At 43.8% G+C, this 129,210-nt stretch overlaps 1 protein-coding gene and 1 pseudogene across 1 annotated transcript; one reads left to right on the forward strand and one right to left on the reverse strand.

The window, feature by feature from the left end:
• Positions 1–11,148: 11,148 nt before the first annotated feature.
• LOC112315310 (U2 spliceosomal RNA) lies at positions 11,149–11,272 on the reverse strand (annotated as a pseudogene).
• Positions 11,273–17,297: 6,025 nt separating this feature from the next.
• On the forward strand, positions 17,298–92,935 carry NDUFS4 (NADH:ubiquinone oxidoreductase subunit S4). Its single transcript, XM_024571928.3, has 5 exons — positions 17,298–17,447; positions 45,527–45,605; positions 71,086–71,258; positions 72,864–72,937; positions 92,727–92,935. The coding sequence occupies exons 1-5, from the start codon at positions 17,350–17,352 to the stop codon at positions 92,828–92,830; spliced, it is 528 nt and encodes a 175-aa protein (XP_024427696.1). The 5' UTR covers positions 17,298–17,349; the 3' UTR covers positions 92,831–92,935.
• Positions 92,936–129,210: the final 36,275 nt, after the last annotated feature.

The following is a 129,210-nucleotide window of genomic DNA, read 5'->3' on the forward strand; positions in this document are numbered from 1 at the left end:
GTCCGCGCCCGTGTCCCGCTCCATCCCTGCCTGTGTGGGCCGTCCGGAAAGATTTGTCCTCCACCTGGGAGCCGAGGCAGATCCTGAAGCTGCTAAAAGCCGGGCTGGTCAGCTCAGCGCTGCTGATCACTTTGTACTCAACAACCAATCTCCTCCGATTCTCCCCCGTTACTCCCTCAGCTTCTTCTCCACGGAATTTGACAGATTCTCTTTCTCCGATCATCCCACCGGTGTTGTTCCTCAGGATCCTGTCCGAGGCCTTGCTCACTTTGCACCGTGAACACTGTCTCTGGAAGAGTCTCTGATGGAGACAGCTGCAACGTGCTGGTGGCTTACACTCTCTGGCTCCAGCCAAGACCTCTGTCCTGAGCTCTCGACACAGAGAGCAAAGCATCCTCTAGACAATTCACTTCCACGTCTCATCCTCACCGAGTTCTTTGTTTTCCCTCCAAACCTGCTCCTTCCCCTTCAGTGTCTTCAGTCTCTTCTGTCTCAGTAAGTGGCGCGTGCCCCCCCTCCCCACAGTCCTGTAGCGTCCCTCACAAAGTCTTGTCTCCCAATCTGCTCTCTTCACCTGCCCTCCCCTCTCCTTTTGTAAGCCATGGTATTTTTTTTGCCTCTATAATATTGCAGTAGCCTCCATACTGTTTTCCTCTCCTTTCTGCTTTGCATTCTATTTTCATTCAACCTTATTATCAATTAAATGAACTTTAAAATAACCATGCCTCTGGTGAGGGAAACGCACAGTAAAGCAACATTGAAATATGATTTTTTTAAAATTTTCCTTATTCACTTTTAGACAGAGGGAGGGAGAAAGAGAGGGAGAGAAACATTAATGTGTGGTTGCCTCTTACTCCAGGGACCTGGCCGGCAACCCACGCACGTGACTTGACTGGGAATCAAACCAGTGACCCCTTGGTTCCTAGGCTGGTGCTCAATCCACTGAGCCACACCAGCCAGGGCTGAAATATAATTTTTACCTGCTGTACTTGTTCCCTGTGGCTGTTGTAATAAATCATTACAAGTTGGTAGCTTGAAACAATAGAAACGTATGTCCTCACAGTACTGGAGACCTTAAGCCTAAAACAAAGACATCGGCGGGGCCGCATTCCCTCTGGAGGCTTCAGAGAAAACCCATCTCTTCCGTCTCCTGGCCTCTGGGGACATGGCCTCCCTGGGCTTGTGGGCTGGCCGCTCCAGTCCCTGCTTCCGTCTTCACATTGTCTTCTCTGTAGGCCTGCCTCAAAACTCCCTCCGGCTCTCTCTCATAAAAACATGTATGACAACATTTAGGGCCCACTTGGATGATCCAGGAGACACCTTGCTCTTAAAATATCTAACGGAATCACATCCTTTCCAGGGAAGGTAATGTTCACAGACTCTGGATACCAGGATGTTGATTTCTCTTTTGGGAGCGGGGGTTGGGGGAACCATTCAGCCCACTACAGCTATCAGGTTAGCAAAACTGTAAATACAACAAATGCTCAAAGCAGGCAAGAGAGCCAAAACACCAGGACGCACACGCATTCACAGCTAGTGCAACTATAAATTGGCACAACTCTCAAAACAATGTGGTAGCGTGAATTAAGACCACTAAAAATATTCATACTCTTATCTAGGAATCTCACATCTAGTAATCTCAGACAGATATATTTAAATACGGACAAACAGAAGACTCAAATGTATATATGTATAAAACTTTGTATACATATGGGGAAAAGACTAGAAAAAATTGCACCAAAATGCCCATCACAGCTGTCTGTGATAGGACAAGGACGTTCTTATTTATACTTGTGGGTGGGTGTGAAATGTTTTGGATGACCTTGCCTTACTTTAATAATCAGTTAAATCTGTTTTCGAGTGTAATCCTATGAGTTGTGGACTGGAGTTTGATTCACAATGAAGGAATAGATGACTAGTCAGGGAAGAGTTGCACACAACTTTCCAAAATATTTAAAATCTGATTTGGCTGCATCTCCAGAGCCAAAGCAAGACAGAATAAAAAGCTCGATTCTGGAAATCAGACTTCTGGGATTTGCGACTAAACCCTCACGTGTGCCAGGACCCATCTGTCTCTGGAGAAAGTTAAAAGTCAGAGAGATAAGTGAAGCCAGGTCAGATCACCCTGCTAGGAGGCTACAGGGGACCCAAGAGGTGCCACCTTGCTCATTTTACTACCTACAGACAAGCAGCTGCACTCCAGAGAAATGTGAGCGTCTCTTTTCGAAAAAAGGGGCCTAGAGAGAGAAATGCAATATCTCCATTGGGCTCCCATGTTCTTAAATGTATCAATTATATTTGACAATGTTCTGCAGGTTAAGTAACTGGAGGAGAGAAGTGAGTCTGTGAATTTTCTTTTGGGAACTTTAAAGAAACAAAGAACAAACTATTCCTTTTATTCTATGGCAAATCTAGCTACATACAGCCCAAAATTATTGTTTGATTTTATTTATAAGGAACTCCTGTATGAATTCTGGTTTAAGATCAAGATATTGGTAACAAAATAATGACTAAGCAAAAGGCTGTGTAAAATATTGTGGAGAAAGAAATTCGCCCTACAGTAAGAAATTTTGTGAATGTGTCAGGTCCAGCGAGGAGTAACATGTTCGACCCGCATCATAAACTGAAGAAATCACGTAGTTCAACAAGACAAACGCCTTTTTTGTTATGAAATGCTGCCACATATGGTTTGATATAACCTGAGGGCACTAATGAACCGTAAAATGCAGTTAAAGAGAATTTATTCAGCATCTGCTTATTCAGTAATTATTAACCTCATCTATTCAGTGCCTTACTCAATAGTCGCCAAGAAGCAACTGTCTTACAGACCCTGTCTCAGGAAGCCTTAGAAGAAACGATGGCTTCCTCATTCAGGACACACAAAACATCTTAAGGATTAAGACAATTGTAGTCAAAGCACTCTCCCCTTCCATTATGCACAAAGATCTCAAAGCCTTTAACCTCAGGAGATTATGCAGAAAATGTGCATACAGTTTCCCCAGAGGAAATTCAATTTGGATGACTAACTCCATGAGAAGATGAAGCCCAAAGAAATGGACAAGTGAACCAAGGAAGACGCGCGGATGTTGAGCGATTATCCCGACAATTAAGATCCAGTTAGGTGTATTCCTCCTCGTGACGGTGAGTACAGTTCGGAAAGACATTGTTCACAGGAAGTGACTGCATGATAAGCAGGAAACTTCTGCAGGTTGGTTTGCAAATAACCTATTATTTGAAGTAGCTGGTAAAGACATTCGTGTTTTGCTCTCATAATCTGCAGAAGGAGTAATTTTACATGGTGAGTGAGGCAAAAATATCTTATGTCAAGCATTCACACATATTTCACACACACACACACACGTCCATGGACACAAAAACTCACAAGTATGTGTAAGGACTGTCTTTTGCATTCTTCAGTCAAAAATTATGAAATGACAGAATTGTCTTTTTTTTTAGAGTAAATTTGAAAAAGCTTCAGTCTCAGAAGATTGGTATGGGGGTCAGAAATTAAGAAAGACCATAGCAGCAATGGTTAAGTAAACAAGAGAAATACTAAACTGCTGTCAGAAAAGATGATGCAAACATATTTGTTGCCTGTGACGTTCTTTATTATAGAAAAGCATGTAACAACCGCATGGGCAGCACGCGTCTGCAGGGGCGTTCCTGTGCGTGCACGTGACCGAGAGACCGTCCGATGAATATTTCGTTAACTGAACAGGATGACTCTCACAGTAATAAGACCTGGGTGAATTTTAGTTTCTTCTTTTTGTTTTTCTGTATTATTTTAATGTTTTCCTAAAAAATATATATATATATTTAGAGGTAGGAAAACATTTTTATTTTTTTAAAGGAAAAAATAACATTATTACTTGCCTACATGTGACTCAGTACTGCAGTATCCTGGAAATGCCACTTATCACTGAATTTGGATTTCAATAGCATTAACTCTGCAATACCAGGTCTTGTCTTGTTCCAAAGCCCTGGCTTTAGAGCCCTGGGTTTTTCAGAGATAGAAGAATTTGGATGAGGCAAACACATTGAAGATAATGGTGTCTATATGAACCACCATAAATTAGGAAAGGGAAAAAAAGAGTTGCACATTTCTGCGTATTAATTCAGCATTTCTCTCACTTGTCTACTTGGGCACCCTAACTGTAGACAGAAGAACCTGGAGGGCCTCCACAAACTTGAAATTTCTCTACAGACATGTTTGATCTAAAAAATCAGGAGAATTTTACATTGTGTTTCATAACATAGCTATAATTTAACACAACATCGGGTGTCAATATATTTATCCTCCATGATATTGATGCTCCAAGAAAAAGTTGGCCACGTTTTCCCAGCGGTTTCAGTGAGTGCCTGGTGGGCGGAGGGGGTGGGGCAACCCCTCGGTGTGAAAGAAGAAAGTCAGTCCTGAGAACTCGGGGAGGGCGAGTAAACTCGGGGTCCCTGGCAGGCTGGTTGCTGCACCAGCCCTCCTCACTCCTCAAGTCCTAAAAACCAAAATAGTCTTTTAAAGAAGTGAAATGTGGACCGGCAAGGTACGTAAAACATAGTTAATAAGTACTCGTTTCAGCACATCAAAAAATTAGGGATAAAATTGATAGAAAACTTTTATTTTGGAAGCGTTTTTGTGTGTAATAATCTTATCAGTATTCTGATAATAATATTATACCTTTCCTACAGATGTTTTGTAAAATGTAAATATTTACAAATGCTTATTAGAAAGTGAATAAGCCCCAGATGTTCATAAATTACCCACAATATCAAATTTAATTTTAAAACAAGGCATTAGTTCCTCCTCTTCCAGGACAACGAAACCAAACTTATAATATTTATCAATCCTCCAGATAATGTTATCTTTGAAAACATGCAATTTTTCTCTCTTAAGAAAACTGTTCTCACAATCCTTGAGATTAGAAAAAGTAATGTTTAAGAAAGCATTTAATATTTTTGGATTTGATCACTCTTCTAGTTTAGAAAGGAAAAATAAAATTACCTTTTATCACTCTTTTGCCACTCTTCTTATTTAGAAAGAAAAGAATACAATTGCCCAGTATAGCTCGATAAGAGGAAGGCATGGAGCAATAAAGAGACTAGTGGATTAACATGAAATTAAAACCATGTGGGAACTTGGCAAGAGGATCAGAACAACCCAATTACAATTTCAAAATTAACCTTTTTAAAAATTTTTGGTAACTGAGCAATCAAGGAAAATAAATTCTATGTTGTTATGAACCAGTTACTGCTCAAAAACTCTAAAATAATAATATCTTCTTGCAAGAGAGTGAAATGGGAGCTGACCGTGTGGGGAAGGCATTCAGTGCTAAGTGAAACTTTAAAGGATTCTTTTTCTTTTGCAATTATTCATTTCTTGGGTTCAGTGAAACGTGTTGGGTCACAAAGAATGATCTTATTTTATTGTTCTTTTCCCCATAAAACATAGCATTATAAAATAAAAACCCCAGAAAAAGTTGATCGACTTCTAGCCAAAAAAAAAAAAAGGGGGGGTATTTAGAAAAGAATTACAAGTAGTTTTTTTACATCAGAAAAGCAACTCAATGCAGTAAATTACTGTATCTGAATATCCTATTTTTGCACCACATTAAATGGTTGGAGCCTGAAAAAGTAAATGCCAGTGCTGGATTCAAAGAGATGTTTACCACATTCTCTAAACTGATGGGAAGAATACACAGACACAATAGGGATTACAAGTCTCTTTGCTGAAGTCTCCCCAATTCGAACCTGTTTTTTCCTCTTCCATAGAACAAGAGATAATCTCCCTGAAATAAATATTTCCCCCTTTAAAAATTGATTCAAACAAAATATAATTGGGGAAATAAAATACCAAATACATAGTTAAGTTGGAAAATAATAAATGCATATAAACAGAAAACACTAAGATTGGATCTCTCCACTAGTTTCAAAAGGAAAACAAGCTAATGAGCAGACAACCACTTGTAATTTAGGGGCTGAAGTCTTCCCTTGACAGACCACAGATCAATTAAACCCTTCAAATGAGTTTTGATGTGTTAATGTGTGAGTGCCCTACCTCCCCAAATTTTCATGGACCATTACTGGGTTTTTATGCCGGCTTCCCACTGAATGGTTTATTGTGTTTTGTTGCATGTTAATACAAGGTCATTTAAAGCTATGTAAATACAGGGAAAAATAACTCTAAAGCAGATTATTTCCCACTTTATTTTCTCACACTACCTTCTGTCTTCTACTAGTTAAGAAAAGGCAGAACATCCTGGAAGCTTGATTAGTTTTTCTCTTCAATAGCTGTGTCTGTGAACTTTAGCAATACTTACAGATGATCAAAACAGCGCAAGACGCCACATCCCAGGTTCTATAACCTGTCCGAATACACCTAGACTCCCAAAATTGTTAACCTTAACCTGTCGCAAAGACTTAGCTCTAACGTGGAGTGACTAACAGGTAAAGCTAGAATACTTTAAACTGATGACTGGGTAATTCGTTTCACATATGATGGGATCAAAAACAATCCCTCAGTTTCTTGTGACAGGGAATTACTGTCACGTTTGCCTCCCCAGTGCTTCCTGTTGGGGGTGAGGGGTCTATTCTTCAGCATGACAAAGTCTGATTCCTGAATGGCCCGTGGTGTCAAAGGGCCATTAGTATGCTAAGCCTTTTAGTGGCCTGGGATAGCTCCATCCTGCTTTCCTCAATTGTTGCTATTGGGCCATGTGACTGACTGATGATTTCAAGGCAAGCTTTGGAATCTTGATGTCTTCCAGAAATTAATATTCCTTCTGGTAACATAATCTATTGACTGCTCTTGCTCAATTCTCCAATGCCTGAAAAGGACAGTTTTAGTGAAACTCCCAAGCGATGAGAAGAGAGAAGATTCAGCCAGCTTCTCTTGTGATTAGGTTTGAAGACTTTAAAAAGACAACTCTAATCTGTTTGGAAAAACCGTTGACAGCTTTTATCATGGTCTCCATTTTAATAAATTCTACAAAGAATGAGAACAATTAGACTTTGGAAGCAATTTTTGAAAACTGAATTAGCTATAAAAATGTTTATAGTAATTCTTTTGTGTGTGTGTATAATCAACTCTTTATCACGCAGCTCTGATATTACTTTTGCATTTCTTAAAAATATCCTTTTCATGTGAATTAACTGCCAGCATCCACGTATAGCAGAATAGGCACAAAACAAACATGAAAAGGAAAGAAAGTGAACGCGGGGATTTCTGATTTGCTATCGACTAGTACTTATTTTATCATGTCTTACTCTACATGTAGCCTGCATGCCAGTAATGAAGTTTGTTGAAGTAGCACATTTAGCTCCAAAAAGGATTCGAAAGATGACACGCTCTATATATTTGCCTGCCAGTGGTTCCAAAGGAAGAGCTGGCCAGTGGACACCAGATGAGAAAACTGAGCAGTCTCTTGGTGTTGTAGGAATGACATCTAAACAGAGCATGTCACCTGCCTAGAGGGGTATACCAAGAATATTAGCCACTTACATATTCACATTTAGAGAGAAAGTTCAATACAAAATGTTTGTTTGTTTGGTTGGTTATTGACATTCACATTATCCACAAATGTGTGTTTAGTCCTTATGGGTAAAAAAAATGAACACTGAAAATGTCTTGTTACTCTGTGACTTCGTATAGCAGAGACTGCCTAGCTTTCCAGTAAACTTGCTACTTTTCGAATTTCTTTCTGGACACACAGCTGGACCACATATCCCTGCCTACCTTGCAGTTGGGTGTAATGACGTGACCGAGTTTCAGCTACCAGGCTGTATTTAGCTAATGTGCAGGCTTAGGTTCTGAAAGTCTCCCCCATCTGATCACCTCTGCCGTTTCTCCCCGCCTGCCTGGCTGGGATTCTGAAAACCCACTGAGGAGGACAGACTCACAAGGTAGAACTAGCCTCCTCCCTTCCAGAAACACTGCTTAGGGGAGTGCGTGCCCAACAATCGGGGATGCGTAGTTTGCATGTCACGTGAATAAGAAATAAGCTTCTATTATTCCTGAGCCCTCGCGCATTTCTTCTCCGAAGTGGAGCACTGCTGACAATAGCGTCTGAGTTGTGACACGGCCTTGGTGGTGGAGCGGCCAGCGGTGAGGAAGCTGGGAGGCTGGGAAGATATAGAGCCATGGTGTCTACAAACAACACACCTGGCAGAGCGTCCCCGACGCCAGCGGGAAGTGGGCCGGACCGCGGGGGCAGAGCACCTGCAGCAGCCGCGGAAACGGCTGGCAAAGAGCAGGGGGACGCGCCGTGATCACAAGAAACGCGTGTGCTCTGAAAAGAACTCCAGTTTGCAAACAGAAATGCAAGGGCATTGAAGGAGCCCCCAAAATTTAGTTCCTTGAAGGATTGGAAACGTCAACTCCTTGTAACCCTACAGTATAGGAAACGAGACTGAAAAAAAAAGGGGGGATTTTGAGCAAGAAAGGGCCAATGAATTCTAGTTTGCCCAGGATAGTCATGGTTTATGCGTATTGTTTCTGCCTAACTATGAATAGTATTAATATGACTCATTCTGAGACAAGATAAGATTACAGGTGAGGCCTTTCTATTCAAGCTGCAGGCGCCCCCCAGGTCGCTGGCTGGCTGAGAGAGAGGAAGGGTCATGGCATAGTATAGTTAGCTATTGCTGTGGAACAAACAACCCTAAACTCGGCAGCTTAAAGCACAACCATTGATCTGCTCCTGACCGTGCACTCGGGAAATAGCTCGGTGGGGATGTCGCGTCTCTGCTCCACACATCAGCTGGAACGTTATTTATCATAAGAGGCAAGGACGCAAAGAAATAAATGAGGTTTGAGAGTTATGCCAAGCAGGAACCTTCGAGTGTGGTTACTGACTCATGGGACTGACGGAAAAGCCCATAAATCAGAAATCTACTACAATGCAGAAAGAACTGTGCCGTCGACAAAATTAGAGGCCCAAACCTGAACATCAGGAGCGAGCGGTGAAAATAGAGCAACCCCCAGGAAGGGCCCACTTCAGGGGAGTCTGTGGAGGTTCCTGAACGAGGAAGTGCCCCCCGAGTGCAGGGTCTAGGAAGCGCCGAGAACAGTGAGCAAGGGACTGCCTGCCAGAGGACAGTCAGGGCCTCGCCAGAGCAAAGACCTTCTCAGTGCCCGCTGAACAAAACTTCAGACTTGGGAAGACCAGTAATGACCGTGCGTCGCTAACTTTCCTCCTTCCCGAACACGAGTGTTGGTGGCCGGTATCTGCCCCTATTCCACCGCTGGAACTTGAGTGTGTATGTGGATGGAAGAGAGGGACATAACACGTGTCTTTAGTTCACGCGGGAGTTCACGTGGGAATGCTACAAGGTGGTACGTCAATATGGGTTTCATCCGGATGAGGTGTCTGCATGAAACCTGGGGCAGTTTTCCTTGGGAAGGAAATGAGTGTTTTCTATATGCAAGCAGAAAAGAGCAAAAGCCCATTCGGTGATCAGAGGAGCAGCCTGTGGCAGGGACCTTTACGTGTTAGCCCCAAGTCCTTTCCTTTTCCTTAAAAGAACGCGGATTTACTGTTTTTCCAAGAATTCCTCTTGCAGTTAAGGGTTGTGGAGTGACTGAGTTACGGCCAGTGGAATGTGGATAGGAGGGTGCATGCCACTTCCAAGTGCAATTATTAAAACCTTTCCGCTTCATCTGCCCGATATCTTTTCTCCTCTACTCACAGGACAAAAGGTCTCCGAGGACCTTGACAAGGGTGGAGCCTGGGTCCTTGGCCTGACTGGGACCCTTATCTTATTTTCAGAGACACAGAGAATTTAGGGTCTGTTTGTGAAAGCAGTTAGCATTATCTTAACTAATTCAAGGAAAGTAAATTTGCTGGAGATAAACATTATCTGATTCACAAATTACTGTTGGGTTAGTCTTGTTTATGATTAATAAACCCTGTTGTGTTCATTGCCGATAGATATTTTAAAGTTTTTCTCTTCTTTTTTGGGTTGAGGAAAATAAAATCTATATTTCCTAGAGTGGTGTTTATTTGCTCCCCTCTCCAGCTGGGGTGGTCTCTGGCCCTTTTCCACAAGTCTGCACTGCTTACTTGCCCCTCCCTCCTTGGTCCCAGCCCCCACTCGGCATCCTGTGCTCTGGTTTCAGATCCCACTGGAAGATCCCAGCTTTGGGGCAGCTCTCATTCCCCGCGGTGCTTAGCCCCAGGGGTGTCGGCAGCTCCTGCTGGTTCTGTTATCTGAGTTGTCTCCAGAGCTGCCTTGTTTGGCTCCTCAGCAATTCCTTCACCTGTGTAAACAGCTCCCTGAATTAAATTTCCTCCGGTTAAAATATCTGGAGTGGTTTCTGTTTTCCTGGCAGGACATTGACTGATACGTCTGCATGTTGAGAAGGCCTCATTGAGAAGGTGACGTTTGATCAAAGACTTAAGGGAGGAGGGCGTTAGCTCTATTGATATCTGGGGGGAAGTGTACTCCAGGCAGAGTGAGCTACCCCTGCAAGGGCCCTCTGGTGAGGAAAGGCCTGGCAAGCACAGGGTGAGGAAAGAGGCTGCAGCCATTGAGGTACAGAGAGGTCCTGCAGCCATCTCATCTCCGATGTGAGGACCCCCGGGGGGGTTTGAGCGAGGGGATGACATGCATTGCCTTGTATTTTTAAAGGACCATCGCAGCAGCTGTGTTGAAATATATTCTAGGGGCAAAGATGAGAAAAGAATCAAGCGTCATTCCAGGCAAGAGATGACGGTAGCTTTGACCTGTGAGCTAGCAATACGTGCAGTTGTGATTTGAAGGTAGAGCCAGAGGAACTTAGTGATGTAAGAGATAAAGAGACGTATGAAGGACTCCCACGGTGGTGTGGCCATCCAGCTGGGCAGGTGCAAAATGGCCAAGAGCCGTCGAGTTACCTGCGTGTGTGCCACACATTTTATTTTCCCTTACGTTCTTCTTCCGTTGTTAATGGTTCCAAGTCACAAAAATAGTTTCTTGTAACTGTTTTTATGTCTTTAACTGCCTGTTGTCTAATTTCCTGTTTATGGCCTTTGTGAATACTCGGTAGTGTGAGACCATTTTTCAGAAACATCCCGCCGTGTCTCAGAATCAGTGTACCGAAGACAGGGAGTCAAGGCTAACTTCAAAGCTTGAACGCCGAAGGGACAAAGCTGCCATCAGGGAAGATGGGCCGGCAGTGGGTGGAGCAGATCAGGAGGAGATCAGGAGTTCAGCTGTGGACACGTTGGGTTTGTGATATCTATTAAACTGATAAGAACAGATACTACACTTGATCTTAGCCAAAAGGCCGAGAAGCGATGGTTTGTGATATCTATTAACTATCCACGTGAGGAAAGCGTGTAAACAGTGGAAATAAAAGTCTCTCATTCACGAGAAAAGAATCAGCTGGAGATGAAGGTTGGGGAGCTGTTGGTAAACAGATGACATTTAAAAGCCATGAGACTGAATGGGGCTGTCAAGGGAGAAGAAAAGCAGACCGAGGAGTTGAGCCCTGGGACCGTCCACCATCAGCGTTTTGGGAGAGAAGGAGCAGGAACCCGCTCAAAGGAACAGAGAAATGAAGTGGGAGGAGCCTAGAGCAGCGCAGCATCCTGCACACCCTGTGACCCAGTGGAGCAAGTATATCGAGAACCGAGAAATCGGTTGTGTCAAATCACAGGTCACCTGATGTCAGCCTGTGGATTGACCGCTGGATTCACAGCAGGGAGGACATCGGAGTCCTTGAAGGAGCAGTTGCAGGGAAGTGGTGGGAGAGGTGGGAGACAGCACACACGGGGAACTCTTTAGCGGACCGTCATTGCAAAGAGATGGGGCTGTAGTTGGTGTGATAAATTGAGTCAGCATTTTTTTTTTAAGAATTTATTTTTAGAGAGGGGGAGAGAGAAAGAGAGGAAGAGTGGGAGAGAAACATCAATGTGTGGTTGCCCCTTGCACGCCCTCTACTGGGAACCTGGCTTGCAACCCTGACTGGGAATCGAACCAGTGACCCCTCAGTCTGCAGGCCGGCACTCAATCCACTGAACCACACCAGCCAGGGCTGGTTTTTATTTATTTATTTATTCCAAATTTTAAATTATTTTATTGTTGTTCAATTACAGTTGTCTGCATTTTCTCCCCATCCCTCTACGCCACCCCAGCTAAACCCATCTCCCTCCCCTGCTTCCACCCTCCCCCTTGGTTTTGTCCATGTGTCCTTTATAGTAATTCCTGAAAACCCTTCTCCCCACTATCCCTTTCCCCCTCCCCTCTGGCTATTGTCAGATTGTTCTTAACTTCAATGTCTCTGGTTATATTTTGTTTGCTTTTTTCTTGTTGATTATGTTCCAGTTAAAAGTGAGATCATATGGTATGTGTCCCTCACCACAGGGCTGTTTTTTTAAATGGGAGAAATGATCACCTGCTTGTGAACTGAGGAGAATGTCCCAGGAACTAAGGAAAGGTTTAAGGTAGAAAAGAATGGGCAGACGGGCTGGAACATTGTCCTCAGGTGGGTGCTTCTCAGGTAGGTGCTTCAGGATAGGACCTAGTTGGTGTGCGAGTGGAGCGATTTCCTCCCAGTAGGGGTGGGAACAGTTCACCTACAGTAACAGGGGGAAGACAGTATGCGCGTGTGGTTGCTGGTAACTAGCACCGTGGTGTGCACCTGAAAAAGTGTTATTTGGATTAATTCCATCTTCTCACTGGCGTGGGAAGGTCACCAGCAAGAAGTGAGGGCTAGGAGGAAAAGTAACAGAGTTTTGAGGAGTGAGAAGAAAGTGCGAGTCATGTAATGAAGTGAGAAAATGAATAGGATAAGATTATACTAATACGGAATATAGAGAAGTTTAGTAGGATTGCCGAGGAGAATCAGGGGCCAATTTGAGGTCTGTGGCCAGCTGAGTATGGTTTGGTGCTCCTTCTCCCCGTCACGTTCAGATGCGTGGCTGGGTGCAGGGGCAGGGCCAGGATACAAAAAGAGCTGGCTTGGGTGGCAGTTTCACTGAGTATAAGAAAGTGAGAAAGGCAAGGGAGCAGTGAGTGTAAGCAAAAAAATTGTTGATAATAATTGGCCATGGAATTTAATTAGGATAAGAAGGGAGAATCCTCTTCAAGAGAGTGCAGAACAGGGAAAGGGAGGAAGGACCCCAGGATGGACAGTGCCTGTGGAATCCAAGGATGGTTGGCAGACCAGGCTCCTTCCACCTCATTGTACGCTCATCGTGGGCATCTTGTCTTTATGATCTGAGTCTTCACCTTCACATCCAGGGAGCCGGATGACAGAGGAGACAGAGAGAAGGGGGCGGGGAGAGGAGGTACAACTACCATCTATGTTTAAAGGAGGCTTCTTGGCCATCACATGACCCTTTTTTCTTACATTTCATTGGCCAGAACTAGTTACATGGCTATTGCTATCAAGAGAGAGGCTGAAAAAAAGAAATCTTTATTCCAAAGACCAATAAATAATAAATAAGCATAAAAGACAGAAAATATGTTGGGACAGGAAATAATTATACTTATTTGCTCCTAAAATGTACATTTTGCTACATTTTACCCCTCTGAAATCGGGATATATAATATATCGTTGGTAGTGTGTCATGGTTTATTTTTTGCTTTTATTTTGTAGAGAAACTAACAATGCATTTTACAGCTGACGACATCTTCTGTTGGAAGAAAAATGGTGGTGTTTTGCCAAGACAGAGAATACTGGATAGGAGGAACAGATTAGTTTCGGGTAAAAGGAAGGGAAGGAATATATTAGTTTGGTTTTCTACATCTTAAGTTGGAGAATTTAGGGCTGGAATGCCAGACTGTGATGGGCCATGGGATCAAATTTATGTAGGAAAATTCCTTGAGTTCTTCAGAATTTTGATTGTTTGGACCCTTTGTTTTCCAAAGATAATTTCAAGTGGCCATTCTTCCCAATAGGTAGAAGTTATTTCTCTTGTTGCCAAAGACTCAGCTGCCCTGCCAAGTGTCATAATAATTTTATAAGATGATAATGTATTAATTCAAGCTTGTCAATGAAATTAGCAGCGAAAAGTAAAATGCGATTTAAAATATTAGTTTGTAGCCAATAAGTGATGGTGAAATTTTTTCAAGTCTTTGGCAATTGCATGTGAAACTTCTGATAGAAATGTCTGGTTTTAATTTATTTTCTTCTGGATGCTTTATTGGAGACCCATGTGCAAAGGGGAAAAAATTAAAACCAGACAACTTCAGATCCACTGTAAATTTCACATGCCATCAGGAAGACTAAACTAAATGTTTCTTTTGGCCACCATGCTTGAAATGCAAACAAAAAGTAAAATCGATTTACATTTTAATACTCTTATTTGAAATATTAAAATGGTATTTGGACCTAGACATCTATTAAGCCTAGTGGTAGAATGTATAATTTGGGTGAAATTGGAAGAATAAATAAATAAATAAATAAATAAAAGCCCACAGCAAATTATTTCTGTTCCTGAAAGGCCTATATCCTGTATTTGAAATGTGAGAAATAAGGAAATGAAAGGGGTTATTAAATTTTTTTCTAAAAGGCAAGCCTAGTAAAAGGTAGATTCATGGTTTCAGGTCTCTTGCCAAGCAACACAGGCCCCTATTCCCAACATCCCACCAAGGTCTTCAGGAAATGGCACTTGATCAAAGATGAAATATTAGAAACCAATAAGTTCTGTAGACCTGAGAGAACAATCACATTAAAAATAATTTGTTCAACAAATTGGCAGTTACAAAATAGTCCCCGGGATGTAAAGTATAGCATAGGGAATATAGGTAATAATATTATAATAACTATGTGTGGTGTCAGGCTGATGTTATATTTATTGGGAGGATCACTTTGTAAGTTATATAAATGTCTACCCACCATGCTGTACACCTGAAACTAATATAACAGTGAATGTCCACTGTAACTGGAAAAATTTAAAAAATTGTACAAGCTTTTTCAAAGCAAAAATAACAAAAAAGAAATGGCACTTTCCCCAACTTAGTTTTGACATTTTAAAAGTTTCAGTTAGATTATTTCATTCATTCATTTATTCATCCATCCATCCATTCATTCATTCTATACCTACTTTGGGGCCTATTCTGTGTCAGGGACTAGGCTAGGTACTGGGAAAATGATCAGCAAAAGCATAGGATCTCTGTCCTCAGAGAACTTACCTCCCATTTCAGAGAAAGAGATGATGACACTGCATTGAAACCACAGTACTGAAGGAGAAAGATGAGGTGCAGGGGGCTTCACAGGGAGAGGAGTGGACGGGGCCAGGGCAGTCCGAAGTATTCCTCGTGCTAGAGCACCGTAATCGTGTTTTTGCTGCAGGATGTCTCACCAATAGAGGGTTAGACAATGAAGCCACTTACTTCATATACTAAAGAGCCTGGAGGCATTTTAATTGGGTTGATTCAGAAGCTCAACAATGCCATGAAAGACCTAAGCTCTTTCCCTCTCTCTGCTCTCCTGTCCTCTCTTGTTGGCTGGGCTCTCACGTTTGTCCCCTCATGCTGAGAAGATGCCACAGCTCCAGGCATTATTTCTACTTGCAACTGCAGCCAAGGGTAGGAAAAGAGGCATTTCTCTTTGTTCCTTTTTTTCTGAAGCTTTTTTTTTTTCCTCCAGGTGGGATTTCAGATCCCCTTGGCCATGTGATAGCTGAAAGAGCTGATGGGAATGCAAATACAGGACATTTTTTAGTGTCCATATTAGGAGTCAGTGAGGCCAGAAAGGGGTAGGTGGGAAATGCCGATAAGGTACCTGCAGATTCTGCCACAGGGTCTGACTCTCCACAGCGATCTTAAGGGCAGGGAAGCTGCGTAGATATGACACCAAATATGAAGGTCATTCCAGTGGGCAGCAGCTTGTGAAAGGCTCTATCTAGGGCAGGACAGAAACCCAGTCAGGAGCCTGAAAGGAGGGTGGGGCACATACCATACGGAGCCTGTCAAATTAGGTGAAGGGACTTGGTCTGTATCCTATTGGTTTTGTTTTTCTGGGAAATCCTGATAAACATATCACGGAATGCTACTCAGCAATAAAAAGGAATGGCCTATTGATACGTGCAATAACTTGGGTGGACCTCAAGGGCACTGTGCGGGATGTTAGAAGGCAAACGCAAAAAGTCATATACTGCATGAGTCCATTTAGGTAACATTCCTGAAATGTCAAAATTATAAAAATGGAAACAGAGTAGTGGACTGTACTTCAATGTCAGGTTCCCGGCTTGGAGGTTGTGTTAGTTACTTAAGATGTAATCAATGGGAGAAACTCGGTGAAGGGTACACAGCACCTCTCTGTGCCATTTTTACAATTTTCTGTGAAATCTATAATTATTTCGAAATAAAATACTTTATAGAAAATTCTCCGAGACATCTCTGCCTTATCTTCCTTTATCTTTCTGTGCATTTTACCTTTCCCTGGACTGGTTTCCTCTTTTTGGTTCTAGGTGCTAATGCTGCTGAATCACTTTCTTTCCCCCTTTTCTTTATGTATTAAGTTTTCTTTCAATTAGCCACAATACAGAAGCAAGTCATTCCCCACCCTCCTGTTAACCCTATTCTTTTAATAAAGGTTATATTTCCACGTGCTTAATTCTAAAAGCAACGGAGTTCTGTTTTTAAAAACTCTTTTTTTAAAAAAACCCACTAACGAACCTGCTTTTTATTTTATACAGTCATTGTTCTTCAGGTCAGTAGCTCACACTACCAACATGTTTCCAACATGTGTCTCAGAGGATGATTTTTTGTTTCTTATGGACGGAGAGTTACTAATTTTCTTGGTGTCTGCGGATTATGATCACATATTCAGAAACTGCTGGGAATGCAGTGACATCCAATATTATGCTCCATGAGTTTTTCATATACATTCACACATAAAAAAAGAAAAAAATAATAATAACCCTGTGCCAGGCCACGTGTGCAGCGTTCGTTTGGAAACGCTATCGTAACAGGGCGCATCATTCAGAACACCGCCTGGTCCCGGGCACGGGCGAGCTCAATCTGGCAACACTTTGCAAAAGTACTGCTTTACGTTCTCAAGAGCCAAAAGGGCCCTCTGGCTCTTCCAGTACGCTCAGCCCTAAATATTTGGAGTCCTTTGAAAAAATTATGAGTTGCAGGTGTTTACATTTTCAAGTATTTTCTTTTGTTTTTTCATTAAATAAGCGGTCATTAACAGCAACAAAAAATTACACCTTGATGGGGGTACTATTTACACTTAAAGCAGTTGTGCATTTTTTTTCTTCGACCAAACCTTTCACCTTTTTCTAAATTCCAGCGTTTAACAAAAGACCAAACAAGAATAGAACAAAGCCCCGCCCCACTGCGCCGCGGTTGCGCGGGCTTGAGAACGGAGGATGTTTGTCCTTCGCGGGGACCCGTCCGGCGTTCGCGTGCGGCAACATGGCGGCGGTCTCAATGTCAGAGGCGCTGAGGCGAGGGCTGTTGGGGAGAAGGGCAGCGGCTGTGGTTGCCGTTGCCGTTTCCCGGGTTCCGACCAGGTAACAGCACTGTCAGGCTTCTTCCTCAGGCTCTCGGGCGTCTTCTGTACTTCTGCGGGGCTCTATGTGGTTGGGCCCCGGCGAAGGCCTCGGGCAAGGCGTCCCTGGCAGAGGGCGAGCGGCGCTGCTAGGGAGGTCGCGGGCCGGGGGAGCCGGGCGGCAGCGGCAGGGGCGTCCGGTTTCCTGGGGGCGTGTGCCTTGCAGCCTTGGGGCAGGTCTCCGGGCGAGTTGTCCCCCCGCTGCTGCGGAGCCCAGAAAAGGGGCGGAGCCTCCGGGTTCCCAGATTCCCGCCCCCTCCGTTTTCCACCTGCTGGCGTGTCCCTCGCGTCCTTACCTGGGGGTGAAGTCACCTGTTAGGCCATCACTCCAGCCCTTATCTGGGGGGAGGGGGGGCTAAGTCACCTGTTGGCTCTTCACTCCCATCTTAACCTGCATGGTGAACTCACCTGCTGGCCTGTTCATCTCGTCCTTACCTGCGGGGGGTGAAGTCACCTGTTAGCCCGTCACTCCAGCCCTTACCTTGGGTGGGGGCGAGGGGGGGCAAGTCACCTGTTGGCTTCTCTTTCCCGCCCTCAACTGGGGGGTGAATTCACTTCCTGGCCCACCACTCTGGCCCTTACCTGCAGAGGGGTGTGAATTCCTCTTTGCTTGGAGTGCTGTTGATTTGGTTTCTGAACGGAAACATGGTTTTATGCATCCATCTATCTGCTTGGGAGGAACACTCGGTGAGAAGTCAGTGTTGGTAAAATATTAGCGGTTAATTTTTCAAAGGCTGGTGGTCACGCTGGGAGGTCCCCCATCCAGAATTTTATTAAACCCTCATAGTAATTCAGTTTTGCCGTTACTGCTTTGTTTTGCAGCATTTTTGTAACTGTGGCATTTATTCGTGACTGCATTACTTAATCCTTCATTTCCCTTCCCCCCCCCGAATTTTCCACACTTTACTGTAGCCCTAACAGGACAGCATGCACACACACACAAGCATTCTTATCTGTGAATAATTGTTATGTTTTATCGTTGTTTTCACAGCTTGTTAGTATTGGGTTGGCCAAAAAGTCTGCTCAGTTTTTTTTCTGTAAAACAAAAGACACATCTTAATTTTCACTAATAACCTTATTGATTTAGGTATATTTTGAGTATGTTAGCTCTCTACCGATACTGGCTTCCAGTGGGGAGAGGCCAGGGGTGCTGCTCAAGATCTTGCAACACATCGGACAGCCCACAGCAAAGGACTTTTTGGCCAGAATGTCGATCGTACCAAGAAACTTCGCAAACCACTTTTGACACGTTCGATCAATCCCAGCACCTTCTCCCTACACGGCACACATCTTTTTGTGTTTCAGTTGCGTTCTTACCATTCCTGAAATAATAAAGCATAATGCGCTGAAAATGTTGCATATGTTTTTTCATCTTTGCTATTCAAATGGCTGCACGATAATTCGCCAATTTTGATAAGTTTTTTTTAAACGCATGCTGATATGACAGCTGTCACAATACAATCTAACAAAATTGTTTCAAATGAGGTTAAAGACAGATAAGCACTACTAGAGCCATCTATGGAAAAAAACAAACATTTTGGCCAACCCGATATAAATGTAAACCAGGGCTCATACAGAGTGTGTCCTGCCCCATACTAAATGTTGGGAACAAGGACAGGAGGACTGGATTGACTGATGGGAAGGGTGTGGGACCCGTGGGAGTTGTGAAAATGCTAATTAACTTAGTGTTATATTAAATAAAAGGGAGTGCAGAGGATTAGAGCTGGAGTGAGTTAGGATTATTGGACGTAATTTTTATTAAGGTTTTAAGTAGTGGGTTTTAGGTGAGGTTAGCGGGTAAAGGCTTGAAGGCAGTAAGTAGTCCAGAGATATATGGATAATACAGGGTCATTGGAAAATAAGGATGCTAAGAATGGGGAAAGGTCAGTGAGTTTGCAGTGAGTTCTGCATGTGGAGGACCTGAGGAATGGGAAGTATTTCTCTAAGGTCAGATACTTCATGGGGTGACGTAGGACTAGACGAGAGGCGAGTCAGCTTAGCTCTTGTTCTCTTAGACATTCTGGACGTTAATTTTGCATGTCCAAGTAATACTGTATCTACAGTGGCCCTAGAACTGAAAACGAATTGGCAGGGTGCACTGGTGCATGGCTAATCAAAACATGGCTGTATGTCAGCTATTAGAGTAGTAGAAGTTATGATGCTACATTTTGGAAACTTTGATGATAATTAATATTACTTATCCAGATTTAGAGAGTTTCTTCTTGCAAGTGTGTTAGGAGAGATTTGGAGAGCAAATAAAAATTTATATCATAGAAGAGGACTTTTGTTTCATACTTAAAAAATTTTTTTAAGCCAAGGAGAACAAATTTTAAACTCAAGTCCAATGACACATTTATTTGCTTTCTGTACCTTTTTATTTTTTTATTTTTTTATTTTTTTACCTGAAGAGCTTATGATGTTCATCTCATTATCTCATTTCAGGGGACATTTATGGGCCTTCTCCCTTACATAGTATTTGCTGTTCATCCTTAAGCACTGTCTTTCCCTCGTGCTTTGTGAGTAGTGAGGATTTGAAAAGGTTAGTTGTGGAAGGAGAACTCATAATGTCTAGAAGACATTTGCAAGTGAGGTAACTTTTCAGATGACTTGAGGAAAATTAAAGTCATTGAGGCACTTGCTAAGGAGGGGAGTAGTGAAAAAACACAAATGTTGGAGAAAGGGAGCTGTCAGTGAAAGGAAAGAAGCTGTGTCCAGCTACATTAACTTATGAATTTAATTATATTGGTGAAAAATAAAAAAGCAGAGCAGACAATCCAAAAACACACACACAAGAAAGGAAATCATTTGAACTGCATCTCGGATCTGCCTGGTCTAGCTCCTGGCTGGATGAGCCAGTGTGAAATTATGAGTCTGCTGGAAGCCAGAGGAGTGCGAGGGTTCTGGGCTTAGATACCTTGCTGGGAAGGTGTCTCAGCCCAAATTTGAGAAACATTTAGGACGTTTAAATTTACAGGGTGTCAAACTCATTGTCACCGGGGGCCACATCAGCCCCATGGCTGCCCTCAAGGGCCGAATGTAATTTCAACAGCCGAATGTAATTTCAACTCCTTAACAGTTAAGGAGTCGTTACATTTATACAGTCCTAAAATTATTTCCTCCCTTTGAAGGCAACTGTGAGGTTGATGTGGCTCCCGGTGAAAATGAGTTTGACACCCCTGGTTCAAAACCAGTGGGTTGGCTTTACCTCAGATAGGCTGGATAAACAAATTTCTCTCTGAAGGGCAGCTATTTTTGCTGTCTTTGGAACACACTGAATCCAAGTTTTGTGAGCTTGCAATGTTTCCTAAATGCCTTCTAACAGGTTTCATTGTTTGGCTTATTTTCCTCTTTAAAAAATGCCCATAGTTAGTTGGTCTGTGTCATCAGTAGCAGTATTTTTGTTGAATAATTCTTAGGATAATTAAATATTCTAATACTAATAAATACTAGAATAGTGTCTGGCACATAGTAAACCATATCTAAATAAATGTTAATTTATGTTAATTCAAACTTGAATATTTTTATTTAATCTTGGCGGTAGATGGAATTCCTAAAATATTCACTTCCATTCCCTGTGACAGGATCATACATCACTGCCCCAGTGGCCACGTGACTTGTTTTGGCCAATGAACTGCTACTGGAACTGGAATGCCTGGTCCAGCGGAAGCCTGAGGAGCAGTTCTATGGCTCCCTCTGTCTCTTTTCCCTCTGCTGAGATGGACGTGTCCTGAGTCGGGTCTTTTCTTTTAGCCTAGATTCTGGAATGAGGATATCAGGGAGCAAAGCAGAAGCTGACGCCTGTGGGCTACATAAAATACAGCGTGATTAAGAAATCAGCCTCTGCTGTATGCCACAGCATAACTCGCACACATGCACGCTGGCAAAGGAACAGGTCAGTAGCAAGGTCGCAGGCTTTTGAAGGGTTGGAAAACAACTTTCGTTTAGTTTTGTGTGCTTCGTGGCATCCAGTGTAACGGCTTGCACCTGACAGGTAAATGTGTATATAGATAAGTAAATACAATGCGAATTTAGAGATGTGTGATTGCCGGGAAAGGAGGAAGCCTAAGCGGTGTTTCTATTAATAGCCACATCAGTGAAAGCCAAGTAGGTACTAACCTACATATTGGGTTGGCCAGAAAGTCCATTACGTGTTCTCCATAAAATAGAAGACATTTTTCCTTTTCACCAATAACTTTATTGATTTGGATATATTTTGAGTACGCCGGTTCTCTCCCGCTATTAGCTTCCCGTGGGTAGAGGCCAGAGGTGCCGCTCAGTATCTTCCAATGCGTAAGACAGCCCCATAGCAAGGAATTATTTGGCCAAAATGTCCACAGTAATGATCAGCAGGAAACCTGGCAAACCACTTTAGACACGTTCGATCAGTCACAGCACCATCTCCACACACTGCACAAATCTTTTTGCGTTTCAGTTGTGTTTTTATCTTTCTTGAAATAATAAAGCATAACACACCAAAAATGTTGCTTACCTTCTTCCATCTTCAATATTAAAATGGCTGAACAAAAATTCACCAATTTTGATTTTTTTTAAATGCACGCTAATATAACTAACAGCTTTCATAATACAGTCTTAACAAAATCGTTTCAAATGAAGTTAAAGACAACTAAGCACTACTAGTCACTGTACAGAAAAAACTAAATGAACTTTTTGGTCAACCCAATAAATGTGAATATAAAATACATACAAAACACCTATTTTTTTCTAATTATTTGTAATGGTATAAGTTTAGGATATTCACCCAAAACTATTTAGTTCTGGATTGACGTCATAGATAGATTTTTTTGTATTCATACATTTCTTTGGCAATTATCCTGTCTCCTTTTTTGTATTCAAATTAAAAAAGTTGTAAATGAATGTATTTGGAAAAGGGTACTCATGAAACATGAGAGCTTTCTGGAATAGCAATAACTAACTGAGTATTAGACTTCTTTTCAAGCTGCTCTACGTGAAATGTTTAAGAGTTTATAGTCTGTGGGGCTTAGTGGAGAAGGAGGGAGCAGCTCAGCTCCCACGTAATACAGCTTAGCAGAGGCCTCTGGTTGGTGTGGACTGCATACAGAGTGAGACACTTTGGAAGAACTTCTAAAATATATCCCATGGTGATAGTTGAGACTCATTTTTATGGTATTTATTCTGAGCACAAATTAAGAGTAGCAGCTAATATGTATTTCTCACTGTGTGTTAGCCACTGTGCCAAGGACTTTGCCTGTATTATTCTCTCATTCCTATTCTTATAGGAATCCTGTGAACTCAGGCATTCTTATTCTTAGTCTCAGTTTTTTTCAGATGAGGAAACAGGTACAGGTGAGGAAACAGGTTTTTCAGTTTACAGGCATACCTCCTTTTATGGTGCATGGCTTTATTGGACTTAACAGATGTTGTGTTTTTACAAATTGAAAGCAAGACCTTCCAGCAGCAGAAGGATTATGACTCGTTTTATTGTGAGACTCACTTTATTGCGGCGGTCTGGAACCCAACCCGCAGTATCTCCAAGGGGCGCCTGTAAGTTACTAGGAAATCATCTGCTTTAGCAATCTAAAGGAATATGTCGACTTTTTGCAGAGAGAATTATTGTATCTGATAATAATAAATTAAAACCTTAGTATCTTCCGTGACTTCTTTTCCTTTTAGTGAGGTGTGTTCTTTGAGAGACTGTCTGATGCTCTTTACTTTGACTCCACTGTTCCTTTTGTACATCGAGAGACTCTACTTGAGAAATTAGGGGTTTTTTTCTTTTGTTTATTTTTGTTAGGATTTTTTCCTGTAAATTTTGTAATTATTTTTGGTGAGAGACTTTCTATAGGTAACTTGATTTTTATACTTTCTCACCTCTTAAACAAAGTACATGTAATGTATGCAGTAACAAGGCATAACTTTCTGGTGTCTTGCTCCAGTGATCATGAGGGAAAACAGTTACTGTATTCGGCTGCCTTTAAAAACTATCCAGTGTCTGTTATGCTTTCTGAGTTCGTGTGTCTGCTATTTAATGTGTTTTGGGTCGTTCCTTGACTGGCCTGCCTCCCCTCTGGCAGTTCTACTACCCTTTTTGACTTACCATGGGTTTGAATATCAAGCAAGTAAACCTGTTAGGATTTCGTGGAAAATAAAGTAGGGTTAATGAAGCTCTGATGATGGTGATTAAAGCCCTTTTTTTAAGGTTGACAGATAATTACAGATAATACATGAGCTCTTGGAACTTTTCTGTTTTAGTTTCCAAAGATTCTGATGGAACCTTATTGTACCTGAATTATTCAGTGGCCACATTTTTCATAACTACTTTCATCTAAATATTTGGGTATTCAGGCAAACTATTTTAAGGCTTTTGTCCTTTAAGTAATGACATGAGAGCAATTCAAAATTCTATTTTGAATTCTCCTTCCATTGTCTATTTTGATAAGTGAATACGACCTTAGGTTCTTTAGAACTAGTTAGTTGCTCCGAAGTGATCTTTTCTTTCTTCCTTTACTTCCTAGACTTAATTTTTTTAATTGCTTTTAGAGATAGAGAGTTTGAAACAGAAACATCCATTTGTTCTACTTAGCGATGATGCGCTCATTGGCTCCTTCTTGTGTGTAACCTGTAACCTTGACGTTTTGGGGCGATGCTCTAGCCAATCTAGCTACCCGGCCAGGGCCCTCACTAGACTTAATTTTTCCTCTATGGGATCATGCTCCATTCAGTTCTGTGGTTTTTAAACACTTGCTGTGCATCAAAATCACCTGTTGTGGACATAAAAATCCAGTTGCATTGGTCCCAGTATATATTGGTTCAGTAAGCTTAGGCTGAGACATAGCTTTATGGTGATTCCGATGAGAAGCTAGGGCTGAAAACTATTTTTTTTTCTTTTAAATAGTTTTTAATGCTATATCTCGAAAGACTTCAAAATGCACTTTTTCCTGGGGTGGGGGGGTGTGGAGATTTCCAGAAACAAACAAAAATGCTTTAATTTTTACATATTTTCCAAATCTGAATTGTCTTACACTTTTCACGCATGCACTGAATAGAGGCTTTTTCTTGGAGAAACTTTCCTTTGAGGCAAAGCAGGCATTTTGAGAATGTTGGAGAAATCAGGCAACGCAGGCCAGCCCGTTATGCGCTCTCTAGAGACTCCTGTTCTTCCTTTTGGAAGGGCTCAGGTTTAATATAGCGCAGCTGTTGAACTCTGCCCTTCAAAGTTTTAAGAAGAAAGTGTTTTACCCTTTAAAATGGAAATGCCTCTTTTAGGGAGGTGGTCTTTGGTGGATATAGTTCTCTAAGAAAGTTTCATGCTTTTCTAGAGTTCTTTTGTTTCAACGATTTCTTAGAATTGTTTCAGATGTTGAGAGCAGTTGAGAGTAATTCTGGCTGCTTTTGTAATATGTTTTGCTATATGCTTAACAAAGCAGGATGAAGATTTTATTTCTTTGTGTTTTTTAGGACTCAAAAATATGTTTTCTTCTTTATTCAGCCACTCCATACATAAGTAAATGGCCCTTGAATAGGGCTTACCAGACAAAAGACTCTGTTCTAGATGACTGTCCAGCAGGCCATATGCTTCTCCTAAAAACGTCAGTCTGTCCTGATGAGCTCTAAAGTGAACACAGATGTTTGGGCTCTTTTGAGGACTACCACTCTTTGTGTGAAAGAGCACTTCTTTTTCAAGAGATTTCCTTAAAATACTTATAGAAATTTGCATGAAATTTATATCTTTTGTGTTTTAAGTCTAATGAAATGAGATTTAATTAGACATTAGTAATTTAATTTTAATATTCTTAGTGCAAATGAAATTTGGAGAATTAAATAGGTCTCAACATGGTTTTTGTTAAGATTTTATTTATTTAGTCTTTTAAAACTTGGAACTTAAAGTGCTTTATCATATTTACTTCTGTGCATCAAAAGGTGATATTCTGGCAGGAAGGGATACCTTTTTGATGTGCAGTGCCTTCTACTTTGGTAGGTTAGCTCTAAAAGTTATAGTTGATGGATTCATATTATGTATGAGAAAATTCTAGGATCATCCTCTTCCACTTCTATTTAGTGCAAGAATGTCTAGAAATTCCTGCTTCTTGATTATTTAGCAGTTGAGGAATATATGGTTAATTTTTGGTAGCCCTAGAAAACCCTATTTACCTGTAGACTTGCTGGCAAGTGATGTTTCCTTTTAATACTGTGTAGAAGAATTCTGACCCCCCATGCACGTGTCCATCCTTCAGACCATTGAAGACATAGGCATCGCTCACTCTTCCTGGGAGTCTGTGCTCCAGGCTTAGCCTGTCCAGCTTGTTTACCCCTTTACTCACGATCATATTTCTTAATGCTTTACTGCCTCTTCTCGGTGGTCCTTCGACTAATGTATGCCACTTTGCCAGTATTTTTCTTTGAACTCTATATATTATTTTCTTATTGTTGAGCTTAGAGAGTTCTTAAAATATTCTGGATGTCAGTCCTTTGTTATATACATAGTTTGCAAAAGTTTTCTCCCAATCTGTTTTTTTCTTTTTATTCTTTTAACTACCTTTTGTAGAGTAAAAGTTTTTAATTTTGATAAAGTTCAGTTTACCAGATTTTTTCTTTTATGGATTATACTTTTATTTTCATATCTAAGAACTATTTGCCTAACCTCAAACCATGAAGGTTTTTTCCTGCATCATTTTCTTAAAGTTTTGATATATTAGACTTTCCATCCAGATCGCTGATCCATTTCAAGTGAACTTTTGTATAAGGTGTGAGAGTTAAGTTGAGGTTAATTTTTTTGCATATAGATGCACACTTGTTCTCCCCTTTATTGTAAAGATTATTCCTTTTCCATTGAATTGCTTTTGCGCCTTTGTCAACAGTTGGCTGTATTTGTCTGGGTCTGTTTTTATATTCTCTACTCTGTTCATTTGGCAATACCACCCTTTCTTGATTACTGTAGTTTTATAGTAAATACGTATTGTAACTGACTAGTTGCGGTTCTTCCAATTTTCTTCTTTTTCTGTATATTTTAAGCCATTCTACTTCCCTTGCCTTTCTTTCTACCTGAAATTTAGGCTCAACTCGTCTATCGCTTTGAGAAGTCCAGGTCGGACTTTGAACGGCATTGCTTGAAATCTGTTCGTTAGTTTGAGAGTTGTCGTTTTTCCTATGTTGAGTCTTCCAGGCCATAAACATGGTATCCCTCTTCAGGTGTTTACTACTGTTTTCATTAGTGTTTCGTAGTTTCGAAGGTACAGATCCCGTATGTGTTGTTAGGTCTGTGTCTGGGGAGCTGCGGTAAACAGCGCTGTCTGGAAACTTCAGTGCTGATGCCACGTTGCTGTGTGCGGCAATGGGGTGGGTTTCTGTGTGCTGCCTTTCTGTCCTGCCCCTCACTATGTCCACCTGTTGGGTCTGTAAGCACTTTTCATACTCTTTGGGGTTTTTAAGTAGGTAATCATGCAATCTGTGTATAGGGTCAATTTATTTGTTTTTGGTCTGATCTTTAAGACTTGTTTCTTTTGATTTCCAGAAGGATGTTAAGTAAGAGTGATGACAGAGATATTCTTGCCATTTAGCAATCTTAGGGGAAACTGTTCGGTTTTTCACCATTAGTATATGTTGTATGAAAGCTTTTTTTTCCTTGTAGAAATGCCTTTTGTAGATTGAGGAAGTTTTCTTCTACTCCTACTTTGCTAATAATTGTCATGAGTGTTAGTCTGTCTAATGCCTTTTCTGTATCAATTGATATATTCTTTTTTTTTCTTCAGACTGTTAATATGGTGAGTTATATTGATTGATTTTCAAATATTGAACCAGCCTTGCACTCTCAGGATAAACTCCACTTGGTCATGTTGTTTAATTCTTTTCATATATCACTGTATTTGATTTGCTAATTTTTTTTATGTTTAATGTTTATGAAGGATATTGGTCTATGTTTTCTTTTTTTATGCAGTATTTGCTTAGATTTGGACTCATCAAATGAGCTGGGAAGTGTTTCCTCATCTTGAATTGCTTTAGTTTCATTCCCCCAAATTTGAAATATTACATTTTATTTTCATTTGCTTCCAAATATTTTCTTATTTCCCTTGAGACTTCCTCTTTGATGCATGGATTATTTAGAAATGCTTTATTTAGCTTCCAAGTATTTGGAGACTTCCCTATCTTCCTGTAACTTATTTCTAGTTTCATGCCATTATGTTCTGAAAACCCAGTTCCCTGTTCTGTCTGGAAACCTGTGGCCCCTGCTGCCTTGCTGTGTAGTGCAGGCCTGCATCTGTGCTCAGAGCGGTGGCTGAGGGACGGAAGGACACGGGACGCAGAAGAGCAGTGGGTGTCGGTCCTGCCTTGTTGGAATCATAGCTTCAGTGAATGGAGAAGAACACTTCCTTCCTTAGAATTTTGGCTCCAGCAGGTTTCCGTGTGGCCCTGGGATTGCCTCTGGCTGGTACATGTTTTAGGAGAGAACAGGAGAGAAAAATATGGGTGATTTCTCCTCATCCATCACCAGCTCCTTAGGACAGAGTGCTTCTGGAGAGGTGCTCACAGTGGATTTCCTGCTGCAGTACTCCAGGCAGGGGATGCTGGAGGGAAAACACAGGGTAAGCTCATTGCTGGGGGCGAGGTCCTTTGGATTCTGGTGATTGCCCCTGACCTGGGTGTTTACTTTCATAGTCTTCAAACTAGCTGTTCCAACTCCCTGGAGAGGTGGGATAGACAGTGCTTCCTACTACATCTCACGTTACTTCTTCATAGGGCCAACCATCCTGTGATGGACTATTTTTAAACTGGTTTCAAATATATCTTGCATTTTGGCACATCTGAATAGATTGAAAAGATCTAAAGATGATTCAAAAAGTTCTTCATATGATCAGATTGTAAACCATTAATTCTTAACTGTGGTGGGAGGAAGGGAGGAGTTCACATACTAGAATCTTAGAAATGGGGCAAAGAAAGGATTTCAAAGTACATGTGTCCTTAGTAGAAAATCATGGCATTTAATGAAAGACGCAAGTTTGTTTTGCACATGTAAGTGGGTAGAAAAGTACATTGAGTCAGTGGTTTAGACCATCAACCAGTAAATCTTAACTACTTGGAGAGGGTGTGGGAGTCAGAGGTTTATTTTGAGTAACTGGTGAAAGTTTTGGTGACTTCTCTCTAGAAATGTGTACGCTCACATGTGTTAAACTGGAGCTACATTTCGGGGGAATTCATGGGTCCCAGACTTTGCAGCCCTTCCATAGAGCATGTGAGATTTTACATGACGTTTGGTTTATACTGGCTCTCATGTTAGACCTTTTGATTACAAGTGACAAAAACCTAGAAACTCAAATGGCTGGCTCGGGCTAGCAGAGGGAATTGGTTTATATCACCAAACAACGAGAAGGGCAAGCGAGGCTACAGTTAGAGGGACAGCTACTGTTTCACGTTGTTTTTCCTGTGTGGCAGGTATCACAGGAGGGAAGTTTTTCAGGCTCATGTCTTGTAAGGATTGAAAACCCTTGTCTCCGGTACCAAGTTTAAAAAATCTTGGGGAAGTAAGTACTCAGTTAAGTCAGATTAAGCAGCCTCAATTACCGTAAGGATTTGCTACACTATAGGCGTTATTTGTAATGCCAATTAACCTGCTATGTCATACGCATGTAGGTCATAAGAACTCAGTTGTAATGAAAGATGGGCCGTCCTGAACAAAAATTAAGAACGGGTTTATTTTATATTGAGATATCTTTAGGGAACAAATAATGTTTATATATATTGTATAGGCTGACCTGTTAACCCTTTTTCCTAATGAACTCTAAGACTTTGCTTGCTAAAGTTTGTTCACTCAGTCAACAAATACTTGTATTTCTTTCCTACAGACTTTCCTAGGAGGTACAGCCGTGGAGCATCTGCTTTGAGGGTGAATGTGTAGGGTTAGGGTCTCTGTAACCTATTTTGGGGGAGTATGCTAATAATAAATCTAATATGTTATTTATTGGCTTTGAATTCAAGCTGTTCATGTGGCCAATTCCCTTAATAATCTCTTACTATTGTCCTTGATTCCAACTTTGGGAAAAATCTATTTTCCAGAGATTTTCTATTAACTCTTAAGATTAGCCACGGCTGTGTTGGCTTTCTGACACTAGGACCACGCCATTGGGCCCATCACGCTGGTGTCACAGAGTAGTTGGGAGCGCACAGTTTGAGGTCAGCTCTACCGGTATTTGAATCCTAGCTCTGATGTCTCCTCTCTCTGCCTGCTTTGTGACCGTGTTCTGTTTATAACATGGACATAATAATCTGGTTCATAAAGTCCTGCGGACAGTGTCCGGCATAAGCTCAGTGCCTAGTAAATTGTAACATCACCGTCATCATTATTCTTTTTTTATGGCTTCTTTTTTTTTTCCTTTTGTTCCTTTCTCCCTTCCTCACCTTTTTTTTTTCCTTTCATAAATCCTTCCTAAGACTCTAGTTCCTCTTCCTGGATTGCCAGAGCGTCTTGGATTTTGTCTGTTTATTAGCAGCATTTTATTCCTGAGTCCGTAAAAGTGTTCTGCACCTGGCTTCTTCTAGATTGTGTCCTCCCACTCGCCCCTCAGCATCGGGCGGTCTGTGTGCAGCACCCACCTTTCCGCGGACACAGCTTTGGTCAGGGGTGTCGGTGACCCTGTTGCTAAAAGAATAGACCTTTCTCAGTTCTTATCTTATGTGACCTTTGCAATCCCAAAAGATAGCTTTCCCATTCTTGAAAGATTTTTCCTTTGACTTTTATTTTGTTTTTCTTCCTTCTCAGTTCCTTTTGAATGCCCATTCCTTGAACTGTCAGTATTTCTGAGTTTGATTTATAGCTCTTTATTTTTAAAAAATGTTTTATATTACATAATTTATATACACATGAATACATGTCACATATATGTTAGGAAGCATAATGGCAAAATGAACTTGTGTGGGCCCACCATCCAATGTAAGAACTAGAGAATTACCAATGTCTTCATTCTTTGCATACTCTGTGATAGGCTGGATGACCCCACCCCCACGTGTTCATCCTGATCCCCAAACCTGCGGACTTGCAGATGTAATGAAGTTGAGGATCCTGAGATGCGGGGTTATCCTGGATTAATTTAGCAGGGCCCATGTAATCAAACCGTTCCTCCAAGAGGTGTGCAGGAGGGATCAGAGGCGACAGAAATGCCGGCATGGGAGCCTTGACCAGGGTGCTCTGACCACAGGCCCGCAGTGTCGGCAGCCCTTCAACGCTGGGGAAGGCCAGCAGCACATCCTCCCCGGAGCCTGCAGAGGGAACTGGCCCTCCTTCCACACGGGCGCAAGCCCTGGGAGGCTTGTTCTGTGTGGAGGACCTCCGGAACTGGAAGAGAGTGAGTTCTGTGGTTTCCACCCACCAGCTCGGTGGTGATTTGTTACAGCAGCACTAGGAAACTAATGTCCTCTCTCTCTGTCTCATCGTCCACCGTGACTTCGGTTGCCATCTGTTTGCCTAAACCTAAACGTGGACATTTAATTCGCGTCATAATACACTTTTCACTCAAGGAAGTCAACACAGACACCTGACAACTAAAAGAGAGTAGAAAATAGTTTTTAAACACTTAGAAATTCAAGTTAATTCTCTCATTATTCTCCTTAGTGCTCGTTTGGTACTCCACCAAAGAAACAGCGCTTTATTCCAGTGCTCGAGGGTTGGATCATCAAGGGGCTGTTGGGTGGGTCCACCTGGGATCAAGGGGACTTCCTGAAGGATTTCCAAAGATAACTTCTTGTTGCAGTTTTCATCTCACGCACTGACTGTCAGACCTACTCTTCGTGTCAGATGTGACTCCATGTCTTTTTCTTGAATTTTATACCCTGAGCGCTAACCAGGCCCTCCACACTCAGCTCACCCGCCACAATCTGATGGTCATCTCCTCCTCCACTGCGCTCATCCTCCATCACTGCTGCCAGCTGTGTGTCATTCTCATCTGTCTCTGGCCATCCGCCAAGGAGCCCTTCGGTCCCAGCCCTGACACTCACCGAGTTTCCATCCTTACCGCGCTGGTCCCCCTGTCCTCAGCCTGCATTTGTTCTTCTCTTTGCCTGTAGGATAAGCCCGGCTGCTTCGTGTGCCCCACAGAGCCTTCTCCTCGCTGTTCATCTGCTCCTCGGCCCCTCAGCGCCCCCTGGCCCAGTCCCCGGCGGGCGCACACTGTTTTCGTTGTTTTAGTGATCCTGCGCTCGCAGGCTCATAATGGAGGTTCTGTCCCGTGGAGTGTTTTTCTGCTTTCCCTTCTTCCCTGCCTTGCTCCACCTCGAAACCCTCTGCCTATTTCACTTCTGTTCGGCCTCAGGGGGCACTTCAAGCATCACTCTCTCTAAGGAGCGGTATTTGAATTCTCAGGCTTAGGTAGTGATTGCAGGGCCCCGTGTGCTTACCTCTGTGCCTCGCTGTGATTCCGGTTTCCCTGTCTGTGTCTCCCACTAGGGTCGAGCTCTTTGAGCACAGAGGCTGTTTCTCCTCCCCCTTTGTGTTTTCACAGCACAGAGTGGCGGTGAGCATGCCGTTGGGACTCAGTGAGCATCTGTGTGCTCATTCGATTATGGAGCAGTACATAAATCTAAAAATAGTTCATAACATCTTAAGCAGGATAGCACGTGAGATATTTGTTCTCCTTATGATGTACTGCGTGAGTTTTAAATGTAACTGTCACGGACTACAATGTTACAGATCACTGAAAAATGTGACTTACGTGTATAGTTTTGTGATGCACCCTGCTTCTTCCTTATATTGAATAATCGTATTGCAGACTTTATCTTAAGGCAATATCTATTAATTCTGTCAGCTTTTTGTGTGATGTGTGTTTTTACTAGTACTTCAAAGTTTTTCACCAAATAATGGAAAAGATGGAAATGTATTACAAATTTAAATAATTGCCAACAGTAAAGTAAAAAATTTTTTTCTGTAATAAATAGCTGGGTAGCTATTTTACCATAGATTTTGGAGTGGCAGAGTGCTTCATCTACAGAATAAACTCTGACTTTTGAGATTGAGGATTAACATTCTACTGTTATAGTCCACATTAAACATGATTTTACTTAGTTAAGTTCAGTTTTATTTATTTTAGAAATAACAGCAAATAAAAAATAGAATCTAGGGTTTAAGGCATTTCAGAATATTGTAGATACTGTTATTTAAATTTTACTATTTGATTTGATTTACTGGAAGGGAGTTAGGAGGAGACAAAATAAGAAACATTAGGGGAAAAGTAAGGACTTTTTTGGAAAATAAAGAATTTATGCCCTGTCTGGGTAGCTCACTTGGTTAGAGCGTCATCTCGATATGCCAAGGTTACGAGTTCAATCCCCAGTCAGGCCACATACAGGAATCAACCAATGAATGCAGAGATAGAACAACAAATTGATGTCTGTCTCGTAAAAAAAAAAAATGCATGACTTTTCAACCAAAAAAGTTTTTTAATGAAGTTTTAATTTAATTTAATTATTTTAAAAGATTTTATTTATTTGTTTTTAGACAGAGGGAAGGAAAGGACAAAGGGAGGGAAACGTCAGTGTGTGGTTGCCTCTTACATGTCCCCTACTGGGGACCTGGCCCCCAACCCAGGCATGTGCCCTGACTGGGAATCGAACGGGCGACTGTTTGGTTCACAGTCCGTTGCTCAATCCACTGAGCCACACCAGCCAGGCCTCAACCAAAATTTAAACTACTGGTTTTGTGGTGTTATACCTAATTTAAAAATAAACTATGAACATGTTTGTCATGACCGTAATAGGCACTACATAATAGGCACTACATGTGTGAATTAATATGCCAAATTGTTTTTTAAATTCCCTTCTCAATCCTGTCACATTGAATGCTCAAGGAAAACAAAGTATCTGGACAGCACAGGCAACATTGTTAAGGACTTCTTCCTGGTACATCCCACCACACCTCCCTCTCCATGATCCACAGTTGTTCCTCCTTGCCCGGCAAAGCACCTTGGGTACACGTTTATTGTGGACATTACCACTAGCATTTAAAGCAGTGGCAGTGAGATTGTTGCCTCTGTGTCTGCCTTTCCCCAGTAAAACTGTGAAAGCCGTTATGCAAAGGACACATGTTTTAATAGATGGTTGATGAATTCAGAGTAAGAGTTAGAATCTTGGTGTACATGCTTAAAGGTATACGGTCAGCGGAGTTCACCTGGGCCTTTTGAACACAGATACACGATTTTGTAGTCATAAGTATTAACCCTTCCAGATCTTTCAAACTGCTCTTCAAAGAGTATTTTATTGACTGGATCTTTGTCAAGGTAGGCAAAGTGTGTTAAGGTTAAAGTGTTGTGTTTAGGTGCAGCATAGTGACTGTGGTTAATAATATTGTACTGCATGTTGCTAAGAGAGCAGATCATAAAAAGTTCTCATCGCAGGAAAGAAATGGTGGCTGTGTGTGGTGGTGGGCGGTAACGAGACCGAATGCGGTGCGCATTTCACAGTAGACACCAGCCCCGGACCCTTTTCTACAAACTTGAAACTAATGTCCTATGACACGTCAGTTACATTTTAATTCCTAAAAAAGTCTTCTTTAGGTAATTGTGGTTTTAGAAGTTGGAATGTTTTGGAAAGTCAAAGGAAAAAGTACTGTTACATGTCTTATTGTCTTATCGATTGTACTAGTTTTGTTATTGAAATCAAATTGCATATATAACTCTAACAATACTCATTTAAAAGTCATAGACTTAGGAGTTTTGGTTAAGTAATTTACTTAGGGCAGTCAGTGAGGGTTTCCGATCTGTTCAGGCTGAGCAGTCTGCGGTTTGATGACTGTATTTGGACGAATCTTACAGTGGTTGTTGGGTTTTTCCCGAACAGCGTGCAGGCCTGTGAGGCTGGCCAGGGAATGCAAGCAGGCCGTTTTCTTCGTTGCGCTCACCGCTGTGAAGCTGAGTGTGTGGGACTTGACTTTCTTGTGTCCTTTCGTGCACTTGTGCCACGTTTATGAGGCGATAAAATCTAGGTTGTATTTTATACTTATTTTTAAAATTCTTTTTGAAATTAAACAGACATGAATTATTTTTTTGAAATACTGTATTGCAAAGGGACCCTACTTTCCAACGAGTATTTTCAGTTTTTCTTTAAGAACTTACCTCTAGTTACATTAATTTATTACTAAATTTTTCCTTGATTGATGCCTTATTTCAAAAAACAATTGCTCTAAAATAGGCTATAGGTAGCAGACATCTACTGTAGCTGTTTAGGGAGATGAATTACTGTTTAGTTACTTTTAATCTGAACTTCTTTGTAGTTGAATCCATGTCTAGAATTGCCATCCATTTCTGGGTTAAGCTAATAAAAAGTTAAAACATCTAAATGGAATTTAATTGTTAATTTGCCAACATTACTTTTTGAGAAATAATACTAATGATTGCTAATAATTGTACCTGGAATATATCAGGAACAGTGCTAAGTGCTCACTATTTACGTCTCCTTTCCTCTTGGCAGTATATATGTATATGTATGTATATGAGCAAAATGCACGTATATTCTTTTTTGAAAGTAAATTATACATGTGGTACTTAGCCCCTAAATACTTTCATTTTTTGAGGTAAGTTACCACCAGCCAGGGAAGGACTTTAAGCAGAGGAGTGGCACGAGTGGTTGCCATACTTGGTGGTGAGGAAGAGGAGGCCAGTCGGTGACTGCTGGGGGGTCCAGTGGAGAAGAGGGGACATGGGGAGCAGCGGGTTTGGTGGTCTGTGTGGTTAACTGGACAGAAGAGAAAAGTTGGCGGTTCACATTTTTTTATAGAGAAAATCTGGAAAAGAGTGTTTCTTAATCTTTTGTAGGGGGGTCCCTTTCCTCTCTTGCCACTAAGTGGACTGGTCCTGCATGTTTCTAGAGCGAAAGAAGTGAGCATTTATATATCTCTACACTGGGCACTCCATGCCAGTTACTTAACGTGTTATTTAATTCTGCTGGGCATTCTAGGAGGTGGTATTATCCTTCCTTCTGCAGACGGGGAATTGAAGTGCAGCATCGGGGAGTAATTTGTTCAAGTTCATATGCTGTTAAGTGGCAGATCTGGAATTTTAGTGTGGGTCTGACCGACTCTGAAGTGACCATGTGACCATTTTCCAAATTGTTTCATGAAGTCAAAGGAAGTCTGTGTGTGTTGGTGACTTTTTCTTCTCAATGTATTTTTAATCATACAATAATCAACCTTTAAAAAATAGTGTGTCAAGAGTGCCAGATTTGCCAATGGACAGATAGTCACTTTTGAACTGAAGAATAAAAGCTGCCCACTAGCTTTCTTTGTGATGTAACATTGCTGGGATGCTCGTCTGCTCAACTACCGTATCTTTTAAATTCAGCATACTTTTGTGATTGAATTTATTGTTTATTTTCTTTTAAATATATTTACGATACAAACATTCCAATGGCTTTATGGCAGTTAGAAGTTTTAAACCAGAAGATTTATAACCTGAAGTAAATAAGCAACAAGTTGGGATACTTCAAAGTGAAGATAAATGAAGATAAAATTCATGGCCTTTAAAAAAAAAATTAGGCGAGCTGCCCAAGATGAAACAGTAGTCGTCAGCTGATTTGCTGTGCTGAAATTTTGCTGAGGATTTTTGTGTCAGGGTTCATAAGAGATACTGATTTGTAGTTTTCCTTTTTTAAAAATATCTTTATCTGGTTTTGATATTAAAGTAATGCTGGTTCCGTGGAACAAGTTAGTACATAATTCTGTTGCTTCTATTTTCTGGAAGAGATCGTAGAAAATTAGTATTATGTCTTCTTAAATGTTTGGTAGAATTTATCAGGAAACCATTTGGGCCTGGTGCTTTCTTTTTTGGAAGGTTATCACTTACTGATTCAAGTTCTTCTTTTTTTTTTTTTTTTTTTTAGATTTTATTTATTTATTTTTAGAGAGGAGAAAGGGAGGAGAAAGAGAGAGAAACATCACTGGGTGGTTGTCTCTCGCACACCCCCTACTGGGACCTGGCTCGCAATCCAGGCGTGTGCCCTGACTGGGAATCGAACCGGCGACCCTTTAGTTTTCAGGCCAGTGCTCGGTCTGCTGAGCTGCACCAGCCAGGTCCATGTCTCACAAATTTTTAAAAGTTGTACTTTTATTTTCATTTAGCTCAAAATATTTTTTAGTTTTTCTTGAGGCTTCTTTTTGGACCATAAGTTATTTAGAAGTATGTTTTTAAATGAATAATTATGAATCTTCCAATTTTCTGTTACTAATTTCTAGTTTAATTCCACTGTTGACTGGGAGCATGCGTCTTGTGATTTCTAGCCTTTTAAACTGTTAAGGTGTGTGTTATAGCCCGCCATCTGAGCCTGTCTTGGTGATGTTCCACGTGTACTTGAGAAGAGTCTCTATTCTGCTGTTGTTGGATGAAATATTCCATAAATGTCAGTGAAATCCAGTTAGCTGACGGAGCCGGTCAGTTCAGCTATGCCCGTATTGATGTTCTGCTCTTAGAAGATGTTGCAGTCTCCATGTCTAGTAAGCGGTTGGTTCGTTTCTCCTCGCACTTCTTTCCGGCTCCGCCGCACATGCTTTAGCCTTCTCTCGTGCGCTGATATACCGCAGGGGTTGTTGATGTCTTCTTGGACCCTTTGTCTTGACATAGTGCTGCTCTTTATTCCTGATATTTTTTCCTTTTGTTTTGAAGTCCACTTTGTTTGAGAATAGTGTAACTGCCGCAGTAGCATTTGATTACTGTTAGCCTGGTGTACATCTTTCTCTCTCTCTTTACTTTTGATCTGTCTGTGTCTTTACATTTAAAATGGGTTTCTTTTGGGTTCCGGCTCCCTTCAGTTGGTATATTTAGACCATTGTCATTTAAAGTGATTATTGATATGGTTGGTATTAATATCTACCTATGTTTATATCTCTCTTTTCCCTTTTTTGGGTCTTTCTGAGAGTTCTTTATATATTGTAGCTATTTGTCTTTTATCTGCTACGTCTGCTGTACTTATTACTACCTTGATGTTTCCTTGTTTAGTTTATAGTGCTTTATTGTCCAGAAGTTATTTTTCTTTCAGTTTGTGGGTATTGTATCTTAAAGCTTTTCTTTCTAAAACTTATAAAAATTCTTATATTTTACTCCAATGATTTGTACACACAACACTGTGTGTGTCTATTAGTCCATCTAGAATTCTTTGGCATATGATGTAGATATCTTATGAGGATTTAAACATTTTTGAAAGGATAACCAGCTGTCTCAGTACTATTTACTGGGTAGCCTCCGGCCACTGATTTGAACTTGTCCGTTTACTCCGTAGTGTGCTGACAGACCGCAGAGTCAGGCTCCGTGCTCCAGCCGGTGCTGTGTACCTGCGTCTGTGCCTGCTCTGTGCTGTGTACCTGCTCTGTGCCTGTGTCTGTACCTGCTCTGTGCTGTGTACCTGCTCTGTGCCTGCTCTGTACTGTGTACCTGCTCTGTGCCTGCTCTGTACCTTGTGTGTGCCTGCTCTGTGCCTGCTCTGTGCTGTGTACCTGCTCTGTGCCTGCTCTGTGCTGTGTACCTGCTCTGTGCTGTGTACCTGCTCTGTGCTGTGTACCTGCTCTGTGCCTGCTCTGTGCTGTGTACCTGCTCTGTGCCTGCTTTGTACCTTGTCTGTGCCTGTGCTGTGTACCTGCTCTGTACCTGTCTCTGTGCCTGTTCTGTGCCTGCTCTGTGCTGTGTACCTGCTCTGTGCCTGCTCTGTACCTTGTCTGTGCCTGTGCTGTGTACCTGCTCTGTACCTGTCTCTGTGCCTGTTCTGTGCCTGCTCTGTGCTGTGTACCTATGTCTGTATCTGCTCTGTGCCTGGGCCAGTACCGTGTCTTAAGTACTGTGTTACATCAGCCGGCAAAGCAAGTCCTGTCCTGTAGTTGTTTCTCAGATTTTCTTGGTTATTTTTGTGAATTTTTCTTCCCTATGACAGTCATTTAATTTTATAAAAATTCAGTTGAAATTATTATTATAATTAATTTGTAGGTTAATAACTGGCATCTTTGTGGTAAATTTGCTTCCACTTATTTTCAAGACACACCAAAGAGCAAGCAACTCAATTCCATTCCAAACCAGTAGACTTATTCTTTAGTGGCCAGAATAGCTCAATAATTTAACCTTTGTATATGTGAACTTTTCATATACTTATGTTTTATAATATAATTACTGTCATCACCAGGACATCTATATTTCTTATTCCCCTTATTTTCACCTTATTTCTGTTTACTTTGATAACCTGGTGCTATAAACGTGGATATATATTTTTTCTCCTTTACTTGGCATTTTCCATCACACCCTCCAGTTTTTTCGTGACCACACTCAGCATCCTGGCCCATGTCCTCCTCCTTATCACCCCTCAATGTCACGTCAAAGTCCAGTGTGTGAGCCTGTTCACCCTCACCCCCTTGCACGAGGCTCTCCTTCGTCTAACGTCACTCCGAGGGTCAGGGTAGTTCAGACTTTGCCTGGAGCTGTGTTGGGAGGGGGGGGCGCAGTTGCTCTCAGGCCCTGCTGTGAGTCCTGCCTGGGGAAGAGCGGGGAAAGGGCTTCTGTGAGCAGCGCGTCATTCCTCTTTACTTACCTGGCCAGTTGAACATTTAAAGTTAGTATTAAGTACTGTTCCTAAAGATTAGAAATTAAAGCAATAAATCTGAGTCAGAATCAAAGAATTTATTTGTGAATAGATTATAAAATATCTTCACGTTAACTTCCACTGAACTTAACTGAAGCGTTTGTCGCATCTTTTCCTTTTACTTCACATAATTTCCAGAATATTAGAGTAGACCCTTGACCCTCATCTTCATTTGTCCCGTTAACAGTTGGTGCTTCCGTGTTTCTTCCTAGTGAGCACAGTGTTTTGAAGACAATTTAAATTTTCTTTGTTGTTTCAAGATATTGAAAAGCTTTAAGATCAATTTGAAGGTGATTGACCCAAATGTCAACATATTTGAAGACTGAGATAATTACTGTGACATAGAGACCATGTATATTTTATTATTTCAGTTAGAACTAGTAATATTGTGTTATGGTTTAGCATGGAACTGAACATTTTTTGATTTAATGTGAATTTGAGTTAATTTAATTTGCAGTAAATTGACAATAAACATAATTGGCTTTAACTAAAAAGCTGAGAATTAATTCCTTAATAATTTCCATAGGATTAGGAATTCTACTTTTTTAGAAGTCCAGGAAAACATTTCTGGTCCTTTGAAGTAACAGGTTCAATTTTAATGTTTATAAAGCTGCATTCAATTATTTATAGGAATGTTTTTGCTGTCTGTAGTTGGACACAAAGTACCCCACTACTCATTGGCTTAAACCAACAGTCATTTATGTTGCTCCCAAACAGGCATTCTGGGTGGGGTCTGGCAGGGAAGCTTATCTCTGCCCCAGTGGTGTGTGCTGGGATGGCCTGAGAGAGGGGTGTGGGGGCTGGAGCTAGTGTTCCAGGCCTAACAGTTCACTCACCTGGTCAGCAAAGTGGGATTGACTCCTGATGCCTCTTCAGGTGGGTCTCTCGGGGGGGCACTTTGGATGCCCTCCTGATACATTGGCTGGTCTACAAGAGTGAACATCTTAGGAAACAGTGTTCTAAGAGGAAGTGGAAGCTGCCAGTTCGTTTAAGCCCGAGCCTGGAAAAATGCATCGCCCCGCTTTTGTTATTGGTCAGGCAGCCACAGAGCTCAGATTTTAAGGTTAGGGAAGATGGGCCTCAGGCACTCGATGGGAGGGGGGAGTGTCAGAGAGTCTGAAGCCATGTTTTCAAACTGCTATAATGATACCAGAATTTTGCTGTTCTTAGTTGATAAGGATAATTTGCTTCAAAGGGAGAATACTGTTGAAACTTTGAGATAGTAATATTGGTTTTATTCAGATACTATTTTCCAGTGCAAATGGCTTCTTTTATTTTTTCACCATAAGACTTTTTGAAAAGTATATTTGAAGTATTAAAGAGGGTATTTGCAAGATGTAATGAGTGAAACTAGAAGACTGATGAAAGAAATAAAAAAGATCCTAATAAATGCACGTGGATAGAAGACTCAGCATTGTTAAGATGTTACTTCTTCCCAGCTTGATCTATAGATTCAATGCAATCCCTGTCAGAACCTCAGCAGGGTACTTTGTGGATATAAAGAAACTTATTTTAAGTTTATATAGAAAGTCTAAAGACCCAAAATACTCAGTATTAACAGTGACGACACTAAACCCCTGGCGAGAGTGAAGTGAACAGCGAGTCTCATACATGCCGGTGGAAATGCAAAACGGCACAACCACTTTCGAAGACAGTTTGGCAGTTTCACACAAAGCTAAACAAAGTCCTTTTTTCCTTTTCATTGAATTTATTGGGGTGACACTGGGTAACAAAACTATACAGGTTTCAGGTACACAGTTCCACAGTACATCATCTGTACACTGTATAGTGTGTTCACCACCCCAAGTCAGGTCTCCTTCCATCGCCATGTACCCCCATACCCTCCACCTCCCCCCCCCCAACTCTACCAGCAATCACCACACTGTTGTCCCTGTCCATGAATTTTTTCTTTTTTTTCTTTTTTGGCTCAATCCCTCCATACCCCCATCCCTCAACCCCTCCCCCTGTCTGGACCAACTGACAGCCTGCTCTCTTTGAGTCTGTCTCTATTTTGCTTGTTAGTTCATTTTGTTCATTAGAACGTGCAGTCCAGTAATTGTGTTCTTAGGGATTTACCCAAATGAGTTGCAAACGTCCTCACAAAAACCTGCACATGAATGTCTAGCAGATGAATGGATACACAAATGTGGTATATATGTTTTTGAAAGTTTTAACTCCTTAGATTTTTAAAGAAAAAGAGGTTATGAGTTGAGAAATTATCATGTAGCATTTCCATTGGGGTTATTAAACTAGAGCTATACTCAATTCCACTTATTGGAATTATAAACTCATCACTAGATGAAATTTTAGAGCAACAAGTTCTCATTTTACAAATTTACAGAGTGAAATTGAGATGCAGAGAGGTTAAGTGATTTGCTCATAGACACAACTAGTAAGGAGTAAAACCAGAGTTAGAAATAAGATCTCTCAATATCCATTTCCAGGATATCTCATTTTCTTACAGGAAACTTTACAGAAAACCAGAAAAGTAAATATAATAAATGGCTTGTACACTGTAATAATAATAATGGATAATACTAATCATAGCCCTTAGAGTTTGTCCTATGGGCCTGGAATTAATGTTGACACTGAGACCTGGAAATGTGAAGAGGCCAGCTAACAAAACAGATGAGTGGACAGGAAGGTAAGCTCGTGAGGCAGTTGAGTTTCTGAGCTTCTCAAAAATGGGTACCTGAACGAAGGGAAAGCAGGACTCACACAGGTGTCTGTTCACTGACTCTATTGCAGTGTCATTCACGATAGCCAAAAGCACACATGGCCAACATATTAACAATCATTTTATGGGGCAACGTATTGTGACGTTAGGAAGTTAAGTGTGCATATAGGGATGACTAGTCTGTAATCAGTAGTAAACAAATGCTAATTTTACTTTTTAAATATTATAACAACCAGAACATGTATCTTAACTGTATAAATAAAATAATTTTATGTAGGTATATTTTGTGTGGCTAGAACTTCAGAGCAGTGTATTTGCAATGATAAAGAATTATATTAATTTTGGGAAATAAATGACAGATTTTTAAAAATACGTGTTTATGAAGCAAAAAGCCTTTTGTATTATGGGTTATCTTTAAGTTATGTTATTAGGAAATAGATTTCCTATAAAGCTGTGTACAGTAGTTCCCCCTTCTATCTACAGAGGATACATTCTGAGACTCCCCTGTTTTTTGCTATTAATACATACCTGTGATAAAGTCTTATTTATAAATTAGGCAAAGTAAGAAATGAATAATAATAACAAATAGAAACATGATTGCTATACACTGTGATAAGTTACGGGGTGTGGTCTCTCCCCCCCGCCTCTTTCTGTCTCTGTCTCAAACTGTCTTACTGTTCTGGACTTGCCGTCTTCTCGTGGGGATGTGGGATGACACTGCACCTGCATGGTGAGGTGAAGGGAGGTGGACGTGCAGAGCAAAAGGAGCATCTGTGTCCTGGGCTACACGGTGACTAGATTTCATCATGCTACTCAGAATGGTATGTGCTTTAAAACTTAGGAAATGGGTGACTTCCAGCCAAGCTGGAGGCGTAGGTAGACACTGCGCCTCCTCGCACAACCAAAAGAAGGACAACACCAATTTAAAAACAAGAAACAACCAGAACTGACAGAAAACCGAACTGTATGGAAGTCCAATAACCAAGGAGATAAAGAAGAAACACTCACCCAGACCGGTAGGAGGGGTGGAGATGGGCATCCGGGCAGGGAGGACTCGGGGCAAGGCGGCAGCTGGTGGACCCAGCGAGGTGGTGGATTGTGGAGCTGGTAGTCCCTCATTCACATGCGGATAAACTGGGAGGAACAACTGGGGAGTGAGACAGACCTGCAACCCAGGGTCCCAGTGCAGGGAAATAAAGCCTCAAACCTCTGACTGAAAACACCTGTGGGGGTTGAGATGGTAGCAGGCGAAACTCCCAGCCTCACAGGAGAGTTCATTGGAGAGACCCACGGCTTCGTACAACGTATACACACCCTCCCACCCGAGACTCAACACCAGAAGGGTTCACTCTGCTTGTGGGGAGCCGGGGAAGTGACTGAAAGCCAGCAGAAAGGAGCAAGAGGCACTGTTCCCTCGCAGACCCTCCCCCACACACAGCATCACAGCACAGCCAGATGGGTTGCCCCGCCCTAGTGAACACCTAAGGCTCCACCCTTTACTGCATAACAGGGGTGCTGAGACAAAAAAAAAATGGCCCAAATGAAAGAACAGATCAAAGCTTCAGAAAAAATACAACTAAGCAATGAAGAAATAGCCAACCTATCAGATGCACAGTTCAAAACACTGGTGATCAAGATGCTCACAGAATTGGTTGAATTTGGTCGCAAATTAGATGAAAAAATGAAGCTGTGCTCAGTGAAATAAAGGAAAATGTATAGGGAACCAATAGTGATGGGAAGGAAACTGGGACTCAAATCAACAGTGTGGACCAGAAGGAAGAAAGAAACATTCAACCAGAAAAGAATGAAGAAACAAGAATTTTAAAAAATGAGCAGAGGCTGAGGAACCTCCAGGACATCTTTAAATGTTCCAACATCTGAATCATAGGGTTGCCAGAAGGGGAAGAGGAAGAGCAAGAAATTGAAAACTTATTTGAACAAATAATGAAGGAGAACTTCCCTAATCTGGCAAAGGAAATAGACTTCCAGGAAATCCAGGAAGCTCAGAGAGTCCCAAAGAAGTTGGACCCAAGGAAGCACACACCAAGGCACATCATAATTACACTACCCAAGATTAAAGATAAGGAGAGAGAATCTTAGAAGCAGCAAGACAAAAGGAGACAGTTACCTACAAAGGAGTTCCCATAAGACTGTCAGCTGATTTCTCCAAAGAGACCTTACAGGCAAGAAGGGGCTGGCAAGAAGTATTCCAAGTCATGAAAGGCAAGGACCTACATCCACGATTGCTCTATCCAACAAAGCTTTCATTTAGAATGGAAGGGCAGATAAAGTGCTTCTCAGATAAGGCCAAGTTAAAGAAGTTCATCATCACCAAGCCCTTATTATATGAAATGTTAAAGGGATTTATCTAAGAAAAATAAGATAAAAAATATGAACAGTAAAATAACAGCAAACTCACAGTTACTAACAACCACACCTAAAACAAAAACGAAAGCAAACTAAGCAAATAACTAGGAACAGAATCACAGAAATGGAAATCACATGGAGGGTTATCAACAGGGGAGTGGGAGGGGGAAAGGTACAGAGAATAAGTAGCATAAATGGTAGGTAGAAAATAGACAGGGGGAGGGTAAGAATAGTATTGGAAATGGAGAAGCCAAAGAACTTATGTGTACGAGCCATGGACATGAACTAAAGGGGGGGGAATATGGGAGGGAGGGGTTGTGAAGGGAGGAAAATGGGACAACTGTAATAGCATAATCAATAAAATATATTTAAAAAAAACAAAAACTTAGGAAATGTTTATTTCTGGAATTTTCCATGTAATATTTTTGGAGCACTATTGACGGCTGATAACTGAAACTACGGAAAGGAAAACTGTGGATTAGGAGGGGACTTGCTGTACATCATAGCTATTGAAAGTTGAGCCTTTGACATGAAATTTTGTATCAGTTATTGGTGATTATATTGCATCAAAATAATGATAGTGGCTATATTGCAGAACTGAATACTATATATTCAATTGGTTTGGAAATTTGAATCATAATTATATATACTAACTTTCTAGAGAAATGTACATAGGATTGCTTAATATTTTGGAAAACTCTAAAATGTAAATTGTTACAGTGATAGCTATGACATCCATTAGTACAGAGTATACTGTATACATGAAATTAAAAAAGTCTGTTAGCTTTAAGTAATTTCTTAGGGTGAGTATAGGAAGATGCTAATATAAAGGAGCTAGATCCTGTGCCCCTTTTATTTCTGACTTACTATTTTATTTAACTAGTACGAATTTCTTCAGTTCTGTGAATGGGATTCAGGACTAAACTAATAACATTAATTAAAAACAATCATACAAATTACTCCTATTTAAACTACTTTTGTTTTGAAATTAGTATGAAGAAACTTTTTTGTTAACATTAAATTCTGTAACTTTTACTTTATGCCGTTAAGAATACGATTGAGATTTTTCTTTTTTACTCTGATGCCATCATTAGGGAATCTATGTTCCAGAAGAGTTGCTAGAGCTTTGCATTTTTCTTCCGGGTCGTGCGAGCCAGCTGCACACTCCTAGGGGGCACAGCAGCACAGCCCTCGGTGCTGGCCGGAGGCCTGCCTGTGCTGGAGCGCCTGGAGCTGGCGGACTGCGCAGGCAGCGAGGGGCTGTCGGAGGAGTCCGGGGAGGAAAGGGATTGCGTGCCCTCTTCTCTTTCTTTCTGTCCTTTCTGTTTTATAAGACAGACAGTGGCAAAGTAGCTCGTCTGTAGAATGTTTGTCTGCCTCTCTTTTCTCATTGCATGGGCTGTTTTTGAATTTAAAATCTTGCACTGCAGGTCATTGAGCACTTCCACCTGGAGGCTGGCCCAGGACCAAACTCGAGAGGCGCAGCTCATCACAGTTGATGAAAAATTGGTAAGAGTTTTCTTAAATACACTGCGAGGATTCTGCTTTCAGGGTTGTTTTGTGCAATAGATTTTCAGAGTGATTTGAATTTGACTTTCTGGATTGATGCAAATTTTTAAAAATTTATTTTAAGAAATATTTGTCATGAAAAGGTAACTTGCTAAGCATTATAAACAAATATTAAGTCATGCAAATAGCGAGCAATTAAAATTACAAAAGGCTTCCTTTTTGTGGTGTTTATAAATAGCAATTAGAACATTTTCATTTTTGTAATGCATGCATTGTTTTTTACTTCCTCAGCAATACTCCTGTTTAAGTTGTAAGGTGCCATTACTGTCTAAAATTAAGTGTATTGGGCTTTCCTGCAATTAGCTGTCTGTGTGACTGTGAGTGTGCGTGCACCCTGTTTCCACAGCGCACGCGAGTGGTCACGGTGAGCCACGGATGAGTGACGTCCTTCTGTCCGTCACAGCAGATGGGGTTTCGGTAGCCAGGCTCACTGACCTTTTGAAGGCGCGGTGCTGCTTTAGATGTAACTTGTTATTTACACTTATATTGTACAGTGACATAAATTCTATAAATGTTCTGAGACTTCCAGGAAAAATGTGTAGTCATACTTTAATTTTTATCCAATATGCTCTCTAATTGTTGTATATCTTTTTATTACTCAATTTTGAGCCTGTGATCATAATTCAAATGATAGGTCGCACTTAAAGGTCTAAATGAGCAAATAAATGGAGTAAACAGGTAAGGAAATCTCACATTTTACTTAATGCTGGTTGGTTTTAACTTTAAAACCACAGGATAACCAAAATAGTCTTATGAAAATGCTGGTTTTGTCATCCTCTGTGAAAAACCCTCTGGTGCTTCTTGCTGAGCCGGTGAGGCCTTTGAGGTCTTCACGCACGATTGTCCGCAGCTGCACCGCACCTACAGCTGCTGCGGTTCTGCTTCCTGCTGCAGGGCATTCAGGTCCAGTGCGCTCTGCCTGGCTGCCCAGTACCAGTCCCCTAGCTTTTCCTTCAGTGCCACGTGCTCATTCTTCACGCGGTCATCAAATGTCAGTTGTTTCCTCCGGCAGGAAAGAATTGAGGGTGTGTGTGTGTGTGTGTGTGTGTGTGAGGGGGAGGGGGGAGAGAGAGAGAGAGTAGAGAGAGTGGGGGAAGGATTCACACAGGCCATGTATTCAGCAATTGATGAGGATGCTCTTTTAATTTTTCCAGTGCCCGTCTCCTTCCAGCCCCAAGAGGTTACCTTCTTGCTCTGGTGTTACGGAGTTTACTCTACTACTAGTAATGCCCCGAGTTCTGTTCTCTCCAGTTTGGAGAGTGCGAAGGTCACACAGCAGTCTGTTGCTCTAAACAGAGCACTGTGAAGCACACACACCAGAGGGGGTGCACACTCTGAGTCTGCTTTCAGTTGGTGCACAGAGTCAGTGCACACTTTCAATGAACTTTGCTGCCCTGTGTAGATTTTCTCCTGCTTTGTTGATGTCTTTCTTGAACTGTGTGCTAATTATATGTAGGTAGGTATAGTATTTCAGCTAAATTCAATAGAAGTCTTGTGTATAATTATTCATAGTTACTGAAGTAATATTTAATATAACGGAAACCCATAGCTATTCATTTAGGTTTATATTAAAACAAAAGTATCGAATATCCATAGGTAGCATACCGCTAAGAGGGACTCCAGGTGGGGGCTCAGCAGCAGTGCAGTGGCAAGGCCAGGCTCTGAGGGTCTTCCAGAAATAGTGAGCCGCTGGAATGGATCTAACGTGCATTTCAAATAAAAATGTGTATCAGTATTAATGGTGAAAACACTTCAAAATGTGAAGTTCTTATGAGTATTTTAAAAGATAGAGAAACAACATTTTAATGTCACTGTTACATTCTAAAAACCAATTTATTAACTTAGGATACTGCTTTTATTAACCACTCAACACTAGATAGCCATTACGTTTGTACCTGAAATTGAATGGAGCCTAGAGTCTTAATTGTGGAAGGGAGTTGGCCACTGTCATGGTTTCTGTGTGTATCTCACACAGGGGATTTTAACATTAGCACAGGCGGTGACTCTAAAGTCCAGGTCTTACGCAAGTGGACTAAACTTAGTGGGGGATCAGTTTTAGTGTTTATTTCAGATCCTTGGAATTTAAAACCAGAGGGTAACTTTACATGTTACCTGGTTATATTATTGACTGTATTTTTCATTTAAAAAATTGTTTAACCTTTTATTCACGAGAAACCTTATGTGGGGGTCCAGTAAGTAATAAACTAGATAAAAGCTGAGTTTTCTGAAGGGTGAGGGTTAGGAGCCTAAGGGAGCCTTGTAAGCATTTTTGAAAAGCTGTCTGGTGGGGGACCCAGGACCCTTGTAGAAGGTCTGCAAGGTCAAACTGTTCCCCCAGTCTCACAAAGACTTTTATGAAAGCCAGTTTCACGTAACGTCCCTGCTGAAGCAGCAGCAGTTATTAATATTTAAAAACCTTCGCCCTGCACACCATCTTTTCACTCCCTACGTGGGAAACAGCAACGTGCAGAAAGCGCCCTGGCAGCGGGCACCGTGGCGCTGCTGTGGCCGGCCCGGCGGATGGAGCCCCGCCGCTTTGTCGCTGAGCGCCTTTCTGCCTGAGGAACCGGTGACGGGTGACAGGCAGACTGGCTGGTCAGACTTCGGGACGTGGTTGCCATTTCCTAGAAAGTAAACCTGTTGCTTTAAGGAAGTGTTACACACGATACACTTTAAGCTTCTAAGTAAAAAAATGATAATTTTTAGAACTTGAATCTGCCACTGGCCTGATTGAGCTCAACAACTTCCCAGGACAGATCGTCTGACAGTATTGGTGGTGACGTTCCTGAGTGTGGGTTAGCGTGTTGTGTAATGGAGTGTGTGGGATTTGGAAGATCTGCATGCCTCTTGTGAACTGGTATTTTCCATGTGACCAGTATGTGATGTCATACAGTCATGCATGGGTAAAACTCTCTCAGTGCAAGAGAGAACCGTGCATGTCATGCGACTATGAAAATATTAAGGTTGTTAATATTAATATTGCCCTGTTTTCTAGTTAGGTGTCTGTGAGCGTGGGTTTCTTCACGTGCTACAACCAAGACAGCGTAGTATAACAGTTTGAGTGCGAGAACAGTTGGCAGAACTGTCTTCCATTAAGCGAGACATTAGAGATTCTCAGAAATGGATATTAGTGCCGCCCTTCTCACTAAATTTTTTAGTTTTTGAAAATACAATTGCTTTTCATAATAATGTTAATATATAATTGGTTTATTTTAAACTTAGTATATATTCAAATTTTTCTCCATTTCTAATTCTTAAATGGCAGATATCTGCAGATATATCTCATATATAACAAAACCTTTTTTGGGTCCCAATAATTTTTATTTTTCATGTATTTCTTAAATTTGTTGGGGTGACATTGGTTAATAAGATTGTATAGGTTTCAAGTGTACAATACTATGATGCATCATCTGTATATTGCATACTGGCCCCTAATTTTATTAGGGGCTGTATATTGCAATACTGACCCAATAATTTTTAAGAGTGGAAAGGAGTCCTGTGACAAAAAGTTTGAAAATCATTCTCCCAAGTCTTCTCTTTTTTTCAGTTAAACATCCCCAGGGCTTTGATTCACTTCACGTGAATTCTACTTAATTCATCATCTTGATTATTCTGCAGTTTGACTGAATCCTTTTTAAAACGTAGTTGCCAGGATTTCTTGTGATGCTCCAGATGTGTCACCCCCAACCCTTTCAATCTCAGCAGTTGTAGTCGGGCAGCTTCAAACTCAAGTTCCCCTGCTTCTTCCCCAGGCACAGTCCATGGAGAGCTGCAGCCTCAGACCCTTGTTACTTGCCCCGTTGTTACCAAGCCGTGTTTCATTTTTCCATCTTAAGTGCATGAGTGTACAGTTTCAGCCGTACTCTCAGTTCAGTGGGCGTGCCACCAAGTAAAGGTTAATTTTTTCTTTTTTTAGTATTACATTTGACGGGCAGAGTTTAATATATAGAACATAAGAAATTAAAGGAATTTGTATAGTATGTCATGGGTGTCAGTACCATTATAAGTACAAAGAAAAGGATGTTTTATTTTGGGTGTCTATTGTATATTGACAACAGGTACCCTGTCTTTTCTTAGGCATAGAATGTAAAGGGGAAAAGTCTGCCTCGCATTTTTCAGTGTTAAAGAATCTACTCTTTCATTTCAGAACGAAATGCAGTGCTGACTTTATTAGAGGACAGATCTTCAAAGAATAAAATTTCCTGGATCACTGTTAATGAATTTTATAGCAGAGCACATGGTAAATTTCTAATCAGGCAATCTTAGGAATGTCTTCTCTATTTTTTGTGTATAAACTGCTAATATCCTTTTCATTTACTGTTGGAATTAATAAAAATTTAAATACCAAGTGTAGACTACATCATCTTAAAATCTTGTCAATTGATGTAGTAGCACAATGTGCAAAATAACCTTTTTGTGGTTGCACCAGTAGTATTTCCAAATACGTGATGCTTCCTGCAGACAATGGGGAAGCTCACAAAACGATTGTTTGCTTGGCCCTTGGTTTTTGTTGCAGGATTGCTGTGCTGTGGAGGTGGGGTGAAGAATGTCTTTGCCTTTGTGCTTTATGAAGAGAGAAACTTTTTTCTCTTTACTCCCTCCACCCCAGTCTCCTTTCAGTAGACTTGATGAGAACATGCTGTCTTTTTATATTCACGTGGGCCATACAAAATAGAGAAGTTAAATTTTCAATTCAGTATTCTTTAAAGATTTTGAGTAGGCGCTCCCCACAAAACAACCGAAGCATGAGTTAGACCTACATAGTATGTTTTTGAAATGCTTCTTTATCATTTTTATTACTTATTTTTGAAATACTAATTTCTGTTTGTCACATTTCTCTTATATTAACTACTACTATAGTTAAAATTTAAATACAAAAAAGATAGAAAACTCCCCTCAAAATGTAACAACTATTGCAATTAGTAAAAATAATGTCAAATAAGCCTAATAGTTTGGACGTTAGTATATTACTTCTGTAAAATAAGTTGGCTGCTATCTGCCCTTCGTTTATTTACTCAGTAAATACTTCCTGAGCACCTGCATGTGCCAGGCCCTGTGCGTCAGCGCTTATATTGATCCTCTCAGTGGTTATTTTCAGTTAGGTGCCTGGTGGTTTTGTTTAAAAACTATTCAGCATCACCTGTTTTAATCGTGGTAGTTACACCGGCATCCTCAATATAAATGCATATGAAACAGGAAACTTCATTTAGCAACCTGTAAATCTCAAATCTGGGGGATGGGGAAGGATGGCTATCATTTCTAAGTTGGGTTTTTTTTGTTTTTGTTTTTTTTTTAGAAATAGTGAACACATTTTTTATATCCTTATAATGAACACTTTAATGTAAAATCCTAATAGGATTTAAAGTAGTCTATATTAATATCTTTATTTAAAAATTAAGTGTGCATGTAAAATAGAGATGGTGTTTTGAATATTGCCAATTTGTTGTTTTACTGCTTGACAGTTTCTTCCAAATAGCGGTAACACAGCAGTTAAAGCTTTGTTACTTGTTGATATTTGCAGTAAGTAATTGCCATTTGATTAAGCACTTGGTATTAGCACACTTAGCCAACTGAGTGATAATATTGCTGTTTTAGAATTTCTGCCAGCAGCAACAAATTATTTAATAGAATTTTTTTGTCATTTTAAATGGTTTAAAATTTTTTCATAGCTTGAGTTGCTGTAAGAAATTTGTAAAAGTGAATGATTTTTGCAACCATTCCAAAATAAAACAATTATAATTGCTACTCAAGTATTGGTTTTGTGTTGTTTTTCCTTCCTAATATATTAAATGTTTATAGATGAAAACTTTGTATAAGTCTGCAAACTTAAATTAAAAATTGGTCATTAAGAGGTGACCTACACAAAAAGATAAACCTAAGTTACAGGCTTACATTTGCTTTGACTGCCTGCTTTTTTTTTTTTTTTTTAAGGGGTCAGTTTTCTTTTGGTGAGATTACTTTCTTTTGGTGTGTGGCAGCGCTATCTCTGCTAGATTATTGGAAGGCGTAGTGTCTGTGATTGGGGCTATGCAGCCTTCTAGCCTCTCAAGTGTCTGTTTTGTCTGGACTTCGCTCACGCAGCATTCTTGTGCAAAAATTTCAAGGCTTTAGTCTGGAGCACTGGGTCAAAGGATATGTCTCTTTGAAGGGTAGACAGGAGGTTTTTTTATGTTTTATTCACTAAGTAGTATTTCATTTTACATCAAAGAATAGCAGCCTTTGAGACCCTCCCATGGTGGCAGTTTAGTATGTGCGGTTCTTTTTTTCAAGACTTCACTAAACACAGAGTGATGTTTCTTCGTGTTTTTCAGTCTGCAGATGCTTATTTATATTCTTGTATTTAGATGAGACTATTAAAATAAAAAGAGAAAAAGCATTGATTATAAATGTTAGTTTGAAGAGAGTTTTATTTTTAAAAACTTACAATGTACTGCTCTTTTTTGGTTTTTCACTACCTTCAAGCTACCAGAAAAAAAGGGTGAATAGCCTTTAAGATCGTAGCAATACTATTGCTTAAAATTCTATGAAGGAAGTAATGACTAATGAGTTGGGAAGTGTAAATGTTATAGTCAAATGTACATTCTTTTATTGGTCTTCTCTTCAAATACTATAGAAGGGGAAGTTGGAAGAGGGGGGAGATAATTATTTTGAAAGATAGTAAAAACTCAAGTAATGAAATACGTTAAGACAATATAGCTGAAAGTAAATGTTCTTTCTATACTTTTGGGATAGATTAATAAATGTATTATGAACTAATAACATTAATCACACAATAAATGATTATATGTTTAGAAGATTAAATTATATTTAATACTTTTATCACCTGACATATATACCTATACATGAACTAATATCAGAATAGCTTGTTTTTATGTTTATGGGTAAACATAGTTAAAATTACTGGAAATTTATTTCAATAGAATTGATTATTTAAAATAGCCATATTTCTACTCAGTGACATATCATTGGTATTAAAATAACTTCAGATAACTCATTTAACATTGATTAAAATAAATCAGATCATTTATTACATATAATTATTTAAAATAAAATTATATTGATAGGGAACTTTGTTTTCTAAAATGTTCTCCCATTAAAATAAGTTATTTTTACATCATCACATTGTATAAAACTTGTACTTATTAAATACTTATAGAGGAAATGAATAGTAATAATAGGTTTTATATGCAGACAAGGCCATTGAAACTTAAAATAGAGAATGATCTTTATATATTAAAATTGTTTAAGGAACAAAAGCTCTTTCCTCTACAGTATTCAGCCATCTCCATTATCTGTGATTCTTCAGCAATTAAAGCAGATTTATTTTCCTCTTTGTTCCTACTTGGAATACTTGAACAATGCTGGCGAATTGAACTGAATGGAGTGCTTTATCTTTCAAAAGCTTTAAAGTTCTATGTACCAATTAGCAAAATACAGTAAAGGTTTAAACTGTTAATAGCCACAACATCTTCAGTGCACAGATGTGTCCAAGCCAGTGCTGTGTAACAGTCTCCATTGTGTGCCAGTTAGGGACAGTCGCGGGGTCACTCCTTTTCCTGCTTCACAACCCGCTGTGTGTGGACACCATGGAGGGCCCTGACACTCGTGTTCACGCGTTTCAAGTTCTTGCATGTTGTTCTGTAGGAGCCTTGGCCTTGGCTCTTCCATAAACTGGAACGGAACGTGTTTTATGTGTTTGGGTGTTACTGTTTTTGGTCATATTTTAGTGATTATACAGTTTATATGTGGAAATACATTATTTTTCTTTAATGAATTCAGAGTTTACAAGCTGTATATTATCTTCCCTGGAAATTGCTTGTTTAATTTTTAACTGAATGTAATTATGAACAAATCATCAAAGTTTGTATCAGAGTAGGTAGATACCTGATGCTTTATTTTATACTGTATTTGAGTGTACGTTGGTTTTTATGTTGTTTCTTTCTCTAGTAGTAGAAAAAGAGTATTTGTTTTTAGGTGTATAGCTTTTTTAATTGGCTGGCTTGCCAGACGATTTCAGAACTCAAGAATTCATCCACATACCCACCTCAAACCTGTTAAAGCCCCATGTCCATCATCGTACAGTAACTTTTTAATGAAGGCGGGGTGAGAGGAAGTGAAGAACACAGGAGTACCTTTTGGTGGCAGTCACTTTTCTCTTTCTATCATGTGGCTCTGGGAGAAGGCAGGTCTCCTAATCCAAGACTGGCAAATGCCGATTCTGTTTCTGTGTTCTCAGGCTCCCTTCTCTGACGTGACTTAGTCTGTTCTCTCAGCTACCCTTCCCCACTGCACGTCCGAGCTTGCAGACACTGCTGTGTTTTACAGGATGAGGGAGTTCAGGGAGCGGGGCAGTGGTGAGGGGCTGTGCCAAATGCAGTGTGCGGTGACTCCACAAAACCCCGCCTCTCTGCGAGGCATACTTTTCAAGAAATGTGTGAATAGGCTCTTTGTTCAGTTTCTGGTGCATGTCAAATACTTGACTTCTTTCAGTGTTGAGTATATTGCATATTAGTTACTTAGGATGTTTTTATTTTAATGCCTCCAATAAAAATAGGTATTAAAAATGGTCTTGGCTTTCTCCGAGCAACACGTAAGAGATACCAAAATGTTGCGCCGAAAGCGCTTATTTAAATTCGGGACCCGAGAATCTGATTAGTGTACTGATTTACATCTATTACAATGACTACTGAGTCTATATTGTTATAATTAAAACCTATCAATTAAAAAGATTTTTAACCCTAATTGAGTAGTTTGAGATTTGACATTCACAGAAGTGAGGTGAGGCTCCCGGCTTAGTCAGCATCAGGATGTGGTAAATGCTCCGAAGTGGCTGGTGTGGGTAGAGATTTAAACTTCTCCCACGATAGTCTCTAGTCGGTGCAGACCCTGCAGGGGTTCTTTTGTTTGCTTATTTTTACTACTCACCCCTGATTACAATATAGAGGGTTACTGTCCTTTTCCCTTTTTCAGTCATCCGAGCACCTGCTTTGCGCTCTGGGGACTTAGCAGTAACTAAGGAGAACAAGGTTGCCGTGAGAGCTTGTGTTTCTCACGTGTGAGCAGGCACCATCTTTATTTGTAGATCGTTAAAATACTTCATGGATTTCTGTTATAGAAGAGAATCAAGCCCGGCGATGGGATGGAGAGTAGGTGGTAGGGTTGGGTGTCCCAGGGGCCTTTTATAGGGCGGTCGAGGAAAGCGACCTTGAGGAGGTATGCTCTGTGAACTAAGGTCTGAATGGTGAGCAGGAGCCAGTTAGGTGACAGTCCCAGGTATGAGTGTACCAGGCAGAGGGAAAAGGTAATGAATGCCACAAAGTGCAGAGCAGCTGGCAGTGCTCAGAGGAGCAGGAGCTGTGACATCAAATGAGGCTGATCAGAGGGGCAGGCCGGGGGGCTGCAGCAGGTAAAATTTCCCTTGTGTGCCTTCTTGTGATGTTCATAGAATAATGTTTATAGTTTTCTGCAAGTGATTACATTTTTAACAACTACTTCTTTAAAAAGGATCCCAGGTTTTGTTTTGTCTTTGCATTTTAGATTTTACATACGATACAGTAATTCAGTGATTTTTCTATTAAAGAAACTTCTGATTTTGAAATTGCTTTTTGCTAAAGGTCATACTGGGACCTGGAATATTGAATGCACCTCCTTCCCGTAATCCCCCACTCTCCATGGCTCTCCTTCCCTCACCACCACCACCACTCCCTGCCACCCCCACCAAAAAAAGGATGGAAAGTTGGTGATTTGTCACCAAGGTAAAGAAGAAGAAATTGGCTGAGCTGCTGTCCACCAGGTTGGTGCTGACAAAGTCACAGATGTGTTTAAGCTTCTGCACCTTGCTCCGTTCAGCTGGGTCCATGGCCTGGTGGTGACAGCTGTGTTTTACCTTAACTGGAACTCTCTTTGGACTCTGTACCTGTCCATTCTCGCTCTTTCTCTCTGTTGCTTGGAATTGGCCTCTCTGTGTGACTGTCCTCTGCTCGTGCCGACAGTGTGGCTTTCCCTTTCTGGCTGCTTGTGTTGCCCCCACCCCTTCAGCCCTCCCTCTCAGAGGTGGGCTCCTTCTCTTCCCTGTCCCTCTGCCTGTCTGTCTGCTTCCGGGTCTCTGGCCAGTTTTTTGGCTGTGATCATTTGTTTACTCCCCTGGTTCTTCCCCTTCTCTCCTTTCCCCCACACTTTTGTAGCTTTTGTCCTCTTTCTTCTTTCTTTACTTCTTCCTTCTTCTTCCCAAATGATGCGAGACTGACATCAGGAGGAGAGACAGAGTTGGCCCTGCCCTCTAACTGCATTTTCTCTTAGGTCTTATTTCCCCCGTGGGAACACACAGGACTTCTGAAGACATTTACTACCTGGAAAAAGAAGTGCTATGATTTAAACATTATATGATGGTTATCTTTCATTGAATCTGAATTGAGAATACTGTTGCTTATCCAGATGCTGGGTTCTAGGGGATCTTGGAGCAAAATATTGGCCCTAGTTACAGTGGTCTGGTGTGAGGTGCCCATTTGTGTCTATGCTCGCATGTGCAGGTGTAGTCGACACTTAAGTTTTTGTCGGGTAACTGGTCTTTTCTAAGGGCATTTTACTAAGTCTTTTATGATATTACTCTCTACATAGGTTCTGACAAATAAATCAATTGTGTCAGTGTTTTGCTATATTCCAATGAGAAAATTTTTTTAGTCACTTATAACCTATTTTTCATGGTGGGAATTTTAAACTGCATTCTCTAAAGGAGTTTCTGAAGGCCTTATTCATATTATTATATGTTATATTTGGTCATTAAACTATATACAATTAAAAATTTTATTTACTCTTTTTAATAGTAAAACATCATATTATAGAAACATTGACTTAGAAATGGCAAAGTATAGAGAAAGGTAAAATCACCTTGAATTTCATGGAGTTGGTGAATTTACTTCTTTTTTATATGAACACTTAAACACACCAACTTCCAAAATATTTATATATAACACAAATCATACTTTATAGTTTGATGTCCTGTTTTTTTACTTTATTTGCATTGTATTGTGAATGTTTTTATCTTTAAAATTATTCAAAAACATAATTGTACGTGGCTATATAATTCCCCATTGTATGGCTATATCATGGCAGCATCTGTTGTTACACAGCAGATTGCTCACATTTTTTCACAATTATCTGTGCTGCTGAAGCGAGCACATTTTTCACAATTATATACAATGTTAGAACTAACATCCTTATACTTGAGTCAGATCTTTAATACTGTCTTTGTTGCGGGATTGATTTCTTGAAGTGGGATTACTAGATCAAATGGCTTAGTGTTAATACTAAAATTTTTCTTGTATGGACAAGTGATAAAGAAGAATACTTCTAGTTAACCCCATATAATTTTAGAGATACGGCCCTTCGTAGCCTGTGCTTGTTTTCTGGTATATGCAGTCCAATTCAGTGGGTGCCTTTCATACTCTGACCCATTGATGTAACACATTCTTCCTAATAGACAAAGACCATACATTTAGGAATTAAAACATAACAAAGCACATAATACTTAAATGATGTAGCGTCAATGAAGAAAGTACTTGAAAGCTTAGTTCATTTAGGGGATCAACATTATGAACTTAGCTACCATCGTACTGTCAGTTAGTGAATATATAGGTTGATGAGATTTCTATCATAAATATTTAAAATACTAGGCCAATGCATAGCAATTAGTACTACTACTATTAGTACTATTCCTATAACTTTATAGTGCATTGTAACAGGTTTTGTTTTTTTTTAAATATTTTATTTATTTATTTTTAGAGAGTGGGGAATGGAGGGAGAAAGAGGGAGAGAAACATCAATGTGTGGTTGTCTCTCATGCACCCCCTACTGGGGACCTGGCCTACAACCCAGGCATGTGCCCTAGACTGGGAATCGAACTGGCGAACCTTTGATTTGCAGGCTGGCGCTCAATCCACTGAGTCACACCAGCCAGGGCATGTAACAGAGTTTTTAAATAAAGGATTTATAGAGGAAGTTCTGAAACGGTCTCCCAATTTTATGTCAGTCTGTGTTCTTCCTTCTTATTACAAAGCTTCTCCAGAGCCAAGCCAGGTGACCATGCACTAACATATCTACAGTACCTCATCATTTATTTGGTGAACTGCATCGTTATTGACGTCTAATTTAATGCTGTTATAGTCAACAACATACTCTTTATGATTGCACTTTTGAAATTTCTTGAGACTTTTATTTAATGGCCCACAATGTAGTCTGTCTTGGTTAATATTCCATGTATACTTGGAAAGAATGTGCATTTTCTAGTTTGGGGGTTCTGTATATTTCAGTTAAGGTTTAAGTTGGTTAATAGTGTTGTTCGACTTTTTTTATCCTTGTATATTTTCCTTCAGCCTGAAGAATTTCATTTAACGTTTCTTGTAGAGCAGATCTCTTGACAAAATCTCCGAACTCTGCTGTATCTGTAAATGCCTTGCTTTTGCCTCTGCTTTTGACAGACCTTGACTTAGCTCGTCCTGCCATAACGAAATGCCATAAACTGAGTGGCTTAAGGGAAATTTATTTTCTCATCATACCGGAGGCCAGAAGGCCAAGCTCCAGGTACCGTAATGGTTGGTTTCTGGTTCTGTGTGTCTCTGGCTGGTAGACTGCTGCCTTATCCTTGTGCCCTTGGGCGGCTGGGGGCGGGGCAGACTGGCGCTCTAGTGTCTGCTCTTACAGAGGCACTAATTCCATCATAAGGAGCCCTTGTTGTGACCTCTCTGACCCTAATTACTTCCCAAAGGCCCTGTCTCCCAGTACGATTGTATTGGGGGTGAAGTCTTCCCGTACGAATCTGGGGGTGGGGAGCACTAAATGTTGTGGAAGTCAGTCCATAACAGCCTTTCTATTGGACATAGAACTCTAGGTTGAAGGTTTTTATTTTAGCACTTATAAGATGTCATTCCATTTTCTTTTAAAAATGTGGTAAATAGCCCCAGCTGGTGTGGCTCAGTGGATTGAGTGCCAGCCTGCAAATCAAAGGGTCGCCGGTTCTATTCTGAGTCAGGGCACATGCCTGGGTTTCAGGCCAGGTCCCCAGTAGGGGGCACACGAAAGGCAACCACACATTGATGTTTCTCTCCCTCTTTCACCCTCCCTTCCCCCTCTGTAAAAATAAATAAAAATAAAATCTTAAAGAAAATTGTGGTAAATATATATAACAAAATTTACAACTTCATCCATTTTTAAGTGTACAATTCAGTGTCCTTAAGCACACTCACTCTGTTGTGCAGCCATCACCATATCCATTTCCAGAGCTTCTTAATGATCCCAGATGGAAACTTTGACCCCATCAAACAGTAGCTCTCCCCGTACCTTCTTCTCCCGAAACCTGGTAATCTTTATTACACCTTCTGCCTCTGAGTTTCCTACTATAGGTACCTCACACGAGCAGAATCATGCCGTTTGTCTTTTTGTGACTGTCTTAATTCATTCAGTGTAATATTTTCAAGGTTCATCCATACTGTATGTGTCAGAATTTAATTCCTTTTTAAGGTTATATAATATTCTGTTGCGTGTGTGTGCCAGATTTTTCACCCATCTGTCATGAGGCGTGTGTCGTGTCTGCCTTTTGGCTGTTGCACATAACGTTGCTGTGAACACGGATGTACAAATATCTGTTCTAGATATTCCCCTCTCCCTCCTCCGATTGTTGTGGCTGGCCAGACAATCCAACCAGTAGGCAGAGGACAAGAGAAAATCAGATTGAAGGTCAGGCACATGGGAAGCCCCCCGTACATGAGAACTCAGAGACCCCCCACGTACCCGGGAGGTTCAGACATAGCAAGAGGGCTGTCAGACGTCCTGAGTGGGGGTGAGGTCAGGTGCTTTGGAGACTTCAAAAGGTCACTGCAGGGTGATAAGAAGAGCAGACATTTAGTAAACAGAGGTTTTCCCTTCCTGATAGCTAGGTCAGAAGTTATCTCTGATAATCTTATGGACAGGGCCTCTAATTAAGTTCCAGGAAGTTTTAATGGAGGGGAGAAGTCTTTCCTGAGCCTGAAGCTAAAATTGCCTTTAGCTCAAAGTAATCTGCATACCACTGAAGTACATCTTGAGGTGGCTCATTCTGAACCCCCACAAGTACAGTAGGAATCTGAAAATATTTGCCACTCCCACACTATTACAAAGAGATTGTACATCTGTATGATGTTCTGGAGTTACCATGTATTTTGAGCAGTTAATTAGATTTAAGGTACTACCTTTTCATGCCTGTTTCTCTGGTAGCAGCTCTTATAAAGTAACATTACATTATTTGAGTCAATTTTGAGGAAACTTAACTTTTTATGTGACTTTACAAGTCAAAAACCAAACTCATTCTCTTCTTTGTAGTATAGAAGAACACACACTAAATAAATTCAGGCCAATTAGCATATGCCTGTGTCTCTGTGCCTTGAGAGGAGATGGGAGTCCAGCCTACACCGTGGGTGGCAGCACAAAGTTCTCCCACCCATTCAGAAAGCAGTTTGATGACATGTCAGGAACCGCGGAAGTTCTTACAATCTTTCACTCAGTTCTATCCTCAGCTGGTGTGGCAGAACGGTATCTTTCAACTTGAACTGAAATGAGCAAAGGTAAATTATACCTATTCCTTCGCGCTTACGAGTGCCGTAGAGTTTTCAGTATGTGGTGGTATACTTATTAAAGCAAATACATTTATCAGATATTGTACTCAGTGTTCTTGACACATATCAGAAACAGAATATTTGCCCTTATTTAAAAAGAAAAGAGTTTTCTCTCCTCCAGACTTGAAGCAACTTACTCAAATTGCAAAATTCTTTTTTGTACTTCAACCACCAACTCACATTTTTCAAGAGATTTTCTGCACCGGACACCAACTTTTTATTACTTATTTAGTCCTTTTTAAAAAGTTCCATAGTAATTTTCATGAGACTAGAGATCATGTCTCTACTATTGAGCATCGTGCCCAGCGTCTAATACATTAGTAGGTGCTGAAAAGTGGGTTCAGTTACTGAGACACGTTCTTTTCATTGTACAAGATCGGCATTTTACATACATTATTTATTCCTTGTTGTACCTTATTTGATTGATTTTATGGATGATGAATCAGGAGAAGCCTTCATTTGCCCAAAGCTGTGAGTTGGGATTGTAGCTCGGTTTGACTCAGCCCTCTTGTAGCTCTTGCCGCACCCTGTCCTGTGCGGAAGGACCTTCTGGGAGTGATGGAGGCGGTCTGGGATGGAGGCACAGCTCTGGTTTCTTAGTTATTTCCTCACGTGGTTAGCAGGGTCATTTGTGTGATCTCCCTCTATCTTGACAACATTCCATTGAAAACCTGGCTTTTGGTGCCGTGATAGCTTTGCCCAGTATGCAGAAGAGAATGGAAGTCACACTCCGACACTCACTTCATTGCCTGGGTAGGCTCCCATGTCGGTGTGCTGCTTTAATAGCCAAAAGTGGGTTCTCCTGGCACTCTTCTATTTTACAGCTTTGGTTGTATCTGAATCACCGTGGCCACTAACGTTTTAGAAGTGTTTAAAGTTCTTGTGTGTTAAGTACATACATATAGTACACTGTCAACTCTTTGTATTTTTCAAACTGTAAAATTTATTTTACAAAATGTCCTTCATTATTTGTGAGACCATTTAATGGGTTTCTTGTGTTAGGTATCTGTAGGGTCCTTAAAGTTTTTATTACTGATCTAAGATTGTTTTCCTTTCAGCATCTTTCATGGTTGAAGTAGAATATAAATGTGATCATCACATTTAAATAAGTTAAGCTCTAAAATAAAGTTAAACACATAATCGATAATCGATAGCTTTCAATAGAATGAGTTCCTACAAGTAATATTTATAATGTTCCAATATATGCTGTGTTAAAACCTCTCTCTTTTTTAAAAATTCCTTTTTGTTGAATTTATTGGGGTGGTACTGGTTAACAAAATTGTATAGCTTTCAGGCGCACTATTTGACTGGTCTATAATAACAAGCAATTTAGTGAACTTATTACCAAAAATGCCTGGTAAAAGTTTTGGCTCTTTTGAGTGTATGGGGAGACCTATCAAAAATTCATCCAAAGTGGCAAAAACCTCTTTCATTTATTTCTCTTTATGACAAGTGTGAACTATTAAGGTTAAGTGGGTGGGGCAACCGGAAGTAATTACTAAGGCCAGTGGTATTTTTGTGGTTTAATAAAGGCAGAAGCTAATTATTCAGTTTTTATTTAAGTGAAATGGTGCCAGAAAGGAGGTTCCTGCAGAGCAGCTGCACTCCTTCAGTGTTACCCTGATTTACCAAAGACACAACTGTCACAAACCAAACTTTTAAACTTGATATATAGCCACAAAAGTAAGGAGGCTTTTGTTTGGAGTGCTTGCAGAAGAACTTTTTGCAAGTCAACGGGCAGATGACGGACAATGATGAAAATTTGATTCTTTGAAGTCATAATAGTCATTGAAATGTGTGAAATTCTGGTATTGAAAAGAGAGCGACCAGCAAGACTCTAAATCCTGGGTGGTTGCAAGAAGCTTGCTGGGAGGTTTGTCTGCATTTTGACACCAACTTCCCATTGCTTGTTCCCTGCTTCCTTTGTTTAAAAAAAAAAAGTTGAATTCACACAAGATAAATGGGAACAGTTGATAACCGAATCATACAGTTTTTATGTAGAAAACTAATATTTCGTAATGAAAATTGGTATTTGAAAGAGTAAAGTCCGTTCGCATATACTGGCATATACTTTCTTAAAGGTTTTTAAAATTTCTCTTCCCCGGAGGCACACTGGTGACAGGGAGGATGAGCCTTCCCTTCAGCGCTCCCAGAGTTGGAAGCTGTGGGGGGGCTGCTCCAGAGAGGAGGGCAGGCCTTTGGGACTGTGCTGTGTATCTATCTGCTCAGTAGCGAATTCTGTGTGAATGTCCTTTCATCTCGGACTCACACGTTCATTACCGTTTTGAAGTGGCATATTTATATGAGATCGTGTTTCTGCTTTATTAAGATAGTGACATTGTTTAACATTAGGAATGTAGGTTTCGTATTTGACCCAACCACTTAAAAATTTGAAGTTTTAAAATTCAGTACATTTGTGTACATGTAAAATAACTTGCTTTATTAGACAGATAATTATTAGCCAGTGAGTCTTGAGGTGCTAACATGATTTCTTATACCTTATCGGATTTACCTTATTGTAATCCTAGGAAATTTATGAATATTTATAAATTTTCTGTCTTACCAGTGAAATGAGATCTGTAGAAATGCAACGTTGACATCTTCAGAGCATTTCTATCTTTTATAAGTAGGTTTTTAAAAATGACAGCTGCTCCCTAGAAGGACACAGAAGTGGAAATTTAGAGAGACTATTAGCATAGTTGAAATCATTTGCAGGTTTATTTATTTATTTATTTTGCAGAAGTTGAGTCACAGGTAGGTCAGTGAGAACTTTGTAGTTCTTTTCAAGTGTTACTTTGTTTCAATGGAACCCATTGAAATGTTGCCTGGGGGACAGGTTCTTCTGTCACTGGCTGAGGCTGTGGGGATGAAGTGATAACAATAGAGTGTCACAGTGTGTGCTAGAAGTGTGAGAAATCAGTCTGTCTAGACTGAGAGTGTGCCTACGGGGACTAGGCCTCTCAGAGCTCTGCCCTCCGTGTCACACGCGGGAGAGGTGCCAGCCTTTTCACTGCCCGCAGCCACACAGTGGGGCTGCGCACCGACCTATGGGAGTTCAGGTTAGGAGAGCGTGGGCTTCAAAATGCAGACCCACGTTTGTTTGAACACCTGCTTTAACTTGGGAGGGAGGTATCAATAAATAAATGCCATGATTTTTGGAAGCCAGTAGTTAAAAGTTCAAAATAGTAAGAGCAACATTTGGTAGCTTTCTTTTAAGAAGTTTTCCATCCTAAAAAATCATTCTGTCCCATTGCACTGATAAGAGGTAGGACAAAGGGGTAGTACAAATCAAGAAATATGATTTCCATTTTTTAAAGGTTTATTGTTTTTTAAATTACTTCGGCATATATATCTTACTTACTGAAGTTTATAAAGAACAAGTCTGTGTCCTGTGTTCTTACGTTCCTGAGGTAACTAGTGTGCAGAGCACGTCTCCCTCCCTACAGTCTTAATTTAAAGAGCGTCCAGCCGTCACAAATCCCGCTGGTCGGCGGCGGGGGCTGCTGGGGAACTGGACACGAGTCTGCACCCTGTAATTCTGTGGCACACTATTGTTTGTGTGTACCCCACTGACACTGTAGCTGCGGAAACAGTACATACATTAATATACAAATGCATGATGTCAAGTAATGTGTTAATATGACCGATGACAAATGCTATAGTGAATTCAAAAGCAGAAGTAAGCATAGAGGACTCCTCAGGAGCTGAGTCCCTTTTAAGCTCTTGAGTAGAGGAATATGTTTTAGTAGTTGAACTTGGCAATTAAAAATTACCAATTAAAGCTTATAGTCATATTTTAAAAAGTATGTACCAATTACAGTCATTCTTTTTTTAGTTTTTCCTATATAAAAAGAAGCTTTTTTAAAAGTGTGGGCAAATACTGCAAGTCCGTATTTGTGTAAACAGTTGTATGGGCCATTGTGGTAGCTTCTCCCAAACAGGCTTGACAGAGGAGCCACACCTAGCTATTGGTGCAGAGGCCTGGCTGTCAGCTACAATGACTGGGAAGAGTTGTGTTTAGTCTGTGGGTAGCAAGACGAGCTGAGTCAGAGATAGACGTCCCTGTTTTCTCAGTGCACATTTTAGTGCTCAGTATTTACGCAAACGCTTTGGTCCCTGGCATTGATGATGGCGTGCCAGTACAAATAAGCATTAGCCTTCAGATTAGAGGCTACATTACAGTGAAATTAAAACTCACAAAATGGGTTAAATTCTCTGGTTTTCACAAGTTTGATAGAATCATTTTCATGCTAATTTTGTTTTTTTTAACCATCCACTTATTCATTTATTCATTTTACTGCTATTGTGCAGCATCTTAATTGTTTAAAAACCCCACGAATTACCCCTGGCCAGTTGTGGTTCAGTTGGTTGGAGCACCATCCTATAAACGGTTTGATTCCCCATCAGGGCACATGCCTGGGTTTTTGGTTCTGCCCTGGTGGGGCTCGCATGTGAGGCAACTGATTGGTGTTTCTCTTCCTCCCTCTCTCTCCCCTTCCCTTCCCCTCTAAGCATGTCTGCAGATGAGGATTTAGAAAAGTAATAAACTTTAAAAGATAAAACCCCATGAATTAGACATTATTGTAATAATTTTATAAGGCAACATTCCATTTATCTACATGTATACCAAATTTTTAAAAATAATTTTTAAAATTTTTCAATTACAGTTGGCTTATAATTTATAGTTTTAGGTGTACAACATAATGATTATACATTTATTTATCTTACAAAGTGATCACCCCCAAAAGTCTAGTACCCATTTGATACTATACATAGCTATTACAATATCATTGACTGTATTCCTTATGCTGTACTTTAAATCCCCATGACTAATTTTGTAACTACCAATTTGTACTTCTCAGTTCCTTCACCATTGTCACCTTATTTCCCCAACCTCCCTCCCATCTGGCTACCATCAACTTGTTCTCTGTATTTATGAGTTTGTTTCTGTTTTGTTGGTTTTGTTTCTGTTTCTGTTTTATTTTTTGTTTTAGACTCTACATATAAGTGAAATTGATAGGGGAACTCAAGAGTTAGAGTTCAGCCTCAGTTGGTAGGCATTGAAGTGACTCATGCCCGTGGAGAGCTGTCATTCCAGGAACTGGGACGCCTGACCTGTGACTCCAGGAGGTCTGACAGGCAGCCTTCCAGCCCTAGAGGGGTCTGAGCCATGGTGTCCTGGGAGGGACGTCTGTGACTTAGACACAGGACTGTTGATCAGCAGATAAATTCTAGGACTGTGACTCTTACAGGATGAAACTTTTCCCAAACCCCGTCCCCACCCTTTCTTCTCCCTGTACAAAGGTCGGCTGGAGACAAGATGTTTGGCAGTTACTGAGGGGACCCCCCCCCCCCCCCCCCCCCCCCCGTCTTTTCAGATCGCTGGTGTCTGAATAAAGCGCCCGTAAAGGTTTCAGTCCTTCTCTCTACTTACTGGTCCTGGGGGTGACAGGCAAGCGCGCTCGCCGGCTTTTTCAGTCTCAAAATCGCACAGTGTTTTTCTTTGTGTCTGACTTACTCTACTTTGGAAAATATCCCCTAGGCCCATCTGTGTTGTTACCAATGGCAAGATTTCATTCTTTTTCATGTTCCAGTAATATTCATTTTATGTGTGTGTATGTGTGTGTGTATATGTGTGTATGTATATGTGTGTATATGTGTGTATGTGTGTATGTGTGTGTATGTATATATGTGTGTGTATGTATTGTGTGTGTATGTATTGTGTGTGTATGTGTATGTATGTGTGTGTGTGTGTGTGTATTGTGTGTGTGTGTGTATCACTTCTTCCTTATCCATTTGTCTGTCAGTGGACACTCAGGCTGCTTCCACACCTTGGCTGTCGTAAACAGCAGCGGCAGTGAGCACAGGGCTGCACACATCTTTCCAAGTTGGTGTTTTGGGTTTCTTCAGACACATACCCTGAAGTAGAATTGCTGGGTCATCTGGTAGTTCTATTTTTAATTTTCTGAGGAGCCTCCATACTGGCTGCTCCAACCTGCATTTCCACTAACAGTGCACAAGTGTTCCTTCCAATACTTGTTTGTTGGTATGTTGACGATATGTTGGTGTGAGATGATGCCTCATTGTGGTTTTAATTTGCATATCCATGATAATTAGTGATGTTCGGTATCTTTTCACATGTCCGTTTTCCATCTACATGCCCACTTTGGAGAAATGTCTTTCCAGGTACTGTGCCCATTTTTTAGTTGGATTGGCCTTGTGTGTGTGTTAAGTTGTATGAGTTCCTTATACATTGTGGATATTAACTGTTTATAGGTTGTATCATTGGTGAATATCTTTTTCCATTTAGTAGGGGAGTTTTTTTGATAGTTTGTTTTGCTGTGCAAAAACTTTTTAGTTTCCTGTAGTCTCACTTGTTTATTTTTTTGTTTTTTACTTCACTGAGAAGATATATTTAAAAAAACATTACTTAGAGTGATGTCAAAAAGTTTACTTCCTGTTTTTTTTAAAGAGTGTTATGGTTTTGTGTCTTACATAAATGTCTTTAATCCATTTTCAGTTTATTCTTGTATGTGGGGTAAGAAAGTGATCCATTTTCATTCTTTTGCATATATCTGTCCAGTTTTCCTAGCATCATTTATTGAAAAGACTACCCCATCGTATACTCCTGCCTCTTTTGTCATCATTAATTGACCGTGTAGGTGTGGTTTATTTCTGGGCTCTCTATTCTGTACCTTGATCTGTATGCCTGTTTTGATGCCAGTACTGTTTTTATTACTATGGCCTTGTAGTTGAGTGTGATATAAGGTAGCGTGATACCTCCAATTTTATTCTTTCTCAAGATTGCTTTGGCTACTTGAGGTCTTTTGTGGTTCCACATGAATTTTAGGATGATTTGTTCTAGTTCTGTGGAAAATGCCATTGGTCTTTTCATAGGGATCGTATTAAATCTGCAATTTGCTTTGAGTAGTACATAGACATTTTAACCATGTTAATTCTTCCCATCCACGAGCACAGTATGTGCTTCCATTCGTTTGTGTCCTCTTCAGTTTCTTTCTTTAGCGTCTTAGTTTTTCAAGTGCAGGTCTTTTACCTCCTTGGAAAAAATTTATTCCTGTGTATTTTATTGTATTTTTTGATGCAATTGTTTTGATTGTTTTCTTCTTTTTGATAGCTTGTTGTAGCAGTATAAAAATGTAACCAGTTTCTGAGTATTACTTTGTATCCTGCTACTTTATTAATTCTAATGGTTTTTTAGAGGATTTGTTAGGGTTCTCTATATAGAGTAACATGTCATCTGCAAATAATGACAGTTTTACTTCATCCTTTCCAATCTAAATGACTTTATTTCTTTTCCTTGTCTGATTGCTGTGATTGGGACTTCCTATATTGAATAAGAGATGTGAAAGCTGATACCCTTGTCTTTCTTCTGATTATAAAGAAAAAGCTCTCAGCTTTTTGCTGTTAAGGATGATGTTAAGTGAAAAAGCCGGCATTCATGCTGCCTGTCACCACCAGAACCAGTAAGCAGAGAGAGACAGGGACTGAGTCTTCATGGGCGCTTTAGTCAGATGCCAGCCCTCTGCGAAGACGGCGGGTTTGTACCCTAGCAGACCGTCTTACAGTTGCATTTCAAACCGACCTTTTTTGTAAGGAGAAGAAAAGTGTAGTCGAGGGGTTTGGAATTCAGGGAAAAGGTTAATCAGATAAAAAGCTGCAGCATTCTTCCATCTGCTGACCTTGACTCTTATCTGTGTCCTGGCTCAGATTCCATCTCCAGGGCTTGCAGTCCTCCCAGGCACAAAGATGGAACTGCTCTCCATCTCCCGGAGTCTGGATAGGTCATGCCTTCCGTTCCTAAAACAATAGCTTTTACAGGCATTGGTTAATAAGCTTACTGACTGTTACCTAAAACTAAGATTTTCTAACTCTTTGAGCCCCCCCCCCATCATCATGCGTGGGTCTGTCATGTACAGCCCTTACTGAGTTGAGGTGTGTTCTCTCTATTCCCACTCTGATGAGCGCTCTTCTTTGCATCTATTGATATGATCATACGATTTTCATTCTTAATTTTGTTTATGTGGTATATTACACTAATTGATTTGTAGATGTTGTACCAACCTTGTATCCCAGGAATAAATCCCACTTGATACTGATGTATGATCTTTTTAGTACTGTATTGCTGAATTGGGTTAGCAGATATGTTGCTGAATATATTTGTATCCATGTTCATCGGAGACATTGTCCTATAACTTTCTTTTTTTTGTAGTGTCTTTGCCTGGTTTGGATACGAGGGAGAGCTGGGCTCATAAAATGGGTTTTGGAGCCTTCCCCTCTCTTGAATTTTTTGGCATTTTTTGAGGATAGTAGTAATGACTCTTTGAATGTTGGTAAAAATTCTTCCATGACGTCATCTCTCTGGTCCAGGGCTTTTGTTTATTGGAAGTTTCTGATAACTATTTCAATTTTGTTAGTAATTATGGGTATGTCCAGACTTTCTGTTTGATCCTGATTCAGCTTTGGAAGATTGTATATTTCCAGGAATTGACCCATTTCTTCCAGGTTGTCTTATTTGTTGGCATTTAATTGTTCATAGTATTTCCTGATAATGCTTTTATTTCTGTGGAGTCAGCTGTCTTTTCTCCTCTTTCAGTTCTGACTGTATTTCGGCAGGGGGGCCTCTCTTTTTTTCTTGATTAGTTAGCTAAAGGTTTATATTTTGTCCCCCCCCCCTTCATTTCATTGATCTTTTCTATTGGTTTTTTTGACTCTTATTTTGTTTATTTCTGATGTTGGGGGCTAGAGTTGCCTAAGCCAGGCCCTGAGGTCTGCTGAGCCCTCCCTGCGGGTGTGTAGTTTGTGGAGCTGTTTGGGTGGGCCGCGGGGGTGTGTTGGATCTACAGGCTCCTGGGAGGGGCTCTGGGGCAGACCAGGGTCAGCAGCTTTTTGGCCTGGTTTGGAGTTGCCTGGTGGGATGCGCAAAGTGATCTGCAGTGGAATTCAGCTTGTGCTGGGTTTGCTCTGGGTGTTGTGCTGTGAACTGATGCCAGGTGCCACTGTGCCAGACTTAGGACCCTTTGGTGGGCACCACCGTGTGAGCTCAGGCCACCCCCTCCTGTGCTGGGTTTGTGGCCCCTTAGTTGAAGCTGTGTTCCAGGCCAACAGTGACCACAGCTTATCCCAGGCTTGGGACAACCTAATGGGAATTACAGTGCAGGTTCAGGCTGGTCACTGCTGCTGCAGGATTTGGGGTAGCTTAGCAAGAGGCGTAAGGCACTCTGAGCCAGCCAGCCACTGCATGTGGATCTTTGAGAGGTTTCAGGAAATTCAGCAGTGGGAGCCCAGGGAGGCTGCCTGTTTGGAGCCACTGGGAGAGGTTCAGCAGGAGTTGGGTAGGGACTCCGGCAATCTCGGTGTGGGAAGGACTAAAGAAGGGAGCAGTGGGGCCTGCAGGCACTTTGGTCCTGGAAGGAATGGTCCCAACCCTTCTTCCTCCAGCCCTGACCTTAAGCCTATCAGTTTAGTTCCCACCTGTGTGTCCATGGAGCCCAGTGTGAGTGAGCAAGCCTGTGCTTGGGCCCTTTAAAACCAGTGCCACCTGAGTCTCCAGCAGCCCTCTGTCTCACTCAGACTCAGGCGCCCGCCATCCCCCCTACCCCCCCCCCCCCCCCCCCCCGGCTTTCACAGCCAGCCCTTGGTGGGGCTCCACTCCGGGCACTGGAGCCCCTCACTCCTCTGGGGAGTTCTGCAGCCAAGACACTCCTCCAAAGTTTTGCTGTGGGACCGGCCTGTGCAGTGTCTCTACCCTTAGTTATTGGACTCCTCTGCGGCCAGTCTTCATGTGGTTCTCAGTGTGGGTTCTATAATTTAGTTGTGATTTTCATGTGTTTGCGTGTAGGGTTTAACTTCTCCAGCATACTGACTGGAAGTCTTAACCAGTTATCTAAAATTTACATCAGTAAGCACACCTTGATTTTAAACCTTCATTATAATCATTCTTATAAAAAATGATGTGGTTGGCTCTAATGTGATTTTTGAGAGACTAAAGTGTTTAACCATTACTAAATGGCAATGTAAAGTCTGAATTACTTTATTTTTTTGTGTCCTCTCTACTACTGTAATTTGATAAATATATCTAACCCGGAGCATCAAAACTGTGTGCATCATCATCAGTTGAGCATTTGATCCTGGAATGAATTATAAAAAAAGAGAGAGCCAAGTAAATTTCTGCAAAATCATACAACTTTTTTGGCTTATCTTTTGCAAGTAGATTTGATATATTGTTTTCTTTTTAGCAGGTTTCACCAAAGGGAGATAAATTAAAATACTAATTAAAATTGTGAATTGATTTTAATTGTTTGCGAAAAGGTTGAGGCCTTCCTCTGAACGGAATGCCTTGTTGTAATCAGTTTGATACAGAAGCCACTGGTAGTTTTTTTTTTAATTTAGTCATTTTTTAAAATATCCTTTGCTTTTAATATCCCTTTGCATTTTTTCTGTGCTGACCAGTTGGACCTGCTCACGAAATAAGAGTCTGTTGACTATGGGCTCTTGTACCAGCAAACTATTCAGAAATTACCTAAAAATTTTTATGAACCTTTTTCCACTGCACCCTAACACCTCTCCCCACCCCAGTATACATTTTGCAAATAAAAACAGCAGTTTTATTGTAAAATAGCAGAGTAGTGAAATAAGCCAGAAAGCTTTTAACAAAACTCAGTTTACAAGTAAATCTGAGTAGAGGTGCTTGAGTGCAGAAAGCAGCGTCAGGGTGCCTGTGGCTGTTGGAAACGCCTTTACTTGTTTTTCTGTAGGACATCACTACTCTAACTGGTGTTCCCGAAGAGCACATCAAAACGCGGAAAGTCAGGATCTTTGTTCCTGCTCGCAACAACATGCAGTCTGGAGTGAACAACACCAAGAAGTGGAAGATGGAGTTCGACACCAGGGAGCGCTGGGAGAACCCGCTGATGGGCTGGGCGTCCACGTGAGTGCTGTGCTTTCATTTGAGTGTCGTCTTGAGCTCCCTCTCCGTGTCGGTTTTCCTCTTAAACATGCTGATTCTAGAACTCCTTCATGTGCAGAATGCTTTCAGACAACACTTTTTGTGTAGGTATCGCTGTTGTAAGACAGAGGCATGTATTTACACATGGTATGTGTATTAAATTGTGTAAGTGTGGCCCAGCAGAACAGACTGTAGCAACAGTCATTTTCCGCGTGCCGCGTACTGGATGGAAGTGGCTGACATCCTGAGCACTGTTAGCGCACTCCCAGCTGTGTGTGGATGTCTATAAGTAGTAACACTTTCACTCATCCTTAAATTAAAGTAAAACTTCGTTACAAAGTTTTTTTTTGTTTGTAAGGGGAGGAAACTAAATGAGATGAAATAGTAGCTATTTTGAGGGAAACGTGTAAGCCCCTGAGACTTGTGATGAGTAAACGTAGAGTGATACCCGTGACCTCAGTCTCCGCTGTGGGGTGTGGCCCGCGAGGTGAGTCGCAGGACTGCCTCCAGGTGACTGGCAGACGACAGCCAGATGAGCTGGAAAACCGTCGCTCTTATAGGGACTCTTCGAATGTTACGTGTGTCCAGTCTTCATTTGAAGATAGTTATCAGCTTTAATTGTCTCACTTTAGAATAAAGTGTTATACTTAACATTTTTTTCCTGTTGAAAAACATTTTTTATTGTTGATTCATTCATTGCACTATTTATTGATAGCATTTGGTTAGTTTTCAATTGGGGTTATTATGCATAATTCTAAAATAAAGATTCTTGTACGTATCTTTTGGTGAACATATGACTTGTTAATATGCCAGTTACCCCCTGAAATGTTAGTTACCAGTTATTAAAAACTTTTTATATTACAAAGTAGCAATAAGCTATTAATTCTCTATTCCTTATGCTTATCTAGTTAATAGCAGTGTCAATATGATGAGTTTTGTTCTAGCAGACAGTTACATGACGGACAGGAGTGGTGGAGGATGTATTTTATGCTTTGTTGGACAAATGAGAAAAGAGGGGAATAGGACCTTAGATTTCAGAAGTGAAAATGGACAATTTGCAGGGGACTGAGGAAGAGTGAGACAAGCATGGCAGGCAATTCCTGCCAGGTAACCTGGAGACAGTGGGATGCAGGGGGTCCAACCAGCAGGCCGCCCTGGGGCCCCCCTGACCGCCACACCCGGCTGAACTGGGCTGGTGCAGACGTCCAGGGTTCCCTCCCTGGAAGGGCCTTTCTCTCAGACTCTCGGGGCAGGGGAGGAAGAGGGCCAGAGCTTCTCTCTGAGTCCTTTGTTTCATGATGACCAGCCTAAAATCAGCAGGCCAAGGGCAGGGTTTGGGTGGCAAACCTGTTTGGTCCCTTTCAGAACACACAGGCCACGCTTAGAGGAATGGTTAGCAATCTAAAGTCGAAGCAGTTAACAGTTTTCAAGAGTTTATTTGAAATAAGATCCTTCATCAGTAGTGCACTTATTTGATATTCTAGCAACTGTTTATTTTCTAAACATTTTACTTTATTTTAAATATTGATTGTTTTTTCAGCCAAAACTTAATGTTGTTAAATCGTGGAAAACCATTGTTTCTCACAGGGCCGATCCCTTGTCCAACGTGGTTCTGACCTTTAGTACTAAAGAGGACGCAGCCGCCTTTGCAGAAAAAAATGGTACGTTTGGTCTGTGTTTGTTCCGCTTTAGTAAGTAAAATGAAAACACGATTTTATGTTCTTAACACTAATCAAAACCCCGGGATATAGAATTTGACTTGAAGGAAATTCTTCAGTGTATCTAACCCAGTAGCTTTAAGGGTTTTACAGCATCAGAACATCCCCTTCCCAGGGACAGAATCTAGGATGGAAACCCACGTCACCCGGGCAAGCCCAGCTGCTCTGACGGGAAGCAGAGGCAGGGAATAAAACCACTTTCCTATCCCCCCCCCTTCATGACCCCTCTGTGAAATCTCGCACACTTGGTTTAAACTGTAGTTGAACCTTCAGTTTTGACACCTCTTTACTATTATATCACTCTGAGCCAAAATCCCACGTCTCTACTGCCTGAGAGCTCTTCAGTCATTTCAGAACGGTGTCCGTGCGGCCTTCCCGCCCACTCGTCTCTGAGCGCGTCCCTCTCTCTCATGCTGTTTACAACCTCAGCGTGCGCTCAGCACTCAGTGCACAGTGTGGCGGAGTCTGGGGGAGCACACAGTAATGTCCCGGCCTCCACACCCACTCACCACGCACACACTCGCCCAGAGCCCCCTCCGGTCGGTCCTGCAGGCTCCAGTCAGGGCGGGTATCCCGCGTCTCTCACAGCATAGTGTCACTGCACCTGCTGTGTGTGAGGGGCGCTCAGACACACGGACACCACTGAGTTACAGTTGGCTGCAGCATTCGGCCCAGCAGTGTGCCGGGCAGGCTGTAGCCGAGGAGCTCTAGGCGGTGCCGTGCGGCCACGGTGTGTCGTGGGCCGTACCACCTGGGTCTGTGCAAGTGCCTCTCTGGTGTTCGCTCAGTGAGCAAGTCACCTAACGCGCGCTTCTCAGAAAGCGTCCCATCATTAAGTGGCGTGCGGCTGTATTGGTTATGTTGATCTTGCTGTCAAGAAAATGCAAAATGTCTTTTTTTCTCATTTTCTGTTATTAAGCTCTGCACCGCAGTAATGAAAAAAGGCTTTGGAGTTAGAGCGATCTGAATTCTAATCCTAATTATGATTTTGGATTAATTTTATAGTGAACTTCATGTTTTTTTCATTGTTGAAATAACAACCTTAATAGACACTTGGTAACTACTTCTGCTGTTTGTCTCTAGGATTTAAATTTGGTGCCTAATTCATTCTGTTATTCTAGTTGGTCAAAAGAATTTGAATCTAATTTAGTTTTCTGTTTGAGATAATATCTATATTACATTGCTATAAGGCAATATATAAATGTAAAAGATTATTAGTATTAGCTAACCTATCTGACATATGAATGTGGAAGCACTGTAGAGGTCATCCACATTTTCACCCCAAGTTCGCACTGTGCAGCCTGTGACTGGGGTCCGAAGCCACACAGCCTTGAGTGCCCATGCGGGGCTTCACTGTTGGGACGCTTCCCTCCCTCCTTCCTCCCGTGCACAGCGGGGTGTCGGAGGATCGGGAGGGGCAGTTACAGGAGAGCGCAGCCTGCAGGTAAGTAGCTAGATAGTAGCACATAAGTGTATCCTAGTGGTAGTGGATGGCTAGCAACTTTTAAAAATTTACATAAGTGTAATTCCTTATTTACACTTTCTTGGCAGTTTTCAATTATGCAGTTGCTTAATTGCATAATTGTTCTCAAAAGTGTTCATAGTCTTTAAAATATTATTTTGATTTAAAATTAACATTGCTCTCTTTAAATTGTTGTTGGGGAGGAAACATACGCAGAGGGGCCCCGTAAGAATTTGAGACCCAGGGGTGGGCCATGTGGTCGAGGTTCCTGTGCCACCCTGAGCAAGGGATGGGACAGGGCCTGGGGCTCCAAAGCCGGGGAGGGGACTCACAGGACCTTCAGAGAGGTGTCTGTTCTGCCATACAGGTAGGTCATTCACGTAACCGCTCTTTCTGGTGACAGCACTGTTTGAGGGCTCGGCCGCCCAGCTGAAGTCTTCGGGGTGGTGAAGGCAGAGGGAAAAGGTGTTCTCTCTCCGCTGGGACTTGACTGCCAGCACTCACAGTGACCCATGCGCATGCCAAGGTGGTGCGTTTGGGGTCATGTGTTTTATTCCCCTTTACTGTAATGTAGCTTATCAAAACCAGTTCTGTTAATGTCTTCCATAATTGTAGCCTACTGTTGGTTGTGCCTGACACCTTAAAGAGTGTTCATTTGAGGTCTGTGATGTGAGTGTAGTGACAGGAGCCCTCATGAAGCTGTGAGGTCTCCGGTTAGTGTCTCTTTGCATGGTCACAAGGGTGCGCGACTGCAACCGGCTGTGTGAGCTGCAGTTGTGGACCGGCCACTGCTGCTTTTGAAGTCAGGTGCTTTTCCAGTCTGATTCCTCTGTCCCCGGGAAGAAAGTCGAGGAGCATCGTCACATGCAGTAGACAGTATAACTTGAAAAAACGCAGTGGAGAGCGCCGCATAAAACTCCAGGCTAATGGTAGAGCAGGAATTTTAACATAGACGGTAGCAGGAATTGTATCGTCTTGTCACAAAACTTACCTGATGGACATTCGGTGTCTGGTGACATTACTGACTTCTACTCAAGAATCTGAGGCCACTCTTACCTCCTGGGGAAGTCCTCAGTCATTATCCCACCTGCCATTCACTCTAGTACTTGTGCTCCGCCAGATTTATTTGATGTTTAGCATTACATATCTTTCAATAGTCATCGTCTGTTTCTCTAGTAGCTATTGTGGCGGGAAGTCCAAAATACCAGTGAATGGGACAGAGTCACGGGGTGGAGGGTGTTCGAAACTGCCCAGCGTGCTCTCTGCTCTGATGGTGGGGGACAGGTCCGTGGAACTCTCCTCCCCGCACACACCACGTCTTTTTGTTGTGCTAGTGCTGTTGCACGGCCGGAGAACCGGTGTCCGGTAAGATGGGGCATGGAGAAGAACTGGTCAGAAGTGCTACTATGTAAAGACTATTGGATTAAGAGGCTGGTAACTGGGAATCCCCTGCCATTACTGTCTGCTCACAGGGGAGCTTGAGCAGGTCTTGAGTCACTGTACCTGGCCTTTGAAATGGGATGTGGACCGGGCAGTGCCCAGCAACCATGGACTCAGAGGCGACGAGCCCGGGGGCCGCCTCACACAGCCCCTTTCTTCTCTGCTGCAGAGCCCCGCGCCTCCTTCGTCAGCTCCTGCCACAGGGGGAGGTGAGTTTGTGCTGAGCTGGATGATTCTGTGTTGACAGTGACATTTGGGAAATCCATTTGTGAGCATCGAGTGTTTGCCTTTCTCAGCGTCTAGACGTAGGAGATGAGGGTAAAACTGCCACACACACACAGTTTGTTTATTTGGGGCTGTTCTGAAAACGGAAAACCTACCTTTTATTCCCTTCTTAGTTTTCTTGTTTCCCGTACTTTTAAATGGTTAAAAAAATAAAAAAGGTCAGAACCATTATGTCCCTTGATACAAAAGTTTGTATTGTAGAGAATCTAGGTGATGAGGAATGAGATTCCAGAGCCAGTTGCTCTCCAGCAAACATTTCTAACTATATTTCAGACTCGGGTGATGAACTCTGTCACCACAAGAGCTACCATTCGTGAACACTAAGTTCTGAGCTGGGCACGGTGCTAAGTATTTTCATTCTAGTTAATTCTCACTACAGTTGTGTGAAGCGGGAACAGTTACCCCTGTTTTGTAGTTCAAAGAAACCGAGGTTTCACAGACATTAAGTAACATTAACAACAAGGTCACATACCTCTAAGTGGGTGAGCAGGTATTATTTGAACACAGACAATAGTGGAATTAAATAGTTGTAATAAAGACCCCAAAGTCTAAAAATACCTTCCTATTTGGTTATTTACAGAAAATATTTACTGACCCATGGGCTGAAATCTTATATATACTGCCTCAGTACTAAGAACTTTGCTTCTCTGACATTTTTATAAATCCAAAAATACTCTTTATTCAAACATCTTGAAGGACCTATGCTTAATAGACAAATCCAACTGATAATTTAGCATTCTTCACAATGTAAGCAGTAACTTTGCTTATAAAGCACTAAGCTTTATCTTTATTTTGCCCCAAGTCTACTCTCCTCCGTGTGCAGCGATCCCCTCCTCACCCTCGCCCCAGCCTGTGACCTCCAGCTCAGGCTTCAAAGTAGGTTAAGATGCCATCTCCTTGTGATCCTTTTTCTTACCCTTTCTGCAGTGGACATGCTCCCTCTCTATTTTACCGCCCGCGATGATTTGCTCCTTTCTCGCCATTCACGTGGTTTGGCTTTGTATTCAGTGCTCACCGAGACAGATGTTGAGTGCCCTGTCGCGTGCCAGCGGCAGCGGCTGGGCTCCGGGCTCTGCAGTCAACGAGGCGCAGTCCTGAGGCGCAGTCCTGGGACGCAGCCGCGGTCTCTGGTCTCTTCTCCAGCCCACTGGGCCATCAGCCCCTGCTGGGGAAGGCTCCCGGCCAGGTCGTCTTCGTCTTCCGGTGTGCTCGAGACTCGTTAGTGAGTTTGCATAGTACGTTTAGAGATGTTGCAGACCATTCTCCCGACCGTTTCAAGGTTTGGTACAAGTCACGTCACTTTGGCTACTTGTTCTGTCTTTTGTAAGAACTGTTAATTCCCCCTAATTAGAAATCTGGAGAAAGACAATTATAGGAGAATGATTAGTGATTTCTTATATTTGAGTGTGTTCATAAAACACAACCACCAAGTTCTTGTGTTAAATTAATTTGTAGCTTATCCTGCATTTATTAAGGGTTAGCAGCACCCTGAAGGTATTCGGTGTACTTGAGACGAGCATTTTATAGCTTTCACGTTATTTCCAAGCGGCGTGTTGTTTGTTTCAAGCTCTTCTGTAAGTGTACTAAAACCCAAGAGACCAAAGTCAGTCACACAGCCCCTCGCCGATGGGGCCGGGTCTCTGGACCCCCGGTGCCATGCGTGCTGCTGGGTCTGCACTGGCCAGCGCAGCAGCCGCACGTGGACTGCGTCTTGTCTGAATCGAGATGCGCTACAAGTGTAAAATACACACTGGATTTCAAAGACAGGATTCCAAGGCGTGTGAGGTATCTAATAATTTTTAGGTTGATTATATCTTGAAATGATGTTTTGGATATATATTGGGTTAGGAAAATATATTAAAATGAGTTTTACCGGTTCCCTTTTAGTCCTTTTTTAATGTGGCTGCGAGAAGAGTCCATGCTGTGTGTGTGGCTTGTTTGTGTCTCTGTTGGACAGCACCGGCCTGCAGTCCTGAGCAACACACAGTGACCTCTTGTGTGTGTCCTAAGTGCATCCTTACGACATATTCTGTGGCCACTGTAAAAACAGGGACACCTCTCCAACTCAGAAAGGGCAGTGTCACACCGAAGAAGTAGATGTGTTCTCCAAGCACTCCTCCTGGGCAGCACTGAAAGCGGAAACTCATACCCCACGCAGTAATGAAGTGAAAGGGCTGAAGGAGACCCACGTCATACCACACAGTCCCCACTCCTCTCCCGTTTTCAATTTCTTCACCAAGTAGGTGAGGTACTGTGCAGGTCCATCTTTTTATGCGATCATGCCCTCATCTCTGCTCCTCTTGGTATTGATGATTTCCTCCAGTGTACCCCCTGTTCTGACTCTTCTGCTGTGGTCTCCCTCACCGTACCTTGCTCTGGAGAAGGCTGGTCCTGTGAGCCTGGGAGTGGGAAGGAAGAAACGAGTGCCCTCCATTGGCTTCTTTCCCTCCTGCTCCCCTCCTTCCACTGCCCCACTTCTTACTTCTCCCTCCTCCGACGCACAAAGGAAGTAGAAGTGCTTCTGTGTCTTCTGGCTGGAACCCCCGGCCCTAACCCTGAAGGTCTCCCTGTGGCCCTGGCATACTTTCCTGAGAAACTCTCCAAGGGCACTCCTTTTCTCTTGTTACAAAGAAAGGTTATCTGGAGTTCCCTCTGAAATGCAGATGAATCTGACTTTAGTTCTTTGTGTGCTGAAAAGACCCACCTTTCTCACTGGTGTGGCTTTGTCTGCTTTCCAAGAAGGGCTCCAAGGGTGGGAGGAGAAGGATGCTGTGGATTTGAGAGAGGAGGTGGAAGGCAGTTGTAGAAAATGTCAATAGAGCTGAGGAGACCTACTACCATTTCCATGCTGATGGACCCGCAGGGCCTCCCCGCTGGGTGACTGTCCTCGCTGAGTGACTGTTCTCCTGTGTCGGGGTTTTCTCATTGTTGCCAGCTATAAAAACTCTTTGAAATTCTCAAAATAGAGCATTCTTTTCAAGAATAGAAGGGCAGAGGGTAGGCTGTGGAACTGCAGTCTGCTCCTGGAGGGTCTGTGGGAAGGACACCGCTGCTGCAGTAGCCAGTAACCAGTAACTGCAGGTGGGAGCAGAGCGAGGGCCCCTGGGCCCCTGGGCCCCTGGGCCGGGAAACTCGCGGGTAACTGGAGTGCGGGCCAGGGTGTAGAAGCACCCGGAAGCAGACACCAGCAGCAAGGTCTGGACGTACACCTGACTTGAACTTTCGAATGAGGGGCTCCACCTGTTAAGAGCCAACTTTTAAACAAATTAAGAGTCATGACCCTCATACAGATATAAAGTGTGTTAAAGAATTTATTTTACTCAAGGAACTAGGTAGATGGCATTACCACTTCAAAGCAGAAGTCAAGGCAGCAGAAACTCTTGTGGGAAAAGACAGGCTGGGATCAGGAAAAGGGAGCACACCTGGGACAGAGGGGGAGTTGAGAGGGCAGGTGGGAGATCACTCCCAGCAGGACACAGGGCGCGATTTGCATGTCTATCAGTCACACACAGTTTAAAAAGTTAGAAAAGGCTGAAAGATAAGGAATTGAGCTGAAATCTGAGATCCAGTAAGGACACGCTGTAGATGATAACAGTTTTCCATTGAAACAAAATTTTTTCTGTGTCCTTCCCACTTTTTGATTTTAAAAAAATCTCGAAAATTTATGATTACAAAATAAGATGGGGCTACTATTTGGCCTGATGATTTACATAGGTTAATCATCAAGCCAAGTGGCAAGACTTAATTTGCCACTGTATGCTGTCACCTCAAAATGGGTCACACCAAAAGAATTATTATAGGCTGGTTAACTTTAAGCAACTCCAGCTGTGGGAGAAGCTCTGCCCACCCAGTAGAAGTGGCCCTTCGTAAAGACATTCCCATGGGGACGTGGGCCTGGAAGAGGGCGTGCGTCTTATCTCCAGAAACTTGTCAGTGCAGAAGGCACGGACACACCTGTGCCGCAACCTCACCCTGAAGTCCTGGGCCCCTCCGGGCCCTTCCAGAACGGACCCCACCACCCCAACCTCTTCTGTGCTCAGCTGAAGCCATTTTCACCTGTTAATCTGTCTCGTGTCAATTTAATTCTTAGACCAACCAGGGGAACTAAAGAGAGGGAAAATTTTATCCTCCCCGATACCACCATAGGGGAGGAAAAATAATTTTCCTTCTGTCATTCCAGGTTCTTTGCTGAGACTCCCCGTAATACAAAGAATAACATGGTAAAACAGACAGAAGTTTAATAACATGTACACCTCCTGTTTCCATAAAGAGACTTAGGAAATCTGAGTAACCCCCAGAATGGCCCAGCCTCCACTTTGAAGATGTGCCTGCAGCTACAGACAAAGGAGGCGGAGGTGGGAGAGGGTTTCTGGAGGCTATCTTGTTGTGCAGACCTGAGTCCCAGCTGCTCCAGGGGTGAGGGTCTCTAGAGACTGAGCCCTGCTCTTCCTTCTGGTGGAGAGGAGAGGACAGACGTAACTGTCTCTCGCAGAAGGGCAGCTTTTGCTCTGTTTTCAGAGAGTTTTCTGTGTTTATTGTGTCTTAAAAACAAGCAGTACAAGACAGTCCTTATGCCAAAGGGGCATATTCTGGGGTGACATTCTGCTCCCTTTTAGCACATATGTTTTCTTAAATTTGCTTGGATGAAAATTTTCATAAGGAATCTCAAATTGTTCTTTTCAAAGCCTCTTGAGACTGGGAAACCAAACTAGTAACTTGCCACCAGATTTCTCCTGTGGTACATATTAATTTGGGCAAATTCCTTCCATCTCAAGGTCCCCAAAATACTCTGAGGTCCTCAGAATATCCTAAGGTTCCTTACCACCTTAGGGAACCGTGTGAGCCCTGGGCCAGGACACTTTTCCTAGAAGGACTTAGTAAGCATTGGCTGTGTGAGGTCAACTCTGGTTCCTTAAAAGTGTCTGGTCCTCTCTGATGAAGTGAGCATCATTCTCAGGCAATTCCCGTGTGGGCTTTGCTGGAGTAACCACTATTTCCAGTGATGCTCTAAAACACGGTGGGCATTTTGTCATTCGTCTTGTGCGAATGACTGTGTAAGCATGAACGTGCGAACACTCGGTAAGAGTTCCTGAGTTCTGTGGCTGTCATGCAGGGAGAGTGAGTGTCCTTTATAAATGATACAGACTTTAGTTTATAAAGCAAAGTCCACTAAATTGTAATGACTTACAAATACCCCAAGAAGAAAGATAAAGGACTTTCTTATATGTCCAGAAAACAGAACATTAAAGCAATACCAAAAATATTGCAAATATGAGCTACAATCATCCCTCATCATTCCTTCATTTCTGTGTCATTAATTCTTGCCTCACTGGACATCTTTGTGTGCTTCTCAACTGGAGTTCTGAACCCTGCCCCATCCCCTGGCCTGAGAAGCCCGTCGCACAAGTCCTTCCTGAGGCCCTCCTCCTTGGGGCTCCGCGTCTCTCCCTGCTGAGACAGAGAGCCCTCTGGCCTGCAGCTGCCGGTGGAGCTCTCAGGAGAGGATTGGGGGAAGGAGAAAACCTGCACGCACATGGGAAGAGGCTTGACGCCTACGTGAGCGTGAACGATAACTTGAAGGACTGGAGTACGCGAGTTCGTAATAAGAATAAGGCCAGTTAAAAGTCATTCCAAAAGCGTTAGACACAGTATCTATAAACAGTCATTGAAACCTATTTTCAAAGAAGAGAGTGAATGAATGTTCATCTAATTTATACAATGGAGGGACATAATTTTTACAGAGAATGACATCACAATGCTGACGTGTTGAGATACGACATGATGATCTTGAGACATAATACACCATGGATGTGCCAAACGTGCAGTGTGAATACTCCAAACACATACCTGGAATACCAAGAAAAGAGATTAATTCAGTGTGGCGTGGGCCCTGAAGACCTGTGTGTTGATGAAACTCCGCGTCCTTGCCCCAGTCAGAACGGCAGGTGTCAAAAAGCCGCCATGCAGCGCGCTGGTGGGGCCGCTCGTCGGCGCAGCCCATGTGGAGAGCCGGGCGGAGGTCACTCAGAGAGCTGGGTCTGCCTCACTCTGGGCGTTTACCTGGAGAAAATGAAAACTCCAGGTTGGAAAAACATGCGCACCCTGGTGTTCATTGCAGCGTGTTTGTGACAGCCAAGACACGGAAGTGGCCTCAGTGTCCGTCAGCTGAGTGGGAAAGGTGTGGCGCACGGACCCCGTGGAATATCATGCAGCAGGAAAAAAGGACGAAGTCTTGCCATTTGAGACAACATGGATGAACCTAGAGGATATCATGCTGAGTGAAATAAGTCAGAGAAAGACAATTATCTATTTCAGTTATGTGTGGAATCTTACAAACAAAACAAACGCACAAAAACCAACTCAGAGAGACCAAAGGGATGGCTGCCAGAAGGGAGACGTATTGGGGGCGGTGAGAAGGGTAAAGGGGAGTATAGTCAGCAATGCTGCGATGTCTGCGTGGTGATGGGTGGTCGCTGAAGTGAGGGGGCGATCCCGGTTCAGGGTATACACGTTTTAAATCACAACTTTGCATACTGGAAACTAATACAGTATTGTATACTAACTATGCTGAAAACTATACAAGTAAAAATAAAGCTCCATCAATAGGGGACATTGGTTCCCAATTGACATGCACTGGCCTATAAGACACAAGATGCAGGCGAAAGCAGTAAAGGCAAGACTGCTGTCTCGTCTCAGGCAGAGCAGTGCCAGGGCTCTGACCAACACCGTCGCCCAGCCAGGGACAGGCAGGGTACCAACAGACCTCCACACCCAGCGCACAGCGCCCAGCCTCGGAAGTGCTCGCAGGAGCAGTTCCCCCCTACAGGCTGGACTTCGGGGTGGTGAAGCATCTCCTGCCATGACAGCTCTCCCGTGCAGCCCGTCGGGAGCAATGCAGCAAATCGGCCTGGTTGTTTCCCGCACCAGGCCTTAGGAGGTCGGAAGCACACATCCTGGCGATCTCCCAGAGGCCCTCTGTGGAATCTCAGAGAGCTTTAGGGACAGAGATTCCTAATGTTTTACTTTGTTACATTTTGGGTGTGATTTGGGGGAGCAAAAATCAGGACTGGTCAGTACCTTCAACACTTGGGATACGAACAGGATCACGGGTATCCAAGAAACAGTACTGGGCGCTCACTTCACCGTGACAACAGAAGTCACAAACATAAACATGGGCGGCGTCAGGACCCCTGCGAGCCTGCTTCCCACCCGAGTCAACGAGGACTGAGAGCGAGCACAAGGCAAACAAGGCTCTCCCTGCCGGCGGGCTGCCGGACGCGTGCCGTCTGGGCAGGGCAGAGGGCAAGGGCCACCCCCCTCCTCGTGAGGGCGGGCACTGAGCCGTGCGGCATGGCACACGCCCTGCAGACCTGGGCTGCCTTCGCTCAGGTTGAAGCACATTTCATAGCTTTTCAGAATTTCTAGCCATACTATGAAACAAAATTTCCTTTTTGCAAGTAGTACAAAACTTTTTTAAAAAGATACTTGTTCGTTTATTTCTAGAGAGAGGGGAAGGGAGGGAGAGCAAGGAGGAGGGAAACATCAGTGTGTGGCAGAACATCGGTCAGTTGCAGACCCCCCTGCCACCCAGGCACGTGCGCTGATCCAACTGGTGGCCTTTTGGTTTTCGGGGTGATGCCCAACCCACTGAGCCACACTAGTCAGGCGATGATATGTAACTCTTTAAAAATTTATTGATTTTACAAAGAGAAAGGGGGAAGCATTGACTTATCGTTCCACTTATTTATGCATTCACTGGTTGATTCTTGTATGTGCCCCAGCCGGGGTTCAAAACCACAGGCTCAGTGTGTCTGGACAATGCTGTAACCACCCGCGCTCCCCGGCCACACACAAGTTCTGTGTTCGTTCGGGTTTTGTCTTTCACGAGCCCTTCTCATCCTGCAGTAGTCAGTTGTTTTACTTTAGGGCCTTCCCATTGTTCCCTTAGTAAAGAGACCCCATCGCATCACTGTACCTGCCGAGTTACACCCCCTTGCCACTCTTGGCTCCTGGCAGAGTTTCATGTACATGGGTTAATTGCATTAGTCATATCTTTTAACCAAAGTTATTTTCATTTCATAGAGAAAACAGAGGTAACTGAAAACTTATACACCAACATTTTAAAAGGCTAACAAAACTCCTAAGTTCACAACTTTCTACAATCATGTGTATTCTTTATAGTCCAACTTCTCCAGTTGGCAAAAATGAATGTGTCCATTAAGAAACCCGAAGAGCTCTGGCCAGGTGGCTCAGGGGGTTGGAGCACCATCCCACACACCAAAAGGTTGCAGGTTAGATTCCCAGTCAGCGCGCGTACTTGGGGTGCGGGTTCAGTCCCCAGTTAGGGCGCACACAGGAGGCAGCCAATTGATCTCTCTCTCTCTCTCTCTCTCTCTCTCTCTCTCTCTCTCTCTCTCTCTCTCCTCCCTCCCTCCCTCCCTCCCTCCCTCTCTCCCTCTCTTCCCCCCCCTTCCTCTGTGTCCAAAATCAGTAAACATATTTAGGTGAGGATTGTAAAAAAAAAACCCCAAAGATACATCCTCTCTGAAGTATATAAAAACGAGAAGCAAAAGTATATAAACTTAAAGTCTTGCTTAGTAATCCATGTTTGGTCGTCTTCCCAAATGCTCTAGGTATCTAGTAACATTCATTAATGTCTAAGGTTTTAAGTTACCCAAAATCTTGGACATTAATTTTGTGGCAACATACTGCAAAACATAATTCTGTTGAAATAAAGTTGTTAGAATAATGAATCATTTGGGATAAATACAAATTCGCATTTTTCAGGACTGCAAATGTTAAACGAAGCAATGCTTATTTGACAAGTAAACTTGTATAAGTTTAGAAGGAACATAGCAGAGTAGAATAAAAAGCAGTGCTTGTATTGTATTTAAACTGATGAGTTGGGGAGAACATAGCCTTTTATTTTTAACCAAGATTATTAAATGTTTGGCAAAGATTTACCTATGTTACCTGAACTTGAATTCTTAACTGTGTGGTAGGTTCTGTAAGAACACTCTTTAAACATAGCACATTAAAAGTTTTAGAGGTTTAACTTCCTTGCGTTTTGAGAATTTGAGGAGTAACCCATTTATTTAAGCACAGAACAGAGCCCCTTAAAGAGACTGTAGGACATGATGCACTGACAGCTCCTGGAGGCAGAAAACCACCTGCATACCCGACAGGAGGTAAAGGCCTCCTGCATGACAGACCTGGAGCTAGACGGGCGGCCACGTAGAGAGCTGAGAGCTTCGATTCTCAGGTGTTAGCCGTGGGATAATCAGTAAATGCAGAGTTATGAAATTCACTGGTTCATAGTAAGGAACTGTTTGCCTCTCAGTGTGTACAGGTTCTTATTTATTTGAGCTCGAATCGACAGGAAAGACTAATAAACCACATTTTCTGGTTTTTTCTCACCCAACAGAGAATAGATCTCTAAAACCATTAACCTATTTATAGGAATCATCAAATGATCAGACTGTAAAACCAATTCCTAAGAATAGTAAGAACAAAATTAAAAGTGGAAAAACAGTCAGCAAATTCTCTTATGTTCACCTGTTGGAGCCAAGAGAAGGCGTGCCTGGGTTTAAAAATAAGGTACGCGTTTCCCTGGCCCGGTGGCTCACTTGACTGCAGCGTCATCCCGTGCAGCAAAAGGCTGTGGGTTCGGTTCCTGGTTATGGCACATACCTAGGTTGTGGGTTCGATCCCCAGTTGGGGTGCATAGGGGAGGTAGCCAATCAGTGTTTATCACATAGATGTTTCCTTCACTCCCTCCCTTCCTCTCTCCCTCCCTCCCTTTCTCTCGGAAATCAAACATATCCTCAGGTGAAGATTTAGAAAAAATAGAGGTATACCACTGTTGAGGTTTGCCTGGCTTTGGGCAGTGACTATTAGGCATCTCAGTGGAACCATCAAAATTTTTATAAAAGAATGTTTTCTGAGATAAAATCATGACTCTTATAAGTGAGCGTGTGTTGAAGAATTTATTTTACTCATGAAATAAGAGAGCCAGGCAAATCTTGCCACCAGTTCATAGGAAGAGTCAGCACAGCTCAAATTTATAGAGATTAAGGAATGTTGAGATGAATCGAAAGTGAAGACAAAACTGGCTTTGGGGGTGGGGTGGGAGGAGGGGAGTTCCCAGACAGGGCAGAATTTATACTTCTGTCCGTTAGAGTTGATTCCTGCTGGTCGTGTGAGGCAGCCGTTCTGTGAAGGCACCATGCACACTGGCGCAGCGAATACGGAAGTACTGCTCCTCGGGAAATTCGGGGTTAGCTTCCTGTGAGCTTCCGATCCCAGTGTGTCGTCCACGGATCCATGCTTTGTCTTCACGAGTGTCTCTGTCTAAATGTGTACTGTCGATTCTGAACACTGAGCTCGCCGCCAACAAACAGCCTGTGGCTGCTGCCGGATCGAGGGGCATCTGGGAGCCACAGGCACACCCCAGGCCTCTGGCATTTGGGACACTGGAGAGCACTGCCCTTGGGGACTGGTTTAAACAGCCACGTCACCACCAAGGGGCACAGAAGGAAAGAATGTGTCTGTAAGCAGACTGTGGAAAGGACACTTGTTTACAGCACAAGAGGTGAAGCCAGAAGGCAGGGCATTGCCTTGCGTGACCTCAGCTGGGAACATGCGGGCTGGGTGACAGATGTGTCACTGCTCTAAGTGTGTCATGAGTGCCCATGGACACGTTGTAAGTGTTTGGGCTCTCACACACATTTCAGCGAGCAGGTGTGTTCACAGGTACTGACTCTACAAATGAGCATTACCAGTACCTACAACTGACAGGCACAGGTAACCCAGACACTGCGTTGGGCGCAGGCCTACATCTGTCCCGCTGTAGACAACGCAGTTCTCTGTGGAAGCCCCCGTTTTCCCTCCCTGACTCCTCCTCCTCAGTCCCCAGGCTCGGGGCTGGGGAAGGGTTCAGCCTGCCTGCCAGGCCTCTGAGGGGAGAGGTGAGTTCCCAGAGCCGGCACTGGACGTCTGAAGCGATGCTCCCGGGCAGTCGTTTTCTCCGTGGCAGCGTGGGGAGGCTCCTGGTGTGCTTTGGGGTAAATAGGACTCTGGGAGTCCCTATGTCCGCACTACACCCAGACCAATCCCAGAGTGTTTTTGGACACCCGCATTGTTGTACAGATTTTTCTCTAGAAAAATGTGTTTTAAATTTTAGTGACTGATTTTCAAATGTACTTCTGGAACACAAACCAGTTTGTCTTGTGTTGGGTTCTGAACAACGTGGATCTGACTGCTGCTTTGGACGTAGATGAACCACACTCGACAGCAAGTGAGCGTGGGGAGAGCAGACTTAAGGTGGATGCTGACTGTGCTGCCGCAGGCGGGTCTCTTGGCGGGGGGGCGGGGGGGGGGGCTGCAGCTGTGGCGTGTGTAGGGGCTGCTCATCTCGGGTTTCTCAGGCCTGGCATCGTCCCCTTACTTGCTAGTTTAAATCATTTTATGTCGTTTCCATGGAAAGAATCCCCTTGCCAGTGTATCCAGAACACTTACTTGTCCTCCATTTTATTTTCTAAAAGAAGACCTGATACTTTTAACCTACTCTGAAACTCCCACTCTCCTCACCCCAAGTAGTAGATACTTGGGGATGTCAAAGTAGAGGGACTTTTAAAGTGAAATTCCTGAAAAGCTACCTCCCCCTCTAACTTATATTTTTAGTTCCCGCTCTGTCTCACCCGGGCATGTTGTGGGTGCGTCTCCTGGCGAGGAGTCCTCAAGCCTCCCGAGCACCAGCACGCCTCGCCCTGGACTCCCGAGCCTTCGCTATTCTGGTCCCACGGCCCTGTCCGCAGTGCCTGCCAGTTCTGTCTGTCCGTGCCAAACAGATGGGCAGTAGGAAAAAATCCTCGCACTGCTCGCTCCTGAACTAGGTTATTAGAGGAGAGAGACCTTTGTGCAGCGCCGGCAGGGGTTGCCAGGGGTGACGCATCGCACAAGCAGTAGAAGCACTGATGGGTGTCTCTGTGTCTCTGTATTACTGAACCAAATGCAAAATGGTTCTGTGAATTAAAATAAGTGGGATTAGTTTTCTTTTTCTGTCTCGCACATGGAATTCACAAGGTAATTGTGGTCTGGTTTGCTCAGAGGTTTTAAGTTTTGTTTAGCTTTGGTGGCATTTGAAAGAAGACAACAAACGTTCTTCTAGAAAGTAGAAAACCCCAACCCCAGTGTGGAGGCTGACAAAATAAATGGGCATATTTCTGGGGGGGGGGGGGGGATGGAGTATAGCATGTTACAGCTCTCATTTTCAGTTTACCAGAGGTTGTGCCATAGCATGCTTTTTGGATAGGACGGCTTATAGCTCCCAGCCCCTCGTTGTGAAAGCGTTCCCGCTAGGACGGGGATTCCCGCAGGCCGCCTGCTCTCCCCCGGGGCAGGGAGCGCCCCCCAGGGAGTTCTCCCCCGGCCAGGGCAGCTGCCTGCACCTCGGGGGCCTCGACCTCCTGCTGCTTGCTGCCCAGCTGGGAGGAGCAGGGGCTGGTGTCCAGGTCCCGATGGAACAGCCGGGGGCCGCGGTTGCAGACTGCACCTTGGCTTTGTACGAGGCTTTTCAGAGAGCGCGCCCTTTCACCGTCCTAATCCCACCGAGAAAGTCACGTTTGAGCTGCTGCTTTAAAAAAGAAACAGAGCTTTATTTTAGAGTTGAAAAGAAATTCTCACAGAAATTTAAACACTTCACAAATAGGATCCATTCTTAAATTTCTGCGTGGTATTGCTTGCAAGTTACATGGTGTTCTTTCTTCCTGAACAAGTTTCAGATGGGAAGTAGGGAAGACAAGTACAGTTCGGGCGGTGTACCGCATTCCGTACAAACGTTCAATGTCTTTCCAAGTGTTGTTATCCAAACAGCTCGTTGCTTGTTGTGTCAGCCAGGGCTCCGCTTGCCGCGGAAGCCCCTGTGCCGCCGCGCCGGGACAGAGAGGTTTGGGGGCCGGGCCGTGAATGGAGCGGGCCCAGTGTCCGCGTCTGTGTGCGCAGGCGCTGTGGGGAGCGCTGCGCAGAAACGCGCTGGTGCTGATCGGAGGGTCTGAGAGGCTGCGTGGCTCCACCGTCGGTTCTGCCGTCAGTCCTACATAGTGCGCGTTTTCGCAGTGGGCGCGTTTTCGCAGTGGGGGATGGCAAATCCCAAGGGAGACGCGTTGGCTCGGAACCAGAGTTTCTGCCGCTGCTTGTGCGGCTTTGGGAACGCCTAGTTTTTCAGAGAGAAGTGCGAGGGAAGGGGACGCCGCCCCACCCCAGCTGTCACCGTGGCCGTGGCGAGCCGTGCCTACAGGTGGGCGCTGTTGGCCAACGCAGGTCTCCCCATGCCCGTCTGGTGGTTCCTGCGGGGGCGCTCAGCGCGTCCCGGTTCAGGCTTCGTCGGACACTGTCTGCTGTTGGTTTCACCTGCACAGCACCCGCAGTCCGGCCCGGCCGGGGGCGCCCAGCTTCGTGCCCCCCAGGGGCCCTGGGGGCGTGTCGGACTCACGCACAGGCCTGGGACTAGAGCTGGGTCTGTGTCCTGACACAGGGGGCACCAGGGTCCCCCTGCCCAGTGCGGTGGGGAGCCTCGCACTAGGGCTGGAGCCTGCGTGCTCCGCCCCGCGTTGGGTGAGGACAGGCAGGGAGGCCTGGGGCCGCCTACGGGCCTTCGCCTCTGAGGCCAGACGCAGTGTCTGCACAGAAACCGCCTCCTTTCTCTCAGCTGTTGGGGCCCTTGCAAACGTGGAAGGGAAAAAAAGTTATGAAGTCGCAGAGATGGAAATGGGTGACATGGGTAAAAATTGCCATTACAGGATATTTTTGTAGAAGTGGTTTTATTTATGAGGCGGTTAAGTGCATACTTTAAAGTCAACTTGAGTAAAATCCTGGCATTGCCACTTAGTAGCCAGGTGGCTGTAGGCTGCTTATCTTCTCTATGCTTTGTTTGTTTTCTTGTAATTAAATATAAAATTGGTGTTACATAGTGCCTACCTCATAAGCCATGCAGCCTGTGAACTGAACTTTAGAACTCAGTAACAATATGTTTAAGGCACTTAGGACCGAGAACACGGGGCACGGAGCAGCAGGCATTCCTGCCTCAAGGCCTGTGTGCCCGCCGTTCTGGCCTGCGGGGTCTAGGCCCACACAGCGCGGGACCCAGGCTCTGACCTCCCCCTGCGGGTCCTGTCTCCCATGTGACCTTGGGCGGGCTTCCCGGGCCGCCCGCGCCCCAATGCTTTCCCCTTAGTGCACGTGAGCGCCTGAGGCATGTGTGCCGTCCTGGGTGCTGCTCTGCCAGCATCTCTTGTAGTGCGCACACAGCCACCTGCCGACTTCTCTGCCTCTGCTGCCTCGAACTTTGAGAATTTTTGTTTTATTCACTGCTTTTCCTCTGGTATCTAAACAGTCCCCAAGTAGGCAGTCAATACAATCTATTAAATGAATATTAAATGTTATTGTTTGCCTACTCTGTTGAATTGAGTATTTCTGACAATTGCCATCATCATTTGCTGATTAATGAAGGAAGTACCTGAGAAGTTCATAAAGTTATTTCAATATCATGCCCAGTTCTCAGAAGTAATTTGCTTACTAAAACTCCTCTCTATCATTAATAAGCAGGCCAAATTATACCTAACTAAATGCAAAGCATTACACATTCAAAATTATGGGTTCCAACGTGATGGCACTTTTATTTACACTAATACCTCACATGGAAGATGTGTCGAGTAAGTTACAAATCAAATTTGAGGGAAAAAGAATAGCCTGACATTTGTCTAGTGCTTGCTGTGTATCACAGGAGACAGGGTAGTGAAGGACGGGCCTGGGAACCAGGCTGTGTTGAGACCCCGACTCCGCCCCTTCCAGCCGAGGGACCTCACGCTAGTTTCCCAGCCACTCTGTGCCTCGGTTTCCTCAGACACAGAAAGATCTCGTGAAACTCCATAAATAAGCACCTGACGTGAATTAGCTTGTTTAATGCTCACGGCAGTCTGTGGAGTGGGCACTGGCCTTACGCCCTGCGGTACATTTCTGGAAGTGCAGGTGACCACTTGTCGGACTGAGTTTCGCCAGGTTCCCCCGAAGAGCACTCGAGCTGTGCGGCTCCCTTGGTCTTTCGGTTTCGGGGGCTGGGGGAGCGCTCAAAACCTCCTCTCCTCTGAAAGTAAGGTTCGTTAACCAAGTGAGTCAAATCGGTATTTTCTCTCCTGGATTCTGGTGTTTAATTTGTACTTTTTAAATGATTTGTTTCATTGGCTTTCCCGCTACTTCACTTCCTCATAGCAAGTGGAGAGGGGCTCTAGCAGTGGGATTCCTCATTACCCGCCTTGCGGGGCCGGCGTCCACAGGCAACAGGAGCGGTGCCCTCCAACGACCTGAGTCTCAGAGGCTTCGCTTCTGTGGCCACATGGAGTTCTGAGGGCCCCTGAAATGCAAGCCTCGTGGCCCCGAGCACCAGATAGCAGGAGGCGCTGGGCTCAGGACTCCCCCCAAGGGCAGGAAGCGCACTGAGCGAGACTGCGCAGCGTTCATTCTGGACGTTTCATACATGATGGCGTGATTTGGCCATGAATCAAATGTGTCAAGACGAATTATTTGAAGAAAGTTCTGAGAGACAAGGGTGGTAAGTTACAGGGATGGGTGATGGATCTTAGGAAGAAAAGGGGAAGTTGTGGAGGTTGCCTGGACTTGGGGACAGAGAGAAAGTAGGTGAAGAGGATGTGGATGTGCTTGTTCTCCATATCGTGAGAAAACTGAAGAACTGGACGTAAGGCAGGAGACCCAGACCCAGATAAATCCCGGTCTCAGAAGCTGTGAGGGCCTCTCTCAGCAGAACAGACTGTGTAGACGGTGCTTCTCCAAATTCCACGCACAGCAGTCTCCCGGGTCAGCAGTCACGTGCAGACGCCCAGGTTCCCACCAGCGTGTCTGACCCAGGGGGCCTCTGGTTGGTCTAAGGATGTGCATTATCAGGTACTTCCATGGGACTCTGCTGCAGATAGCCCTTGAAACAAACGTTGAAAAGCATTTCAAGTTTCACCAGTAGCCTCTCAAAGTCCAGGGAGCTGCATGAAGTGATCTCCATGGTCCGTTCCAGCTCTGTGCCCACCCAGATGAGCATGTGTGCGTTTGTGCGGTCGCCCTGAGTGAGCTCCACACCGTTGTAAAGGCACCTGCATTTAGAAACAGTGAGAGGGGTTATATTGGTCAGGGCTCCTCCAGGCAGCTAGTAGAGAAGTCACATAGTGAACCAGATAGAGGAGTGGAAAACTTCTATATCATCATCGGTCATTGAACAAAGAATATCGACTAGGAGTAATCAAGTGATAGGTTACCGCTTTAATTTAAGACATGGGAAATCATCTTCAGGCAATATTTTGAACCCCTTTGTCATACGGGTTATTAAGGGAAGGGATTACTAAGTAAGTATTTATATTTCAGATGTGTTGACATGTCTTGATGATAAATGGCCACTAGATTTGTGGCCATGAGCCTCTGCTCACTGTGTTCTTCAGGTGTACCCTTTAATTCTGTTCCTGTAAGTTTGTTTTTGTTTTCTAGGATGGAGCTATGACATTGAAGAGAGGAAGGTTCCGAAACCCAAGTCCAAGTCTTATGGCGCAAACTTCTCTTGGAACAAAAGAACAAGAGTATCCACAAAATAGATTGGCACCAACTCAATCTCTGTGAATCAAGTCAGCTGTGCTGTATTTATAGTCTGTGTATAATACATCTCTTCATCTCCTAATAAATTTGACCTTTCAGCTACAGATACATTTTGTGATGTTTATTTTAAATGTTTTTTGATGTTTCACGTTGAACATGTTAACGATTTCTTACATAGAGAGGAGATTTGAGGTCTGACACCTCTAGGAAATGTCAGTATTTAAAATCTATTAAAAAGGAATGCATCTGCAGCCCTGAAGTTTTGCACTTTTTTATAGCCATTCTCAAGTTCATGAACTACCAGCCACCATTATTAAAATGCCGTCTTAGAAACTCCTTTGTTTTATCATGGACAGAGGAATTGATGATTACATTGCAATCAGATCAATCTAAACCCAGATCTCCCTGGGGTTCTCCTCTTTGTATTCTCTAAGATACTTTGAGTCGGAAACAATCTACAATAGATAAAAAGAAAGGAATCCAAACACAAAATTAAGCATCATCAGCATATAAGAGAAGAGAGTAAGAGAGTAAGAACAGAGAAAAACTACAAGAACAATCAAAGACCAATTAATAAAATGGCAATAATCTACATATCTATCAATAATTACTTTGGACTAAATGCTCCAATGAAAAGACATAGGGCGGCTGAATGAATAAATAAAAGGCCTGTACATAGGCTGCCTACGAGGTCACTTCAGATTGAAAGACACACACTGACTAGAAAGTAAAGGGATGGAAAAGGTGTGCGTGCAAATGAAAACAAAAATAAAGCTGGGGTAGCAGTACTTACATCCGACAAAGTAGGCATTAAAGCAGTGGCTGTGGCAAGAGGCAAAGAAGGGCATTCCGTGATCACAAAGGGGTCAGGCCATCAAGAGGTACTAACTTGTGAACGTCTATGCGGCCAACGTGGGAGCACCTAAGTATATAGAGCAAGTTGTGACTTCCACAGAGGGAGACATCGGCAGTGACACAGTCGCAGAAGGGACTCAACACCATATTGACATCAACGGGTAGATCATCCAGACAGAAAGTCAACAAGGAGACAGTGGCCTCAAATGTCACATTCGACCAGGTGGACTTATTTTTCTCAAGTGCACATGGAAATGATCAGGAAATACTACGAACAATTAAATGCCGACAAATGGGACATCCCGGAAGAGACTGATCAGTTCCTAGAAACATACAACTTCCAAAGCTGAATCAGAATCAAACAGAAAGTCTGAACAGACCAGTAATTACTAATAAAATCAAATAGTAATCAGCAACTTCCAACAAGCAAAAGCCCTGGACCAGATAGATGGCTTCACAATTGAATTTTACCAACATTCAAAAAGTAATTACTACTATCCTCAAAAAATGCCAAAAAATTAAAGAGGGGAAGGCTCCAAAACTCCTTTAACAAGCCGGTCATTAATATTCCTGATGAACCTACATACAAAAATCCTCAACAAAATATTAGCAAACCAAATTAAGCAATACTTAAAAAGATTATCCACCAGTATCAAGGGGGAGTTATTCCTGGATGTAAAGCTAGTTCAATATCAGCAAATCAGTTAATGTGATACACCACGTTACAAACATGAAGGATAAAAATCATATGATATTAATGTAGACAACGCATTTGACAAAACCCAACATCAATGTTTGATTAGAAGCTCTCATCAGAGTAGAAGTGTGGGGAATGCTCGTCAGCGTAATAAAGGCCCGTATATGACAAGCCCACCACCGACATGCTCAACAGTGACAGCCAGCTTTGCCTTTAGAGTCGGCAGCCAGACAGGGATTCCGATTTCCTTACTTTTATTCACCATAGTGTTGGGAGTCTCAGCCACAGCAGTCAGAGAAGAAAATGAAATCGTATTCGAACAGGAAACAAAGTAAAACTGTCACTATTTGCCGGTGACATGACATTATAGAGAGAGAACCCAAAAGAAAAGCTATTTGAACTAATAAATGAATTTAGTAAAGTAGGATACAAAATTAATGTTCAGAAATTGGTTACATTTTTATACAACAGTAACAAACTATCACAAAGAGAAACTAAGAGAACAGTCTCATTTGCAGTTGCATCCAAAAGAATAGAATACCTAAGAATAAATTTAATCACAGAATGGAAAGACCTGTACTTAGAAAACTATAAGGTATTGAAGGAGATACAAATCAATGGAAAGCTGTAACGTGCTAATGGATAGAAAGAATTAACACCTTCAAATGTCCGTACTACCCAAAGAAATCCATAGATTCAATGCATTCCTTATCAAAATGCCAATGGCATTTTTCACAGAAATAGAACAAATAATTCTAAAGTTTACATGAAACTACAAAACACCCCCAAGTCACCGAAGCCATCTTGAGAAAGAGCAATGCTGTAGGTAAGTCGATATCGAACTATACTACAAGGCTATATTTCATACAGCCTTGTACTAGCATAAATACTCACAGGTTAATGGAACAAAGAACCCAGAAATGAATCCACACCTACGTGGCCAGGTAATCTGTGACAAAGGAGGCAAGAATATACAATGGGGTAAAGACATCCTCCAGTAAATGGTGTTGGGAAAACTGGACAAATACATGGAAAAAAAATGAAACTAGACCACCAACTTCACCATATAAAAACAAAATGGATGAATGGTGGAAGATAATTCTCCAATGATACATTCGATAGGGGGCAAATCGCCACAATATATAAGGAATTCATACAACTTAACACCAAGAAAAAAGTCAATTAAAAATGGGCTGAGGACCTAGGCACGTCTCTAGAGAGGACATCCAGATGGCCAGTAGACGTGTGAACGGATGCTCAACGTGGGTGATCAGAGAGATGCAGATCAAAACCACAGTGAGATGCCAGCTGACACCTGTCAGAACGGCTACAATAAATCAGTAAGTGCTGGTGAGGATGTGGAGAAAAGGCATGCCTTGTACACTGTTGATGGGAATACCAATCGGTGCAGTCACTGTGGAAACCAGTTATGGAGTTCCTCAAAAAATTAAAAATAGAACTACCGTATGACTCAGCAGTTCCACTTACCAGTATTTGTCTGGAGAAATCCAAAACACTAATTTGAGAAGAGACTTGCATCCCTACGTTCTCTGCAATATCTAATAGCCCAGATGTGGAAGCAGCTCATTGTACAGACAAATGGATAAAGTAGCAGTGTGCATGTCACCGGATATTAAAAAGAGGGAAATCTTGCCATTTGTGACAACATGGGTGGATCTAGAGAGGGTATTATACTAAGTGAAATGAGTCAGAGAGAAAAAGACAAATACCATAGGATTTCGCTTATGTATCAGTTGTAATTGAAAAATTAAAAAAATTTAATTTGTACTTTTAGTGTATGGAAATTATGTCAGAAGTTGATGTAAACATTTAAAAAACCTCAGTGTTATGTCAGAGTGACACTTTATGATCCATGTGATTAATGAGCATGTGGTGTGGCGTATAGTGGACACACAGATAAAGACCTATAATGTTCCTGAATCTTGGTTGACAAGATTGTTTGTTTGAATTCATATACAAAATAGTCCAAAAGTCAGATTTTCCATTCCTGTATTCATTTGCACTGTCAGTAGGATGGTCCATACGGAACAAGGCAAAGTGAAGAAATGTTGGAAAGAAATGTTACTCAAAACGACATTTCTAAAAAACCAAAAAATAAGATACTTCTCTAGTTTTCCATTATTGTGTAAAAGAAAACACAACAAAATTCTTAACATACCTGACTTGATGAAGCATTCATTCTCTGGTGTGATTTGGTTTTCTGTTTATAAATCTGTGCGTGGGAAGATGAATTCATTTCTAGTTACACGGAATGCCAGACGCCGGGCCATCGGCAGTGGGCCTGGAGATGAGCCTGTGGGCCGAGAACATAGCCGTAAGCTATATGGCAGTGAACACAGTCCAAGTACAAGATTACGAGGGAGAGAGAGGAGAGGTCAAGGCCAGTCCTTGGGAAAGATATTTTTGGTAAATGAAGAGAAAGAGATAGTAAGCAAGGAATAGAGGACACCAATAAAGGATTTTTTTTTTTTAATGAAAAGGGTTATTTTTAAGCTCAAAGGCCACCTACCTCCTTGCAGGTTGCTCGGTGCTTGGGATCAAGGTAACTAGAATATCAGAAATGGAAATTGAATAAAACTAGACGCAATTTCAAATAGAGATGTGATTCTCCTAGTAAGCAGAAGGCTTTCTAGTTTCTATTAATTTTGCATGGTCATTGTAACAAATCACCACAGACTTGTGGCTTAAAACAACATGCATTTATTCTACACTTTTGGAGTTCAAAAGTCCAAAGTCAGTTTCAGGGGACCAAGATCAAGGCGTTGGCAGGGTACCCCATCCAGAGGATCTGGGGAGAAACCATACCCTCAACTTCTCCAGATCCCGGAGCTGCATCTCTTCCCTTCTTGACTTGTAGCTCCATCCTCCACGTTCAAAGCCGATAGGATCTTGCCTTAGTCCTGTGGTTACCTTCCTCCCCTCAGGCCCGAGTCCCCGCTGCCTCTCGGCAGGATGCTTGTGACTCCAGTAACTGCTCCCGGATAATCCGAACTAGGGGAAAATAAAGCCATGAAAAGGGCCCAGAACCCCCTCACTCCAAACTGTCAAGTTATCTGTGAGGTTTGTTTGATGGTTTATAGTCCTCAGTATTTCTTTGAAGGGCTGATGACACTTTAGAAGAACCGTCAAAGATAATAGATCTTACTTAAGGTTGTGGAACAGGGAGGAACTTACTCAAGGTTCACAAAATCAAGCTTTCTATCACGATGAGGATTTCTACTCTCCGTCCTTTTAGTAGTTCCCTAAAACGGTCCCACGTGCATTCTCACCTGACTGATGAAATTTAGGCCTGCTTGAGACAAGAAGTGGGTTTTTTTAGTTTCAATATATTTTATTAATTACGCTATTACAGTTGTCCCATTTTTTTCTCCCCTTTATTCCCCTCCACCCTGTATCCCCCCTCCACCATCATTCTACCCGCTTAGTTCATGTCTGTGGGTCGTACATATAAGTTCTTTGGCTTCTCCACTTCCTATGCTATTCTTACCCTCCCCTTGTCTATTTTGTACCTACCATTTATGCTTCTTATTCCCTGTACCTTTACCCCCATTCTCCCCCACCCCTCCCCACTGATAATACTCCACGTGATCTCCATTTCTGTGGTTCTGTTCCTGTTCTAGTTGTTTGCTTAATTCATCTTTGTTTTCTTAGGTTCAATTATTGATAGTTGTGAATTTGTTGTCATTTTACTGTTCGTATTTCTTATCTGCTTTTTCTTAGGTAAGTCCCTTTAACATTTCATATATTATATAATAAGGGCTTGGTGATGATCAACTCCTTTAGCTTGACCTTATCTTGGACGCACTTTATCTGCCCTTTGCTGGATAGAGTCATCTTGGATGTAGGTCCTTCCCTTTCATGACTTGGAATACTTCTTTCTAGCCCCTTCTTGCCTGCAAAGTTTCTTTTGAGAAATCAGCAGATGGTCTTATGGAAACTCCTTTGTAGGTAACTGTCTCCTTTCCTCTTGTTGCTTGTAAGATTCTCTCTTTATGTGAGGCTCAGATCAGGGGTCCCGTGGTTGGGTTCTGGGGAGCCCCCTCCTCGTTCATAGTCATTGTTTGCTGTGTCCCCACCTGCAGAAGGGGTGACAGGTGTTCTCTGAACTCTTTCCAAGGGTACGAGTCCCCTTCTCGGCAGCTCCCAACCTAATCACCTTCCAAAGGCCCACTTCCTCATACAGCACCTTGGCAGTTAGGGTGTCAACATCCAAATTTGTGGGGGACACAAATGTCCAGGCCATAATATTCTACCTCTGGCCCCCCCAAATTCACGCCCTTCTTGAATGCAAAATACGGGCACTTTATCCTGACAGCCCTCAAGGTCTTCAGTTGCCCCAGCCTCGACTCTAAAGTACAAGGTTTATCTGAAATCTAGATCATCCGAGTAAGCATGGCTGGTTCATGCCGAGGCGAATTCCTCTCCAGCTGTGAGCTCGTGCAACCAAAGGACTTGCGTGCTTCCCAAGCACAGCGGTGGGAGTCGGGCAGGACAGTCATTTGCGTTCCAGGAGGGAGACTTAGGACAGATGGACAGGCAGACGGGCCCCAGGTACGTGCATAACCTGAAAGGGCAGACAACATTAACCCTTCAGACTCAAGTTGGACCCTCCTTGGTGTGATGGCCCACCTCTGGCACCCCCTGGGGTGCCCCGCCCACCCCGGCCCTCCGCAGAGGCAGCGCCCACATCGCAGTCCCCGTGGCTGACATTAGTCCCCCAGCACCCTGCAAGGGGGAGCCCGTCCTAGCTCCTGTGCCCACACACTCTGGGCCTGAGGAGGGGTGGCTTCTTACACATTATTTTCATGTAATTATGAGAGTGATTGATAAAAACATAACCCAGGCAATCTAAACAACTGTTCATGTTGTGTCAAGTAAACCCTACAAATAGGAAAAACAAACAAAACGGTTCTTGCCACCAGTTAACAATTCTTTAAATGGGGAAACGTTTTGAAATTGTTAAAACTATCAAATGATTATCAGAAAGGGCGATTTACAAGTGACTCAGAATATATGGCAGTTACAAAAATAGTCATGGGGATGTAAAGTATTACGTAGGGGACACAGTCCATATGGTAATGACTCCACATGGCCAGGTGTGCACTGGACTTACGGGGGTGGCCATTTGATGAGGTATGCCAATGTCTAATCACTGTTGTTTACCTGCAACTAAGATGATATCGTATGTCACCCATAATTGAAAAAGTAACTTTTAAGAAAGTATTAAAGGAGAGAGAGTTTTCCAGACAGGCATCAGCTAAAGGCTCATCACCATTAAACTGCCTTACAAAAGTTGTAAAGGGTGGTCTTTGAGCGAAGAAGACAGGGTGCTAATTAGTTTTAGGACAACACGGAAGTAAAACTTCACTGGTGAAGGTAAGCATGTAGTAAAGGTGGTAGATGAGTCACACTAGAGGTAGTATGAAGATTAAAGAACAGCATTAGTAAGTTGACTGTCACTACAATAATTAGTGAAGGGACACGCAACATTAGAAGATGCAAAGTGTGATATCACAAACAACGTTGGGGGCAGTGAGACACAGCGTTACGTCTCAGGCATTCACACTTTGAGTTACGCATGTAGAACAGACTTCTAAATAGAAGTTGTCGTATGAGAACCTCATGGTATCAGCAGAAACCTAGAACAGATATTACAAAAATAAAGAGAAAGGGATCCACACATACCACTAAAGAAAGTTAATGCATAAAGCAAGAGAGCAAAGGAATAGAGGGACTGTGAAACAGCCGGAAAATAATCAACAAAATGGCAGTGAGGACATACTTGCTAATAATCACTTTAAATGTCCATGGACTAAATGTTGCGATAAAATTACATACAGTAGCTGAATGGATTAAAAAACACGACGCATTTATTTGCTGCCTACAGAATTCTGCCTTAAGGTGTAAGGATACCTACAGACAGAAACTGAAGTGGCGGAAAAAGATATCCCCTGAAAGTGGAAACAAACAACAACAAAACTGGGGTAGCTGTAGTTATATGAGACAAAACATACTTTAAAACAAAGAATGCAATAGAGAAAAAGGGTATTACACAATGGTAAAGGGGTCAATCCAACAAGAGAATACATTATTTGTAAATATTTATACACCCAAAATAGAAACACCTAAGTATAGAAAGCAAATATTAACAAAACTAAAGGGAGAAATAGACAGCAGTAAAATAATAGTAGGGACTTTAACATTTTCCACTTTCACCCATAGATAGCTCACCCACACAAAAAACCAGTAAGGAAACATCAGCCTTAAATTTGCGTTAGACCAGCTGGATCTGACTAACATTCTCCCCTAAGACAGAGGAATCCACATCCTCCGTAAGTGCATATGGAAGATTCCCCAGGGTCGATAGAGGTGAGTCCACAAAACCTCAATAAATTTAAGAAGATTGACATCTTATACATCTTTCTAACGACAATGCTATGAAACTCGAAGTCAATTACAAGAAGAAAACTGGAAAATTCATAAAGATGTGGATATTAAGCAACATGCTACTGAGCAACCAGTGGGTCAAGGAAGAAATCAAAAGAACTGAAAAAAATACCGCGAGACTAATGGAAACGGAAATACAACATACGAAAACTAATGGGATGCAGCAAAAGCAGTTCTAAGAAAGAAGTTCATAGCTATGAATACCCACATCAAGAAAAATCTCAATTAACCTAATTTTACATGGTAGTAGAAAAAGAAAAACAAAGACTGAAAGTAGTAGAAGGCAGTAAATAGCAAAATTCGGAGCAGAAATAAATGAGAGACCAAAAATAGAATAGAAAAGATCAACGAAACAAATGGTCCTTTTGGAAAGATAAACAAAATTGACCAACCTTTATAGATGCACCAAGAAAAAATAAGAAAGGACTCAAATAAATAAGACAAAAATGGAAAAAGAGATATTACAACTGATACTGCAGAAATATAAAGGATTAGAAGACAATATTATGAATAAATTATACACCAACTAATTGGACAGCCTGGAAGAAATGGATCAGTTCCCAGAAACATAACCTACCAAGACTGAATCATGAAGAAAGAGAAAATCTAAATGGAATGATTACTAAGGAGATTGAATCAGTAAACAAAAGCCGTCCAACAAACAAAATCAAGGATGAGAGAGCTTCACTGGTGAATTCCACCAGATACTCAAGAAAAACTAATACTAATCCTTCTCAAACTCTTCCAAAAATATAGAAGAGATGAGAACACCTCCACACTCACTTTGCAAGGCCAGTATCACCCCAACACAAAAACCAGACAAGCACACCCCAAGGAAAGAAAAGTACAGGCCAATATCTCTGATGAACATAGATGCAAAAATCCTGAACAAAGTACTAGCAAACCCAACTCAACAATACATTAAAAGAATCATACGTGCTGACCAAATATGAATTATTCCAGGAACACAAAGATGATCTGACAATCGCAAATCTTTAAAGTGATACACCACAGTAACAAAATTAAGAATAACATCACACAATCATCTCCATAGATTCAGAAAACAGAGTCGACAAAATTCAACACTGATTTTTGATTTTAAAAGGCTCTCAACAGAGTGGATATATAGGGGACACATTTCAACGTAACGAAGGCCACATATGGCAACCCCGCAGCTGACATCATAGTCAATGGTGAAAAGCTGCAAGAGTTCCCTCTGAGTCCGGGAGCAAGACTAGGGCGCCCGTGCCGCCGCTTCTGCTCAGTGTAGTACCGGCAGTCCTGCCCCGAGCAGTTAGCAAGGGCTAGAAATAAAAGTCATCCAGACTGGAAAGGAGGAGGTAAACTGTCGCTATTTTCAATGATGTGATATTACGTGTAGAAACCGTAAACATTTAACCAAAACACTGTTAGAATAAATGGATTCAGTAAGGTGCAGGATGCAAAGTCAATATGCAATGATTTGTTGCATATATATGTATATTCCAGGAACAAACTCTTGGAAATGTAAGTTAAGAAACAATCCTATTTACCATCACACCAAAAAGAATAAAATACCTAGAAATAAATTTAGGCAGGGATGTAAAAGACCCATACATTGATGACTGTGAGACATTGCTGGAAGAGATTGAAGAAGACACAATAAGTGAAAAGATATTCCATGCTCACGGGCTGGAAGAATTAATACAGTATTGTTAAAAAGTTCATGCTACCCAAAGCAATCTACAGATTCAGTGGGTCCCTATCAGAATTCCAATAGCATTTTTCACAGAAATAGATCAAATGATTATGAAATTTGTGTGGAACCACAAAGGAAAACCTTCAGTAGGCAAAGCAGTCTTGAGAATGAAGAACAAAGCTGCAAGCATCGTGCTCTGAGGTGTCAAACTATATTTCAAAGCTATAAGAATTAAAACAGTGTGGCACTGGCATCAAAAGACATAGGTCAATGGAACAGCATAGAGAGTCCATGAATAACCCACACATACAAGGTTCATTAATTTATTACAAATGAGCCAAGAGTATAGAGTAAGGAAAGGACAGTCTTCAATAAAAGGTGTTGGGAAAACTGCACAGCAACATGCAAAAGAATGAAACCAAACCACTACCTTATACACTAAAATTAACTCAGAATGAATTAAATACTGCATAAGACCTGAAACCATAAAACTCTTAGGGGAAAACATACTAAGCTCTTAGACATCGGTCTTGGTATTATTTTGGATTTGGTATGAAGAGCAAAGGCAACAAAAACAAGTGAGGCTACATAAAAATCAAAAGCTGTAAAGCAAAAGAAAGCATCAACCAAGTGAAGAGCCAACTTAACCAAATGGGAGAAAACATTTGCAGACCGTATGCCTGATAAGAGGTTAATATTCAAAATATATGAAGAACTCATACAACTCAATAGCAAGAAACAGTGGATCTGAACAGATATTTTTCCCAAGAAAACATACAGATGGCCGACAAGTACATAAAAAGATGCTCGACATCATTAATCATCAGGGAAATACAAATCAAAACCTCATTGCATGAGGTATCTCATTGATATCTCATTGCATGAAACCTCACCTCTGTTAGAATATCTCGCATTAAAAATGCAAGAGTTAACACATGCTGGTGAGGGTGTGGAGAAAAGGAAACCATTGTTTACTGTAAGTGGGAATGTAAATCAGTACAGCCACTATGGAAAACAGTATGGAGGTTTATCAAAAAATTACAACTAGAACTGCTACCTCCTCCAGGAATTCCACTTCTGGGTGGTTATTTAAAGAAAACGAAAACACTAACTCAAAAAGATACATACACCTCCAAGTTCATTACAGTATTATTTACAACAACCAAGTAAGGAAACAATGTAAGAGTCCATCAATGAATGAATGGATAAGAAAATGTGAGACACACACTCTCCTACACAGAAATACTGTTCAGCCAATATCTCTGAAGGAGGGAAGTCTTGCCAGTTGCAACAGCTTTACGGATTTGAGGTCCGTGTGCTAAGTGGCATAAGTCAGACTGGAAATACAATACTGTATGAACTCACTTGTATGTGGAAGTCTATAGAAAAACACAAACAAAAAACTGAGTTTAGAGATAGAACAGATTGGTGGTTGCCAGAATTGCATGTTGGGTGGGCAAAGTGGATGAAGAGGGTTAAGGGTGCAAACTTCCGGTTACAAAATAAGTCAGTCCTGGGGATATAATGAACAGCACAGTGACTGTGGTTAATATCGTATTGCGTATCTGAAAGTTGCTAAGGTAGCACAGGCTGAAAGTTCTCATCACAAGACAAAAAATATTTGTTACTATGTATGGCGACAGGGTTAACTAGTCTTATTGAGGTGATCGTTTTGCAATATATACAAATAATGAATCATTATGTTGTATTCTTGAAACTAATATAATGTTATATATCTATTACACCTTGATGAAAAAATACTAAGCAGAATAGAAATAAAATTGAGGCCCCTTGCAAGCTAGACTTGTCCTCAGACCAAACAGTGATGTTCCCTTGGCTGTCAATCCTTGCGTGAGAGCTGGGGCAGGTCCTGGGGCAGCCATGAGGAACACGGGAGACAGCGGTCAGACCTCCGTAAGCGTGAAGTGTGGCCTCAGTTTCCTCTCACCGGAGACTCTGGCCCAGCAAGACTTTGTCTGACATGCTGAATGTGAGATGATGCCTTAGTGTATTGGGATCTTCCTGCTGTAGCGGTTCCGAAGCAGGTTACTCCTTGCATCTCCTTAATTAAAAAGATACTTCGGTAAGAACAGGTAACGTGAGGTCCATCTCCCGAGCGAATGTCACATGTGCAATACGTATTGTTGACTACGGGTGCCATGTGTCCAGAGCTGCTTCACAGACGCCGTCTCGTTCATTAGAGCTCAGCAGCAGATTCAAGCAGGGTTTAGGTCTCGGGACATCTGGACACTTCTAAAAGTTATGAGGGACTTCCGGTTTGGGTTGCGCCGTGTAAAGAGCTTGTAAGTTATTTCTCCCATCCCAATGGCAAGAGAAACGCTTGTGCATTGAGGGGGGACTGTATTCATTAATGATTCGTTCTTCTGTTATGAAAAGCAGTAGGGTGGTTCCCCAGAAGTTAGAAATGGGGCCACCATGTCACTCAGCCACCCCACTTCTGGGGATACAGCCAAGAGAAATGAAAGCAGAAGCTTGAAGAGAGGTTTGTATACCTGTGTTCACAGCAACACGGTCCCCGGTAGCCCAGAGGCGAAAGCAGCCCAAATGTACGCCGACAGATGAGCTGATGAGCAAAACATGGTGCAAGCCCACAGGGGAATCTTAGTCAGCTCACAAAGGAGGAAGTCCTGTCACACGCTACAGCATGAATGGTCTTAACGACACTCTGCTAAGTGAAGTGAACCCTCGACAGAGACAAGCCCAGCATGATGCCGCTTACTCGAAGTGTCCGGAGCGGCCAGACTTGCAGAGCCAGGAGGGGGAACGGTGGTTGCACGCTGTTGTTTAATGGGCACAGAGCTTTCGTCTCGCAGGATGACGAGCCCGGGGCCGTCTCTGTCTCGCGGCGACGAGAGCGTGCTTTCTGCTGCTGGACCGCACAGTTGCACGTGTTTAGGACGGCCCATTCTGCATCCTGTGTTTTTGCCACAGTAAAGCCCAGTGGCGTTCATACGTAGAATAGCCAGTTAGCAGTTAAAATAGATGAATGAGGGAACCCCATTTGTAAAGAATCTGAAAGATACAGTGTTCAGGAATAAATTTAATAAGAATTGTCCAAAACCCGTTTGAAGACAATTGTAAAATATTCATGAAAGACACAAAATAGACTTGAACAAATGAGACAGTGTCTTTGTTCTTTGATAGGACAGCTGAACATCATAAAGATGTCAGTTTACCTCAAGTTTATTTATAAATTTAATATGATCAATTTGTTTAGAGGTCTGGGTCTTGCATTAAAGGAAAGTATACTAACGAAAAATCACCAATTAGAGAAGATGACTAAAGAGATAGATTTATTTTAAAAAAGGAACTAAGCAGAAATACTGGAGTTAAAAAGTACAGTAACTGAAATGAAAACTCATTGGAGGGATTGAACAATACATTGTAGCTGGCGGCAGGTCAATAGAGATGATCCAGCTTGAAGAACTGAATGGAAAAAACATGAACGGTCTCAAAGATCTGTGAAATAGTATTGAGCACACACACACAAAAAACACCTCGCTCTATTTCTTAGGGACCTAAAAAAGACAACATTCTGAGCCCAAAGTTTGAAGAAGGAAGGAAATAATAAAGATTAGAGCCCAAATAAATAGAACAGAAAAACAAAAGCAAAGGTAAAAGTAACAGCTGGTTCGTTGGAAAGATAAAACTGACAAATCTTTAGCTGCACTAACAGAAAAAAGAGAGGACCCAAGCTAACAGCGCTACGGATGAAAAACGAGACAGCAGGCAGCCAGCCGTCTTCCTTCACTTTGCAACGAATGTGTTTCCCGCTGCATCACACACAGCACTGAAAGACATGCAGTCAAGTTCATTTTCACGGCTTCATCAAAGACGCCTTCGAGGAGAATGGTGGGCTCCTGTCTGACCGCACACGGAGGCCCCACTGGCCGACAGCGTAGGCGGCGCCGCTGCCTTGACTGCCCACCGTTCTCCTGCCACCCGTGCACATCACGCAGTGAAAACGCCAATGGTCTCACCTCCCTGTGAAGCTGGGCGCAGAGATTTCCTGAGCGGCCCCCCAGGAAATGCAGGGGTCCGAAGACCGCTTGTTTCAAGAACCACAAGTTACGACGACCCGTGTTCCGTGTCTGTCTCCACGGGAAGCAGAATGACACGGGACGGGTGTGAAACTTAGGGGCCCCCGTGCATTCTAAGCAGTGTGACGGAGTGAGAGCATATCTCTGGAGAACACTGCAGTTTCCTTTCGTGTGGTTTGCTTCCATCATGAAAATTTTCAACGGTACAAGTAGAGAGCATAGTGCCATGGACCCCTGGGTGCTCTGTTTAGATTAAACTGGTGTTATTTGGACACACTGGGCAGCATATTGCTTGAGAAGTTGAAAACACATTTCAGACTTTATGCCATTTTACCGTTATACTCTAAAACCTAGTTCATATTCAAGTTTCCCCAATGTTGTTCTAGTTACTGTGCACGAATAATAATTTTTTTAAAAAAAGGTTTGGCCATTTACTTGGCTGTTATGAATTAGTAAGGAGACCAGGTCCGTTTCCCAACAGGCTGCCCCATATCCTGGGTTTATCTCATTGCTTCCAACTGTTGCTTGACCCCCTTCCTCGGGTCCCCCCCACCTGCCCCCCATTCACTAGAAACAGGGTTTGATCTTCAGTTTTGGTGAGATTTGGGTTCAGCATCGCGGGCAAGAACAGATCACAGTGGTACTGCTGAGATTACTTCTACAAAACAAGGCAAAGCCTGTCTTTCTTGCAGGGTTTAGTGCGGTCCTCACAGCAAGTAGGGGCGTCCGGAGCGGCTTTTTCTCCTTCAGGAGCTGCGCCCGCTCCCGCAGTCGGAGAGACAGAAGGGGCCGCCTGCCAGACCTGGACGGCACCCTCGGGAAAGAGGTCTGAGCGGGCTGGTTCGCCCCCGGCGTGCCTCCGTTAGAGGGACTGTATTAGCACCTTTGCTTAGCTGCGCCCATTTTTTTAAAAAGCAAATACTGATTTTCAAGATTAGAGTTACTGTCATCTGTCATTATTACCCCGCCCACATGTCCTTAGAAAAATGGTAATTTGGTGATTTTACTACTTTATTAGGAAATACCTTTCTAATACCTTTCAGTGACAGATACATTGAGAAACGTAAATGTTTATAATTTACTCATAGCGTTTTAGAGTCACTGAATGAATATTCTCACCCATGCTTGACTTCGGTGTCCTTCCCTGTGTGGGGTGCGCACAAGGTTCTGAGTTACTGACCTCTGTTAAAATGGCTGTAAATCAGAACCAGAGCGCGACGGGCAGAAAAGGGGCCAGACGTCGAGCGTTTCCCGGCAGCGTCGGTGCAGGGAAGACTCCAGTCGTTTTCTCGTCATTTCACGTCGGAGATGTGCTCACGGCCGAACGCTGCTGGCACACGGGCTTTTATCCCAGAGCAGTTTCTCAAAGGAAAATCGAATTACATTGGTCAGTGAAGGAGGGTTAAAAATGGCTGAGCTGAAACCACAGAAAAAATGTTTTCTATTTTAGAAGGCTTGTCATGTCTGGCAGTGGGGAGATGGTGAGTGTATTCTTTGGAATTTACTACTAAAAACACAAGAACACCCTCATTCCAGCCTCCCCTCCCTACATGTACTCACCCTCACTTCCCTGGTAGAATGATACCCATGCACTCGTAATACTTTTCACTAGGATTTGGGAGACACCAGCCAGTTCTGACCCGGGCCTGGGTGGTGCACATAGACATGCAAACATCTGGTGCTGATGCTTAACTGGACCGCTGCATTTCTGTACGGAAAAAAGAAAGACCTGCATCACATGAGTACCAGATTGGAAGGAGACAGCGTCTCGGACAGAAAAGGTGTCCAGCCTTCACAGTTACAGGGCCGCTCACAGGTCAGCTCGGAGTTCCCACCCAGGGCCCTGGCTGGGAGCTGAATTATTCTGCTTTGACGAAAGTTCGACTCCAGAACCAGTGATTTGCTTCAGCCGCCACAGCGAGCTACAGGCCAGATGGAACGGCAGGGCCCGGAGGGGAGGCAGGCCTCCAGCCCGCAGTCTTTCCAAATGTAAGCAGAAGCTCCTGGCCTGTGGGGAGGATGAGTGAGGTCTGGGAAACCCAGGGTTTCCGTTTTGTTTTGCAATTCTTTAATCCGGATGCATCTGCCACAGACACACGGTTTCAGTACAAAGGGAGATGTGCCCCTACCCCCCCCACCGCTTTACCTAAGTTTTCTCACTAATCCACTTAGGCTAAAATTAGTGACAAATAAACTTGTGTTCCAGGAAAATAGTGAGAAGCCCCTTTCTGAAAAGTTTAATCTGCTTTTATTTACATCATTTTACCAACAGGTAGGGCAGTCCTGGTTTTGTGGTTGGGGACATTCAAGCACAGAGACGGAGGGGAAGGGGGGGGGTGCTGCGCCTGGGGCAGGACCAGGGAGCAAACACCAGGGTGGCAAAAGCAGACTGACTGGGGCCCTCTGCCAAGTCACAGCCGCGGGTGTCTGTTCCAGGCCCACCCCGGTAGAAACAGGCAAGGGAAACGGGAGGGTTAGCGCAGTTCCTAGGCTGTTCCAAGCAGCACTGTGAATGCCGAAAATGTGGTCACTCCCTTCGTCCTCCCCAGAGCCCTGTGACTCACCACTGGGCAGTGAGGCACGCAGCGGGTACTGCCTTAGCCCAAGGTCAGCGCTGGGGAGCGAGGGGCTGGGCTGGGGTGGGGCTGGGCTGTGGCTGAGGCCTAGATGCTGACGCCCTGCTGCCCTCCAGGGCTCCTCGCACACGCCCTGCCAGGGGCTCTCTGCTTCCTCTGGTCGGTAGACCGGAGCGCCCAGCCCTCGGGGGCAGCTCTGCCAGGGTGTGCCCCCAACCCTGACCCCCAGCACCTGCTCCGGCCCCCCTCACCTGGGGATCTCCTTCCAGACAGGGCAGACAGGGTAGATGCCCCCCTCCCCTTCAAGGTGGAGGGTGTGTTTTGCCAGTGTGCTCAAGAATTAACTGCAAGTCTTGGTTTTAGGCAGAAATTCCAGCCCTACTGCCCCCACCCCACCCTGTCTGGGGCTGCAGGAATCTGCCTTTAACAAGTGCCCTGGGCGTCCAGGGCATGGCCCCCAACCATGCTCCAGCTGGCACAATCCTCCATTGGCCCGAGATGGGCCTTTAACCTGCAGGGCGGGGGGAGGCGGACCCAGCCCCCTCGGGACACGGGAGTGAGGGCCAGAGAAAATGAGAGAAGCGCAGCTCTGGGTCTGACCCAGAATGTTACAGTTGCGATGCGGAGAAAGCAGCCCTTGTAATTTCAGCGTCCACACATCTGCACTTCACAGTTAAATGTCTCCAGTGCTCAGGCCTCTGACAGGCCACAGTCCAGCCCTTCCCGCTTACCTACCTACCTCTTCCCTTGTCCACACTCACCGTTTCCAGCCCCTCCCGCCACACACACAGAACATCAGCCCCCTCCAATCAGACCCCAGTCCCGCCACCCCACCTCGCTCCCGGTGTCCAGCCTGCTCCCAACACTGGTGACTCACGCAGATTTCAGGCCCTAGGGTTGCGGGGCAGCACGTCCAGGGGTTTAGATACTTGTTGGGGTAGATTTTCAAAACATACCACCTGTCTGCCTCATTATTCTTGAACAGCCACGGAAAGTCTAGCTTCTGCTTATTGTATAACCACGATCATGCAGAACTTGTGTGTGCTGCCCCTCCCACCCCCCCCCTCCAGGTGTGCACACACCCCATTGGCCCGGCCCACAAAGCCGAACAAAGCGCCTTCCCCGCTGTTCCCAAAGGGACAGCCGCCTCCCAGCAGGAGTTGCACCATTGTGTGGTGAGCTGGTCAGAAGGGAAAGAGGCAGCCCTGGAGGGAGTAAACCCCTCCGGAAGGTCAGAAACATGCCTTTTTGTCCCACCGGCCCAGGTCCTGGAGGCCCCGAGGCACGAGTCATCTGTGGCCCCAGAGGGTCAAGGACTGTGTCACTGGGTCATGTACGTTCTTGGCCCTGGAGCATCTTGCCGGTGTCCCACAGCAATAAAGAGAGGCAGGATAGAGTTCCGAGCGCCAGCCCCCAAGGAGGAAACCCAGGGGCAGCCCCAGGGAGGGAGGGCGCAGTGCGCACTGCTTGGGGCCACGTGGCGAGGGTTTAAGACGGTGGGTCAGCGGCACCTCCCCCAGCCGGTGCCAAGCACCAGCCAGTGCAGAGAGCAGATGGGAACGAGCCAACTCAGTCTTTAGACAACTCCCGACTGAGGTGGGAGCTTCATTCTTTACAGAAATAAAGCCAGGCCCTCCTTTGGGACCATAGGCTATTTCCACCGGGAAGCGCCTCTCCACGAGAGGATGCGCTGACTGAGCTGGTGGCCGGTGCTGGGTGCTGGGTGCTGGGTGCTCGGTGCACAGACCAGCACCAGCTCCCGTTTCGGTCCTAGGACCGAGACACCAGAACGTTTAGTTTCCTGGCTACTTAATGAAAAGCAAATCCCATCGCTCTTTGGGGTGGGAGGAGGGGGACAGCTCAGCGTCCTGAAGAACACACGCGTGTTGATCTGAGATTTCAAAAGACGTTCCTTCGTGGTCAACTGAACAGAATCTCAGAGCCTCTGAGTTGTGGAGGGGATGTAAACGTCCATACATCCGTTAGACCAGACGGTCAGGAGCAAGGACTGACCACTGGAGCGGTTCTTGCTCGAATAGTTACTCTTCAAAGCGTACGCACCCGCTCCTGTTCACGAGGACTTAAGTGAGTTCAGTGATTTTCAGTGACTTGATAATTATTTTTAATTTCTACGAATGTTAAAAAGCGTTGAAATTTCTAAGTCTTGCTCCTTTTTTTTTTTTAAGATTTTATTTATTTATTTTTAGAGAGACAGGAAGGGAGGGAGAAAGAGACGGAGAGAAACATCAATGTGTGGTTGCCTCTTGGGCTCCCCCAACTGGGGACCTGGCCCGCAACCCAGGCATGTGCCCTGACTGGGAATCAAACCGGCGACCCTTTGGTTCACACGCCTGCACTCAATCCACTGAGCCCCGCCAGCCAGGGCTTGCTCCTTTAAATAAGTAATAGTTTCTCTGTGAAGAAAGCTGTCCAGGCAACTTCAGAAGTAGAGAAATAATTGCTGTGCGTTTAGACACGTCCAGCTGCGTTGTCGATGGCCCTGCGCCACCTTACAGTAAAACGTACTCACTGTGCACACCGTCCGGGCTGACTGGGGGGGCCGTTCATTTTAGTGTTTCCTTGGTGGGATTGTGTTTAGTTTAATTAGATAAAATAGTATATGTTACCTGATACAATGCTTTGCAATAAAAGGGAAGGAGCCTGCATTCATCAGGTAGAGCGGCTACAACAAAATACCGCAGACTGAAGGGCACAGCAGAAACTCAATTTCTAACGGTTCTGGAGGCCGGAAGTCCAAGGTCAAGGTGGCAGCGGGGTGGCGGCTGGCAAGAGCTCTCCTGGGCTTCAGACGGGCTCTTCCTCCCGGTCATCACGGACCTGTTCTCTTTGCGCGCACTCTGGGGCCTTTCTCTTTATAAGGACGGGGAGTCCCACCTTTAGGACCTCACTTCACCTTAATCACCTCCTCAAAGTCCTGTCTCCTCGTACAGTCGTGTCGGGAGTTAGGGCTTCGAAGTCTGAACGGGGAGGGGTGGTGCACCAAGTCAGTTCCCGGCTGAGCCGCACTAACCAGACTCCTGGGGTTTTCAACATACGCAGAATTTACTGTAGATGCTCACTGCCCTGACTGCGATGCTTTGGGGGGACTAAATCTTGATCTTAATTCAAATGTCTTACAAATAGGCTCGAATAGGAAAGAATGTTGTCCATTATCTGGGGAAAAAGAAAAGTTTCCTGAGCTGAAGAGGCAAATGCCCGGGGTGTGAGAACAACAGCAGTTATTTATTCTCTGAAAGCTATGCTGAGATTCTCTGTAGCGTCTCGCTCGCTGCGCTGTGTTGTCACCACAGGCAGACACGCCGCAGAAAGTGTCCCGGGTTCCCGCTGTCTGTGCGCGCTGCCGACTTCAGGCTGGTCTCTCAGGCTGCCGTGGTTCGCCCAGAGCATTTCGTCCCAGTGCCCAAGGTCAGAATGTAATTGAGTAAAACCAGAGTTTAGTGTCTAGTTCATGGGTGGTATGATTTTTAACACATAAAAAATAATTCGCAAATTATTTTTCCCATAAGTCTATTGTTCCCTAAGACTTACTGAGCTGCCTTCTGTGTTTTGCCTAAACGTTTACTGGAAATAAGTGCTTAGAAGTTGGCGATGCTCTTTGAATTTTCTTCTGCTCTCATCTCTGTTTTGCACCCCACCCATCGAGAGTATATGACTTTGCTTAGGACTCCTGGGGCTGAGGTGGATTAATGGACGTGGGACTGAACTTGAAGTCCATGTCTGTCTCACCCACAGCCTTTCAGTGTCGCCCAGCCCTGGGTATCCGTCCCCACAAATGTGGAGCCCTCTCAGCAGACGGCCCCTGTCGTTATCCCAGCGTTTAGTAAGTTTACAGCCCAAGCAGCAAACACGAAGAGCAATTCCACGGAGAGCAAGTGGGCAGCGAGACGGGTAATAAACTACAGCGCAGTGTCAGCGCTGGGAAGGGCCACAAAGGTCTCTCTCATTTTCCCAGTCTTATCCATCAGAAAAAAATCACAAAGCAGGCTGGGAATCTCCTCTGTGGAGGTGATGGAGCGGAGCAGTGCTCGTGGGGTCACAGGACCGTGGGGTGCATGGGGCAAGAGTGGTTGGCAGGGCGAGAAGGGAGAGAAGCTGTGACCGAGCTAACCAGGCCGGGACAGGGTCCCAGCAGCACAAGCCCCTGGTTAAGATCCTGAGCTCTGGCATCAGGCAGACCTGGACGAGTCCCAGCCCCATCACCCAGCAGCTGCGTGACTCTGGAAAAGTAGTTCGTCCTGCCAGCGCCTCACTGTCTTCATCTGGGAAACGGGGTGATAATAATGCCAGGGAACTTGGGGAGCTGTGTGAGGGAGCCACGAACTACGGGGAGGGCTCAGACCGGGGCCCAGCACTGAAGTGCGCACTCAGTGTTAGGGGCTCCTCCAGCTCCCCTTGAGCAGCCTGGAAAGGCCTCGCAGCGATTCAGGGCTTTCAGGAAAGTGTGGGCCGTAGCCATGGGGGAGAGGTAAGAGCGATACAAATGCAATTCTGGAAGTTCCGGGGTCCACAGCATTCAGATGGAGGTCCCTGTCCAGCTACACTCATAGAGCCAGGCCAGGAAAAAAGTAAAACAAAAACCAGTAACTGCATAAAAATACTAACCCAGAGTTGAGTGAAAAGGAGAAAATGGGGTTGCAGCCAGAAGGGCAAGGGGGCCTTAGAGAGAGGGCTGTGGGCTGTGGGCTGCTGCCGGCTGGGCCCCTGACCCCGGGAGCTGGGAGGCAGGAGGGGCTGTGCCCGACCGGGAGCCCGTGGGGCAGAGGGCCTGCAGGTGACAGAGGTATAGAAGAGAAACCCCCTGACCCCGAAAGGCGGCCTTCTCCGTGGCAGGACAACGGGGTGGGGCTGCCCTTAGCCCTCGGAAGCAGCAGGAAACCCGAGAGGAGAGCTTCCAGGGGAGGGCCTTGTTAAAGGGAGACCCCAGGCGGGGTAGGCCGGTTGTAGCGATGCTCAGGCAGCGCAGGGGTGGGATTCCCACACACGCACCAGGTCACTGATGAAGCTGTGTGCGTGTCGAAGAGAGTGACACTGAACGAGCACACGGTTCCCCGCGAGGCAGACAGCATAAGCTCACACACACAAAACACGAGCTGTATAAAATGTCTTGAAATGATAGACGATTCTGGAATAAACCATAAAATGACTGTTTAAAGTCATTCAGGTAATTAAAAAGCAAAGGAGAGGAATGCCGAAGAAGGATACACTATGTGCAAAGAACAGGAAGATGTGAGAAGAACCCACTGGAACTTCTGCAATGAAAAACGAAGACTTTCAAACAAGACAACCACGTAGAAAGGTTAAACCTCAGGGTAAAAGTTAACGCAGCTGAAGAGATGGTTGGGGAGCTGGTAGCCAGACCCAAGGACATCACCCGAAATGAAGCAGAGACTGAACATGTGGAAGGACATTAAGGGAAGTAGAGGAGAGGGAAGACCCAGGGTGCATTTAACAGAAGATCAGAAGGGCAGAAGAGAGAGGCAGAACATTTGAGAAGAATGCGTTTGAGAATTTTCCACAATGATGAAAGATATGTATATCTTCACTTAGAAGAGGCACAGGCTTTGAGTGGAATAAATAAAAATAAATTCACACCTAGACATGAGAAACAGCAAAGAATAACTGAAAGACACGAGAGGAAAAAAGGTGGATCATCCACCTAAACACAGCCATTGAAATAAGCAGACTTCCTATCAGCAGCATCGGAGGCCAGGAGATAATGTAACCATGCCTGTAAACTGCTGATAAAATACTCCTACCCCAAATTCTTGTCATTCGGGATCAAAGAGAAATAAATATGTGTGTCAGCGAAGTTGGAGAACTGTTTCCAGAAAGAGCCACGGGTGCATGACCTCCTCTGGGAAGGAAATCGAACCACACAGGGAGGAGCGAGAGGTAATGGCGGACAAATATGCGTGTAAACACTAGTGCATCTGAGCAGGCGTTGGCTGTGGCACACAAACGGCGGCAGCGAGCCGCGTCAGAGAGCCGAGAACACGGCGCCACGACCGTGTTAGACGATCGACAGGAGGGTCAGCCCCGGGAGTTCGATTCTCAGGAAGAGGGTGGTGGTGTGTTAACCTCACACCCTGGTACAATATGTAAGCCTTGTACAGACTGAACAGTATCGTAAGAAAGGAAAGAGATACATAACCTGCAAAGAAGCAGAGAGAGAAAAGGCAGAATTAGGAACATTTAATGAGTCCAATTAGCAGCAAGAAAGGAGAAGAAAAGCAAATTCTTTACATATATAAAAACGATCATTATATACAAGGTTTGTCCAGAAGGTATCCAGCCATGTACTATGGAAAACAGAGACATTTACTGAAGAACACACAAGATACAAGAAACACTGTACACAGGACAATGATGCCTCAGTCCCCTTCAGAGTAGGCACCTGGGGACCTCACACAGTTCTCCCAGTCACCATCAGCTGCCCCGTCGTATTTTCCAGAATCTCACTGATGGTCTGAAATCTCTTCACTTTCAAAAGGCGATTTTATTTTTTTAATTATATTTCATTGATCACACTATTACAATTATCCTGATATCTCCCCCTTTGTTCCCTTGCACCCAGCACCCCCACTCCCTCAGGCAATCTCCCCACCATTGTTGGCGTCCATGGGTCATGTGTGTAAGTTCTTTGGCTACTTCATTTCCTATGCTGTACTTTATTTTACATCTGTATGGCTGTTCTGTGGCTCCCTGTTTGTACTTCTTAATCCCCCCACACTCCCCCTCCCATCTGGCAACCATCCAAACACTCTCCGTATCCATGATTCCGTCTCTGTTCTTCTTGTTTGCTTCGTTTGTTTTTTAGATTCAATTGTTTATAGATTTGTGTTTCTTGCCATTTTATTTTTCATAGTTTTGATCTTTTTCTTAAGTACGTCCCTTTAACCTTTCATATAATAGTGGTTTGGTGAGGATGAACTCCTTTAGCGTTACCTTGTCTGGGAAGCTCTTTATCTGCCCTTTGATTCTAAACGATAGCTTTGCTGGGTAGAGCAGTGTCGGCTGGAGGTCCTGCTGTGAACCTGGGGTTTGAACTCAGGTAACTGGGTTCCCCTTAACCTGTGCGTGCTGGAGGCAGCCGCCGTGTAAGTCACTAGGAGCGGAACCAGCATGCTCCTGACACCATTGCCTCCAAATGGACGAAGTCAAGGAAGAGGAATCTAAAGAACCGTGAGCAAACCTGTAATCACTGTGGAGAATTCGGTGCATCTTTCTCAGACACTCATAAATCAAGTGGTCAAAGAGCCGAATAAAGCTCTAAAATATTTGAATTACACAGTCAAGGGATTTAACTGTGTGCATGTATATGTCTCTCTGCACATACACAGACCTCCGGCAAAGTTGATGAAGTATAAACAAACATGACCAGAAACGAAAAAAACAGGCAGGCAGGTACAGCGGGTTTTAAATCATCTGAGCTAAACACAGAGTGGTGTCCTGACCAGACCTTGGAAGTCAACTTGGACTGCTATAGATGGAGCATTTGTGGGTGCCCCCCACCCCCGCGAATCCATATGTTGAGACCTAATCCCCATGGGATGGTGTTTGGAGGCGGGCCTTTGGAAGGTGAGGAGGCCGGGAGAGTGGGGCCCCCCTGCATGGGGCTAGTGCCCGCATATGGGAGATTCCAGAGAGCTCTCTCCTGCCTTCTGCCCCGTGAGCTCGTCAGGAGCCCTTTATGTACCAGGAAGAGGGTCTCCCCAGACACCAAGTCTGTCGGTGCCTTGATCTTGAACTTCCAGCCTCCAGAAGTGTGGGAAATACACTTCCACTGTTTCTGAGCCCCCTGGTCTACGGCAGTCTTCTATATTGGCCTGAGCGGACGGAGTCGTGAACATTAGTGGAAAGACGTGAAATCTGAGTAGAGCCATAGTGAAGAGCCGGCGCCAGTGTCGGTCCCCTAGCTGTGCAGTCAGGGCCGTGGGGATGAGAGGCGGCGGCTCCGGGACACGCTGCGTGAAGGCCACACAGAAACTCTGTACCGTCCCGGCAGCCTTCCTGTAGAGCTAAAATGACCCTCAAATTAGCAGTTGATTTTTTTTTTAATTATGTGGGGATTTTACCTACACTCTGGGCTGTTGGTCTTCTCTGCGACAGAAGGGAAGGTGTGACACCTTTTGAATGCACGCTTCTTTAAAGAGCCAGGAGGACTCTGCCGGCCGGGTTCATTGTGAAGGACCGACCAGAATACACTTCCAAGGACAAAAGTTGGGGAAGATACCAGATGAAAGTTACACTCTGAAAATCTGAAGATTACATAAGAAATGCATGTCCAGTCTCAAAGCCACTGCTTGCTTCCCTGCGCAGCAGGGACTCATACAGGAAGTGACATAGAATGGGCCAGAGGGCTTCATCCCTGGGGCTCCTGCTCTGTGGGGAAGAAATCTCGGAGTCCCCAAGACAATGGCTACCACATGGGGACCCAGTGCCGTCTTTCCTGCAGGAAGAAGTGCGGGATGTAAAGCAGTGTGGATTTTGCTGGGTTGAGGGCCATCGCTTACATTAGTTCAGAAAAGAGCACCACTCCCTGTCCCTGGAGGGGCCACGCAGACAAAGAGTAATTACAGGGACCACAGAAACCCAAGTTCAGGGGGAGGCAGGCCACGCAGCAGCCCCGCGTGCACCATTTCCCGGGAGCCAGCATGTCGGAGGGTACGCCTAAAACTCATCATGGCATTTGTCCAGACAGGGGGGCGGGGGAGAGAGAGAGAGAAAGGAAGAAAGGGGGGGCGGGGTGGAGAGAGGGGGCAGGAGGGAGGGAGGAAGAGAGAGAGAGAAAAAGAAACGGCACCAGCACGTATTTATAGAACTATTTTAAATAAAGGGAAAATATTTCTCAAGCACTTCGCTGGCTCAGAAAACGCTCATATACATCTCCGGTTTCATATCACTTAGTTCGGTTAAGAACATCCAAGAGTTTTGTTTATCTGTTTCCTCCACTCAGAGAGTGGAGACGGGTGCCGATGGCCTGAGCTAAGGGCACAGACCCCTGAGCGGGTGCGGCCCGACCCTTTGGCAAAGATCACTGAGCCGTAAACCCCTCACAGCCCGGGGTCTCCTCTTTGACTTGCCAGGCAGCGTCTTTGGGAGGATTCTAGAACTGTGTGTAACTTCTTAGATACACAAAAGTGAAATCCAGCCCTGTGACTGCCAGGGAGGCTGGGCAGGACCCTACTTTTCCATCTTGCTCTCCCCGTAAGGCCGAGAGCTCCCCCAGAGGGGCAGTGGCAGCACCCACGTGTCCTATTATCCTCAGGTGGACGAGCTGCCTCAACTTCTCTACCTGTAAAATGGGCTTGCGGTTGGGCCTGTCTCAGGATTATTGTGCGGGTTAAAAAGGAGAATTAGCTCAAGTAGCACAGCGAGAAAGGCCCGGGCACAGAGCCTGCACCCAAAGTGCTTATCTGTTGGGTGAGCAGACAAACGGGCGCAGGGATGAACGAGTCCCGCTACCCTCCTGTGGAATGCCCCGGGTCCCTGTCCTGCTGTCCCGAAGGCCTGGGCCACGCTCCTAACTCCTGGGCAGCCGACTGGGGAGCCTGAGTATTGATTCCAGCTACTGGGTGCTGCTGCCCACCGCCGGGAACCAAACTCTGAGAGGCAGCCTCGCTGCAGCCTGGGCCTGAATTCGAGCCTGTTCCCAAAGCGAACAAAGCCCTGCCTACTCCGTCCCTACTGCTCCCAGAGAACTTTCCCACCCCGGCTGCAGAGAGGTGGAATCCCTCCGGAGGACTGTCTGGGGAACTCACCGCCTTGGGCGGGGCCTGGCACTGGTGGATGCTTTCGGCCCTCCTGTGGGGGCCAGAGAGCTCGGGTGGAGGAGGAACTGGGTGTGTTCATTCTCCCGAGGGGGTTGGTGTGGCCCCCGCTCTGACAAGCCGGACCCCAGTGGCCACTTTCAGCCCTGGAAACACAGGGAAGAGGAGAATGAGTCCTTTCACAGAGCTCGGCCTCTCTACCAGCCCGGCCAACTCGGGGGATGCCAACACGCTGCTCTTCTCACCTGGAAAAGCCTGCCGTTCCCCGGTAACCTGGGCTGGCCTGCCCCACCAGTTTGGGCCTCAGAGGACAAGTCCCTTGCCCCCAACCCCCTGAGTCTGACAGTCACAAACTGCCCCTCTCCCTGCCCACGTTCCCCACCCCGGAGTTGAACTCTGAGGAGTGCAGTCACCTGCTTGCTTTCGTCCCCAGCCCAGACCTTGTGTTCCTGCCATGCCCTCCTCCTCCTCCTCCTCGCTGTTCCTCCTCTTCCTTCATCAGGTCCCTTCCTATAAACAGACCAGGCTGTGACCTGGAGTCAAGGCCTGGGCATCAAGAGTCTGATGTTGTAAATCTGAATTTGATACAAACTGCTGGATATGTTGGGGGGGGGGGGGACTGTGGTGTCACCTGGCCTGGAGCATCACTTTCCAGCCACAGAAACAATGGCTGGCTTACACAGAGAGGAACTGGTTTCGGTGGGTACGCGGCAGCTCTCGAACTCTTCCTGGACCCGCCCTCGGAGAGCCAGCCGAGCAGACACCGAGTGAGTGGTGAGGACTGCAGCTCTAGCCCGGGACCCTGGAAGGTGGATATCGGTGGGATCACTGCCACCAGCACCCAGTGGTGCGGCTTCTGCTTCCTTGCAGCTCTGGCTTCCTGTGCAAATGCTGGGTGACACAGCTGGGTCATGTGCCACACTCTGGCTGCAAGGGGGGCTGGTAAAGGGGTTTCCAGGTCTTAGGAAGGGAGGTCTCCAGCACAGAAAACAGCACCTACACTGGATCTCCAAACACTGATAAATGTTACTGAGATGTGCCTCGCCCTTCCCAGTTCTGCTCCTCAGTCCTGACTTCTGCAAATACGCTACCGCAAGGCCTGTCCCCTGCAGCTTGCAGAGCAGCTAGGTGACAGGCTTTGAGCTCCTCCTTCAGCACCAGCACTGGTTCCCTGGCCCAGGGTCTGTGACATGGCTTCTCGTCTCCTTGCCAAAGTGTCCCTTGTGCCAGCTTTGCAAAGAAAGAAATGTCACCCCTCTCAGTTCATCCTGACAGACAGGCCAGGAAGGCTTAAGCTATCGTCTTTCCCCTCTGCTCTCCACATTCCTGACTCTGAACACGTGCCACGGGCTGTCGGCGACGTCTCCGTCAGCTTCTTCGCTTACTTCGTTCCACAGTCGCCGGGTTTGGAATATCCCGGGGCTGGGGCCAGGTTGCCAGGAGCCACAGGCTGAGGGGAGAGCAGAAACATTCCTGAGCTCGCAATCAACAGGCCCTGGAAGAAGGCGTGTGTCTCTGGAGGGCGCTGGCACAAAGGTTCCCCGATGTCAAAGCGCTTACAGAGACAAGGGTTCACAGGCCATCGGCGGAGGGGGAAGAGGTTCCAGTTGCCCGTCCGGGATGGTCACTGAGAAGGGCTCTGTGTGGCTGCCAGCCCCCTGCTGACAGCCGGTTCCCCTGCTTGTCCCCTTGTATCTGTCTGCCCACGTCCTGGAGCGCAGCCAGCCTCCGACACTGAATGGCCGGATGCTCACGGCAGAGACGGCCTGTCTGGCTGTGTCCGCGTGGATGACAGCTGCCGGCGGGAGGCAGCGGGCGGCCACACTGTCTCAGAGACGCCCTGGGCAGCGGCAAATCACCAAGCCCCGCGGCAAATCACCAAGCCCCGCGTCCTCAGACAGGCTACAGCGCAGCCCACTGGGAGGCACCAGGAGTGAGGAACCCCTTTCTGAGCCGACGTCCAGGTCAGGAAGCCAGTCAAAGCAGCGGCATGGCCGACGGAGGTGGGGCCGCGACAGGCGCCCGCAGTGCTGACGACCATCCGGAGGCCTCCAGGGCGGGAGCCCGTGGATGGTCCCGGGTCTGCCAGGGCCCACAGGAGAGGTGCAAGTTGTTCAGGGTTATTTCTGGGAGGCGGATGTGTTTAAAACCAAAGAAGTGGCTTCAAATGCTGCGATTTCCATCCAAGTGCCTCCTGCCCCTTGACCCTCAGGACACAAGGACAGCAGGAAGTCTCCACGGTGAGGTGGCCGCCAGGACTGGAACGGGCATCCCAGGATGCTGTCGTGACCCTGGGGCCCCGAACCAAAGCGCCATCAGGCTGTTCCACCTAACATTTTACTTCGTCTTCTTTCTGAACGGATTTGAGATGGTTTAGCATCAGAGCTCGGGCGTAATGAAACCCCAAACTGTGAACACTGGGAAAAGCACACAGCAAGTTTAATGGGGGAAAGTCCCACCAAAAGCCACAGCTCTGGTGCTGACAGAAAGATAATGGAAATGGGGCCCAGCTCTTGGTCTTAGACGCTGGCCAGTGCAAGCCCGAGGGACCACCCAGGGGCCATGGGATTCGTGCTGTCTACCAGGAGGAAGATTAACAATCAGTCCACGGGACGAGGCAGTTTTTTTCCCCTAAATGAACTGAACGTGAGATTTGTCGTCGGCCTGCGTGGCAGACACGGTAAAACACATGGCCAGGCATGCTGACCCATGCACACGCAGACGTGCATAAGGAGAGAGTGTGCTGGCTGCCCTGTACTGTCTCCTTCCGCACCAGCCACTTATCTGAACACCCAGTCCTATAAAGGAGACTCTCTGGGAGAAACAGGACCCAAGGGTGCAGTTTTCCCATGGTCAGGTGCTAATACAGGGATGGCGCTCACAGGCTCCTTGAGTCAGCCCATGTGCCCCTCAACCTGTCCACCCCTCGCAGTCCCTTTCATTAACTTCACGAGATCCCACCTGAGTCCATTATCTGGAACAGGTAAAGACGTACACACTTGGACTGACTACTGGCCCAGGCAGTCTCAGCACGAACAATTGTTGCACTTCCAGCGCACTTTCCGAAATGTTGAAACAGCGTGAGATGGTCCCGCAAACATACCCTTGCACCATCCTGACCAGGCGCAGGTGCCAGTTGGCAGACCCGTGCATCTGGGAGACCGCAAACACCCGAACACGTGTGGGCTCTGATCCGGGCTGCAGACGCTGGGGCGTGCGCCACCAAGGGGGTGCTCCCTGGGGCCAGAAGGGTCTAATCTGCATCGGCGGCCTCACAGGGCACCTGGGCCATGGCCTCCAGGCTGGCCCGGGCCTTTTCCCTGGAAGCCTAGTCTGTTCCTGTCCCAACGGGTCATCATCCGTCGAGACTCCCAACTTGCACAGGATAAATCACAGAAGGTGCTGAGGGCAGGGACGTCTTCCTAAAGCCCCAGCACATTTTACGTTGAAGACTCTGCTTCTCTGAGGAGCCCACCGGGAAAGCTGAGTGTCCCATCAATTGAGTCCTGGTAGAGATTTGTTGAGGGTTTGCCAACTGGATGTTATTGCTTATTTCAATGCAGTTAAAACTTAAACATCCTTTTACATCCTGGCAGTGGTTGCCTTCTATCCATGATTAGAAAAAGGCACGAAGGGCAGCTGGGTAGCGACTCGGGCAGAATAACATGTGGAGTGAAAGGGGCCAATAGAATAAAGGAGCCGGGCGGCTCTAAATCTGGCTGCAATGGGCCTCTCCGCACTCGAGACAGAATGCAGGGAGCGTCTAAGGTGTGGGGAAGAAATAAGAGAAAGAGAGCCTAAGTACCGCACTGACAGCTGTGGACAGGTCATCTAAATAGAAAGGCAATAAGGAAATACTGGCCTTAAGTGGCGCATTAGACCAATTTGACACAGTGGATATTTATAGAGTGTTTCAGCCCCGCACCAACCCACACTCTTCTCGAGTGCGCACGGAACATTCTCAAGGATAAACCGTATGTTGGGACACAAACTAGCCTCCACAAATTTAAGAAGAAGAATGAAATTATACTAAGCATATTCTCTGACCACAATGCTTTGAAATTGGAAACCAATTGCAAAAGGAAAGCGGGAAAAACCACAGATATGTGGCAATTAAACAACACCGGGCCAAAGCAGGAATGAAAAGGGGGAGAAACGAGAACGACCAAGCAGCCTGTCAGAAGGTTTGGGATTCCGCAAAAGCAGTAACAGGAGGGAAGTTTATATCATTACAAGCCCATCTCAAAAAACAAGAAAAATCTCAAATAACCCAACATTTCACCATAAAGAACTGGAAAAGAACAAATGAAGCCAATAAAGGAAAGAAAAGTAAAAATTATGGTAGAATTAAACAAAATACAGAACAAAAAGACAATAGAAAAAATAACACAGCAAAGGGCTGCTTCTTTGAAAACATTAACAACGTTGACAAGTCTCTGACTCACTAAGAAAAAATGAAAAAGGTTTGAATAAACAAAATCAGAAATGAAAGAGCAGTTACCACAGACATCACAGAAACACAAAGGATCGTGCTAGAATACTGTGAAAGACTATACGCCACCAAATTCAATAGCCTAGAACAAATGGCTAGGTTCCTGGAAATACACAACTTTTCTAGACCGAATCACGAGGAGTGGGAAAATCTAAACAGACTGGTCATCAGTGAAGAAATCATAACCATCATCAAAAACCTCTCCAATAGTGCAAGGACAGGACCGGTCGGCTTTACTCATGAATTCCACCAAATATCCCAGCAGATTTTATACCTGTTTTTCTCAAACTCTTCCAAAAAATTGAAGAAGAGTCAACACATCCTAGCACATGTTATAAGGCCAGCGTAACCCTGATACCGAAACCTGGCAAAGACCAGGTTTTAACCAAGAAAATTACAGACCTGCATCAGTGATGGATATAGACACAAATATCCTAAACAAAACACGAGCAATTTGAATAGAACGATGCTTTGAAAGGATAATACGTCACAATGAAGTGGGGTTTATTCCAGGGGCGCAAGGATGGTTCGAGATATGCAAATCGATCAACGTGATGCACACATTAACGTGAAGGATGAGAGTCCTATGATCATAGCAGTAGATGCGGAAAAACCTTTGAGAAGCTACAACATCCACTTACAATTAAAACACTCAATAAAATGTGCAAAGAAGGAAAGTACCTCAACATAATAAAGGTCAGATACGATAAACCCTCAGCTAACATCATACTCAACGGTGAAAAACCGGATGCCTTTCCTCTAAGATCAAGACGAAGGATGCCCACTCTCACCAGTGTTATTCAGCATAGTTCTGGAAGCCCTAGCCAGAGCAGTCAGGCAAGAGAAAGAAATAAAAGGCATCCAAGTTAGTAATGAAGAAGTAGAATTGTCACTTTTTGCAGATTAGGATTTTTTTGTATTAAAAACTCTAAAGACTCCGCCAAAAAGCTCCTGGAAACATTAAACAAATACAGTAAAGTTGCAGGGTACAAAAATCAATGAACACATTTTCCATTGCATTTGTATATACTAGTAATGAAATTTCAGAAAAAGAAATGAAAAAACAATACCATTTGCAATTGCAACAAAAAGAATAAAATATCTAGGAATAAACTTAACAAGGGATATGAAGGACCTGTACACTGAAAACTCCAAGATATTGGAAAAAATTGAAGAAGACACAAATAAATGGGAAGATACTATGTGTCCATGGATTAGAAAAATCAAAATATTTAAAATGGCTATATTACCTTTATGGTAATATAATGCAATACACAGATTTAATGTAATCCCCATCAAAATCCCAATGGCAGTTTTCAAAGAAATAGAACAGAAAGTTATCAATTTTGTATGGAACAATAAAAGACCCCTAATAGCCATAGCAATTCTGGGGGGAACAAACCCGACCAAAACTGGAGGTATCATTCTCCCTAACTTCCAGTTACACTACAAAGCTACAATAATCAAAACAGTATGGTATTGGCAGAAAAACAGACACACAGACTAATGAAACAGAACTGAGAGCCCATAAATAAACCCATATGTATAAGGGCAACTAATTTTTGACAAAGAACCCAAAAACATACCATCGAGAAAAGAAAGACTCTTCAATAAATGGGGCTGGGAAAATTGGAAAGCCATGTGCAAAAGAATGAAACTAGACTGCTGTTTCACACGATATATAAAACATTAACATCTATATAAAAATGCTGTTTCACACCATATATTAAAAAACATTGGATTGAAGACCTAGATAGAAGTCCTGAAACAATAAAATACATAGAGGAAAACATCAGTACTTAAGGACCTTGGTCTCAGAGGGGATTTTTTGAGTTTGACTCCAAAGACATGGGAAGTAAGAGCAAAAATAAATGGGGCTACACGAAACTAAAAGACTTCTGCACAGCAAACAGAAACCAACAACAAAATAAAAAGACAACCAACCAAATAGGAGATATTTGCAAACCATACCTCCAACAAGGGGTTCACTTCCAAAATATATCAAGAACTCATACACCTCACAATAAAAACCCAAACAATCCAATTTTAAAAACTGGGCAGAGGACCAGAACGCTTTTTTCCAAGAAAACATGCAGTGCCCAACAGACGTATGAAAAGGTGCTCAAGCTGATTAAGCGTAAGGGAAATGCAAACCAGAACCACAGTTAGATGCCACCCCACAGTTAGAACGGCTGTTATCCGCAAGACAAGAAATAAAAAGTGCTGAAGAAGATGTGGACAACATATGGACATTCCTCAAAAAATTAAGAATAGAGCTACCACAAGACCCAGTAATCTCTTTCCTTGGTACGAGCCAAAAAATTTGAAAAAATTTATTCATGAAGATACATCTCCTCCTGTGTCCACTGCAGCATGAGTCACACGGCCGAGACATGGAGACTCAGTGTCCTTCGGTAGAGGGCTGGGTAAAGAGGACGCAGTGCATCGACACCATGGGGCACTGCTCAGCGTGAGCACAGATGAAACACTGCCTTTTGCGACAACACGGATGGATCTTGAGAGTATCGTGCTGAGCGAAATAAGTGCGACGGAAAAGGACAAGAAACACAGGATTTCCCTCACATGTGGGATGTAAAACAGAAAGCAACAAATGAATACACAAAGAAAAACCGCAAAGACACAGACAGCCGTGTGGCGGTCACCAGAGGGAACCGGGTGTGGGGAGAAGGTAGAGGGCAAGGGGTCAAATACACGTGCTGGAAGGAGACCAGACTTCGGGTGGTGAGCAGGCAGCACGATACACAGTCGGTGAGCTACAGAACTGCACACTCGAAACACACGCAACCTTATCCACCAAAGCCTCCCCAGGAAAGCGTTTTGAAAGTTACATAAAAAAGAAGGGAAAATAAGAAAACAATCCCACTTACAATTGCTTAAAAAAGAATTATTAAATTAAGTAGTATTTTTAACCAAGGAGGTGAAAGACCAGTACACCGAAAACTATGATACTGATAAAAGAAATAAAAGACACAAATACATAAAAAGTGATCTCATGCTCATGAACTGGGAGCATATTTTTAAAACATTTGTACTACTCAGAAGTAGAACAATCTTCAAGTTTGTGTACAACCACACAAGACACTGAAAAGCCAAAGCAGTCTTGGAAAGAACAATGCTGAAGGCATTATGCTTCCTAATTTCAAAGTATGTTACAAAGCTATAGTAATACGAAGAGTATGGCATTTGCATGGAGACAGACACGTAGGTCATTAGAACAGCATGGGGAGCCCACACATAAACCCACATGTATACCGTCAGTTAATTTACGACAAAGGAGCCCAAAATATACAGTGAGGAAAGGACAGTGTCTTCAATAAAGTGTGTTGCTTAAGTGGGACAGCCACGTGCAAAAGGGCGGGACTGGACAGCTGTCTCACAGCATGCACAAAAAGTAACTCAGGATGGGTTAACGACTTGGCCGTGAGACCTGAAACCATGGAGCCCCTAGGAGAAAACAGAGGCAGTAAGCTCCTTGACAGTGACCGTGGTGATGAATTTTTGGATTTGACACCAAAAGCAAAGATAATAAAAGCAAAAATAAACAAGTGGGACTACATCTAACCGAAAAGCTTCTGCACAGCAGAGGAAACCATCAACAAAATGAAAAGGCAGCTTATCAGGTGGGAGAAAATATTTGCAAATTACACATTTGATGAGGGGTTGACATCTTAAATGCATGAAAACCTCAATAGTGAAACCCAAACAATTCGATTAAAAAAATGGGCAGAGGATCTGAATGGACATTTTCCTGAAGAAGACAAGCAGATGGCCAAACAAGTACGTGAAAGGTGCTCGATGTCATTGGTCGTCGGGGAAATTCGCATCGAAACCACAGTGAGAGGCCACCTCACACCTGTTAGAAGGGCTGGCAGCAAAAGACAGGGGGTAGCAAGTGTTGGCAAGGATGTGGAGAAAAGGGAACCCCTGTGCAGTGTTGATGGGAATGCAAATTGGTGCAACCACTATGGAAGACAGTATGGAGTTTCCTGAAAAAATCAGAAGTAGAGCTACCATATGATCGAGCAATTCCACTCTGGATATGTAATTAAAACACACAGACACACACACACCAAAACCACTAACTCAAAAAGACATCTGCACCCTCGTGTTTACTGCCTCATCATTTACAGCATCGTGATATGGAAACAACCTGAGTGTCCATCGGTGGATAAATGGAGAGAGGAAACGTGGTACAATATACACAACGGACTATTACTTGGCCATAAACAAGGAAATCTTCCATTTGCAACAGCCTGGAGGGACCTAGAGGGTATCATGCCAAGTGATGTAAGTCAGACAGAGAAAGACACACACCAGCTGATCTCGTTTATATGTAGAACCTAAACAAACAAACAAAAGAAAACCTCACAGACACAGAGAACACACTGGTGGTTTCCAGAAGGTGGGGATTGGGAGTGGACGAAACGGGTGGGGGAGGGGGTCCAAAGGTACCACATTCCAGTTAATAAAATAAATAAGTTCTGGGGATTGAATGTACAGCATAAAACTTATATTTAAGAAAGACTGTATTGTATTTGAAAGTAGCTAAGCAGATTTCAACAGTTCTTATTACAAGAAAAAATAAAAAACGTGGAGCTACGTATCGTGGTGGCACTAACAGCTTTGTCGTGGTGTCATTCCACAATGGACACACGCGGCGAATCGTGGTGTCGTCTACCCGAAACCAACAGGTTAGAGTAACTCTGGTAACGTGATGCTACCTGTCGACTGAGTCTCAGTTCAAAAGAAAGAGAGGACGGAGTGGGATAGAGAATAGGGAGTAAGTCCCAGAAAAGCCCTGCCCCCTCCGGGTCCCGGAAAGGGCGCTAACCCCTGGCGCTGGCCTGCTCACTTTCCCTACCACTCGCCTCCCAGCCTAAATCTGTTTCTCTCCCCATAACGGACAGTCAGCGTTGGGTTTATTTGGGTTGCGCAGAGAAACCTGTGACACCGACGTACTGGTTTTAAATCCACGTGAGCCTAGAGGAGGTGCAGACTCTCCGTGGAAGGATTAATGAGAAGGAGTGAGAACGAGAATGAGTTTTCTCCCGTGAAGTGTGGACGCTTCTGTGCAGGGCCATGTCACCCCGGGGACTGTGTGGGACCGGGCAGGGCGGCACTGGATGAAAGGGGACAGTGGGCTTTCGCCTAGACCTCGTCAGCCCTACGGGGACATCGAGAAAACAGAGACTAAACTACATGGCCCACAAAGATAAATTTCCAGAGCAAAGCGCCTCGTTCTTCCAGTTTCTGTCGTTAGGGTCTGATACTGTCAGCAGAGGGGGCGGAGGCTGGTATGTGGATGGCGTGGCGGGCGGAGGCCTGTGCAGGGAGCACTGCACAAGGGCACCAGTGACTGGGCAGGTGGAGCCGAAGGTGGGGGCAGTCCTATGCACCGGTAGACAACAGGCCCTCCGTCCCCCGGGTGGGCCCACCAAGGAGTTGTCAGGCCCTCTGCTTCTCCCTGCAGTGCTCACCCCCTCCTGAGGGTCTGTGGGCACAAGGACGGGCTGGGCCCTGGAGAGGAAGCAGGTGCAGACGAGGCTGCCCAGGAGGACCTAGTGTGCAGGCCTCCGCCTCCGGGAGCCCGCAGTCCTGCGCACCCATTCATGCAGCCCCCGTCCCCTGAGCAGGACCTCCTGCACCCACAGAGGGTGGCTAGAAGCCCGAGCTGCCAGCCCAGCCACCCAGGCCCACCCGGCAGGACAGGTGATACCATCTCAAGTGCTGGCCCTGCCTC

This window comes from Desmodus rotundus, chromosome 1, assembly GCF_022682495.2.
Source record: "Desmodus rotundus isolate HL8 chromosome 1, HLdesRot8A.1, whole genome shotgun sequence".
NCBI lineage: Eukaryota > Metazoa > Chordata > Mammalia > Chiroptera > Phyllostomidae > Desmodus > Desmodus rotundus.

Excerpts from the sequence above, each read along its gene's own strand:
- NDUFS4 (XM_024571928.3), top strand. The coding sequence starts at position 17,350 with ATGGCGGCGGTCTCAATGTCAGAGGCGCTGAGGCGAGGGCTGTTGGGG. Across the intron at positions 45,606-71,085 it reads TCACAGTTGATGAAAAATTG|GACATCACTACTCTAACTGG; the intron begins GTAAGAGTTTTC and ends GTTTTTCTGTAG. Across the intron at positions 72,938-92,726 it reads CGCCTTTGCAGAAAAAAATG|GATGGAGCTATGACATTGAA; the intron begins GTACGTTTGGTC and ends TTTGTTTTCTAG.